Genomic DNA, 144,179 nt, shown 5'->3' with positions numbered 1-144,179 from the left:
ACTATAATACTGCCCCCATATGTACAGAAATATAACTACTATAATACTGCCCCCTATGTACAAGAATATAACTACTATAATACTGCCCCCTATGTACAAGAATATAACCACTATAATACTGCCCCCTATGTACAGGAATATAACTACTATAATACTGCCCCCTATGTACAAGAATATAACTACTATAATACTGCCCCTATGTACAGGGATATAACTACTATAATACTGCCCCTATGTACAAGAATATAACTACTATAATACTGCCCCCTATGTACAGGAATATAACTACTATAATACTGCCCCCTATGTACAGGAATATAACTACTATAATACTGCCCCCTATGTACAAGAATATAACTACTATAATACTGCCCCCTATGCACAGGAATATAACTACTCTAATACTGCCCCCTATGTACAGGGATATAACTACTATAATACTGCCCCCTATGTACAGGAATATAACTACTATAATACTGCCCCCTATGTACAAGAATATAACTACTATAATACTGCCCCCTATGTACAAGACTATAACTACTATAATACTGCCCCCTATGTACAAGAATATAACTACTATAATACTGCCCCCTATGTACAAGAATATAACTACTATAATACTGCCCCCTATGTACAAGAATATAACTACTATAATACTGCCCCCTATGTACAAGAATATAACTACCATAATACTGCCCCCTATGTACAGAAATATAACTACTATATTATACTATATACCGCTATACAGTACAGTTATATCTTCCCTTTCAGCAATGTTTGGGTTTAGATGTTCGTATTTCTGGAGTATTCGGTAATTTCCTCCATGTCAGTGTATTTTGCCTTGTGTCGCTGTGTACAGCCCGGGAGGATAATGAGGGGACGGCTATGTACCTCTTACTTATAAACAGCCGAAAATCTCTGTAATTTCCATTCTGGATCTGTGTATTTTACTCCGCACAGTCACAATGCACCGCGCTATAATGACAGGGAGCTGCCTGCGTTGCCATGGTGACGGGCCCGGCTTCTGATGAATGGGCTGTCAGGAACATGGCTCTCGGCAGGTTAGAAACAAGAATAAGACATTTCCCAGAATGTGTATCCCAAAGACGAGAAGTGGGGGGGCACCACTCACTATATGTGTGCCTGAGAAAGCTGGGTGGCCTACGCCCATCATTACAGGACGCACATTTATGGAAAGAAATGTGATAAAATGTATTTAAGGTCCGGGCCACACTCCCTCAATGAAGCCACTCCCATGTCTTATTTATAAAGTTGCTTGAGAAAATAAAGTTTGAGAAATGGACACATTTCTACTTCTCTTTTTACGTTTTTAATATTGTAGCTCCCACAGTTTATTACTATATTCTTTTTTACAGCTGGGAGTTTGTAGCATTTGTGTTCAATCTCTACAACCCTCTGGGATCCAAACAATCAGGATTAAAGGCTAATAACTGGTGCAAATGTGAGTATTGGGGATACAGAGAACTGTGCAGCTGTGACTATTGAGGATAGAGAGGACTGTGCAGCTGTGACTATTGGGGATAGAAAGAACTGTGGAGCTGTGACTATTGGGGATAGAGAGAACTGTGCAGCTGTGGCTATTGGGGATAGAGAGAACTGTGCAGCTGTGGCTATTGGGGATAGAGAGAACTGTGTGGCTCTGGCTATTGGGGACAGAGAGAACTGTGCGGCAGTGACTATTGGGGATAGAGAGGACTGTGCAGCTGTGAATATTGGGGATAGAGAGGACTGTGCAGCTGTGACTATTGGGGATAGAAAAAACTGTGCAGCTGTGGCTATTGGGGATAGAGAGAACTGTGCGGCTGTGGCTATTGGGGACAGTGAGAACTGTGCGGCAGTGACTATTGGGGATAGAGAAAACTGTGCAGCTGTGGCTATTGGGGATAAAGTGCAGCTGTGGCTATTGGGGATAGAGAGAACTGTGCAGCTGTGAATATTGGGGATAGAGAGAAATGTACAGCTGTGGCTATTGGGGATAGAGAGAAATGTATATCTGTGACTTTGGGGATAGAGAGAACTGTGCAGCTGTGACTGTATAGAGGGGAAAGAGAGAACTGTGCAGTTGCCACTGTGGAGAGGGGAATGAAAGAACTGCAGCCTTGACTGTAGGGGATAGAGAGAACTGTGCAGCTGTGATTCTAGGGGATTTTAGTAGATAAAGAGAATTGTATTACTATATTCTTTTTTACAACTGGGAGTTTGTAGCATTTGTGTTCAATCTCTACAACCCTCTGGGATCCAAACAATCAGGATTAAAGGCTAATAACTGGTGCTCAGTGGCAATGAAAAGGTTAATGCCAGTTTATCTGGTTCATTCCAACAGGGATGAGTACAGCAAGGGCAAAGAGAGAGGTGTGATACTAAATATTATATATAACTACAGCTGAACTGTGCAAATGTGAGTATTGGGGATACAGAGAACTGTGCAGCTGTGACTATTGAGGATAGAGAGGACTGTGCAGCTGTGACTATTGGGGATAGAAAGAACTGTGGAGCTGTGACTATTGGGGATAGAGAGAACTTTAGAAATGGGAGGGAGAGAATTATGCAGCTGTGACTGTAGTGAGAAGATAGGATTGTGAAGCTTTAAATTTAGTCAGGGCATAGTTGAGGCAGTGTGTAGTTGTGACTGTAATGAGCGGGTAGAGAGATCTGTGAAGCTGTGATTGTAAGGAGAGGATAGAGAGAACTGTGCAGCTGTGATTGTAAGGAGAAAATAGAGAGAACTGTGCAGCTGTGATTGTAGAAATGGGATGGAGAGAATTGTGCAACTGTCACATTTATTGAGGAGAAGGGAAAAATGGTGCAGCTGTGGCTTTAATGAGAGAGTAGAAAGGATTGTGCAACTTTGACTTTAGGTAGGGCATAGTGGGGGTAGTGTGCAGTTATGACTGTAATGAGAGGATAGAAAGAACTGTGCTGCTGTGACAGTAGGAAGAGGGTAGAGAGGACTGCATCTGTGACTGTAGGGAGCAGATCTGTCCAGGTGTGATTGTAAGGAGGGGATAGAGAGCACTCTGCGCTCAATGAGTAGGTAGTCAGAATTGTGCATCTGTGACTGTTGGGAAGTGATAGAGAGGACTGTGCTGCTTTGACTGCAGGGATGGGATGTAGAGAAAACTCTGCAGCTGTGACATGTGAAGAGGAGATGGGGAGTACTGTGCATCTGTGACACGTAGAGAGGGGATAGAGAGGACTGTGCAGCTGTGACACGTAGAGAGGGGATAGAGAGGACTGTGCGGCTGTGACACATAGGGGATAGAGAGGACTGTGCAGCTGTGACACGTAGAGAGGGGATAGAGAGGACTGTGCAGCTGTGACACATAGAGAGGGGATAGAGAGGACTGTGCAGCTGTGACACGTAGAGAGAGGGGATAGAGAGGACTGTGCAGCTGTGATACATAGAGAGGGGATAGAGAGGACTGTGCAGCTGTGATACATAGAGATGGGATAGAGAGGACTGTGCAGCTGTGACACGTAGAGAGGGGATAGAGAGGACTGTGCAGCTGTGACACGTAGAGAGGAGATAGAGAGGACTGTGCCGCTGTGACACGTAGAGAGGGATTAGAGAGGACTGTACAACTGTAACACGTAGAGAGGAGATAGAGAGGACTGTCCTGCTGTGACATGTAGAGAGGGGATAGAGAGGACTGTGCAGCTGTGACACGTAGAGAGGGGATAGAGAGGACTGTCCAGCTGTGACACGTAGAGAGGGGATAGAGAGGACTGTCCAGCTGTGACACATAAAGAGGGGATAGAGATGACTGTCCCGCTGTGACACATAGAGAGGGGATAAAGAGGACTGTCCAGCTGTGACACATAGAGAGGGGATAGAGAGGACTGTCCAGCTGTGACACATAGAGAGGGGATAGAGAGGACTGTCCAGCTGAGACACGTAGAGAGGAGATAGAGAGGACTGTCCAGCTGAGACACGTAGAGAGGGGATAGAGAGGACTGTGCAGCTGAGACACGTAGAGAGGGGATAGAGAGGACTGTGCAGCTGAGACACGTAGAGAGGAGATAGAGGGGACTGTGCAGCTGAGACACGTAGAGAGGGGATAGAGAGGACTGTGCAGCTGTGACACGTAGAGAGGAGAAAGAGAGGACTGTGCGGCTGTGACACGTAGAGAGGGATTAGAGAGGACTGTACAACTGTAACACGTAAAGAGGAGATAGAGAGGACTGTCCAGCTGTGACACGTAGAGAGGGGATAGAGAGGACTGTGCAGCTGTGACACGTAGAGAGGGGATAGAGAGGACTGTGCAGCTGTGACACGTAGAGAGGGGATAGAGAGGACTGTGCAGCTGTGACACATAGAGAGGGGATAGAGAGGACTGTCCAGCTGTGACACGTAGAGAGGGGATAGAGAGGACTGTGCAGCTGTGACACGTAGACTGTGGATAGAGAGGACTGTCCAGCTGTGACACATAGAGAGGGGATAGAGAGGACTGTGCGGCTATGACACATAGAGAGGGGATAGAGAGGACTGTGCAGCTGTGACACGTAGAGAGAGGGGATAGAGAGGACTGTGCAGCTGTGATACATAGAGAGGGGATAGAGAGGACTGTGCAGCTGTGATACATAGAGATGGGATAGAGAGGACTGTGCAGCTGTGACACGTAGAGAGGGGATAGAGAGGACTGTGCAGCTGTGACACGTAGAGAGGAGATAGAGAGGACTGTGCGGCTGTGACACGTAGAGAGGGATTAGAGAGGACTGTACAACTGTAACACGTAGAGAGGAGATAGAGAGGACTGTCCTGCTGTGACACGTAGAGAGGGGATAGAGTGGACTGTGAAGCTGTGACATGTAGAGAGGGGATAGAGAGGACTGTGCAGCTGTGACACGTAGAGAGGGGATAGAGAGGACTGTCCAGCTGTGACACGTAGAGAGGGGATAGAGAGGACTGTCCAGCTGTGACACATAGAGAGGGGATAGAGAGGACTGTCCAGCTGTGACACATAGAGAGGGGATAGAGAGGACTGTCCAGCTGTGACACATAGAGAGGGGATAGAGAGGACTGTCCAGCTGTGACACATAGAGAGGGGATAGAGAGGACTGTCCAGCTGTGACACATAGAGAGGGGATAGAGAGGACTGTCCAGCTGAGACACGTAGATTGGAGATAGAGAGGACTGTCCAGCTGAGACACGTAGAGAGGGGATAGAGAGGACTGTGCAGCTGAGACACGTAGAGAGGGGATAGAGAGGACTGTGCAGCTGAGACACGTAGAGAGGGGATAGAGAGGACTGTGCAGCTGAGACACGTAGAGAGGGGATAGAGAGGACTGTGCAGCTGAGACACGTAGAGAGGGGATAGAGAGGACTGTGCAGCTGTGACACGTAGAGTCGAGATAGAGAGGACTGTGCTGCTGTGACACGTAGAGAGGGATTAGAGAGGACTGTACAACTGTAACACGTAAAGAGGAGATAGAGAGGACTGTCCAGCTGTGACACGTAGAGAGGGGATAGAGAGGACTGTGCAGCTGTGACACGTAGAGAGGGGATAGAGAGGACTGTGCAGCTGTGACACGTAGAGAGGGGATAGAGAGGACTGTGCAGCTGTGACACATAGAGAGGGGATAGAGAGGACTGTCCAGCTGTGACACATAGAGAGGGGATAGAGAGGACTGTGCAGCTGTGACACGTAGACTGTGGATAGAGAGGACTGTCCAGCTGTGACACATAGAGAGGGGATAGAGAGGACTGTGCGGCTATGACACATAGAGAGGGGATAGAGAGGACTGTGCAGCTGTGACACGTAGAGAGAGGGGATAGAGAGGACTGTGCAGCTGTGATACATAGAGAGGGGATAGAGAGGACTGTGCAGCTGTGATACATAGAGATGGGATAGAGAGGACTGTGCAGCTGTGACACGTAGAGAGGGGATAGAGAGGACTGTGCTGCTGTGACACGTAGAGAGGAGATAGAGAGGACTGTGTGGCTGTGACACGTAGAGAAGGATTAGAGAGGACTGTAAAACTGTAACACGTAGAGAGGAGATAGAGAGGACTGTCCAGCTGAGACACGTAGAGAGGGGATAGAGAGGACTGTCCAGCTGAGACACGTAGAGAGGTGATAGAGAGGACTGTCCAGCTGAGACACGTAGAGAGGGGATAGAGAGGACTGTGCAGCTGTGACACGTAGAGAGGGGATAGAGAGGACTGTGTGGCTGTGACACGTAGAGAGGGATTAGAGAGGACTGTACAACTGTAACACGTAGAGAGGAGATAGAGAGGACTGTCCAGCTTTGACACGTAGAGAGGGGATAGAGAGGACTGTGCAGCTGTGACATGTAGAGAGGGGATAGAGAGGACTGTGCAGCTGTGACACGTAGAGATGAGATAGAGAGGACTGTCCAGCTGTGACACATAGAGAGGGGATAGAGATGACTGTCCAGCTGTGACACATAGAGAGGGGATATAGAGGACTGTCCAGCTGTGACACATAGAGAGGGGATAGAGAGGACTGTCCAGCTGTGACACATAGAGAGGGGATAGAGAGGACTGTCCAGCTGAGACACGTAGAGAGGAGATAGAGAGGACTGTCCAGCTGAGACACGTAGAGAGGGGATAGAGAGGACTGTCCAGCTGAGACACGTAGAGAGGGGATAGAGAGGACTGTCCAGCTGAGACACGTAGAGAGGTGATAGAGAGGACTGTCCAGCTGAGACACGTAGAGAGGGGATAGAGAGGACTGTCCAGCTGAGACACGTAGAGAGGTGATAGAGAGGACTGTCCAGCTGAGACACGTAGAGAGGGGATAGAGAGGACTGTGCAGCTGTGACACGTAGAGAGGGGATAGAGAGGACTGTGCAGCTGAGACATGTAGAGAGGGGATAGAGAGGACTGTGCAGCTGAGACACGTAGAGAGGGGATAGAGAGGACTGTGCAGCTGTGACACATAGAGAGGGGATAGAGAGGACTGTCCAGCTGTGACACGTAGAGGGGAGATAGAGAGGACTGTGCGGCTGTGACACGTAGAGAGGGATTAGAGAGGACTGTACAACTGTAACACGTAAAGAGGAGATAGAGAGGACTGTCCAGCTGTGACACGTAGAGAGGGGATAGAGAGGACTGTGCAGCTGTGACACGTAGAGAGGGGATAGAGAGGACTGTGCAGCTGTGACACGTAGAGAGGGGATAGAGAGGACTGTGCAGCTGTGACACATAGAGAGGGGATAGAGAGTACTGTGCAGCTGTGACACGTAGAGAGGGGATAGAGAGGACTGTGCAGCTGTGACACATAGAGAGGGGATAGAGAGGACTTTCCAGCTGTGACACGTAGAGAGGGGATAGAGAGGACTGTCCAGCTAAGACACATAGAGAGGGGATAGAGAGGACTGTGCAGCTGAGACACGTAGAGAGGGGATAGAGAGGACTGTGCAGCTGTGACATGTAGAGAGGGGATAGAGAGGACTGTGCAGCTGTGACACGTAGAGAGGAGATAGAGAGGACTGTGCGGCTGTGACACGTAGAGAGGGATTAGAGAGGACTGTGCGGCTGTGACACGTAGAGAGGGATTAGAGAGGACTGTACAACTGTAACACGTAGAGAGGGGATAGAGAGGACTGTCCAGCTGAGACACGTAGAGAGGGGATAGAGAGGACTGTCCAGCTGAGACACGTAGAGAGGGGATAGAGAGGACTGTCCAACTGAGACACGTAGAGAGGGGATAGAGAGGGCTGTCCAGCTGAGACACGTAGAGAGGGGATAGAGAGGACTGTCCAACTGAGACACGTAGAGAGGGGATAGAGAGGACTGTGCAGCTGAGACACGTAGTGAGGGGATAGAGAGGACTGTGCAGCTGAGACACGTAGTGAGGGGATAGAGAGGACTGTGCAGCTGTGACACAAAGAGAGGGGATACAGAGGACTGTGCAGCTGTGACACATAGAGAGGGGATAGAGAAGACTGTGCAGCTGTGACATGTAGAGAGGGGATAGAGAGGACTGTGCAGCTGTGACATGTAGAGAGGGGATAGAGAGGACTGTGCAGCTGTAACCTCTCTCTTTATTCTTCCTAGACAGTAAATTTTCATGTATATACAACCCCACCTTGGGGGCTCTCATATCCACAGCGTCTGCTTCAGCAACGATAAGTAAAGATAACTAAACACTGCAGTGGGTATGTACTGGAGATGTGGACCTCCCCTTTAAGTATAACTGTAGATGCCCTTTAGGTGCCTCTGTCCTTCTCGTTCACATAATCCTGATTTGCATTTCTGATTCCCGATCCCTATAACCGCGTGACCCGGCACTTCTGTCATTGCCGTTGGGGAGAGCGGCGCCTAATTGAATTCATGTTCATTATCCCGTTAATTTAATATGTTTATTTTTCACGTTTTTCTCCCAGGAGTAATAAGTGTAATTTCTGCTAAAGATTAAGAGGAATTAGCAGTAATTTATATGTTCTGCTCGTTCACATTATATATGCATCATTTATGGGCACCGGCTGCTGCACGGCCTCCGAGGACGGGGGACGGATAGGGGAGACCCAGATGAAATTTATGGGGCAAAAATATATAAATTCCACCCTATTTTACCCCTGATATTGTACTTACCAAGATGCTCCCTAATACTGCCCCCTAGGTGCCCCCTGTGGGGAACACAATGGACAGTGCCCCTTAGTGCTGCCTCCACAGGTGCCTCTGGGTATTGCATCAACTCTTCAGCTAGAGGCCCCGCCTATGCAGTGTCTATTCCATTGCCCACCCCCTGTATATAAGTTTGTTATGTAAAATTGAAAATTGTGTAGTGCTTAATTTTGCCTGTTGGGGGCGCTGTGTGAAAATTGCACAGTTACTGATATTGTTGACAATTCCTGGGGCCCAATGTTTGGTCCAGACCCTCTGCACTGCACCCCTTTCCTTGTGTTGTATCTGTTGCTCCCAGTTTAATACATTTTGAAATGTACACTCCTCCAGGAACTGTCCCCGCCCACGAGGAGCTGACACCACCTCCTCCTCTCTCCTGGCAGCAGGAAGCTACGATATCACCTTGTTTTCTGAGCTGTGTGTGATCGGCCTCTCTATGTCTATGTCTTCCTTGCGGTTTTATGGAGACAGAAGAAAATAATTCTAGTATTTGTGTACGCAGCACCAGCCCCCGAGGAATGGAAAGGTCACATAATCCTCCTTGTGTCCTGGACAGGCTTGAATTCTAGATAACGGGAGGAAAAGTTAAGCACTAGACGATTACCCAGAATGAACTGAGATTCCTGAGATTCCTCCAATGAGGAATGATCTAACAACAAGTAACAATGAGTAACACCGCCATCTATATGAGGAATAAGCCTAACCCTAACCTACACGCCTTATGATTGAATCCATGGGGGAGACATTGTCCTGGTGGCCTGGGGGCAGGACGAGCTGTGGTGGCAGAAGGAGATGACACGTCAGGATAAATAATTCACAAAACAATTTCACACACTAAAAATTTTTTTCCAGGAATCCCAGATACATCGAAGAAACTATGTAAGAGGTTGTCAGTAGTTACACAACAGGGAATCCTAGAAGATGCTGCATACAGGATGTTATTCTTAAATATTCCTGTACATAGGGGCAGTATTATAGTAGTTATATTCCTGTACATAGGGAGCAGTATTATAGTAGTTATATTCTTGTACATAGGGGGCAGTATTATAGTAGTTATATTCTTGTACATAGGGGGCAGTATTATAGGAGTTATATCCTTGTACATAGGGGGCAGTATTATAGTAGTTATATTCTGGTACATAGGGGGCAGTATTATAGTAGTTATATTCTTGTACATAGGGGGCAGTATTATAGTAGTTATATTCCTGTACATAGGGGGCAGTATTATAGTAGTTATATTCCTGTACATAGGGGGCAGTATTATAGTAGTTATATTCTTGTACATAGGGGGCAGTATTATAGTAGTTATATTCCTGTACATAGGGGGCAGTATTATAGTAGTTATATTCCTGTACATAGGGGGTAGTATTATAGTAGTTATATTCTGGTACATAGGGGGCAGTATTATAGTAGTTATATTCTTGTACATAGGGGGCAGTATTATAGTAGTTATATTCCTGTACATAGGGGGCAGTATTATAGTAGTTATATTCCTGTACATAGGGGGCAGTATTATAGTAGTTATATTCTTGTACATAGGGGGCAGTATTATAGTAGTTATATTCTTGTACATAGGGGGCAGTATTATAGTAGTTATATTCTTGTACATAGGGGGCAGTATTATAGTAGTTATATTCTTGTACATAGGGGCCAGTATTATAGTAGTTATATTCTTGTACATAGGGGGCAGTATTATAGTAGTTATATTCCTGTACATAGGGGGCAGTATTATAGTAGTTATATTCCTGTACATAGGGGGCAGTATTATAGTAGTTATATTCCTGTACATAGGGGGAGTATTATAGTAGTTATATTCCTGTACATAGGGGGCAGTATTATAGTAGTTATATTCTTGTACATAGGGGGCAGTATTATAGTAGTTATATTCTTGTACATAGGGGCAGTATTATAGTAGTTATATTCTTGTACATAGGGGGCAGTATTATAGTAGTTATATTCTTGTACATAGGAGGCAGTATTATAGTAGTTATATTCTTGTACATAGGGGGCAGTATTATAGTAGTTATATTCTTGTACATAGGGGCAGTATTATAGTAGTTATATTCTTGTACATAGGAGGCAGTATTATAGTAGTTATATTCTTGTACATAGGGGGCAGTATTATAGTAGTTATATTCTTGTACATAGGGGCAGTATTATAGTAGTTATATTCTTGTACATAGGGGGCAGTATTATAGTAGTTATATTCTTGTACATAGGAGGCAGTATTATAGTAGTTATATTCTTGTACATAGGGGGCAGTATTATAGTAGTTATATTCTTGTACATAGGGGGCAGTATTATAGTAGTTACATTCTTGTACATAGGGGGCAGTATTATAGTAGTTATATTCCTGTACATAGGGGGCAGTATTATAGTAGTTATATCCCTGTACATAGGGGGCAGTATTATAGTAGTTATATTCCTGTACATAGGGGGCAGTATTATAGTAGTTATATTCTTGTACATAGGGGGCAGTATTATAGTAGTTATAGTCTTGTACATAGAGGACAGTATTATAGTAGTTATATTCCTGTACATAGGGGGCAGTATTATAGTAGTTATATTCCTGTACATAGGGGGCAGTATTATAGTAGTTATATTCCTGTACATAGGGGCAGTATTATAGTAGTTATATTCCTGTACATAGGGGGCAGTATTATAGTAGTTATATTCCTGTACATAGGGGGCAGTATTATAGTAGTTATATTCCTGTACATAGGGGGCAGTATTATAGTAGTTATATTCCTGTACATAGGGGCACTATTATAGTAGTGATATTCCTGTACATAGGGGGCAGTATTATAGTAGTTATATTCCTGTACATAGGGGGCAGTATTATAGTAGTTATATTCTTGTACATAGGGGGCAGTATTATAGTAGTTATATTCCTGTACATAGGGGGCAGTATCATAGTAGTTATATTCCTGTACATAGGGAGCAGTATTATAGTAGTTATAGTCTTGTACATAGAGGACAGTATTATAGTAGTTATATTCCTGTACATAGGGGGCAGTATTATAGTAGTTATATTCCTGTACATAGGGGGCAGTATTATAGTAGTTATATTCCTGTACATAGGGGGCAGTATTATAGTAGTTATATTCCTGTACATAGGGGGCAGTATTATAGTAGTTATATTCCTGTACATAGGGAGCAGTATTATAGTAGTTATATTCCTGTATATAGGGGGCAGTATTATAGTAGTTATATTCTTGTACATAGGGGCAGTATTATAGTAGTTATATTCCTGTACATAGGGAGCAGTATTATAGTAGTTATATTCCTGTACATAGGGGCAGGATTATAGTAGTTATATTCATGTACATAGGGGGCAGTATTATAGTAGTTATATTCCTGTACATAGGGGACAGTATTATAGTAGTTATATTCCTGTACATAGGGGGCAGTATTATAGTAGTTATATTCTTGTACATAGGGGGCAGTATTATAGTAGTTATATTCCTGTACATAGGGGCAGTATTATAGTAGTTATATTTTTGTACATAGGGGGCAGTATTATAGTAGTTATATTCTTGTACATAGGGGGAAGTATTATAGTAGTTGTATTCTTGTACATAGGGGGCAGTATTATAGTAGTTATATTCCTGTACATAGGGGCAGTATTATAGTAGTTATATTCCTGTACATAGGGGGGAAGTATTATAGTAGTTATATTCTTGTACATAGGGGGAAGTATTATAGTAGTTATATTCTTGTACATAGGGGGCAGTATTATAGTAGTTATATTCTTGTACATAGGGGGAAGTATAATAGTAGTTATATTCTTGTACATAGGGGCAGTATTATAGTAGTTATATTCTTGTACATAGGGGGCAGTATTATAGTAGTTATATTCCTGTACATAGGGGCAGTATTATAGTAGTTATATTCCTGTACATAGGGGCAGTATTATAGTAGTTATATTCCTGTACATAGGGGCAGTATTATAGTAGTTATATTCTTGCACATAGGAGGCAGTATTATAGTAGTTATATTCTTGTACATAGGGGGCAGTATTATAGTAGTTATATTCCTGTACATAGGGGCAGTATTATAGTAGTTATATTCCTGTACATAGGGGCAGTATTATAGTAGTTATATCCCTGTACATAGGAGGCAGTATTATAGTAGTTATATTCCTGTACATAGGGGGCAGTATTATAGTAGCTATATTCTTGTACATAGGAGGCAGTATTATAGTAGTTATAATCTTGTACATAGGGGGAAGTATTATAGTAGTTATATTCTTGTACATAGGGGGCAGTATTATAGTAGTTATATTCCTGTACATAGGGGGCAGCATTATAGTAGTTATATTCTTGTACATAGGGGCAGTATTATAGTAGTTATATTCCTGTACATAAGGGGCAGTATTATAGTAGTTATATTCTTGTACATAGGGAGCAGTATTATAGTAGTTATATTCTTGTACATAGGGGGCACTATTATAGTAGTTATATTCTTGTACATAGGGGGCAGTATTATAGTAGTTATTTTCCTGTACATAGGGGCAGTATTATAGTAGTTATATTCCTGTACATAGGGGACAGTATTATAGTAGTTATATTCCTGTACATAGGGAGCAGTATTATAGTAGTTATATTCTTGTACATAGGGAGCAGTATTATAGTAGTTATATTCCTGTACATAGGGGGCAGTATTATAGTAGATATATTCCTGTACATAGGGGACAGTATTATAGTAGTTATATTCCTGTACATAGGGGGCAGTATTATAGTAGTTATATTCTTGTACATAGGGGGCAGTATTATAGTAGTTATATTCTTGTACATAGGGGGCAGTATTATAGTAGTTATATTCCTGTACATAGGGGCAGGATTATAGTAGTTATATTCATGTACATAGGGGGCAGTATTATAGTAGTTATATTCCTGTACATAGGGGACAGTATTATAGTAGTTATATTCCTGTACATAGGGGGCAGTATTATAGTAGATATATTCCTGTACATAGGGGACAGTATTATAGTAGTTATATTCCTGTACATAGGGGGCAGTATTATAGTAGTTATATTCTTGTACATAGGGGGCAGTATTATAGTAGTTATATTCTTGTACATAGGGGGCAGTATTATAGTAGTTATATTCCTGTACATAGGGGCAGGATTATAGTAGTTATATTCATGTACATAGGGGGCAGTATTATAGTAGTTATTTTCCTGTACATAGGGGCAGTATTATGGTAGTTATATTCCTGTACATAGGGGGCAGTATTATAGTAGTTATATTCCTGTACATAGGGGACAGTATTATAGTAGTTATATTCCTGTACATAGGGAGCAGTATTATAGTAGTTATATTCTTGTACATAGGGAGCAGTATTATAGTAGTTATATTCCTGTACATAGGGGGCAGTATTATAGTAGATATATTCCTGTACATAGGGGACAGTATTATAGTAGTTATATTCCTGTACATAGGGGGCAGTATTATAGTAGTTATATTCTTGTACATAGGGGGCAGTATTATAGTAGTTATATTCTTGTACATAGGGGGCAGTATTATAGTAGTTATATTCCTGTACATAGGGGCAGGATTATAGTAGTTATATTCATGTACATAGGGGGCAGTATTATAGTAGTTATATTCCTGTACATAGGGGACAGTATTATAGTAGTTATATTCCTGTACATAGGGGGCAGTATTATAGTAGTTATATTCTTGTACATAGGGGGCAGTATTATAGTAGTTATATTCTTGTACATAGGGGGAAGTATTATAGTAGTTGTATTCTTGTACATAGGGGGCAGTATTATAGTAGTTATATTCCTGTACATAGGGGCAGTATTATAGTAGTTATATTCCTGTACATAGGGGGGAAGTATTATAGTAGTTATATTCTTGTACATAGGGGGAAGTATTATAGTAGTTATATTCTTGTACATAGGGGGAAGTATTATAGTAGATATATTCCTGTACATAGGGAGCAGTATTATAGTAGTTATATTCTTGTACATAGGGGGCAGTATTATAGCAGTTATATTCTTGTACATAGGGGGAAGTATAATAGTAGTTATATTCTTGTACATAGGGGCAGTATTATAGTAGTTATATTCTTGTACATAGGGGGCAGTATTATAGTAGTTATATTCCTGTACATAGGGGCAGTATTATAGTAGTTATATTCCTGTACATAGGGGCAGTATTATAGTAGTTATATTCTTGTACATAGGAGGCAGTATTATAGTAGTTATATTCTTGTACATAGGGGGCAGTATTATAGTAGTTATATTCCTGTACATAGGGGCAGTATTATAGTAGTTATATTCTTGTACATAGGGGACAGTATTATAGTAGTTATATTCTTGTACATAGGGGGCAGCATTATAGTAGTTATATTCCTGTACATAGGGGGCAGTATTATAGTAGTTATATTCTTGTACATAGGGGCAGTATTATAGTAGTTATATTCTTGTACATAGGGGACAGTATTATAGTAGTTATATTCTTGTACATAGGGGGCAGTATTATAGTAGTTATATTCTTGTACATAGGGGGCAGTATTATAGTAGTTATATTCTTGTACATAGGGGGCAGTATTATAGTAGTTATATTCCTGTACATAGGGGGCAGTATTATAGTAGTTATATTCTTGTACATAGGAGGCAGTATTATAGTAGTTATATTCTTGTACATAGGGAGCAGTATTATAGTAGTTATATTCTTGTACATAGGGGGCAGTATTATAGTAGTTATATTCCTGTACATAGGGGCAGTATTATAGTAGTTATATTCTTGTACATAGGGGACAGTATTATAGTAGTTATATTCCTGTACATAGGGGCAGTATTATAGTAGTAATATTCCTGTACATAAGGGCAGTATTATAGTAGTTATATTCTTGTACATAGGAGGCAGTATTATAGTAGTTATATTCTTGTACATAGGGGGCAGTATTATAGTAGTTATATTCCTGTACATAGGGGCAGTATTATAGTAGTTATATTCTTGTACATAGGGGACAGTATTATAGTAGTTATATTCTTGTACATAGGGGGCAGCATTATAGTAGTTATATTCCTGTACATAGGGGGCAGTATTATAGTAGTTATATTCTTGTACATAGGGGCAGTATTATAGTAGTTATATTCTTGTACATAGGGGGCAGTATTATAGTAGTTATATTCCTGTACATAGGGGGCAGTATTATAGTAGTTATATTCCTGTACATAGGGGGCAGTATTATAGTAGTTATATTCCTGTACATAGGGGGCAGTATTATAGTAGTTATATTCTTGTACATAGGAGTAGTATTATAGTAGTTATATTCCTGTACATAGGGGGCTGTATTATAGTAGTTATATTCCTGTACATAGGGGGCAGTATTATAGTAGTTATATTCCTGTACATAGGGGGCAGTATTATAGTAGTTATATTCCTGTACATAGGGGGCAGTATTATAGTAGTTATATTCTTGTACATAGGGGGTAGTATTATAGTAGTTATATTCTTGTACATAGGGGGCAGTATTATAGTAGTTATATTCTTGTACATAGGGGGCAGTATTATAGTAGTTATATTCTTGTACATAGGGGGCAGTATTATAGTAGTTATATTCTTGTACATAGGGGGCAGTATTATAGTAGTTATATTCCTGTACATAGGGGGCAGTATTATAGTAGTTATATTCTTGTACATAGGAGGCAGTATTATAGTAGTTATATTCTTGTACATAGGGAGCAGTATTATAGTAGTTATATTCTTGTACATAGGGGGCAGTATTATAGTAGTTATATTCCTGTACATAGGGGCAGTATTATAGTAGTTATATTCTTGTACATAGGGGACAGTATTATAGTAGTTATATTCCTGTACATAGGGGCAGTATTATAGTAGTTATATTCCTGTACATAGGGGCAGTATTATAGTAGTTATATTCCTGTACATAGGGGCAATTTTTATTAGTAAAAACAAACAAAAATTTACAATACATTCTTGTCAGAATGAAAAATAAAACAATTATTTAACAGAGATTAAACACATCAGCAAAATAATGAATTTAGAGTAACTTCAAATTAAAAAGTCCATCACTGGTAATAAGGAAAAAAAATAAATAAACAGAATTCCATGACATATAATCCATCACTGTAGATTTATGTTCCTCCATAACTGAACATTCTGGCTCTTTTTCCTAAACTCTAATGATCGGATCCACCTCAGCTCTGATAGTATCTGTGTGACAGCGGTCATAGGCTGGAAGGACTCATTATGGACGGACACTCTGGTCCTGGTGTGCCAGTGGTAGTATTTAGTTACCGTGATGATCAGGTACATGGTCCCCCTGTCGATGCCGGCTACCTGTGGTGTCACCCCATAGATTATGTCCGGGTAGGTCAGAGACTGCAGTCTTGGTATCCTAAGCCTGCGGGACACCTCCTGCCATATCCGTCTCCCTCCCTGGCACTCGGTAATGAAGTGCTGCATCGTCTCCTCCTGCTGACATCCCAAGGGACACATACGGTCTGAGACACTTAAAAACTTTAAATTACCCCTAACAAAAAGCTTCCCGTGCAGTGATAGCCAAGCAATGTCGAATAGTTTTGCAGGGAGCCTAGGACTATTGAGGAGCTTCAGACTTTTCTGCAATGTGGCCATTGTGCAGTCCCTCAGAGCTGGCTGTAAAGTATAAAAGGTCCTACAGACACTCATATAAAGGTCCTTCCTGGTCTTACTCTCCAGATAGGTCTTATCTATTCTCCACTTTTTCACACACCTGAGACCATACTCCAGATACTGGGGGAGGAAGCCAGGAGTCCATCGGCCCCTCTTGAGACTGCCGCCTCGCACCCAAGATTCTGCAAAAGGCAATATCCAGTCCCTGACACTACTTACCCACAGGAGACCATTATTTGAGTCCAAGCTTCCAAAATTAACTTTCAGAAACATGGAGTCAAAAAATACCCTTGGATTTAACATATCCAGCCCACCCTCTCTCCTCTGCAGGTAGGTGATCCCTCTTTTTACTGGGTTCAACCTGTTCCCCCATAAAAGCTGGAAGAACAGGCTAAAGAGCCTAGCGGAGAAAGATTCTGGCAAAGGAAAGACGACAGAGACGTAGAGGAAGACAGGGACCAGGTAAGTCTTCATCAGAGTAACCCTTTCTCTATAGGTCAGCCTCCAGTTCTTCCATCGCTGAACCTTTGCATTTCCGGTATCCAACTTCTCTTCCCAATTTAGTTTGGCATTATCTTCCCTCCCAAATTTCACCCCAAGGATCTTAATATGGGTGGAGGCCTTGGCGAACTGTGGCAGATCAAAGCCAGGAGCAGTATCCAATGTCCAGAAAGCTTGACTCTTCTCAAGGTTGACCAGAGACCCGGAGGCCTCCGAGTAACTTCTGATGGCTGCAGACAACATCTCCACCTCACGAGGTTCAGATATCACCACAGTCACATCATCCGCGTAGGCGACTACCTTCAAAGGCAAGCAATGGGGGACCGGCACCCCCTGAAAATCTCACCGCTGCAGTGATCGCAGAAACAAGTCTATGGCAAACACATACAGCAGTGGACTCAGGGGGCAGCCCTGTCGCACCCCGGCCTCTACTTCAAAAGTGTCCCCCTGCCAACCATTGATCAGAGGAAAGCTCTTCGCCTCTCTATACAAAGTTCTCAGCCAATCTATAAATTGTCCCGGAATACCGTACTTTGACAAAGTTGCCCATAGATAATCGTGATCAACCCTGTCAAAGGCTTTAGCCTGGTCCAGACCTACAACATATCTCCCACACCTCAGAGCTTTACATCTCTCAAACATCTCCCTTATCGAGATGACTGCTCCAGAGATGTTCCGCCCTCTTACTGTGCCGTACTGAGAGCCTGCCAACAGTGCCGGGGACAAACAGACTAACCTAGAAAACAGAATTTTTGCCAAAATCTTCCGGTCAACATTCAAGAGGGCGATCGGCCTCCAGTTCTTGATGTCACTAGGCTCCTTACCTTTGGACAGCAGAATAAGGGAGGACACTCTCATGGATGGAGGCATCAGGTGATTTTCTAGACAATTTGTAAATACATCCACAAGGATCGGGGCTAATAGGTCTCTGAACTTCTTATAAAATTCTGCTGTAATACCATCAGGACCTGGTGCCTTCTTCAGATGTAACTTATCAATGGCCTCTTTAACCTCCTCCTCTGTTATTCCTGCTGTCAAAGGAGAAAAGTCCAAATCTCTAGTGTCAGGACCTGGAGTTGCCTCCAAGAATTGAGCCATTTTCTCTTTATCCAAAACCTTCTTCTGAACTCAGCATAGTAGGATCTCACCACCCCCAGGATACCCTCCCGAGATTCCTGTAAAACTCCCTGGGAGTCAGTGAGACCTGTGATCGATTTTTTTGCCACACGTTCCCCGCAATTTTCATATGGATCTGGAACCCCCAGAGTCCCGTAATCCCGTTCTACAACAAGAGACGTGTAGCGGCTGTACTGATACTGCTTTATTTCAGATTTCAGTCGGTCTATCTTTTGTTTGTCCCCCCCTCCCGCCGAATACAGTGACTCCAATTCTTTCCGCAGCTTGAGATACTGGCTGTACTTACTCTTACCCTTCTTCACTGACAGTCTCTTTAAGAGGGACCTGATCTCCTCCTTGACGTTCTCCCACCAGTCAGATATGTTATCATAGAAGTCCTGTCTCTGGAGCTGGTCCTGAAAAAGGGAGTGAACACAATTCTGGACACAGACATCATCCAGGATGCTAGAATTGAGCCTCCATAACCCCCGACCAATGTCCGAGCGGTTAGAGGCTCCCATGGAAAACAATAAGGCCAGATGGTCAGAATATGGGACAACTCTCTCGCTCATCCCACTAACAGTCTCTGAGGGACTCACAAACGCCATATCTATCCTACTGCTCCTGTCAGCACATGTGTAGGTGTACTTGGGTTTCCTGCCACCCAGGGTAAACACATCACATAGATGGGCCTGTGATATGATGTTCTGTAGGACTTTGGAGTCTCTGACCACTGCTCTGCCCGAGGACCTGTCACCTGATGTCATGGTAACATTGAAATCACCCGCCATTACTACAGGGATTGAGGTAAATAGATATTGTTTCACCTCATTGAACAGCTGGATTCTCTCTGTCACTGTCTGTGGGCCATAGATGTTGATCAGCCGGAGCCGCCTACCATGGATGGTCACCTCTAGCAGCAGGCACCTCCCCATAGCGACCTCCGTCAGCCTGTGCACCGTCACGTCTGTGGTGTTAAACAGTATGCCGACCCCGGCGTACGGCTCCACAGCCAGTGACCAGTAAGAAGGACCAGACCGCCACTCACGCTCAGCCTCACGGAGATGCCCTAAGGTGGTCAGACGCGTCTCCTGCAGGAAGATAACATCAGCGTCCAGATATCTCAGGTGGTCATATACAGCGTGTCTGGTCCTTCTTACTTTAATGCTGTTGACGTTGCTGGAAGCAACTCTTAGAGAGAATCCAGCCATCATAAGGAAAAAGAAAAACAGAGCAGCGACCCCCATCATCATGAGTCAGAGTCAGATTCCCTATGCCTACCACCAGTCTCCATGTCTGACAGGGGGTCTCCAGCTTCAGAAGAAGGGGGCTTCTTTTTTGTCGGAGGGTCTTCTGTATCCCCGTCACACTCATTATCGATGCGTTCTAACTCACGCTCAAAATCTCCATCTGACTCTGATAAGACATCATATCTATTGGAAAGGACCATGACCCCGGCATCACCACTGGATTTTTTCATGGTCTTAGACCCTGCACCATACTCTGTCTCAGGCTTACGGGTGGATTTGTCTTTTTTCTTTCTTTTGTTCTTTTTGGCCTCCTCATATTCGGTAGTAGATGTTATAGAGGCTGCTGCCTGAGGCTGGTCCTGAGTGACAACCTCCATATTCTGCTGAGTGCGGACTGCTCTCTGAGGTTCTGGCGCAGTATCACCTGACCCCTGCTGTACCTCCTGCCTAGTTAGTATTTGACCTGACATCAAGGCCTCCTCCTCTAAGGCGTCTGCCTCCTGTACTATGTCGTCATCAGAGAAATCCCTGGCGATGTTATGCCAGGCCTCCGGGCAATCCTTGTGTGGGTGGCCCATCTCACCGCACAGATTACACTTGACTGTCTCGCAGTTGGCGCTGAGATGGCCGACCTCCCCACACAGGTTGCACTTTACTACTGTGCATACTTTGGCCACATGACCGATCTTACCGCATCTAAAACACTTTCTCGGCTGCCCGGGATAGAAGCAGACGCCTTTCTCTCTCCCTATGAAGAAGCTGTTGGGGAGGTGCAGGGTGATGTTATTATACTGGCGTAACTTCACCAGCACCTTCCACCCTCCAGTCCAGATACCGTCGGCGTCTCTATTCTTGGTGAGGTCTGACACAAGATCACAATGGCGCCTGAGCCACACCAGAATATCCTGAGGGGGAACCGACTCGTTCCAGAAGATGACATTAACCACCACGGTACCTGGCCTGGATATGGGGACAAACGTGAACTTACACCAGCCATCCTTGTCCCTGAACCGGGGGAGTTTATCCCAGAACCTATCCAGACTAGACATGAGCTTAAAGCTGACATCATAGCCCTGTCTGTCTGGAAGGTTGATGACTGCCAGGATGTCATCAGGCGTGAACCCCATCTGGCGACACAGGAGATCCCGCACCACAAACCTCCTATCTGGGAGATCTTCCTTTGCGCCTCTGTTCTTAAAGCGCACCACGTTCCTCCTCTTAAACGCCTGCCCGGAGTATTGTGCACTGGAGGTAAAGGAGGGAGCGCCGCGGCTCCAGGCATTTCTGGGAGGTTCATGACGGGGTTCACTCTGGCTATTAGGGGGAGGGTCTGATCTAGGGGGATCTGACTTATTTGGGGGGCTTGATGTTAGAGGGGGGAAATCACATACATCATCCTGTACAACCCCCTGCGCCCCATCCACCTCTATGCTATTATTAGATGGTTGCATATCCCAGACAGACTGAGGGTCCCCTCCATCCCCCAACCCCTCAGGTTCATCAGAATGTCCCCCAGTCTCGGTCACAGCAGCACAGATCTCCTGGGACAGTGCATCAGTCTGACACACAGAGGAAAATGCTTTGTCTTGCTGCTGCGCAGTCACTGCTGGGACTTGTTGTACCACATCCTCGTGCTCCTTCTCAGTGACTGCTGCAGAGGTCTGCGGCTGATCCTGCGACTGTCCCTTTTGGAAGGAGAAACTAGCAGGTTTCAGTACAGGTGTTGTAACACGGGGCGCATCTGGGATCTTGGGTCTGGGGTCACAGCTCTGCCTCTGCTGTGAGAAGCGCTCCCTATTCCGATATGTCTCAGCCAGGGGTCCCATCTTCTCCAGAACACAGTCCATGTCCCTCACCACCTGTGCCAGCTCTATGCTCAGTGAGTGCAGCTTGGTATCATACAGTCTCTTACTCTCTGGATGTGCAGTTTTCAGGTTATACATACAGTCTATCTGCATCTGCAGCATTTCCTTATGGTGGCTAAGCTCCCCCATCCTCCTTACCAGTCCTGGGATCTCCTCTGCTAGCCTCAGCTCAGGCGCTCGCACGGTCTCCTTCCCCTGCTGTGCTGGTCGGGGTGCTGCTCCAGGTGGTCTAGGAGCACCCGTCTCCTTTGCTGCTCCAGTCTTTCTGCCTGCAGTGGCAGAGCTTGAGGCCTGTTCACACTGTGCAGGGACACTCAGCGGCTTAGCTGTAGATCTTGTGCAGCCTGTGCAGGCCATGCTGGACACCACATCCTTCTGCTGTAAGTTCTCTTGCAGAGTTTGCCTCTCCAGGGACGTTCTTCTCTGTCTGGGTGCAGGAGTGGGGGGCTGTGCACCTGCTGCTCGTCCTGCACTCACCACCTGTGCTGCTCCATGCTGGCCGGCCTGGGACTCACTTCCATCATTGCTTCACTCACTTTCTTTTCTTGTGTCTTCTTTACAACAACCATATTCTGTTGACTTTCTTCCTTACAAATGACTCTGGGATTTCCATCCCTTGTAGAAATTGTATGGGAGTTTTCTCCCGGTGTAGGCCTGGAAGCCTGGGCCTTGCTTAGGGAATCTCCCCACCCAGGGTGGCCCCGCCCTGGGCTCGCTCCAGACATCAGGAGACTCAGGAGCTCACACTGCACACAACCTCTCAGCAAGGGGGCAGTATTATAGTAGTTATATCCCTGTACATAGGAGGCGGTATTATAGTAGTTATATTCCTGTACATAGGGGGCAGTATTATAGTAGTTATATTCCTGTACATAGGGGGCGGTATTATAGTAGTTATAGTCCTGTACATAGGAGGCAGTATTATAGTAGTTATATTCTTGTACATAGGGTGCAGTATTATAGTAGTTATATTCCTGTACATAGGGGGCAGTATTATAGTAGTTATAGTCCTGTACATAGGAGGCAGTATTATAGTAGTTATAGTCCTGTACATAGGGGGCAGTATTATAGTAGTTATATTCCTGTACATAGGGGGCAGTATTATAGTAGTTATATTCCTGTACATAGGGGGCAGTATTATAGTAGTTATATTCCTGTACATAGGAGGCAGTATTATAGTAGTTATATTCTTGTACATAGGGGGCAGTATTATAGTAGTTATATTCCTGTACATAGGAGGCAGTATTATAGTAGTTATAATCTTGTACATAGGGGGCAGTATTATAGTAGTTATATTCCTGTACATAGGGGCAGTATTATAGTAGTTATATTCCTGTACATAGGGGGCAGTATTATAGTAGTTATATTCTTGTACATAGGGGGCAGTAATATAGTAGTTATATTCCTGTACATAGGGGGCAGTATTATAGTAGTTATATCCCTGTACATAGGGGGCAGTATTATAGTAGTTATATTCCTGTACATAGGGGGCAGTATTATAGTAGTTATATTCCTGTACATAGGGGGCAGTATTATAGTAGTTATATTCCTGTACATAGGGGGCAGTATTATAGTAGTTATATTCCTGTACATAGGGGACAGTATTATAGTAGTTATATTCTTGTACATAGGGGGCAGTATTATAGTAGTTATATTCTTGTACATAGGGGGCAGTATTATAGTAGTTATATTCTTGTACATAGGGGGCAGTATTATAGTAGTTATATCCCTGTACATAGGGGGCAGTATTATAGTAGTTATATCCCTGTACATAGGGGGCAGTATTATAGTAGTTATATTCCTGTACATAGGGGGCAGTATTATAGTAGTTATATTCCTGTACATAGGGGGGCAGTATTATAGTAGTTATATTCCTGTACATAGGGGGCAGTATTATAGTAGTTATATTCTTGTACATAGGGAGCAGTATTATAGTAGTTATATTCTTGTACATAGGGGGCAGTATTATAGTAGTTATATTCTTGTACATAGGGGGCAGTATTATAGTAGTTATATTCTTGTACATAGGGGGCAGTATTATAGTAGTTATATTCTTGTACATAGGGGGCAGTATTATAGTAGTTATATTCTTGTACATAGGGGGCAGTATTATAGTAGTTATATTCTTGTACATACAGTGAGTATATACTCTATGATGTACAGCAGAATTTTTTCCGCAGTGTTTCCGTCTTCTTGTATCTGGAATATTCCCTGTATTTCCTCTCCCTCTTCTCTTGGAGGAGACAGGCGACTTATTTGCGGCATTGATTTTCCGGCCTGTGCGATCAGCGATGACACGGTTGGGGGAGATAATCTATTTGTCTGGTGTCAGTGTCGGTGACTCGTGAAGATTGATGAGAAGCCGCTGCCGAGTTATTTCGGTGCCGTCAGATGTGGCAGCGCAGGAATCTGATCATCTTCCTGGAAGACGTCTGTGACTATTTAATTACCCTTCAGATCCCTGGAATTTGTTGATATTTCATTTTCTTAATGGTGAATTTTGCGTAACCTGAAATAATTACTTCTATGTAAATGTTTCTGCTTCTCCCTGGAGCCTGCGTCTAGGAGTTTGATACGATCAGGCTACAGCGGAACATTAAATTTGTCCATCAATGTGTTAGTTGTTAGTAGCAGCAGGACTGTGCGGTATGGACACATATTCCAGGATTGTCTCCGATAATGACAGGAATGTATACTTTTTATTAAGGCTGACAAAATAGAATGATATGAGATAGATAGATAGATAGATAGATAGATAGATAGATAGATAGATAGATAGATAGGAGATAGATAGATAGGAGATAGATAGATAGACATGAGATAGATAGATAAATAGATAGATAGGTAGGTAGGAGATAGATAGATATGAGATAGATAGATACTAGATGAATAAATATGAGATAGATATATAGATAGGGATCTCGCTGTTGATGATGACGGGACACATAATGTTAGTTTTCTGGTTGCTGTCAGGGTGTCAGGTATGTGATTAGGCTTCGCCTGCACAGAATGTAAAGTATCCGGAAGGTCGTTGTGTCCTCTCAGTATCCAGGACGTGTGGACTCACAGTCTACAGGGGAAGACTTCTAAAAAACTAATGATCGGGTTCTAATCCTAAATTGCACAGATGAAGGATTTATCTCTCGCCTCCCGCTGGTTAAAATGTTTCTCTACGTCGAGAATCTTGCACGTATTTTGGAAAACATCTGCACCGGTGACCATGAGGTTTCTCTACGTCCATATCCATGAGGTTTCTCTACGTCCATAACCACGAGGTTTCTCTACGTCCATAACCACGAGGTTTCTCTACGTCCATATCCATGAGGTTTCTCTACGTCCATATCCATGAGGTTTCTCTACGTCCATAACCACGAGGTTTCTCTACGTCCATAACCACGAGGTTTCTCTACGTCCATAACCACGAGGTTTCTCTACGTCCATAACCACGAGGTTTCTCTACGTCCATAACCACGAGGTTTCTCTACGTCCATAACCACGAGGTTTCTCTACGTCCATAACCACGAGGTTTCTCTACGTCCATAACCACGAGGTTTCTCTACGTCCATAACCACGAGGTTTCTCTACGTCCATATCCACGAGGTTTCTCTACGTCCATATCCACAAGGTTTCTCTACGTCCATATCCATGAGATTTCTTTACGTCCATAACATTGAGGTTTCTCTACGTCCATATCCATGAGATTTCTTTACGTCCATAACATTGAGGTTTCTCTACGTCCATATCCATGAGGTTTCTCTACGTCCATATCCATGAGGTTTCTCTACGTCCATAACCACGAGGTTTCTCTACGTCCATAACCACGAGGTTTCTCTACGTCCATAACCACGAGGTTTCTCTACGTCCATAACCACGAGGTTTCTCTACGTCCATAACCACGAGGTTTCTCTACGTCCATAACCACGAGGTTTCTCTACGTCCATAACCACGAGGTTTCTCTACGTCCATAACCACGAGGTTTCTCTACGTCCATATCCACGAGGTTTCTCTACGTCCATATCCACGAGGTTTCTCTACGTCCATAACATTGAGGTTTCTCTACGTCCATATCCATGAGGTTTCTCTACGTCCATAACCATGAGGTTTCTCTACGTCCATAACCATGAGGTTTCTCTACGTCCATAACCATGAGGTTTCTCTACGTCCATAACCATGAGGTTTCTCTACGTCCATAACCATGAGGTTTCTCTACGTCCATATCCATGAGGTTTCTTTTTTTAGGGAATGTAAAACCTAAAGTCCACATAAACCTAAAAAATGTCTTAATCCGAGAGATGAGTCCAAAGAGCTTCAGACAGTGGCCATATAGGGCAGATACTACACTCCTGATCCGAATGGGCTGGTGGGAGGTTTAGTGTCTAGAGATGAGCAGACTGGGGCAAATTCAGTTGCCTGACCCGGCGATCCGGCAAATTGATGCCCCTAGCACCTAACCATGGCTATGATTGGCCAGTGGGACACCCCCGGGAATCAGTGGCTAGTTCCAGGGACGTCAATTTGACAAATTGGCTGTTTAGCCACAATATTTCAGAGTCAGGCAACCAAACCCGACCATGGAGTCCCACTTAGTGTCCCTAATAGCCCTGACAGGTTCCCTTTAATTAACAACAAGTGATTCTGTGCATTACTGCTTGTTGACAGGCAGAATTGTGGGAAAAAAACACAAAAAGACCTACAGACAACTTAGATAAAGTCTCACCTCGTTATATTATATTGAATTTTGAGTATTTCTGGCCCAACATCTTTAGCAGTAGCCCAAAAAAGTCTTAGGAGGCCACACATCCAAAAAGTGGTACCAATATCTCCAACCTTCAGGGCCCAATTTTGATTGAATGATGTGGAGGCGTAAAGAGACCCAACATGATTCCAGACCAGGAGACAATCTTCATTGATAATCTTGACTCTTCATCATCTAACTATCTAAAGCCCAACATGTTTAGTCGTAGCCCAAAATTCTAGGTCTTAGATTGCCCCACATCCACAAAGTGGCACCAATACCTCCAACTTTTAGGGCCCTAGTTTGGTTGAATAATGTGGAGGCGTAAAGAGACCCAACATGATTCCAGACCAGGAGACAATCTTCATTGATCATCTTGACTCTTCAACATCTAGCTATCTAAAGCCCAACATGTTTAGTACTGGCCCAAAAGTCTAGGTCTTAGATTGCCCCACACCCATAAAGTGGCACCAATATCTCCAACCTTCAGGGCCCAAGTTTGGTTGAATGATGTTGAGGTGTAAAGAGACCCAACATGATTCCAGACCAGGAGACAATCTTCATTGATTATCTCGACTCTTCAACATCTATCTGGAACCCAACATGTTTAGTTATAGCCCAAAAATTCTAGGTCCTAGATTGCCCCTTATCCATTAGGTGGAACCAATATCTCCAATCTTCAGGACCCAATTTTGGTTATATGATGTTGAGGTGTAAAGAGACCCAACATGATTCCAGACCAGGAGACAATCTTCATTGATCATCTCAACTCTTCCTCATCCATCTGGAACCCAAAATTCTAGGTCATAGATTGCCTGTTATCCATTAGGTGGAACCAATATCTCCAACCTTCAGGGCCCAATTTTGGTTGAATGATGTTGAGGTGTACAGAGACATGATTCCAGAACAGGAGACAATACTCATCGATCATCTGGACTCTTCAACATAATTATCTGGGACATGAGCACAAAAAAAGTTCTTAGGTGGCCAATAATCCACAAAGTAGCACCAATATTTCCAACCTTCAGGGCCCAGTTTTGGTTAAATGATGTTGAGGTAGAAAGAGACGCAACATGATTCCAGATCAGGAGAAATTTTCATCGTCACCTCAAGTCTACAACATCTAATGGACATCCTTAACCTCGTCAAGGGTCGAAGCAATTTTGTAGTCATTATATTTGATGTTGGTTATTTTGAGAAGATTGTAGATGTGAGAGGGGGCTTCACCTATGGGGGGTGGGGGGGATATTGATTGAGGATATCCTCGGGGGAAACATAGTGATATGTTTTTGCCTTTCAGTATCTCAGCGCTGAAGTACAATGTTTACACGCCTGTTCTCTGCGGAAAAAAAATTTATTTCCTAAATTATAGGGTATTTCTATTGCTAGGCAGCGGGTAATGGAACGAGGAGCTGGGCGTTAAATAATGCAGGATATTTTATGGATAACGAATTGATTTCTCGTTTAATGGAAAGAAGCTGGGGAAGAAGCCATTTACAGTTTTTACATCCAAAAAATTTCATAAATAAGTGCAGTAAAAAAAAAAAAAAGTCAAGAAATGCTCAATGATAAGAGGTTTGGTGGAAACAGAGGTTCTGGACAGTCTCTTAAAGGGGTTGTCTGGACTGTGCTATCGATTCCCTCTCCTACTCTTTGAACATTTGATCCATGTTAGATGCTTCACTTCCATCGACTCTTCCATCAAGTCTGTATCCTTGTGTGTTGAGTAGCGCTCAACCTGATCACTGTCCACCTTCATAATACGAGTGACCACTACGTTCACAGTAGCTCGAGAGTCATCCCATATAACTCCGTACCCACTCGACTCCCTTCCCGAAGGGTCTCGTGGTCATGAACAGTAGGCCCAGAGGCATCCTGATCAACTGTTCTTGATACATGGTCGTGAAGATACTACAGAAGTGCCCGGAATCTATAAACGAAGCACGGCATTGGATGTTACCCAAAAAACGGGATCTACGGGATCTTGCCATCATTCCTGTTGGGAGGGTGGATCCTTAGTCATGTGTTCTTAGAGTGGCACATAACATGACATATACAAAAAATTGAGGGTTACCAAGTGTAGATACAAGGGGAGCGATGGTGTCACATGTTGGTGGTGTCCAAGAAAGGCTTAGAACAAACCTCAAGGAAGGGTTTGATTCAAAGGTCGATGAGGATAAAAAAAATGATATGAATAGTTAAACTTCTCAGTCTTTATAAGAACATAGAATTTTTGATTTAAAGGAAACCTACCACCAGGGATCTACCTATTGAGGTAGATCGGGTGGTAGGTGCCTCTATTGGACATGAGGATAGACCTTTTAAGGGCTAATCGTCACGTCCCCTGTATCTTTTTCTAACTTTTATTGCTCTAATATACTAATTTTCTGAAGAGGCTACTGAGGCGTGGAGTAGCCGGAGCTGAGGCTACACGGCGCGGCTACTCCACGCCCCAGTAGCTTCTTCGATCCTCCTACCTGCAGATCTTCACCCTTGTCGGCGAAGATGGCATCCTGCGCATCCGGTTTCGCGGATGAGGGCGCACAGCTCCTCCTACATGTGGGTAGGAGGATCAAAGAGGCTACTGGGACCTCCACTCCGGCTACTTCACGCCCCAGTAGCCTCTTTAGAAAATTAGCATATTAGAGCAATAAAAGTTAGAAAAAGATAGAAGGTTTATCCTCATGTCCAATAGAGGCACCTACCACCCGATCTACCTTAATAGGTAGATCCGTGGTGGTAGGTTTCCTTTAAAACACATAAAAGGGAATATATTATCATGTGTTTGGAGTAAAAGAGGGCAAAAAAAAAAGATTTTGCGCAAGGGCATGGCCATCGGCTTCCACTAGATGTAAAATATTTCACACCAGAAATCGGTTGTAAAATCAACTCTTGCCCCCCTGCTTGAGTATATTGGTGCGGGACCTGCCAAGGCCGTGACCCTGGTATATGACGAAGCCTGTACCTCAACATGAATAAAGCCCATGATGCTCTGGGGGAAGGGGCAATAAAGTTAAGGGTTAAAATGCTGGTCTCATGTGTGGTTGGTAACCCCCATTTAGTCAAAATCGGTCTTTTATTTAGGACATACAGATTTGGAACTGGAGAAATATTGTGTCGGGGAGGTGAGGCTGCGCCCATGGGTAGGACACATAGAAACAAAGGTATTTTACCTCCAGTGATCATTCTATGTTTTTTTATCCGGGGAAAATTTGACAGTTTAATCGAAGATTTAAAAAATAACTGCCAAGAAATTTCCACAAGAAAATTTCAAAAAATAAAACTGCCAAGAAATTTCCACGAGAAAATTTCAAAAAATAACTGCTAAGAAATCTCCAGGAGAAAATTTCAAAAAATAACTGCTAAGAAATCTCCAGGAGAAAATTTCAAAAAATAACTGCCAAGAAATTTCCACAAGAAAAGTTCAAAAAATAACTGCCAAGAAATCACTTACCACGATAAAATTTCAAAAAATAACTGCCAAGAAATTTCTAGGAGAAAACTTCAAAAAAAAAACTGCCAAGAAATCTCCACGAGAAAATTTCAAAAAATAACTGCCAAGAAATTTCCACAAGAAAATTTCAAAAAAATAACTGCCAAGAAATTTCCACAAGAAAATTTAAAAAAAATAAACTGCCAAGAAATTTCCATGAGAAAATTTCAAAATATAACTGCCAAACGATTTAAGAGGTAAAAAACCATAACAAACACGTGAAGTAGAATATCTTTAGACTTTATTTAAAATACATATGAAACAGATCAAAATTATATTGAAATTTTTTTTCTTTTCCATTTTTTTTTTTTAGAAAAATTATCACAAACTGTACACTCCATGACAAGTAATTTTGAGGTTTTTGCTGTTACAGTACTCATCAGTAATGACAAACATTTTGCACACTTTTTCCAGAGTCGACAATTTTTGAAAATTTACTCGAAAATGCAATACATCGTTTCCAGTGCAAAGAACCAAAAAAAATAAAAACATAGAGATAGTAGAATCATACAATAAATAGAATTTTTAATATATATATATTTGTATATACTTCTCTGTAGCTCAAATTTCACAAACATTAGTGTCAGCGCATACAAAAAGCCAGATACACAATTTTTCAAAAAGTTTTTTTTTTTTTTGTTTTGTTTTCCATCTTAAATAGTACAGAAGCTGGAGATATCGACTTCAACGATAGGCAAAGTATCAAATCACAAACCCCAAAAAATTCACATTATGCTGGACACGAGAAAAAGGATACAAAACGCTCAAGTATCGGAAGTCAGCCAACAACATTAAGCACAAATAATTGACATCCTGCGTGAGAATTTTTTATTTTTATTCTTTTACCTTTTCCACCTGTAAAGCCCATTTATTCATTATTTTTTGTTAAAATTTCATCAAATCTACTAAGGGGGGGGGGGGGGGAAATTCACCGTTTCCTAAAGTGCAGCAGTGTAACCTGTCAAATTCGGTGTATGGAATTTTTATTTTAGGGAAAAACTAAAAAAAAAATTGCAACTTTCTCGTTTGAGGCTTTTTTTGTGTGTGGAGGGGGGGGGAGGTGTTTAAAAATGAACAACATGAAAAGTTTTTCATTGCATAACTTCGACTAAAAACATTTTGCATAATTATTTTTGTCCGAAATCTCTCAGAATTGCATATATTTTTCATAAAATTCTGTAAAAAAAAAATTGTTAGGGAGCTGGTGAAAAATCTACATGATGAAAAACTTATTAGAGCATTTTTGTTTTATTATATCGTTCATATCAATTCAATCCTCCGCCCGACATTTACACCCAATTGTATTGTTCAAATTTTAAAGGAAATCGACCACCAGGATGAAGGATTGTACACCCAGCACACTGACATACAGGTGCGCGCCCCCTCTGGTAGAATCTGCTCTTCTTTAACCTTAGTATGCCTTTGTTTTTAAGAAAAAAGGCTTTAAAACATATGCAAATGAGCCCAAGAGGCTCCAAGCCCTGAGCCCCCGAGCTTATTTGCAGAATTTTAAAAGCCTTTTTTGTTAAAAAAAAAAAAGGGAATAAGAAGCTTAAAAAAGAGAAGATCCTGCCAGAGGGGGCGCACACCTGTATGTCAGTGTGCTGGGTGTACAATCCTTCATCCTGGTGGTAGATGTCCTTTAAACTTTTTTATACAACGTGTGCACCAATTTTTTTTTGTTCAAATTACTGTATACTAAATGGTGTTATTTACGTTATTTTATATATATATATATTTTTTTTAGTGCAACAATTGTGACGGTGAAGAAAAAAAAATGTGAAAGTTTTTAAAAAAAATAATACTTTGTCATCTTCCTTACTTTATATTTATTATATAATGGTGACCACGTATATAAAGTGAAACCTCTCCAGAAGACCACCCCTTTGAGAAGACTCTTCACTTACTCAACCCCCCCCCCCCATTATACCCTACTGAAGTTGCCCCTCAACAAACAGACCAATCCCCCCCATTATACTCTATAGAAGCTGCCCCCCCCCCCCCCCCGAGGAGAAGACCACCCCTTTAAAAAAAAAATTTCTGTGCAAAATTGGGTGGTCTACTCAAAGACCATAAACTATAGTATAGTAATAAAAAAAAAATAATAATAAATAATAGTAATATTAATATTTTTTGACAAATATTATCAGCTCAATATTTTTTTTCCATAGTTATGGGTCAGTAAAATGATCCATAGAAAATAAAATAATGACCAAATGTGAAAAATCATTTTCAACAAATAACCAAATTTTTGAAAAAAATTTTTTTGTGCATCCAGAGTGTAACTATCCAGATTACATGGCTGCATATTTTAATTTTTTTTTTTTTTTCTTGCCCTTGATCTTTGCACTTTCCCTTTATACATAAGACTTTTATGAAATCTCAAACTCGCCATAAATGTATCCGTAGAACCAGATATGTACAATTTCAACACAACAAAAACACAATAGGAAATAATAATAATAATAAAAAAATTGAATAAAAAAAATCCTCTATATACATAAATGCTACATTTCAAAGGAAAGCGTCATGTGACTAAATAACCGTTTCCCGAATTCGAAAAATAACGGAAATTCTACTCGTTGTTAAAGAAAAAAAATAAATTAATTAAAAAAAAAAAATACTGCTTATCCCCCTAAAAGGGAGACGGAGGCACAGGAAGGGGGAGCTTTTTTTAGCCGTTTCGGAAGTAATCACACAAAACTTTTGGGCCCTGATGCCAAATATATTACAGGGCCCCTCGAATTTCTAATACTGTTGAGTGGACGCCCCTTATGGTATTGCTCCGCCTTTAAAATCAACAATCAAACCGATTTTTTATTAATCAACATTTTTATTATTTTTTTAAATTTGTCTCGATATTCGCCCTCGAAATCCCAACTGTGCCAAAATCTGTGGAGTTTGAGTTGAGGAGAAAAGTCCTTAGAGACAACCAAAGGGATCGGTCATCGTTTTTCAATCAGTGGGGTCCTGGGCTGGAGTAGAGATCATGGCACCTCCCACTTGACGGTACAGAGTGTAGTGGGTGTCAAAGCTAATGAAAACAAGCGGTGGGGAGTGTTGGGGGCCAGAAAATAGATCCCAACTGTGCCAAAATCGGTGGAGATTGAGTTGAGGAGAAAAGTCCTCAGAGACAACCAAAGGGATTGGTTATCGGTTTTCAATCGGTGGGGTCCTGGGCTGGAGTAGAGATCATGGCACCTCCCACTTGACAGTACAGAGTCTAGTGGGTGTCAACGCTATTGAAAATGAGCGGTGGGGAGTGTTGGGGGCCGGAAAATAAATCTGCACTGTGCCAAAATCTGTGGAGTTTGAGTTGAGGAGAAAAGTCCTTGGAGACAACCAAAGGGATTGGTCATCGGTTTTCAATCGGTGGGGTCCCTGGCTGGGTGGTCCTGGGCTGGAGTAGAGATCATGGCACCTCCCACTTTGCGGTACAGAGTCTAGTGGGTGTCAAAGCTAATGAAAACGAGAGGTTGGGAGTGTTGGGGGCCAGAAAATAAATCCCAACTGCGCCAAAATCGGTGGAGTTTGAGTTGAGGAGAAAAGTCCTCAGACAACCAAAGGGATCGGTCATCGGTTTTCAATCGTTGGAGTCCTGGGCTGGAGTAGAGATCATGGCACCTCCCACTTGACGGTACAGAGTCTAGTGGGTGTCAAAGCTAATGAAAACGAGCGGTGGGGAGTGTTGGGGGCCTGAAAATTCTAGAAAATCCCAACTGTGCCAAAATCTGTGGAGTTTGAGTTGAGGAGAAAAGTCCTCAGAGACAACCAAAGGGATCGGTCTTCGTTTTTCAATCGGTGGGGTCCCCCACCAATCAGATGATCAAGGCTACCTCAGGTGCTGGAAGCAACCACATGAAAACCAAAAATCTTATCAAAGGGGGTTTACCCTAATTATTAAGTTAGGTCAGATCATCCGGGTCAGATCATCTACACCTTGTGTGGAGCATATCCCCTACCGATAGGACCAGACCGGCCATCCACACTCAAGCTTTTAACTGGCCTAGCGGGACCTTCAACATTAAACCACAAAATATAATTTTAAATAGCTAAAATCTTCCAAAAACTCATAGGAACGGTAACACAAAAATTAAAAAAAAAAAAAAATTTAATAAAACTTTATACAGTTAACAGAAAAATCGACATTTGAGAATTGAAATAGTAAAATCTACCGTAATACTGTCGATAAGCTAAATAAGGTTTTTAACGACCCATTAAATAAAAAAAAAAAATAAGAGCAAAAGTTGTGCTTTTTTTTTTTTTTTGTATAACCGAAAAAAAAATTAGCCAAAATGGCTGCTTCTAGGTGTAAATTTTTGATTTTTGTTTTTTTTTAAGTTAATACTTGTATTGGTAAAAGATCAAACCATTCGACCTGGAATTGATTAATAACAGTCTTGAGATATTGCTGCTACAGTGTTTTGTGACGTTCAAAAACACACAACTTTATACGAGCAACTGCATAAAAGTACATTCAAATAAAGTGTCACAGGCAGGAATCACACAAAAAATATTAGATATTTGTCGTTACGTCCTTTCGTTAATGACTTGTGGGTTCATAATTATAGAAAAACAAAAAAAAAAATTACAAGTGTTTTTTTTTTTTGCATTGCTGGATTTTGTATCTTAAATTCAATTTTTAAAAAAATTAAATTTGGGATAAATTGGTAAACAGTAGGGATTTCATTTACTATTTCTCGAGCTTTCTACCATATTGCCAGGATGATGCCACGACAGGAACTGTGCAAAAATTAAATGCTTAAAAAAAATTTAGAATCTCTTCTGTATGGGAATCACAAGGACACGGAATCTACAAAAATATTCTCGAAAAAAAAATTTCCCAAGATCTTAAGAAAAGTAAATAGCCCAAATTTTGAAATTTGTTTAAAATTTAGTTTGGTTTTGCAGAATTGGGTGGGGTGAAATTTTTAAGATTGAATTGGCCCAAGGCAAAGGAGTAGGTGCTGGGCCCCAATCTAAACCGGGTCCTTAACGTTACTGAATTTCTTATAGGACTAGTATCAAAGCTCTTCTGCAGCCCTGATATAGGGAAGAGACACCTTACTAACACCTAAAATCCAGGGTCAAGGTGCAACCGCATCATTCGACCCTCATCGGGTTATGCTACTGGAGGTCAATGAACCTAAGGGGTCCACAGTATAACTGCGCTGGGTTCAGACCAATAAATCCAGTCACTCAGGGAATAGTTGAGGAGCAGAACCATCTTAAAAAACAAGATATCAACATGTCCCCGAGATATCAACATGGCCCCGAGATATCAACATGGCCCCGAGATATCAACATGGCCCCGAGAGATCAACATGGCCCCGAGATATCAAAATGTCCCCAAGATATCAACATGCCCCCGAGATATCAAAATGTCCCCAAGATATCAACATGGGCCCCAAGATATCAACATGGGCCCCAAGATATCAACATGGTAACAAAATATCTAAATGGTCCCGAGATATCAACATGGGCCCCCGAGATATCAACATGGCCCCGAGATATCAACATGGTCCCGAGATATCAACATGGGCCCCCGAGATATCAACATGACCCCGAGATATCAACATGACCCCGAGATATCAACATGGCCCCGAGATATCAACATGACCCCGAGATATCAACATGGTCCCGAGATATCAACATGGTCACGAGATATCAACATGGGCCCCCGAGATATCAACATGGCCTCAAGATATCAACATGGGCCCCCAGATATCAACATGGCCCCGAGATATCAACATGGTCCTGAGATATCTAAATGGTCCTGAGATATCAACATGGCCCCGAGATATCAACATGGTCTCGAGATATCAACATGGTCCCAAGATATCAGCATGTCCCCCGAGATATCAACATGGTCTCGAGATATCATGGTCCCAAGATATCAACACGGTCCCGAGATATCAACACGGCCCGAGATATCAACATGGCCCCCAGATATCAACATGGCCCCCAGATATCAACATGGCCCCCAGATATCAACATGGCCCCCAGATATCAACATGGCCCCGAGATATCAACATGGCCCCGAGATATCAACATGGGCCCCGAGATATCAACATGGCCCCGAGATATCAACATGGCCCCGAGATATCAACATGGTCTCGAGATATCAACATGGTCCCAAGATATCAGCATGGCCCCAAGATATCAACACGGCCCCGAGATATCAACATGGCCCCGAGATATCAACATGGCCCCGAGATATCAACATGGCCCCGAGATATCAACATGGTCTCGAGATATCAACATGACCTTATGATATCAACACGGCCCCGAGATATCTAGATCATCCATCTCTTTCCAGATTTCTGTTATCCACCGACATGGATCACACAGAGATTTCTCCACATCTTGGCCAGTAATCTGCTCCTGCCAAAAACGTGTAAAGAAAAATAATCCGAGCGATGACCTACCCTACAGTTTTTGATATTTTTCTGCCTGTAAACATCTCTGGGCTCCTCTTTGTGTATTATTGGTGCGCAGACACGATCCTCTATGCGGGCACTGAATGGCTCGTGTCATAGCAACAGACGGCCCCCATGTTAATTGGCTTTTTCATACAGCACAATAATAGGCGATGGGTCTAATGTACTCTCTCGAAAGTGCCAGAAAATCATAAGGTCAGTGGTGAGGGCTAAAAATAGCACATCTATTCATTCACAGCCCCGATCCCTCGTCTGGCTCCAGAACAAGCATTTATTTCTGTAGATACGACTGTGAGATGTGTATAAAATGCCATCAAACCAAAAAATGTATAAAAACAAAAAGACATAAGGCACTGTGCATAAAAATATAAAAAAATTATTCAGATTTACTGGATGTCGCGTATGTGTCACATTTATGTAGCTGAACTGGTGGTAGATTCGTTGGCGATCTTTGCAGATTTTTAAAAATTCTTTTCTCGTAGCACCCCTGAGGCCAATGGATGATGTTGTCACATAACACACCCTTAATAAGGACACCGTCAGTGCAGATACTGGCAGAAAAAGGTCCTGTGCCGCAGTGAGCATTGGCATGGCCACACTGCTAATATGTCGGGAAGTGTTGGTGGTCATGGGACCTGCCGCAGCCATAGTAGGGCACAGTAGACCAGGCGACGTGAAATGTGTGCACTGAGAATCTCTGTAATGCTGGGACCATTGTACTAAAGAAGGGTAAGTTATTGTTATTTTAACCAAGCCAACGATCAAAGGTCAGATGCCAATGGATCCTCCTTCTCCAAAAAGCGGAGATGATTCCTTTGAGTGAATGCAGCCAATGTGCAGACAATTTGTTGTTATATCGGGGCATGTTGATATCTCGGGGGCCATGTTGATATCTCGGGACCATGTTGATATCTCGGGGGCCATGTTGATATCTCGGGACCATGTTGATATCTCGGGGCCATGTTGATATCTCGGGGACATGTTGATATCTCGGGGCCATGTTGATATCTCGGGGGCCATGTTGATATCTCGGGACCATGTTGATATCTCGGGGCCATGTTGATATCTCGGGGACATGTTGATATCTCGGGACCATGTTGATATCTCGGGGCCATGTTGATATCTCGGGGACATGTTGATATCTCGGGACCATGTTGATATCTCGGGGCCATGTTGATATCTCGGGGGCCATGTTGATATCTGGGGGCCATGTTGATATCTCGGGGGCAATGTTGATATCTCGGGGCCATGTTGATATCTCGGGGCCATGTTGATATCTCGGGGGCAATGTTGATATCTCGGGGCCATGTTGATATCTCTGGGCCATGTTGATATCTCGGGGCCATGTCGATATCTCGGGGCCATGTCGATATCTCAGGGGCCATGTTGATATCTTGGGACCATGTTGATATCTCGGGACCATGTTGATATCTCGGGGCCATGTTGATATCTCGGGGCCATGTTGATATCTCGGGGCCATGTTGATATCTCGGGGGCAATGTACATATCTGGGGGCCCTACATCATTCCCAATTAGTGTCAAGAGGCCCTAAATGGAGCCCCTCCAATAAGATCCAATAATTGGAGAAGCATTTAATGAATACACAGGAGATGTCCTGCCCAGAACCGCACCAACATGGCAGCATAAAAGGTAAAATACCAAAAAGAAAAGATTTTTGAATATTTTTGAAAAATACTTTGACTGTTCGGTCAATGACAACTCGGAAACATCCACTGTTCATGGTCTTTCTGCCAGAAACATAGCGGCCAATTGGCACACGAGGGCTAATGATGACGCAGCATTCTGATTGGCCGCTATGGACTGGAGAAAGACTTTAGGTTGGGGAATTAAAGAGTAACGACCCTTTAAAAGGAGGGGATCAGAATAATGATAAACGCTTATCGGGAACTAGTGAGTCAATATAGCACCAGAAATATCCCTCCAAATGGACCCCCAGATCCGGACCTTGTGATATTCCATAAACTTGTGCCAATTTTATTCTGCTTTATAGCACCTTAAATATCAGTTTCTCCGACTGGTGGGAGGGGCTTAAGGGTTGGTGTCACGTACCCCATATTTTTCCTTAAATTTGCACAAATCTCAACTGTGTACAGGGCACAGCTCAATATTCTGATACCAACTCCATGACCTTTAGACAGACATAGAAAGGGTCTTAGAGGGTCACCAGGTGTCCCATCACTGGGAGCCTGGTATTATAAGAATTGGGCCCCGATCACATATATTACAACATTAACAGAAATAAGGGGGTTAGTAGTGGACATCCCCTTTAAGTTGACGGTATTGATAATATATACCTCTTTAAATACAGACCCTATAACATCTTTTAACATATCTTCATGGCCACAGATAGAGGATAGGAGGAGTATTGTGGAAACAATAAAAACTTTTATACACGAGTGCCCTAAGGGAGGTCCCAAGTCTGTGAATAACAAAAAACACGGTTCAACAACGTCCCATGGTTGTGACTAACATCAATGCTAAGTCAATGTCCTTGACATTAAAAATTCATATGTGCTGCACTCTCCCTCTAGAAGGCATTGACCACATAACTCACTGCGCAAGCGCTGCACTCTCCCTCTCACATGCAATAGCCACATGACACACTGCGCATGCGCAGCACTCTCCCTCTCACATGCAATAGCCACATGACACACTGCGCATGCATAGCACTCTCCCTCTCACATGCAATAGCCACATGACACACTGCGCATGCGCAGCACTCTCCCTCTCACATGCAATAGCCACATGACACACTGCGCATGCGCTGCACTCTCCCTCTCACATGCAATAGCCACATGACTCACTGCGCATGCACAGCACTCTCCCTCTCACATGCAATAGCCACATGACACACTGTGCATGCGCTGCACTCTCCCTCTCACATGCAATAGCCACATGACTCACTGCGCATGCACAGCACTCTCCCTCTCACATGCAATAGCCACATGACACACTGTGCATGCGCTACACTCTCCCTCTCACATGCAATAGCCACATGACACACTGCGCATGCGCTGCACTCTCCCTCTCACATGCAATAGGCACATGACTCACTGCTAATGCGCAGCACTCTCCCTCTCACATGCAATAGCCACATGACACACTGCACATGCGCAGCACTCTCCCTCTCACATGCAATAGGCACATGACTCACTGCTAATGCGCAGCACTCTCCCTCTCACATGCAATAGCCACATGACACACTGCGCATGCGCAGCACTCTCCCTCTCACATGCAATAGCCACATGACACACTGTGCATGCGCTGCACTCTCCCTCTCACATGCAATAGCCACATGACACACTGTGCATGCGCTGCACTCTCCCTCTCACATGCAATAGCCACATGACACACTGCGCATGCGCTGCACTCTCCCTCTCACATGCAATAGGCACATGACTCACTGCTAATGCGCAGCACTCTCCCTCTCACATGCAATAGCCACATGACACACTGCGCATGCGCAGCACTCTCACTCTCACATGCAATACCCACATGACACACTGCACATGCACCGCACTCTCCCTCTCACATGCAAAAGCCACATGACTCACTGCTCATGCACAGCACTCTCTCTCTCACTTGCAATAGCCACATGACTCCCTGCGCATGCGCTGTACTCTCTCACTCTCACATGCAATTGCTACATGATTCACTGCGCATGCACTCTCTCTCTCATGTAATGGCCTCATTGCGCAAGCACTGCAGACCCGAATTTGTTAGGTTGCATCACCTACAGAACTGTCAAAAAGTAAGGTGATGGCAAGACTACCCAGCCTGCCCCTGTTAGGCAGGGTTAGCGAGACGAGGCGCGCTTGCACTTAGGACCCTCCTTGTGACACAATAGATCATCTATATGCGGCCACATTTTTTTTTTTAAATCCACCTCAAATTATATCATCTTAACCTCTAATACGACTCCAAAATATTTCAAGATATTTTTTGTTTTCTCTCTTTTTTTTCCCCAAATTATAATTCTAAGGAAACAAACCTAAAGTTTTATCCCCCTCTACAAAGTCAGTCTACAGGGACATATCAGCTACGAGCTCTCACTAAAGACTCCCCCCGAGCCCTTACAGTGATGGATGGAAATTTACAAAAACATGTAAATGACATTATAAATAATTTAGCGCTTTGTAGGCTGTTTTTGTTTTTTTTAAGTTTTAGGCATTTTTTAAGCTCTGCATAATATTTGTAGCGACTTTACTTAAAGGCCCAACGCTCATTCAATGTGGTCAAAGTTCTACTGCTGGTTTGATGTTAAGCCCGCCCCCCCCACTGGATCTGGGAGGAGCTGTATAAAAAGTGGGCGTGGCTTTACACCCACAATGCACTGCTACCTCTGCAGGCGTCGTTTTAGTCAGACGTATAGATAGAGAATATAGAAAAGGACATAGAAATATTACTCCTGAGTGCGTTAGCGTCAAGTACAACACATTTCAGGGAGGACCCACCAGAAAGGAATGACAAAAGTGCTCTCACAATTCTCGCCTCGGCATCCGATCTGGTTCACTGCTCCGTGTCGCTACTGGGACGGTGAGTGCCTCCTGCTGGAGACGGTAAGCGTTGTCACGTTGCGCGATATACTTGTTTTTGATTGGCTGCTGTACACCAAGTCCCTTGGCACGATCACTGATGTGTTAGGCAAGTGGTTGACGTGTAAGACCTCGTTACCGGCTCCATCTAAGGTGTCAGAGGAGGCTTCGGAGAAGAACAGGATCCTTGACTGTCAAAACTGGTGGCTCTACCTGGCATCTGGAAATAGAACATTCAGAATTTTTTTATTAATTTGTTTTTTAACTTAAAAATAAAAATTTTGGTAACGGAATCATTGGGGTAGCCATTGCGTAATGTCTACCGAGTCAAGATTTGGTCATAGAGTCACACAAGGGTTGTCCCAAGTTTGACCGACATCAACTAATCTATGGATAATCAGTGGGGGTCTGACAACCTGGATCCCCACGTATCACCAGAAAGGACCACTACCGATTACCAGATTGGACCCCCAACGATTACGAGACTTTGGGTCCCCTTCTCACTAATAAATGGAGTGGCAGGTCGAGGAGGCGTCTTTGAGCTCCATTGACTACTACGGGAGTGGTGGCAATTGCCGAGCCCAGAATTTCGCTACCTCAGCCACTAACGTAGACCGTGCTCGGAAATTTCCGGGGCTTCCATAGTAGTGAATGGAGTGTCAAGATCTTTTAGTGAGAAGGACACCCCCACTCTCGAGATCAGTAGGAAGGAGACCACAGCAGTTGGACCACCATCCATTAGACTCTTCTCCCCCATCCAATAAAAATCAACCCCTCTACTTAGAAAGCACCACCTCTGTTGTCCACTCCCATCTTTGTGGCCCCTCCTCCATCATTCTACAGGGAAGAAAATTCCTAAAAACACTTTGGAAAAAAAATCTGATGAAATGTAAACTTTATGGATCTCCATACACTAAAGGATTGGCATAAGTTCCTCCTAGCTTCCATGGCAACTAATCAGATTTCAGATCACGACTGGTTCCTTTCAAGAACCGGCAGATGTTCCTCCTAGTTCCCATGGTAACCAATCAAATTCCACCTCGGATTGGTAGCTTTGGGCATTATTGCTCAAAAACACTGCTAAAGAAAATGTAGGGAATATACATAAAACTATAAAACTTCATCCAAGATCTCAATGAATGAAATCTTCCAGTTGCAATTCTTAATTCATTACATAGTGGGAGGCGATAGGAACAATAAAACATGAAAATGATCAATCAAAATGAATATCCCATGGGATTTGGAATGATTCTCAAAATCAGGAAAATCAAATTTCATCACTTGTTCAATAGAACTTCAGTGGAAATGCCTCAAGTGTGGCCTCCATGTGCCTGTATGACCTCCGTAAAACACCTGGAAACATTCCTTATGAGGCTCAGTAGTGTGTGTGGCCTCCACGTGCCTTTATGACCTCCCTACAACACCTGCTCCCATGGCAACTCATCAGATTTCAGATCACGACTGGTTCCTTTTAAGGAATTCTCCTGATGATGATAGCTAGTGTGTGTGTGGCATCCATGTGCCTGTATGACCTCCCTACAATGCCTAGGAATGCTCCTGATGAGGTCACTAATGTATGGCCTCCAGGTGCCTGTTTGACCTCCATACAATGCTTGGGCATGCTCCTGGTGAGTCTCAGTAGTGTGTGTGGCCTCCATGTGCCTGTATGACCTCCCTACAACACCTCGGCATGCCCCTGATGAGGCTCAGTATTGTGTATGGCCTACACGTGCCTGTATGACCTCCCTACAATGCCTGGGCATGCCCCTGATGAGGCTCAGTATTGTGTATGGCCTACACGTGCCTGTATGACCTCCCTACAACACCTCGGCATGCTCCTGATGAGGCTCAGTATTGTGTATGGCCTCCACATGCCTGTATGACCTCCCTACAATGCCTGGGCATGCCCCTGATGAGGCTCAGTATTGTGTATGGCCTACACGTGCCTGTATGACCTCCCTACAACACCTCGGCATGCTCCTGATGAGGCTCAGTATTGTGTGTGGCCTCCACGTGCCTGTATGACCTCCCTACAACACCTCGGCATGCTCCTGATGAGGCTCAGTATTGTGTGTGGCCTCCACGTGCCTGTATGACCTCCCTACAACACCTCGGCATGCTCCTGATAAGGCTCAGTATTGTGTGTGGCCTCCACGTGCCTGTATGACCTCCCTACAACACCTCAGCATGCCCCTGATGAGGCTCAGTATTGTGTATGGCCTACACGTGCCTGTATGACCTCCCTACAATGCCTGGGCATGCTCCTGATGAGGCTCAGTATTGTGTATGGCCTACACGTGCCTGTATGACCTCCCTACAATGCCTGGGCATGCCCCTGATGAGGCTCAGTATTGTGTGTGACCTCTACATGCCTGTATGACCTCCCTACAACACCTCGGCATGCTCCTGATGAGGCTTAGTAGTGTGTGTGACCTCTACATGCCTGTATGACCTCCCTACAACACTCCCTACAAAACTTATCAGATTTCAGATCACTACTGGTTCCTTTTAGGCAAGCACCTGATGATGATCGGTAGTGTGTGTGGCCTCCTTGTGCATGTATGACCTTACTACAATGCCTCGGCATGCTCCTGATGAGGCTCAGTAGTGTGTGGCCTACCCGTGCCTGTATGACCTCGCTACAACACCTCGGCATGCTCCTGATGAGGCTCAGTATTGTGTGTGGCCACCACGTGCCTGTATGACCTCGCTACAACACCTGGGCATGCTCCTAATGAGGCTCAGTAGTGTTTGGCCTCCATGTGCCTGTATGACCTCGCTACAACACTTGCTTTCATGGAAACTTATCAGATTTCAGATCACCACTGGTTCCTTTTAGGCATGCACCTGATGACGATAGGTAGTGTGTGCTTCTAATGCGGCTATGCAGTGTGTGTACCCTCCACGTGCTTGTATGACCTCCCAACAATGCCTGGGCATGCTCCTGGTGAGGATCAGGAGTGCGTGTGGCCTCCATGTGCCTGTATGACCTCCCAACAATGCCTGGGCATGAGGCTCAGTAGTGTGAATCACCTTCACATGCCACAGTGGTGTTTATGGCCTTCAAGTGCTTGTATGACCTCCCTTCAATGCCTCGGCATGCTCCTGATGAAGTGGCAGACGTTCTTCTAACGCATCTCATCCCAAACCTGGATTAGAGCATCAGTCAACTAGTCTATAGTGTGCTATGGCGTTGGTGGATGGAATGAGACTACACGTCCCAGATGTGCTCAATTGAATTCAGGTCTGGGAAACGGGCAGGCCACTCCACAGCATCATAAGCCTACACCACGCAGGAACTGCTGACACAGTCCAGCCACATGGAAAAATAGTCAATTCACCACTACGTAAATACACCGCTGTCCTCTAAGGAGTGCAGGGATATGGTCTCACAACGGGTCTGAGGATCTCATCCAAGGGCCTAATGGCAAGGTCTATGAGGTCCTCCAAAGAAAGGTCTCCCCCAATCATAACTGGACGGGTGGAGGTCACAGAAGTGTCATTGACCTGGAGTTACAATGAGTTGTCTAAGTGTTCCCTTTAAGCTATGACATGAGCATCCCAAAAAGAACACAAAAATTATTGGAGCGAAGCAACGAGAGACGACTTTATGGCTCACAAGGGACGTAGTAACGATGAAGAGAGACAAGACTCGAAACGCGTTGCTTGTTACGGGGGGGGAATGTTGAACGTTTTGTACCTTATTTTATAGGAAGAAATACAATCTTGATTTTTACGATGTGTTTGGATTGTGGAAACTTTTATAATGGAGTAAATTTCCGGCTACCGGAAGGTGATCCCCTTCTATAAGCTACATACTAGATGCCTAGGGAGATGGTAACACTCATGGTGGCATTGGCTTCTATGGCGGTGACTTAAGGGTGCGCCATGTTGCCGGTGCCACGACCGGCGTGGTCTACACCATGTGCCTCATCAACATGGAGCAGGTGTATAAAGGCGACGCCTCGTTACCTCCACTAATGCGTGCCAGTGGGTAATGGGTTTCCTCGGATATGCCAACATCTCATTCCAGTGGTCTCTGCCAAGCCCCTCGGCATCCACTCCGGTCCTGCACACTCCGATGACCTCATTGTGTCCCACCCTGAGGAGGTAAAGAAATCATGAAAACCCACAATAAAGATTTATCCTCCTCGGACCGAGAGCGACACCACCAATAACAGAAGAGAGGAATCCATTACCGGTCATAGTCCATGACGGCGATGGAGAGGCTGACTTGGTCCATGTTCTCCGGAGGGATGTCGAATATGATGGCCTCGTTGTACACCGGGTTTAACGTGTTCTTTTTTGTTGTGGTTTTGCGCTTTTTCAATCTGCGGCCTTCACACATCAACGACACCTTCACATAAGGATCTAGAGAGAGAACAATAACCGGTTATATCAGGAGGGAAAGATCGTCTGTAGTAGTAATACACAAGTAATACACATCTCCATAGACCTGACATCACTGTGTGTATTATCCCTGTACTGTGACATCACTGTGTGTATTATCCCTGTACTGTGACATCACTGTGTGTATTATCCCTGTACTGTGACATCACTGTGTGTATTATCTCTGTACTGTGACATCACTGTGTGTATTATCCCTGTACTGTGACATCACTGTGTGTATTATCCCTGTACTGTGACATCACTGTGTGTATTATCTCTGTATTGTGACATCACTGTGTGTATTATCCCTGTACTGTGACATCACTGTGTGTATTATCCCTGTACTGTGACATCACTGTGTGTATTATCCCTGTACTGTGACATCACTGTGTGTATTATCCCTGTACTGTGACATCACTGTGTGTATTGTCCCTGTACTGTGACATCACTGTGTGTATTATCTCTGTACTGTGACATCACTGTGTGTATTATCCCTGTACTGTGACATCACTGTGTGTATTATCCCTGTACTGTGACATCACTGTGTGTATCATCCCTGTACTGTGACACCACTGTGTGTATTATCCCTGTACTGTGACATCGCTGTGTGTATTATCCCTGTACTGTGACACCACTGTGTGTATTATCCCTGTACTGTGACATCACTGTGTGTATTATCCCTGTACTGTGACATCACTGTGTGTATTATCCCTGTACTGTGACATCACTGTGTGTATTATCCCTGTACTGTGACATCACTGTGTGTATTGTCCCTGTACTGTGACATCACTGTGTGTATTATCCCTGTACTGTGACATCACTGTGTGTATTATCCCTGTACTGTGACATCACTGTGTGTATTATCCCTGTACTGTGACATCGCTGTGTGTATTATCCCTGTACTGTGACACCACTGTGTGTATTATCCCTGTACTGTGACATCACTGTGTGTATTGTCCCTGTACTGTGACATCACTGTGTGTATTATCTCTGTACTGTGACATCACTGTGTGTATTATCCCTGTACTGTGACATCACTGTGTGTATTATCCCTGTACTGTGACATCACTGTGTGTATCATCCCTGTACTGTGACACCACTGTGTGTATTATCCCTGTACTGTGACATCACACGACTTCTGCCCCCTGGAAACACCAACGTTGTTTCCTGCCAACTCTCCAACACGCCATAAAGTGACTCCCCCCAAGAGTCCTGCTGCAAAACTGAGGGCAGGTCACAACATCAGATCAGTCAGACGTCTTGTACCCCCAGCAACTACTCGAAGAGACGGGCCGAGGAGAGGAAAAGGAGACGGGCCGAGGAGAGGAAGAGGAGACGGGCCGAGGAGAGGAAGAGGAGACGGGCCGAGGAGAGGAAAAGGAGACGGGCCGAGGAGAGGAAGAGGAGACGGGCCGAGGAGAGGAAGAGGAGACGGGCCGAGGAGAGGAAGAGGAGACGGGCCGAGGAGAGGAAGAGGAGACGGGCCGAGGAGAGGAAGAGGAGACGGGCCGAGGAGAGGAAGAGGAGACGGGCCGAGGAGAGGAAGAGGAGACGGGCCGAGAAGAGGAAGAGGAGACGGGCCGAGAAGAGGAAGAGGAGACGGGCCGAGAAGAGGAAGAGGAGACGGGCCGAGAAGAGGAAGAGGAGACGGGCCGAGAAGAGGAAGAGGAGACGGGCCGAGAAGAGGGAAAGAAGAAGAGAATGGAGGAGAAGGGCAAGCTCGCTCGTTAGCCATCTGATTGGTCGAAGTTGCAACTATTTGATTGGATGGCTACTCAACAAGCACAATTCTAATTGGCCTTCTGTACCTGTGATGTCATCATATACCCTGAAGATGCCGATACCTCAGCAAAACATGTCGAGGCCAAACCCCCAAGATCGGTTGTTTGTAGGCACAGCACCTTAAAACTGTATAGTGGCTCTGTGTGGTACTGCACCTCATAGCCTTCTAAATAAGGGAAATCAAAATCCATCCTGATAAACCAGGGACATGACTCATAGATCTTCACAGGTTGTTACACTGTGCAGGAACGCTTCAACCTCCCACTGTGTGAGATTTCAAAAAGCAGATAGAGGGGGGGAAATGTTAAGGAGAACGGCGGAGAAGGGGGAAAGAGGAAGAGAACGGACGAGAAGGGGGAAAGAGGAAGAGAACGGACGAGAAGGGGGAAAGAGGAAGAGAACGGACGAGAAGGGGGAAAGAGGAAGAGAACGGACGAGAAGGGGGAAAGAGGAAGAGAACGGACGAGAAGGGGGAAAGAGGAAGAGAACGGACGAGAAGGGGGAAAGAGGAAGAGAACGGACGAGAAGGGGGAAAGAGGAAGAGAACGGACGAGAAGGGGGAAAGAGGAAGAGAACGGACGAGAAGGGGGAAAGAGGAAGAGAACGGAGGAGAAGGGGGAAAGAGGAAGAGAACGGACGAGAAGGGGGAAAGAGGAAGAGAACGGACGAGAAGGGGGAAAGAGGAAGAGAACGGAGGAGAAGGGGGAAAGAGGAAGAGAACGGACAAGAAGGGGGAAAGAGGAAGAGAACGGACGAGAAGGGGGAAAGAGGAAGAGAACGGAGGAGAAGGGGGAAAGAGGAAGAGAACGGACGAGAAGGGGGAAAGAGGAAGAGAACGGCGGAGAAGGGGGAAAGAGGAAGAGAACGGACGAGAAGGGGGAAAGAAGAAGAGAACGGACGAGAAGGGGGAAAGAGGATGAGAACGGAAGAGAAGGGGGAAAGAGGAAGAGAACGGCCGAGAAGGGGGAAAGAGGAAGAGAACGGCCGAGAAGGGGGAAAGAGGAAGAGAACGGCGGAGAAGGGCAAGCTCGCTCGTTAGCCATCTGATTGGTCGAAGTTGCAACTATTTGATTGGATGGCTACTCAACAAGCACAATTCTAATTGGCCTTCTGTACCTGTGATGTCATCATATACCCTGAAGATGCCGATACCTCAGCAAAACATGTCGAGGCCAAACCCCCAAGATCGGTTGTTTGTAGGCACAGCACCTTAAAACTGTATAGTGGCTCTGTGTGGTACTGCACCTCATAGCCTTCTAAATAAGGGAAATCAAAATCCATCCTGATAAACCAGGGACATGACTCATAGATCTTCACAGGTTGTTACACTGTGCAGGAACGCTTCAACCTCCCACTGTGTGAGATTTCAAAAAGCAGATAGAGGGGGGGAAATGTTAAGGAGAACGGCGGAGAAGGGGGAAAGAGGAAGAGAACGGAGGAGAAGGGGGAAAGAGGAAGAGAACGGAGGAGAAGGGGGAAAGAGGAAGAGAACGGAGGAGAAGGGGGAAAGAGGAAGAGAACGGCAGAGAAGGGGGAAAGAGGAAGAGAACGGACGAGAAGGGGGAAAGAGGAAGAGAACGGACGAGAAGGGGGAAAGAGGAAGAGAACGGACGAGAAGGGGGAAAGAGGAAGAGAACGGACGAGAAGGGGGAAAGAGGAAGAGAACGGAGGAGAAGGGGGAAAGAGGAAGAGAACGGACGAGAAGGGGGAAAGAGGAAGATAACGGAGGAGAAGGGGGAAAGAGGAAGATAACGGAGGAGAAGGGGGAAAGAGGAAGATAACGGAGGAGAAGGGGGAAAGAGGAAGATAACGGAGGAGAAGGGGGAAAGAGGAAGAGAACGGCGGAGAAGGGGGAAAGAGGAAGAGAACGGACGAGAAGGGGGAAAGAAGAAGAGAACGGACGAGAAGGGGGAAAGAGGATGAGAACGGAAGAGAAGGGGGAAAGAGGAAGAGAACGGCCGAGAAGGGGGAAAGAGGAAGAGAACGGCCGAGAAGGGGGAAAGAGGAAGAGAACGGCGGAGAAGGGGGAAAGAGGAAGAGAACGGACGAGAAGGGGGAAAGAGGAAGAGAACGGACGAGAAGGGGGAAAGAGGAAGAGAACGGACGAGAAGGGGGAAAGAGGAAGAGAACGGCCGAGAAGGGGGAAAGAGGAAGAGAACGGACGAGAAGGGGGAAAGAAGAAGAGAACGGACGAGAAGGGGGAAAGAGGATGAGAACGGAAGAGAAGGGGGAAAGAGGAAGAGAACGGCCGAGAAGGGGGAAAGAGGAAGAGAACGGCCGAGAAGGGGGAAAGAGGAAGAGAACGGCGGAGAAGGGGGAAAGAGGAAGAGAACGGCGGAGAAGGGGGAAAGAGGAAGAGAACGGACGAGAAGGGGGAAAGAGGAAGAGAACGGACGAGAAGGGGGAAAGAGGAAGAGAACGGACGAGAAGGGGGAAAGAGGAAGAGAACGGAGGAGAAGGGGGAAAGAGGAAGAGAACGGCGGAGAAGGGGGAAAGAGGAAGAGAACGGACGAGAAGGGGGAAAGAGGAAGAGAACGGACGAGAAGGGGGAAAGAGGAAGAGAAAGGAGGAGAAGGGGGAAAGAGGAAGAGAACGGAGGAGAAGGGGAAAGAGGAAGAGAACGGAGGAGAAGGGGGATAGAGGAAGAGAACGGAGGAGAAGGGGGATAGAGGAAGAGAACGGACGAGAAGGGGGAAAGAGGAAGAGAAAGGAGGAGAAGGGGGAAAGAGGAAGAGAACGGAGGAGAAGGGGGAAAGAGGAAATGGAAGAAGAAAAATTATTGAATAAAAAATGAGAATGAACGGATTAAATGAAAGAGAATAGAGAAAGAGAAAAGAAAAGAGAAAGAGTGAAATAGGAGAAACAGAAAAGGAAAATTGGAGCTGAAGAGTAGAGGAAAAGAGGGAAGAATGGAAGGAAAGTAACAAAAGGGAACAGGGACTCAGGAATAAGGGAATGTGGAAGGAGAAGAAAAAAAAGAAAACAATGAATTCATGCAAAGGAATTAATCATGAGAGGAAGAGAAAGATGGAAGGAGAGAAAAGAGCGAGGAAGGAAGAGGCTAAGAATGGAGAGAGAAGAGAAGTAGAAGAATAGTGAGTAGAGGATGAGTGGAGCAGAAGACTTGTTATCACGGTGTCAGAATAACAGACATTATCGGGACGACCTACCGGAGGATCCTGTGATGTCCATGGCCTTCAGGTTGCGACACTTGATGACGGTAAGAGTCATCCTACCGGCGGTGGGCAGGTAGCAGAGAGAATACATGATCTCCCCGAGGTCCACACTTTCCTGAGGAAACAAACAGTCCATGAGTCGGAGACCCTGAGGCTTCTTCATGGAAGATCCATCCCTAACGAGACAACCAGAAAAGGAGGACAGAGGCCTCTACGTCTCAGTCCTGTACTGGGTCACAAATTTAGGGTTTGGGCCTCCTACATTGGACAAGTCTTTTCTCGACCTTCATCATAAAGACTCATCATGGAGTCGGTACATTTTTTTATTAACCAAACAATCCGACAATTTGATGGAATTCCCACTGTTATGAGGGTAAAAATAAAAGCGGCTCCTTCACCCTCCAATCAGGTGACGGGAGCAATCAGCCGATCCACTAATCAGGGGAACGCCCGGCACAGCGCCCCCCGGGGGGGGAGGTGATTCTACTCTGATTAAATGGTGATTTCTGGTGGTCGAGGCCGAGACCCTGCAGATCTTAATCTAGAAGGGTACTGGACCTACCTGGGAATTATCTGGGTGTAATGCGTATACGTAAACATGTTATACAATAGAATAAACATTTTTTAAAAACTTTACGGCAGGAATAGACAGAGGTGTAGAACCTAACTGGTCGTTCCGGACAAACTCTTAAGTGACTTGGGTTCCACGAGTCTACGATACAAAAGGGCAAGCTCGCTCGTGAGCCATCTGATTGGCCAAAGTCGCAACAATTTGATTGGATGGCTTCTTAACAAGCACGATTCTAATTGGCCCCCTGTACCTGTGATGTCATCATATCCCCTGAGGATGCCGATACCTCAGCAAAACATGTCGAGGCCAAACCCCCAAGATCCGTTGTTTGTAGGCACAGCGCCATAGACTGTATAGTGGCTCTGTGTGGTACTGCACCTCATAGTCAAAATCCATCCTGATAAACCAGGGACATGACTCATAGATCCAGGCACCGGGACTGTGGTATCTTCTATTATCCGTGGTCTCCTTCCGTCTAAAATCAACTTAGAAGCTAGAAGGGCACTTCCCTTACCAGGGCATTACCGGAGACTTCCCGTGCTGTAGCTTCACAGGTTGTTACACTGCGCAGGAACACTTCCCCCTCCCACTGTGTGAGATTTCAGAGCAGATAGAAGGGGGGAAACATTGTAACAGCCTGTAACACTGCAGCACAGAGGGGCACAGAACAGCTCTGATAACACCCCCCGGAGCCCATCAGGCAAATTAGCATAATTTTAGAAGGAAATAGGCCAAGGAAAACAAATATAGGAAGGTTACGGTAGCCACAGAGCCTGGATTTATGAGTTTGGGTCTCCAGATTCCTCTCCAATGGTAGAAAGTCTGTAGAAAATTGGTCTCTGTATCACTATTGTCTGTAACGGTTTGTGATATTGAAGTATTAAAGTGAAACTGTAATACCAGAGACAGCCACACGGACAAGGGTGGAGCTGTTTAAAATCTTATCTTCATATAAGACGAGAGCCAATTCCTATAGAGGCCATGGCAGATGTTTTTAGGCTCGGGTCCTAGCGTCACTTGTGACATTAACTTCTCACAACCCCCAAGGGGAATAAAGGTAAATTTAAAATGATCTATTTGCACATCTCCCTTCATAGTTCTGCCTTCTGGCGGGATCATAAAGGAGTCTTTAGGGACGGCGGGATATTGCAGAGTAATCAGGAAGTCATTGTCTTCTGTCAGAGCCGTCATCCACCTCCAGCGACTAACACTAATTAATAACCCCGCAACATACAGCAACCGCGCTAAATAAGGAAACCGCAAGGACCGCGGGAGGCAAGAGAGACGTCTACTGTCACAGCGCAAGCACCAGAGCCATCAGTCACCTCCAGAGGTAATTACAGCCAATCCCCTGACAGCCCCCAGAATATACAGAACTCATCTATAATGTATCACAGGAAGAATCTAATATATAATACTGCCCCCTATGTACAGGAATATAACTACTATAATACTGCCCCCTATGTACAAGAATATAACTACTATAATACTGCCCCCTATGTACAGGAATATAACTACTATAATACTGCCCCCTATGTACAGAAATATAACTACTATAATACTGCCCCCTATGTACAAGAATATAACTACTATAATACTGCCCCCTATGTACAGGAATATAACTACTATAATACTGCCCCCTATGTACAGGAATATAACTACTATAATACTGCCCCCTATGTACAGGAATATAACTACTATAATACTGCCCCCTATGTACAAGAATATAACTACTATAATACTGCCCCCTATGTACAGGAATATAACTACTATAATACTGCCCCCTATGTACAGGAATATAACTACTATAATACTGCCCCCTATGTACAGGAATATAACTACTATAATACTGCCCCCTATGTACAAGGATATAACTACTATAATACTGCCGCCTATGTACAAGAATATAACTACTATAATACTGCCCCCTGTGTACAGGAATATAACTACTATAATACTGCCCCCTATGTACAAGAATATAACTACTATAATACTGCCCCCTATGTACAAGAATATAACTACTATAATACTGCCTCCTATGTACAAGAATATAACTACTATAATACTGCCCCTATGTACAAGAATATAACTACTATAATACTGCCCCCTATGTACAGGAATATAACTACTATAATACTGCCCCCTATGTACAAGAATATAACTACTATAATACTGCCCCATGTGTACAGGAATATAACTACTATAATACTGCCCCCTATGTACAGGAATATAACTACTATAATACTGCCCCCTATGTACAAGAATATAACTACTATAATACTGCCCCCTATATACAGGATATAACTACTATAATACTGCTCCCTATGTACAAGAATATAACTACTATAATACTGCCCTCTATGTACAGGAATATAACTACTATAATACTGCTCCCTATGTACAGGAATATAACTACTATAATACTGCCCCCTATGTACAGGAATATAACTACTATAATACTGCCCCCTATGTACAAGAATATAACTACTATAATACTGCCCCCTATATACAGGATATAACTACTATAATACTGCCCCCTATGTACAGGAATATAACTACTATAATACTGCCCCCTATGTACAGGAATATAACTACTATAATACTGCCCCCTATGTACTGGAATATAACTACTATAATACTGCCCCCTATGTACAGGAATATAACTACTATAATACTGCCCCCTATGTACAGGTATATAACTACTATAATACTGCCCCCTATGTACAGGAATATAACTACTATAATACTGCCCCCTATGTACAGGAATATAACTACTATAATACTGCCCCCTATGTACAGGAATATAACTACTATAATACTGCCCCCTATGTACAGGAATATAACTACTATAATACTGCCCCCTATGTACAAGAATATAACAACTATAATAATGCCCCCTATGTACAGGTATATAACTACTATAACACTGCCCCTATGTACAAGAATATAACTACTATAATACTGCCCCCCTATGTACAGGAATATAACTACTATAATAATGCCCCCTATGTACAGGTATATAACTACTAGAACACTGCCCCTATGTACAAGAATATAACTACTATAATACTGCCCCCTATGTACAGGAATATAACTACTATAATACTGCCCCCTATGTACAAGAATATAACTACTATAATACTGCCCCATGTGTACAGGAATATAACTACTATAATACTGCCCCCTATGTACAGGAATATAACTGCTATAATACTGCCCCCTATGTACAGGAATATAACTACTATAATACTGCCCCCTATGTACAGGAATATAACTACTATAATACTGCCCCCTATGTATAGGAATATAACTACTATAATACTGCCCCCTATGTACAGGAATATAACTACTATAATACTGCCCCCTATGTACAGGAATATAACTACTATAATACTGCCCCCTATGTATAGGAATATAACTACTATAATACTGCCCCCTATGTACAGGAATATAACTACTATAATACTGCCCCCTATGTACAAGAATATAACTACTATAATACTGCCCCCTATGTACAAGAATATAACTACTATAATACTGCCCCCTATGTACAAGAATATAACTACTATAATACTGCCCCCTATGTACAAGAATATAACTACTATAATACTGCCCCCTATGTACAGGATATAACTACTATAATACTGCCTCCTATGTACAGGAATATAACTACTATAATACTGCCCCCTATGTACAAGAATATAACTACTATAATACTGCCCCCTATGTACAAGAATATAACTACTATAATACTGCCCCCTATGTACAAGAATATAACTACTATAATACTGCCCCCTATGTACAAGAATATAACTACTATAATACTGCCCCCTATGTACAAGTATATAACTACTATAATACTGCCCCCTATGTACAAGAATATAACTACTATAATACTGCCCCATATGTACAAGAATATAACTACTATAATACTGTAATATAGTAGGTAGCTCTCATTTGTAGATTGCCCCTTATGTTCAGGCTGTAGATTATAGATTGTATATTTTCACTTTGAGTATTTATGGGGGAGGTGGTTACCAACTTTATAATTTAATTTCTATGGCTGAACAAAAAAGTCAGATGACCTATTACGCTTTTCTCTTGTATCTTTGGCGATCACAATGTTGCATTTCCTGAAGATGAACTTTCCGAGAAGAAATCAAACAATCCTGACATTCTCTGAACGCTCCCCCCTGGGACCGTGGCGCTTGGCACGGTCCATATTTGCACCTGTTACTTTGTTGCTTCTACTGTGAATGAGGGGATAATTACTTCCGCCATAATGACTGATGGTTAATGGGTTCTGCTTACTCTGCTTTATGTACCTCATAGTGGCGGTATTATAGTGCAGCCAATAACACCTGCACCAGACAGATGGAGGAGATCATTAGGATTGGGGGGAGATTCAGAACAATGGAGAACAATACACTCCGCCTCTGTCCAGCCTGAAACGGCTGATAACAGGGAGCACAATCTGTATTCACCTATCCTGCAGGCAGACTCTCCCTATCTCATACATGTCTACTCCTCAGGGGCGGGGCCAATGCTTTCATCTCCCGCCTAAGAGGAGCACATTAGTGCCAGAAAGTCCAAAAAACTGCATTATTATCGTTCTGAAAATTGAAAAACTGAAAATGTAGGTTTAGCATGAGTGAAACAAAGCTTTATTTAGATGAAACATCATAGTGGTAATGCCACCCCCCGGGCAGATGGAGATGGAAGACGCCGGCTGGTCCACGGAGGGCGGCACGTGTGTTTTGGTCGAGTTGATGGATGACTAGAGGTTTTAGATGTCTCCAGGCTGTGCGCTGTAATATTTACTCATCGCTCTCTTGATGCCTCATATAGTCGATAGTCTGCTGGATACACTGTAACGGTAATTGTCCTGAGCGTCCCCCCGGAAGCAAACCAGGCGCTCAGCCGAAATCAAAGCCGGTTCCCAAAGAGTCATCCATGAGAAAGGGGGGAGGGAAGGAGATGAGAGTCCTGACTACAGATCTGCTTGTCATCTCCTCCATCCCCTAGAACCGAGCACTTGGCTGCGAATCGGCTTCAAAGAGAAGAGATAAGTTGTGTCCTCTAATGGCCCTCGAAGAGAAGGGCGGCCAGAAGAAGCCAGGCCGGACTACAGATCGGTTTGTTGTAGTTGCATCGCACTCCTCTACCGAGATCTTGGCTTGGATTTGCTTGTTTCAAAGGTGACTTTAAAAAAGTTGGACCCTATGAGGTGTCCCTCGAAGAAGCACCAGTAAGGAGAAGGGTGGGCAGAAGTGTCCTCACCAATATAGAGTCATGTCTGGAATGGTGGTCTAAGAAACATCACTGGCGGAACCAACTTATTCTGGTCTCCCCTGTCCGGCACTTTGAGGGGTGATCTATGTTCCTGTATAGGTTTTATAGGTTACCTACAGAAGAAGAGATGGACTCTATCAATCATCATCCAAGGCCAGTTTGAAAAACATCACTTGTACGGCGTGAACCGGCAGAAGTCACTTATTCTGGGGTCCCCTGACCGGAACTTTGTGGGGTGTTCTGTTTCTGTGTAACTTTAATAGGTGACCTACAGATCTAAATTAAACACTTCTATTTGTCTTGTTCCATCTCACTTGAAGGATTAAAAATCGGTTTTAGAGCTTTTTTTCTCCATGGTAACAGACTACAAAGCATCCGTAGTCAGATCATCCAGACACAATCGCTGTCCTCAGCTTCTTCCTGATAAACATGCCGTGGTCAGATGGAAATGAGTGCGACTATAGGAATAGACGGTACACAGCTTGTAGTCTGCCATGGAGACATAGGACGTTAGGAGCTGTATACACAAAACGGAAGGTGATTTTTCACTGAAACTATTTATGAACCTGCCTTATTTTCCATTTCTGATACATATTAGTAACAAGAAAAACCCATTTTTTTAAGATGGAATTGCCCCTTTAATTCGATCCACTGGGGTTCCATTCATACGTATATCTAATGTGAACGTAGAATAGGTCCCAAGGGGGACCCTAGGGTAGAAAGGCCCCTAGGGGTCCTTCTTAAGAGGTATAAGAGGGAAGGGATGCTTATGGTTGAAAGGTGGGTTCCGTTGTTAGGGTTATAACCTCTAGGGTTCCTTTCCGATTCCAAAATCTAGGGGATTACCGATTTTAGTGAATGAGATTTTGGACTTTGAGAAATGGCAGAGGTCCAAAAGCTCAAGATATTTCTCATAACATTTACCGATCACGTAAAAAACAGCAAAGCACACAAGATTGGGTGACAGCTGCCGACTCCACACCTGCTGGAACATTCATAATTTCCTAATCAGCTCAGAAATAGAGAAGTCTGGGCAAACTTTATCAGCAAACATTGAGGGAAAGCGGCTCCGCGGAAACATATGGTCTCGTTCTGATTCAATCATCGCACATTTGTATGGAAATCACAGGATTCCCTCACGGAATTTCTCCCTCCCTGCGGTGGACCGAATCTGAACTACGCATATAGCCAAAATCTATCAAAAATTTCAGCCTTAAATTATGCTAATTCCCTCATCCAGCCACGCCTATCATTCATGAGAAGATGAGTGTCACGGTTCGTGAGGGGCGTACCGTCTGAGAGTCTCTTTGGGAAGAGTCAGTGGACCCTCTGGACCACCGCGGGTCCCAAACCATCCCCCGCGGTGGTCCAGAGGGTCCACTGACTCTTCCCAAAGAGACTCTCTGACGGCAGCCAAGGTAATAAATGCAGGAAACAGCCTGAGATCACAACCTGAGATGACAGCAGGAACGCAGAGGAGCACTGGTAACGCTGGTACGGAGTGAAGACACCGCTGGGCTGGGACCTTGGAAGGCACGGCAGAAGCACAGGATGGCAGGAGGTCACCTCTGGGCTGGAACCCTGGACGGCACAGAAGGAGCACAGTCCTACGGGAACGGGCAACAGGACATGGACCACAGCATACGGACCACCGGACACGGACCACAGGAACGGGACCTCGGGATACACACAGGAGGCTTTCACTTCAGTTGGGAAGACTTGAAGATCCGGCAGGGGGTGAAGGAGACTACCGGGTTATATAGGAAACCCAGAAGTGACCAGCGCCAATGGAGAGGACGCTGGCCTTTTAAGTTCTGAGGAGTCAGTGCGCGCGCGCCCTAGGAGCGGGAGCGCGAGGCCTGGAAGGCAGGAGACTGCAGCCGGCACGTCGGAGACTAGGGGCCAGGATAGGCAAGTCCGGGGATGGGGGCAGAGTCGCCACCACAGAGAGGAACGCAGGTGTGCCCGAGATCCGTGACAGGGATTGCGGGGACACCTGTGACAATGAGTAGCCAGAAGACACAAGAACTTATGCTTCCTCGCCTTCCTCAGCTCTTAAATCCGCTCTACCAACAAGAGTGTCTCAATCAGGTGGATTTCTTCGAAGCTCCAACCAAACTTCTAATTCATGTCAAAGTCATGGATGAGGCTCGTAAAATATTGACCTAAGCCTCATCTCCTCATGGTGTTGTCCCTGTGGATCCAGCAAAAACCTTCTTCAGGAGAAAAGTGTCATAGAGGTGGTGGACAACTGTAGGCTTCGAGGCTCCTAAGTCTACAAATGGTGATATCTAATCTCATGAACTCTTGGGTTCCACATGAACCGATACCGGAGACATCTTTTGTGTCCAGGCTTTCAATGATACTATAAGTTATGAAATGGAGGAGGGCAGGAGAAGTTTTTGAATACTGAAGTTCACCAAACTCAGCACTACCTCGTCAGATAGACTAATGGAAACTGAGCACTGACCTACAGTGCCTGGTTGGACATATTTTACCAGGAAGGTGGCCTCAAAAGCCAGAATGGAGTTCTACATCTGGTTCAGAACTTCTACTTTGGTACTTAGGACTGTTTTTTGATTATCATAGTGTCATTTGTTGACGTTTGTCTCCACGATTAATCAGATTTCCCACCCTGCTATTAATCAGATTTTCCATAACTATTAATCAGATTTTCCATAACTATTAATCAGATTTCCCTCTGCTATTAATCAGATTTTCCATAACTATTAATCAGATTTTGCCATTATTATTCAGATTTGCCACCACTGTTATTCAATCTGGCGCCTTCTATTAATATTGAGCTTCTTGATGGAGTAAGACATTACAATGTGGGAAACCCCTTCCCCCATCAGGCCATTATAGACCAATTGTGTGTTTAAAGAGGTAATATATCAGACAACCCCTTTAATTAGCTTTCATAGCATACATATCTGAGGCCTCTGAGGAGCAGTGTAATGATGTAGGGGGAGGGCACAGACATTGTCCACATGCCATGGAGCACGTATAACTTCACCACTGTGGTTATGAAGGTGTCATGGAGCCGCAGGCTACGTCAGGCATTATATATTTCCCTTTGTGTTGTCTATAAGCGGTGGTCTTATTACGGGACCCCGGTGACAGCCCGCACCTGTCTACTGGGATTATTACAGTAATTAATAATTTATCAGCTAAGAATTGCCGCTCATTGTCTCCAGTTGTCAGCGACTCGTGTTGTGATGTGCAATTAGAAAGGTGTCAGTGACGGGTCGTTATATCTCCAGGGGGGGGGGGGGCAAAAAAAAAACGAGTCCTATCCATCTCCACTAATGAGTAGAAGTCACACAACGCAGATAGAGACGTCATATTAAAGGGCCAGAGCCACTGATATTCTTCACAGAGTCCAGGGCAGGAGACTTTACTCATATCCTTCTAGAAGATGACCGAAACTCCCACCTTCGATTAGATAAGCCACACCCATTGATAATTTAGCCCCACCCCAAAGGATATTAGTCATATTTCTCACCTACAATATAGAGACGCTGCCCAAATCGTAAGAAACGAGCACCCTGATCGAAACTGAATCAAGAGGTCCGCAGCTATGACATCTCATCTGCTGGAAGCCATAAGTCTACCTTTTGGCCCAAATTTTTCTCTGACGATAAGATTGAATATTCAGAAATGAAGGCGACCAACCTCGTAGAAGTTCTATCTATGGTCCTGCTATGGCCACCTAGATTTACGAGATGCAGATATAGCTCAACGCAGTGAAAATTTGGCACGAAGAAGTTGACTCAAGCAGTTGGGTTTGGCCACTTTGGCCAAGAAAGGTCCTATATTCTGACGTAGAACTTGGGTCATCCATGGGGCTTCTAGAAGGTCCTTCCCAACAGATATCCATAGAAACAATGACCACACATAACCTCTCTTTACAGGTTCTAAGGCAAGTCATGGTAACCACCCCCGGACTTGTGCCGTCAGCTCGTTCCTATAAAGTCCAGGAAATATAGAAGACAAATCTCCGACCACCGCAGTTCTTTTAAGCCGATTTAATGCAATATTGTATTTCCACGATCCACAGGGGAGCGAGAAACATAAAACACAAATAATCTGTAGAACGCTGGGAGGAATTACATGTCATCTCCAGGAACGAGGAGAAATCTTACAGGAGGTCAGGGAGTAGTCGGAATAAGAGGAGGCAATGAAACATGAACACAACAGACGTGAGGTGGGGGGGCAAACTACTAGATGTTAGAGATTGATTTCATCCAGCGAGCTTGTGGAGAGAGCTCCTAGTGAGAGGAGGAGGAAGCTATGCTAGTTGGACATGGTCCCATCTCCAATACTTACCATGCTCTGGGTCTTTAGGACCTCCAGCCTGGATGGGGGGGATCAAGGTACCTGCTTTAGCCAATCAGTGGCCTTGTTGGAGAATGCAAAATCACATCTTCTTATGACTCAAGTGATTTCCCAAGGTACGAGAAGACCATCGATTGACCAAAGTGGGTCCTTCACCCCTAAGTCGAGCTGTAATGCCCCAAAAAACGGACCTGGAGTAGGGCAAGTACACTTATTTTTTGCCACCCCAGACTCCAGCAGGTTAGGAATTCCTGGTAAACCCCTTTTTTATTATTTAAGATTTGATTGGTTTGAGGTGTTTAAACCCTTCATGATGACCAAAACAAGGTGGCGGAGGCGGGCAGACAAGTTCCTCGCACCCCATTACCTTAAAATTATCTTCTGCTCTGGGCACCCCGCACTTGGCTGATCAGATCTGGCACTAATGTTTGGTTCTAAAACTTCTGGGTAACCTTCAACGATCTTCATCTTGAAGAACATCTAAGATTACCACAAACATGGAGTCACATGTGAGTATACCGGCACTTACCGTTGTGGCGCAGTAGATGTCCTTCCACACCGTGGCCTCTCTGGACAGATCCGATACCTCAAACAAGTTATCCAGGATGACCTCTCCGATCATGTCATGTCTGGAGAAGCGGTCAAAGTCGTAGACACTAAAATGTAGTTTCCTATTGCTGAGCTGGTCGTAAGCCACCGGGAACTGGAAGGCCTCATCAAAGACCGGGTTAAGAGTCTTCCTGTGAACCCTCGTCTGGAACTTCTTCTTCCTGTCTGGGAGGAGATAGATCTTGACGTAGGGATCGGAGGTACCACACAAGTCCTTAGCCGGCAGCTCCAGGGCCTTCAAGATCTTGACGACGAGCAGCTCGTTCTCGTAGTCGTACAGAAGGCCGAAGTGGAGCTTCCCGCACGTCTTGACGTCTTCCTTCTTGTTGTCTTCCGAGTCCACGGATTTCTGTTTGTACAACTCGGGTTTGATCCTGCCAATGCTGGTGGTGGTCTCGCCCCTCTGTAGAGGCTCTATGCCCATGCTGAAGTCTACGCTGGACACTTGCATCTGTCTTGGTAGATGCCTCCTGAAGGAATTGTGCCTGCAATCAAAATGCCAAAAAATTCAAATAATTTATAAGAAAAATTCGAAAAAAAATCAAAAATCAAAGTCAAAGCTACTTTTCTCCATCGGGGTCCTTGTTCTTCGACACGTCATCTGCAAGTGGTCTCCCTCTTGGCTGGGTACAGTCCTTTCCTAAAAATAATCTTGAGAACCTTGATCCTCCTATGTAACTTTGAAGATCACAATTCTCCGTTCCTCCAGAGACATAATTCTGCCTGCCAGGGGCTACCACTAGGGGGAGCTAACTGTATACCATGTTAGTCCAAGCATTAAAGGGGTTTTCCTGGCATGGTTCTTGATAAAAGCGTTGCGTTGGTGAGGCTGGGACCTCCGGGAACCCTTAGATTGTTTCAAATGGCAATCGTGGTCTCGATTTTCGGGATAGTAGAAGGGACCTGCTAACTTACCCGTGTACACCCCTGCCTACCTATCCCAGTTACCTCCACTGAACCCAGAGCTCAGAGCCTCACTGAATAACCCATCTGTTATACCTGCAGGAACCGAACATAGGAGCCGATCCTCCTCTCCGCGCCCCCACTTACCCCCTAATTTACATCAGTAGATCCTTCCACGTTCAATTCATCTTGTTCTATTGTCTGACAAATTAGCATAAAGAGATTGCTGGCACAGACGGTAAATCACCTCCCGCCATTGTGCTCAGGTTGTCTGAACCTTCCGCGTTCCGTGTAATTAGTTTTCATAAACATTTCATGTCTGTCAGCCGTCTCCCGTTACCCCGTGTGATCGCAACCGTGTACTGCCCCTCCCCCCACAGATCAACGAGAATATTATGACTATTATTTTTTTCCCTACCCCCCCATAGCTCCCGCCTCTCACTTTTGCTGTTTTGCTGCTCGTTTTATGATCTAACTGTCCCTGGAGAGATGTGTAATCAGACCTCACACTGCTGTGCTCTGTGCTCTCTGCAGCCTGTGCAATGTATATTGTCCCTGGAGAGATGTGTAATCAGACCTCACACTGCTGTGCTCTGTGCTCTCTGCAGCCAGTGTTATGTATTGTCCCTGGAGAGATGTGTAATCAGACCTCACACTGCTGTGCTCTGTGCTCTCTGCAGCCAGTGTTATGTACTGTCCCTGGAGAGATGTGTAATCAGACCTCACACTGCTGTGCTCTGTGCTCCCTGCAGCCAGTGTTATGGATTGTCCCTGGAGAGATGTGTAATCAGACCTCACACTGCTGCGCTCTGTGCTCTGTGTAGCCAGTGTTATGTATTGTCCCTGGAGAGATGTGTAATCAGACCTCACACTGCTTTGCTCTGTGCTCCCTGTAGCCAGTGTTATCCATTGTCCATGGAGAGATGTGTAATAATACCTCACACTGCTGTGCTCTGTGCTCTCTGCAGCCAGTGTTGTGTATTGTCCCTGGAGAGATGTGTAATCAGACCTCACACTGCTGTGCTCTGTGCTCTCTGCAGCCAGTGTTATGTAATGTCCCTGGAGAGATGTGTAATCAGACCTCACACTGCTGTGCTCTGTGCTCTCTGCAGCCAGTGTTATGTATTGTCCCTGGAGAGATGTGTAATCAGACCTCACACTGCTGTGCTCTGTGCTCTCTGCAGCCAGTGTTATGTATTGTCCCTGGAGAGATGTGTAATCACACCTCACACTGCTGTGCTCTGTGCTCTCTGCAGCCAGTGTTATGTATTGTCCCTGGAGAGATGTGTAATCAGACCTCACACTGCTGTGCTCTGTGCTCTCTGCAGCCAGTGTTATGTATTGTCCCTGGAGAGATGTGTAATCACACCTCACACTGCTGTGCTCTGTGCTCTCTGCAGCCAGTGTTATGTATTGTCCCTGGAGAGATGTGTAATCAGACCTCACACTGCTGTGCTCTGTGCTCTCTGCTGCAGCTAGTGTCAGGTATTGTCCCTGGAGAGATCTGTAATCATACCTGTGTTTGCTGTTAGTAGCAGCAGGACTGTGATATATGTATTTCTATTCCAGGATTGTAGTATTGGGGACCTGTCTTCACACTGCTGTGCTATAATCTCTCTGCAGACTTGGATATTGTCCCTGTAAAGGTGTGTAATCATACATTTCACTATGTTGTTAGTAGCAGCAGGACTGTGAAATATTGATTTATATTTCAGGACAGCAAGGGGAACATGTCCTCACACTGCTGTGCTCTGTGGTCTCTGCAGACAATTTTAGTTATTGTACCTGGAGAGATGTGTAATCAGACTTTTGTGTATGCTGTTAGCAGCGACAGAACTGTGAAATATGGTTTTATATTCCAAGATTGTAGCATTGGGGATTTATCCTCACACTGCTGTGCGCTTTTCTCTCTGTATTAAACTGCTCCACAGCCCTCCCCCTTTCCTCTTGGTGAATGCAATAGTATTCAACCCCCAAGCATTTCAAAGCTTTAATTCAAAGTAAAGGGGAGAAGCTGTGGATGTGCATTTTGGAAAACACAGAGCTGAGTGAACAGCAGTGTGAGGACATGACCCCAGAGCACTTGTAAACACGATCCAACCAATCCAAGGCTATTACATAACACAGTCCGCAGTCTACACGCTCAAACCTTCTGACTGTTTCCATCTAACAATCCCCAGACCCCCGATAGCGGCATATGACCTCTCGAGTTGGGTCAATTAATTGATTACCTCCCAGAATCCCCTGCTGTATGGACATAACAGTCGCGGGAAGCCGCCGCCCATCTATCGAGTTGCGGAAATCACAGACACTTAAAAATGACTAATACGGCAGAAAATTATATGTTTTCATTGTTCCGAAAAAATTAATTATACAAAGCAACAAATACATAGACGGCGCTCTCTGAACCCAGCACCATGGTGTAAGAGGCCGGCTCTCGGAGCTTAAAGGGGAACTCCATTAACATGCACTTTCAACAACCAGTCAGAAAAGGGGACGGCCTGTGACAACACTGTTTAGGCCTATGGCTTCTTTTAGCTATTTGTCATATGTTTGAAAGAGACACCAGGCCTCAAACTGGGAAGTCCGAGAGGCGGGACTTAAAAATTTGACAAAATCTGCCTTTTCAGGAAAAAACAAAATGGATGCCTCAGCTTCATGGGACGAGGCGGACTCATTGTCAATACGAACCAATCATATTACAGCTCTCAGTGGTCAAAAGCACTATAAGAAATGAAAGCAGAGCTGTGATTGGTTGCTACAGTAACTTTTTCAGAAATTAGTATATTAGTTAGAAAAGCTGTAGTTTAGGGAGGATAATAATATAATATTAGCTAAAGGTAGATTAGGGTTTAGAATGTAGGTGGCAACCTACCATCCGATCTACTTTAACTTGTAAATATGGGATGGTAGGTTTCCTATAAAACAACCATTTCCGGCTGGAGTTTATACACATCCCACCCTTTAGAGGAGAAGAACACAGGATCGGGACTGTCCGCTATAGCGCTGGTGTCACATGACCAGTCCACAGTCACATGATCACCACAATATGACACGGGCAGAAGTTAAGGAAATACCGTATGGCCAATCCCCCGCTTCCGAACGCGTAGACTATAAATATCCAGACACGGTGTACACCCGGTGAGTCATCAGTGGCTACCCTTGTGGGAAATTTCCCTGTTTCTGTGCCGACAACAACGGGGGTATTGCGCTTGGCGTGCGATTCTGCGCCTTTCCTGACCCGTTCTTCCCAATTAGAAGATGTGGAAGGACAGATACATGATGTCCTAATTATAGAGAGCAGCTGCCGCGGCACGTCTGCGGCTCCACGCGGTAACTCTGAGGTAAATATCAAGAAGGAGGGCGACGAGGAGACTCAAAACGGGGGAAGAGAAGAGGAGGAGATACCCCACGTGGTAACTTTGAAGTAAATATTGAAAAGGAAAGGGACTACGAGACTCAAGACGGGGAAAAGATTAGCAGGAGATAGCCCAGGTGGACATTCTGAGGTAAATATCAGGAAGGAGGGCGACTACGAGACTCAAAAACGGGGAAGAGACGAGAAGGAGATACCCCACGTGGTAACTTTGAAGTAAATATTGAAAAGGAAAGGGACTACGAGACTCAAAACGCGGAAAAGATGAGCAGGAGATAGCCAGGCGGACATTCTGAGGTAAATATCAGGAAGGAGGGGGGGCTACTCGACTCAAAATGGGGAATGGATTAGATTAAGAAGGAGAAGTCCCCACGGGGTTCCCTCTTCAGTATAGAAGACTTCCAATATGGCTGCCATGTTTCCTGGACTAATGACTGACTAATGTGCCTGACAGGAAAAGTTGCCATGAGGACAACGTGGGCAAAACTTACCGTGAGGATGAGGTGGGCTCGGTGATCTGGCGCTGCATCCGTGCGTGCTTCATCAGATGCTCCTTCAGGGCGTTCTGCACCTCGGCCGGGATGTCCGGGGACGTGTGGCTGATCTTCATGGCGGCCTCCTGCATCCTCACCGACTGTTTCCCGTTCTGCTTGATTTCCTTCTTCTCCTCAGTCTCCGTCACTTCAGGAGGGGCGCTGGGAATGCACGGGGGGACGCCATTGGTGGCAGAAGTGACGGGTTTACTCCTCCAACATGGCCAGCAAAGTTTCCAGAAGACAAAGAGTGAGACCACCAGCAGCGCCAATCCGCAGAAGCTGACCACCACCGCGAGGAGACTGACCGATATGTCTGTGTAGGAGGTGGGAGAGATAAGAGATTGGATTAGAAAAATATCCTGCATTACCATCCGAATACATAAGTTGTGTCTGGTCCTGTATAGTACAGCTCCACTTACTCTAATGACATGCAATACCAGGTACAACCCAAGCACAGGAGAGGCGCTGTTATGGTAATAAAAGCAGCCATGCTTTTCCAATTCACAACAACCTCTACAAGGGTTAATAAAAGAAGCGAGTAATGACCTCAACCAAAAACACTGAGATAGGAGAATGTAAAATATGACATTTTATAATCCATCACGTCCAAAACTAATTATCTGTAGAAGTAAAAGAGCAGCACAGGATACTAAACTATAAAAAGATGGAAAGATCAAAACACTGGGAATGTCAGAATACCGGGAATACAAAACACCACAGCAAGAGGGAGCAAATACTACATACTAAAATACTGTCCCCTATGTACAAGAATATAACTACTATAATACTGCCCCCTATGTACAAGAATATAACTACTATAATACTGCCCCTATGTACAAGAATATAACTACTATAATACTGCCCCCTATGTACAGGAATATAACTACTATAATACTGCCTCCTATGTACAGGAATATAACTACTATAATACTGCCCCCTATGTACAGGAATATAACTACTATAATACTGCCCCCTATGTACAGGAATATAACTACTAAAATACTGTCCCCTATGTACAAGAATATAACTACTATAATACTGCCCCCTATGTACAAGAATATAACTACTATAATACTGCCTCCTATGTACAGGAATATAACTACTATAATACTGCCCCCTATGTACAGGAATATAACTACTATAATACTGCCCCTATGTACAAGAATATGCAACACCCTCGCCGATGCAATGGCGAGGTAGTGCTTGCGAATACGTCCCACCTGTAGGTAACACCACATTGCACTACATGGTCCTTATAGGATCAAAGGGGAAATTGCAGTGGTTAATCCTGCCTGGCAAGGCAGATGTTAATATGTGATGTAATTTCTATTATCCAATGATATGTGTTGCATCCTGTCTCTGTGCACTGAGAGGTAATTGGAGGAGCAGCCACCACCTGACCAAAGGGAGGTAATAAAACCCCCTAGCCTGGAATGTTCTAGAGAAGTCTCTCCCAAGAGAGAGAAGAGAGCAGTCTCTCCCAGAAGGGAGAATAGACCGGTCCTAGTCAGGCCCTCTGGGTCTGCAGGACGTAAGCAGAGAGTAGTTAGCTGAGCAGCAGCTCAGAGACTCTAGCACACCAGACCAGTGCAGGAAGAGCCTAGCCCCTGCCTGAAGTGGAAGATTAGACTAGAGCTAGTGTAGTGAGGAAAAGGGGTATCATCCTACCTTCAAGGGTGATACCTGAAGAGATCCAGGACCGAGCTGAAGCCTCCTCTAAGGACACAGCTGTCTCCCAGCCTGCTCTTACATCCAGGCTGGTGAAATACATCCTGTGGCTCCCTCCAAATACCTCTCCAGTACTCCACCTGTTAAAGACACGTTTTCTGCAGTTCCTGCCGGTTGCAATAAACGAACTGTAAGTTGTTTTCTTCAACCTCTGTCTCCGTCTGGTCCCTGCTACTACAACTACCCTCATCACCGGCACCCTGTCCATCACCCAGAGACTCACACTCGGGACATTAAGGGGTTGCCCCAGGGAGATCCGCTATAGCAGCCGCTCCCTCATCATTTCTTGCCAACACCACCCTGCTGGAGACCTGCCAGGCTGTAGGACAGCCCTCCGGTTCCCCCGTACCAAGCACCGTGACAATAGCGTGCTTAGGCCGCAACCGCCAGCCACTCCGGTACCGCGGGCCCCGGCTGTCTCCAGGCCCCACCTCAAGGGCTAGGCCCCGGTGGGGGATGTTGCAAGTGGCGTCACGAACAGGATTCAGACTTCTGTGCCTTATTACGGCATTAAAGACTTTCCTTTATTAAAAAGACTGTGCTGCCTAACCCTGCTGACATCCGGGTTTAGGCCCAAGGACTGGTGTGTTTCTGGAATGAACTGTGTTATACTGCTGCCACGTGCTGTCGAGCGCCGCTCCCGCACTCCGGAGGTTAATCCTGGCAAGAACTGTACCAGCTCTGCTACATCCGGCGCTGCCGCGCCTGAAGATTTTTACCTCAGAAACTGTGGCGCAGCAAATAATTCAAGCCCGCCAAAACCCTCACTGGCGGGAAACCCAGATGACGCATCAAGCTCCACCCACGCGCGAAGGGCGCGAACCCCGCCTCCTGTGGCGCAGGAAAAATTAGAGCCCGCCACAGCTCTTGGCGGGAAGGACTTGGACTCCTCCCACTGGCTCGAGGCGGACTTCCTGCCCTGCCTCAGAGAAGCGCCAGAACTGGAGTGGACTTTGGACAGCGAGGACAACGCCATGTGGGGTCCTCCGCCTTTCCCTCCTGTGGAGCGTCCGGAGTTTTATGAGGTCTTAGAGACTATGGTGGTGGTCTCTGCGCAGCCTGTCCGAAGACCCTCCGCTGGACATCGGCTGCACCGAGGATTGACTCGGGCCTTCGTCACCAGGACATGCTACCAAACGGTGACGCAGTACCAAATCCCACCCGGGCGGTTCCTCGTCCCTATCCCGGCTACCATCCCGGTACCGCGGGTCCACGTGGAGGCGCCACGTGGGGAGGCCCCGACTCCTGCTGAGCCAACGCCTGGGCCTAGTGTGGCCGCTCCACCTGCTCCGAGGCCTACTACTCCTGCTGCGCGGCCTGCTAGCCCCGCTGTAGTGGTTCCTGACCCTCCGGTGGTTCCTGCTCCTGTTCCGGCACCGACCTGTCGTCCAAGGAGATCCGAGCCTGAACCGGAGCCACGAGCCCCAGCACCGAAACCTACGCAGCCTCAAGGCCGAGGTGAGGCCGCCCGCCGGCGACTCCGAGACGCTGTCTCGGACCAGCGACGCCGAGAGAAGGAGGCCCAGCGGTATATGGCCGGCCGATCTACAGCTGGAGCGTGGGTCGAGAAGAATCGCACCACCGGCATGGTCCGGTTCTTCGACAAGCGGAAGGGCTATGGCTTCGCCACCCAGGACTACACCGGACGGGAAGTATTTATACCCCGCCGGTCCGTCAAGAGACCTGATCTGCCGGAGAGCCTGCACAACCTGAAGCCGGGAGAGTGCATCGAGTTCTCCCTGCAGGAAGGACCTCGAGGACCCTGGGCGGCTGGCGTGATCCGGATCCCCGATTCCGACGAGGAACGCTACTTCCCGCAGGACGACTGGTATGAGGACGACGAGTGGCCGGAGTCTCCGAACACCTCTTCCTCCTCGGCTGCAAGTCCCCGGGCGGTGACCCACGTGAATGCCCCATCCACAGTAATTGTGAGTACGGGTCCCATTGCCATCCATGGGCCGGGCATGATACAGGGCGCCACCCCCACCGGTTCCCCTGCCGGGAGTATTGCCAGGTCCCGCGGCTCTTCTGTGGAAGAAGACATCCCGGCTAGCGAACCTTGTCCGGAGGTTCCGTCTAGGCCCACATCTCCCCTTGCCGGTTTCCAATGGGGTGATGACCCGGCCCCGGAAGAACCGGAGCTGGAGGGAGCTGCGGCGCTGCCGCAGGTCCCAGTTTATCTCTTTCTGGACCCCTCCGTGGTCCCTGGCTCAGTTGAGCCCCCGGCTGGAACAGCCGACACCCCGGGCGACAGCGCTCCTCCCCCTGAAGGTGCGGAGGATGTTGCTGCACCTGCAGTACCCACTGCTGCCACCGGGTGTCCCCAGCCGGCACCTATTCCCGCTGAGGATGCACAGGATTCCCTGCAGGAGCTGGATCCTGTCTTTGCTGAACCCAGCGATACTGACTAATCCCTGAAGGGCTGTAGCCCTCTCCAGGTACTATGTCCTTTGTACATATTGTGTATATTTTTCCACTTTCCCCAAAGAGCCAGAGACTTTCCTGAGACTCTTACCCTTATTTATCTCAGTCAAGAGACATACCTTGAACTGATTACTGGCATGTGCTATGATAGCACCCTTCCTCTGCCACAGCAGAGATTTCTTCAAAGGACTCTGTCCCTCTCCAAATAGAGGAGACCCTTTGCTTCTTCATTGCACTTTTCCCCCACATCAAGGGCTGTACCCAGAAGATGGACTTTGTCAGTAGAGACCTTCTGAGAGACTTTCGCCAGATACTCCAGGGAAAAGTTGCTATTGCTAATTGACTATTATTTTGCACTTAATGCCTTCCTTTTTAGGTATGGACATTCTGCATGCACTTTTTATGCCTTTCCTTTGCAGGAAAAGAGACATTTGCTACCATGCTACTCTGAGTAGCCTATCTATCTGTAACGTTACGTTATAAGATGTGTACCCATTGGGCTCCTAAGCCAATGTGAATTAACCTGTTTGCACACTGTCATATATGCCAGTAGTCTGCATTAACCCTTTCATAGGCTTTTCAGGTTGTAGTGTGGCTGTGTCGGACCGTCTTTTTGTGTAAAACACTGACCGCTACCTGATCCCTCAAACTGAGGTTTGCACATGGGGGTAGTCCGTAAACTGCGGGTCTTTAGGGGACCGGGGGTGTTACACAGATAGCACCTGGATGCCACTCATACATGGGTAAGGTTGTCAGTCAGGAGGTACTCGTGTCGCATATGCTCATGCAATGCAGATAGACACCATATAATTGCCGCCAGGGAAGAAGCGTTGATCAAACAAATATACAGGCCTTGGTGCAAGGAGTGGATTACAGGACATGACACCACACCTTTCCTACTGTACAGTTCGGTTTAATGGCGTCAGCGACCAACTGTCATACAGCTATATGTTTGTCTTAGTCCGACACCAACCCAGGTGCCTGTCTCCAGGACCATGGGCGGTTTGTCCCTACACCTCACATAGCCTGCACTTCCTAGAAGTGCCCTTAGCCCCCTCTGTGCCCCAAAACATCTGTAGTCGAGCCGAGGGCGGCTCTTTCAATTGCCCCCGGGGTATGCAACACCCTCGCCGATGCAATGGCGAGGTAGTGCTTGCGAATACGTCCCACCTGTAGGTAACACCACATTGCACTACATGGTCCTTATAGGATCAAAGGGGAAATTGCAGTGGTTAATCCTGCCTGGCAAGGCAGATGTTAATATGTGATGTAATTTCTATTATCCAATGATATGTGTTGCATCCTGTCTCTGTGCACTGAGAGGTAATTGGAGGAGCAGCCACCACCTGACCAAAGGGAGGTAATAAAACCCCCTAGCCTGGAATGTTCTAGAGAAGTCTCTCCCAAGAGAGAGAAGAGAGCAGTCTCTCCCAGAAGGGAGAATAGACCGGTCCTAGTCAGGCCCTCTGGGTCTGCAGGACGTAAGCAGAGAGTAGTTAGCTGAGCAGTAGCTCAGAGACTCTAGCACACCAGACCAGTGCAGGAAGAGCCTAGCCCCTGCCTGAAGTGGAAGATTAGACTAGAGCTAGTGTAGTGAGGAAAAGGGGTATCATCCTACCTTCAAGGGTGATACCTGAAGAGATCCAGGACCGAGCTGAAGCCTCCTCTAAGGACACAGCTGTCTCCCAGCCTGCTCTTACATCCAGGCTGGTGAAATACATCCTGTGGCTCCCTCCAAATACCTCTCCAGTACTCCACCTGTTAAAGACACGTTTTCTGCAGTTCCTGCCGGTTGCAATAAACGAACTGTAAGTTGTTTCCTTCAACCTCTGTCTCCGTCTGGTCCCTGCTACTACAACTACCATCATCACCGGCACCCTGTCCATCACCCAGAGACTCACACTCGGGACATTAAGGGGTTGCCCCAGGGAGATCCGCTATAGCAGCCGCTCCCTCATCATTTCTTGCCAACACCACCCTGCTGGAGACCTGCCAGGCTGTAGGACAGCCCTCCGGTTCCCCCGTACCAAGCACCGTGACAATAGCGTGCTTAGGCCGCAACCGCCAGCCACTCCGGTACCGCGGGCCCCGGCTGTCTCCAGGCCTCACCTCAAGGGCTAGGCCCCGGTGGGGGATGTTGCAAATATAACTACTATAATACTGCCCCCTATGTACAAGAATATAACTACTATAATACTGCCCCCTATGTACAGGAATATAACTACTATAATACTGCCCCCTATGTACAGGAATATAACTACTATAATACTGCCCCCTATGTACAGGAATATAACTACTATAATACTGCCCCCTATGTACAGGAATATAACTACTATAATACTGCCCCCTATGTACAGGAATATAACTACTATAATACTGCCCCCTATGTACAGGAATATAACTACTATAATACTGCCCCCTATGTACAGGAATATAACTACTATAATACTGCCCCCTATGTACAAGAATATAACTACTATAATACTGCCCCCTATGTACAAGAATATATCTACTATAATACTGCCCCCTATGTACAAGAATATAACTACTATAATACTGCCCCTATGTACAGGGATATAACCACTATAATACTGCCCCCTATGTACAAGAATATAACTACTATAATACTGCCCCCTATGTACAGGAATATAACTACTATAATACTGCCCCCTATGTACAAGAATATAACTACTATAATACTGCCCCCTATGTACAAGAATATAACTACTATAATACTGGCCCCTATGTACAGGGATATAACCACTATAATACTGTCCCCTATGTACAAGAATATAACTACTATAATACTGCCCCCTATGTACAAGAATATAACTACTATAATACTGCCTCTATGTACAAGAATATAACTACTATAATACTGGCCCCTATGTACAGGGATATAACCACTATAATACTACCCCCTATGTACAGGAATATAACTACTATAATACTGCCCCCCTATGTACAAGAATATAACTACTATAATACTGCCCCCTATGTACAAGAATATAACTACTATAATACTGCCCCCTATGTACAAGAATATAACTACTATAATACTGCCTCTATGTACAAGAATATAACTACTATAATACTGCCCCCTATGTACAAGAATATAACTACTATAATACTGCCCCCTATGTACAAGAATATAACTACTATAATACTGCCTCCTATGTACAGGAATATAACTACTATAATACTGCCCCCTATGTACAGGAATATAACTACTATAATACTGCCCCCTATGTACAGGAATATAACTACTATAATACTGCCCCCTATGTACAGGGATATAACTACTATAATACTGCCCCCTATGTACAGGAATATAACTACTATAATACTGCCCCCTATGTACAAGAATATAACTACTATAACACTGCCCCCTATGTACAAGAATATAACTACTATAATACTGCCCCCTATGTACAAGAATATAACTACTATAATACTGTCCCCTATGTACAAGAATAAAACTACTATAATACTGTCCCCTATGTACAGGAATATAACCACTATAACACTGCCCCCTATGTACAAGAATATAACTACTATAATACTGCCTCCTATGTACAGGAATATAACTACTATAATACTGCCCCCTATGTACAAGAATATATCTACTATAATACTGCCCCCTATGTACAGGAATATAACTACTATAATACTGCCCCCTATGTACAGGAATATAACTACTATAATACTGCCCCCTATGTACAGGAATATAACTACTATAATACTGCCCCCTATGTACAGGAATATAACTACTATAATACTGCCCTCTATGTACAGGAATATAACTACTATAATACTGCCCCCTATGTACAGGAATATAACTACTATAATGCTGCCTCCTATGTACAGGAATATAACTACTATAATACTGCCCCCTATGTACAGGGATATAACTACTATAATACTGCCCCCTATGTACAGGAATATAACTACTATAATACTGCCCCCTATGTACAAGAATATAACTACTATAACACTGCCCCCTATGTACAAGAATATAACTACTATAATACTGCCCCCTATGTACAAGAATATAACTACTATAATACTGTCCCCTATGTACAAGAATAAAACTACTATAATACTGTCCCCTATGTACAGGAATATAACCACTATAACACTGCCCCCTATGTACAAGAATATAACTACTATAATACTGCCTCCTATGTACAGGAATATAACTACTATAATACTGCCCCCTATGTACAAGAATATATCTACTATAATACTGCCCCCTATGTACAGGAATATAACTACTATAATACTGCCCCCTATGTACAAGAATATAACTACTATAATACTGCCCCCTATGTACAGGAATATAACTACTATAATACTGCCCCCTATGTACAGGAATATAACTACTATAATACTGCCCCCTATGTACAAGAATATATCTACTATAATACTGCCTCCTATGTACAGGAATATAACTACTATAATACTGCCCCCTATGTACAAGAATATAACTACTATAATACTGCCCCCTATGTACAAGAATATAACTACTATAATACTGCCCCCTATGTACAATAATATAACTACTATAATACTGCCCCCTATGTATAAGAATATAACTACTATAATACTGTCCCCTATGTACAAGAATATAACTACTATAATACTGCCCCCTATGTACAGGAATATAACTACTATAATACTGCCCCCTATGTACAAGAATATAACTACTATAATACTACCCCCTATGTACAGGAATATAACTACTATAATACTGCCCCCTATGTACAGGAATATAACTACTATAATACTGCCCCCTATGTACAGGAATATAACTACTATAATACTGCCCCCTATGTACAATAATATAACTACTATAATACTGCCCCCTATGTACAAGAATATAACTACTATAATACTGCCCCCTATGTACAGGAATATAACTACTATAATACTGCCCCCTATGTACAGGAATATAACTACTATAATACTGCCCCCTATGTACAGGAATATAACTACTATAATACTGCCCCCTATGTACAGGAATATAACTACTATAATACTGCCCCCTATGTACAAGAATATATCTACTGTAATACTGCCTCCTATGTACAGGAATATAACTACTATAATACTGCCCCCTATGTACAAGAATATAACTACTATAATACTGCCCCCTATGTACAAGAATATAACTACTATAATACTGCCCCCTATGTACAATAATATAACTACTATAATACTGCCCCCTATGTACAAGAATATAACTACTATAATACTGCCCCCTATGTACAAGAATATAACTACTATAATACTGCCCCCTATGTACAGGAATATAACTACTATAATACTGCCCCCTATGTACAGGAATATAACTACTATAATACTGCCCCCTATGTACAAGAATATATCTACTATAATACTGCCCCTATGTACAGGAATATAACTACTATAATACTGCCCCCTATGTACAGGAATATAACTACTATAATACTGCCCCCTATGTACAAGAATATAACTACTATAATACTGCCCCCAATGTACAGGAATATAACTACTATAATACTGCCCCCTATGTACAAGAATATAACTACTATAATACTGCCTCCTATGTACAGGAATATAACTACTATAATACTGCCCCCTATGTACAAGAATATAACTACTATAATACTGCCCCTATGTACAGGAATATAACTACTATAATACTGCCCCCTATGTACAGGAATATAACTACTATAATACTGCCCCCTATGTACAGGAATATAACTACTATAATACTGCCTCCTATGTACAGGAATATAACTACTATAATACTGCCCCCTATGTACAAGAATATAACTACTATAATACTGCCCCCAATGTACAGGAATATAACTACTATAATACTGCCCCCTATGTACAAGAATATAACTACTATAATACTGCCCCCTATGTACAGGAATATAACTACTATAATACTGCCCCCTATGTACAGGAATATAACTACTATAATACTGCCCTCTATGTACAGGGATATAACTACTATAATACTGCCCTCTATGTACAGGGATATAACTACTATAATACTGCCCCCTATGTACAGGAATATAACCACTATAATACTGCCCCCTATGTACAGGAATATAACTACTATAATACTGCCCCCTATGTACAGGAATATAACTACTATAATACTGCCCCCTATGTACAGGAATATAACTACTATAATACTGCCCCCTATGTACAGGAATATAACTACTATAATACTGCCCCCTATGTACAAGAATATAACTACTATAATACTGCCCCCTATGTACAGGAATATAACTACTATAATACTGCCCCCTATGTACAAGAATATAACTACTATAATACTGCCCCCTATGTACAAGAATATAACTACTATAATACTGCCCCTATGTACAGGAATATAACTACTATAATACTGCCCCCTATGTACAAGAATATAACTACTATAATACTGCCCCCTATGTACAAGAATATAACTACTATAATACTACCCCTATGTACAGGAATATAACTACTATAATACTGCCCCCTATGTACAAGAATATAACTACTATAATACTGCCCCCTATGTACAGGAATATAACTACTATAATACTGCCCCCTATGTACAGGAATATAACTACTATAATACTGCCCCCTATGTACAGGAATATAACTACTATAATACTGCCCCCTATGTACAGGAATATAACTACTATAATACTGCCCCCCTATGTACAGGAATATAACTACTATAATACTGCCCCCTATGTACAGGAATATAACTACTATAATACTGCCCCCTATGTACAAGAATATAACTACTATAATACTGCCCCCTATGTACAGGAATATAACTACTATAAAACTGCCCCCAATGTACAGGAATATAACTACTATAATACTGTCCCCTATGTACAAGAATATAACTACTATAATACTGCCCCCTATGTACAGGAATATAACTACTATAATACTGCCCCCTATGTACAGGAATATAACTACTATAATACTGCCCCCTATGTACAGGAATATAACTACTATAGTACTGCCCCCTATGTACAGGAATATAACTACTATAAAACTGCCCCCAATGTACAGGAATATAACTACTATAATACTGTCCCCTATGTACAAGAATATAACTACTATAATACTGCCCCCTATGTACAGGAATATAACTACTATAATACTGCCCCCTATGTACAGGAATATAACTACTATAATACTGCCCCCTATGTACAGGAATATAACTACTATAATACTACCCCCTATGTACAGGGATATAACTACTATAATACTGCCCCTATGTACAGGGATATAACTACTATAATACTGCCCCCTATGTACAAGAATATAACTACTATAATACTGCCCCCTATGTACAGGGATATAACTACTATAATACTGCCCCCTATGTACAGGGATATAACTACTATAATACTGCCCCTATGTACAGGGATATAACTACTATAATACTGCCCCCTATGTACAAGAATATAACTACTATAATACTGCCCCCTATATACAGGAATATAACTACTATAATACTGCCCCCTATGTACAAGAATATAACTACTATAATACTGCCCCCTATGTACAGGAATATAACTACTATAATACTGCCCCATATGTACAGGAATATAACTACTATAATACTGCCCCCTATGTACAGGAATATAACTACTATAATACTGCCCCCTATGTACAGATTTGTATATCACTCTATGGTAATGTATTCCCTGACTTGATGTCTCTCCTCCTCCTCCTCCCAATTATTTGCCGTCTTCTCTCTGTTTTATTCCTCTGACCTTTTCCCGCTGTCATCAGAAGATGTAATTAGACATTTCTATAACGTTTTCAGAACGTAATAAATGTCTCAGTATTACAGATCTGCAGCCGCCGAAAAAAAAACAAAAACTGAATGGAACTGTATAAAATATGTGAAGTGCAGAGAATCAAAAAATCCAAATCCACAAAATGTCATTTTCGGGGAAGTTAAATAAAGCTTTGTCTAAGCGGGGGTTGGGAAGCCCCGCCCATGATTAGATAAGTGAATAATAGTGAGAGCCTATTAGAGAACAGCAATCATCTCCAGTTATGCCATCTAATGTTTTATAAGAATTTTTGACGGACACAGCTGGGGGTTTGTTACAATTGCATCCAAAATAGACAATTCCATCTCAGTAAAGCACTTTAGCAGCACGTATCTCTGTTTGCTGTCATGTAATGAGCACATTCTTGATTACAACCAGAGGCCCAGGACTGACCCTGACCTAATCTAGCTGAGGGTCTGGTACAATTGGATTACTTGCAAACAATTCTCTGTTTGCCAAGCATTGCATCAGCACACACCTCTGCTTGCTGTCAGTAACTCGTACACTCGTGAATACATGCACAGCTCCCCTTTAAGAGGACCCATCCATGCAGAGAGATTGAGCGGCTGCACATCACACGTCTCGTTTCTATGGCAGCAGGGAGCACGCGCCGCACATAAATCATGTATGTTGTGTCCTGATAACAGTCAGCAGCCGCCCAATATATCAAGCAGCCATCGATCCGGGGGCGAGAGCGCCATCACCCATACAAAGCCTCACCTCACCCCGAAAACATCACTGCAGAGAGAACAGCTGGGTTACTGAGCAGAGGGAAACCATCAGCAGGTGTGACCAGACAATTGTTATATATTCTCCCTGGATAGATGTGTAATCAGACCTCACACTGCTGTGCCTGTGCTCTCTGCAGCCAGTGTTATGTATTGTCCCTGGAGAGATGTGTAATCAGACCTCACACTGCTGTGCTCTGTACTCTCTGCAGCCAGTGTTATGTACTGTCACTGGAGGGATGTGTAATCAGACCTCACACTGCTGTGCTCTGTGCTCTCTGCAGCCAGTGTAATGTACTGTCCCTGGAGAGATGGGGGTGTGGAGCTGATGGTACAGGGGGCACACATGCTCTGGAGCTGATGGTACAGGGGGCACACATGCTCTGGAGCTGATGGTACAGGGGGCACACATGCTCTGGAGCTGATGGTACAGGGGGCACACATGCTCTGGAGCTGATGGTACAGGGGGCACACATGCTCTGGTGTCTGGAGCTGATGGTATAGGGGGCACACATGCTCTGGTGTCTGGAGCTGATGGTATAGGGGGCACACATGCTCTGGTGTCTGGAGCTGATGGTACAGGGGGCACACATGCTCTGGAGCTGATGGTACAGGGGGCACACATGCTCTGGGGTCTGGAGCTGATGGTACAGGGGGCACACATGCTCTGGGGTCTGGAGCTGATGGTACAGGGGGCACACATGCTCTGGGGTCTGGAGCTGATGGTACAGGGGGCACACATGCTCTGGGGTCTGGAGCTGATGGTACAGGGGGCACACATGCTCTGGGGTCTGGAGCTGATGGTACAGGGGGCACACATGCTCTGGGGTCCGATCCTGATGGTACAGGGGGCACACATGCTCTGGGGTCCGATCCTGATGGTACAGGGAGCACACATGCTCTGGGGTCCGATGCTGATGGTACAGGGGACACACATGCTCTGGGGTCCGATGCTGATGGTACAGGGGACACACATGCTCTGGGGTCTGGAGCTGATGGTACAGGGGACACACATGCTCTGGGGTCTGGAGCTGATGGAACAGGGGGCACACATGCTCTGGAGCTGATGGTACAGGGGACACACATGCTCTGGTGTCTGGAGCTGATGGTACAGGGGGCACACATGCTCGGGGGTCTGGAGCTGATGGTACAGGGGGCACACATGCTCTGGTGTCTGGAGCTGATGGTACAGGGGGTACACATGCTCTGGTGTCTGGAGCTGATGGTACAGGGGGCACACATGCTCTGGGGTCTGGAGCTGATGGTACAGGGGGCACACATGCTCTGGGGTGTGGAGCTGATGGTACAGGGGGCACACATGCTCTGGGGTGTGGAGCTGATGGTACAGGGGGCACACATGCTCTGGGGTGTGGAGCTGATGGTACAGGGGGCACACATGCTCTGGGGTGTGGAGCTGATGGTATAGGGGGCACACATGCTCTGGGGTCTGGAGCTGATGGCACAGGGGGCACACATGCTCTGGGGTCTGGAGCTGATGGCACAGGGGGCACACATGCTCGGGGGTGTGGAGCTGATGGCACAGGGGGCACACATGCTCTGGTGTCTGGAGCTGATGGTACAGGGGGCACACATGCTCTGGGGTGTGGAGCTGATGGTACAGGGGGCACACATGCTCTGGGATGTGGAGCTGATGCTACAGGGGGCACACATGCTCTGGGGTCCGATGCTGATGGTACAGGGGGCACACATGCTCTGGTGTCTGGAGCTGATGGTACAGGGGGCACACATGCTCTGGTGTCTGGAGCTGATGGTACAGGGGGCACACATGCTCTGGTGTCTGGAGCTGATGGTACAGGGGGCACACATGCTCTGGGGTGTGGAGCTGATGGTACAGGGGGCACACATGCTCTGGGGTGTGGAGCTGATGGTACAGGGGGCACACATGCTCTGGGGTGTGGAGCTGATGGTACAGGGGGCACACATGCTCTGGGGTGTGGAGCTGATGGTACAGGGGGCACACATGCTCTGGGGTGTGGAGCTGATGGTACAGGGGGCACACATGCTCTGGGGTGTGGAGCTGATGGTACAGGGGGCACACATGCTCTGGGGTGTGGAGCTGATGGTACAGGGGGCACACATGCTCTGGGGTGTGGAGCTGATGGTACAGGGGGCACACATGCTCTGGTGTCTGGAGCTGATGGTACAGGGGGCACACATGCTCTGGAGCTGATGGTACAGGGGGCACACATGCTCCGGTGTCTGGAGCTGATCGTATAGGGGGCACACATGCTCTGGGGTGTGGAGCTGATGGTACAGGGGGCACACATGCTCTGGGATGTGGAGCTGATGGTACAGGGGGCACACATGCCCTGGGGTCTGGAGCTGATGGTACAGGGGGCACACATGCCCTGGGGTGTGTAGCTGATGGTACAGGGGGCACACATGCTCTGGGGTGTGGAGCTGATGGTACAGTGGGCACACATGCTCTGGGGTGTGGAGCTGATGGTACAGGGGGCACACATGCTCTGGAGCTGATGCTACAGGGGGCACACATGCTCTGGAGCTGATGGTACAGGGGGCACACATGCTCTGGAGCTGATGGTACAGGGGGCACACATGCTCTGGAGCTGATGGTACAGGGGGCACACATGCTCTGGAGCTGATGGTACAGGGGGCACACATGCTCTGGAGCTGATGGTACAGGGGGCACACATGCTCTGGAGCTGATGGTACAGGGGGCACACATGCTCTGGAGCTGATGGTACAGGGGGCACACATGCTCTGGAGCTGATGGTACAGGGGGCACACATGCTCTGGAGCTGATGGTACAGGGGGCACACATGCTCTGGAGCTGATGGTACAGGGGGCACACATGCTCTGGAGCTGATGGTACAGGGGGCACACATGCTCTGGGGTGTGGAGCTGATGGTACAGTGGGCACACATGCTCTGGGGTGTGGAGCTGATGGTACAGGGGGCACACATGCTCTGGAGCTGATGGTACAGGGGGCACACATGCTCTGGAGCTGATGGTACAGGGGGCACACATGCTCTGGAGCTGATGGTACAGGGGGCACACATGCTCTGGAGCTGATGGTACAGGGGGCACACATGCTCTGGAGCTGATGGTACAGGGGGCACACATGCTCTGGAGCTGATGGTACAGGGGGCACACATGCTCTGGAGCTGATGGTACAGGGGGCACACATGCTCTGGAGCTGATGGTACAGGGGGCACACATGCTCTGGAGCTGATGGTACAGGGGGCACACATGCTCTGGAGCTGATGGTACAGGGGGCACACATGCTCTGGAGCTGATGGTACAGGGGGCACACATGCTCTGGAGCTGATGGTACAGGGGGCACACATGCTCTGGAGCTGATGGTACAGGGGGCACACATGCTCTGGTGTCTGGAGCTGATGGTACAGGGGGCACACATGCTCTGGGGTCTGGAGCTGATGGTACAGGGGGCACACATGCTCTGGTGTCTGGAGCTGATGGTACAGGGGGCACACATGCTCTGGGGTCTGGAGCTGATGGTACAGGGGGCACACATGCTCTGGGGTCTGGAGCTGATGGTACAGGGGGCACACATGCTCTGGGGTCTGGAGCTGATGGTACAGGGGGCACACATGCTCTGGAGCTGATGGTACAGGGGGCACACATGCTCTGGTGTCTGGAGCTGATGGTATAGGGGGCACACATGCTCTGGTGTCTGGAGCTGATGGTATAGGGGGCACACATGCTCTGGTGTCTGGAGCTGATGGTACAGGGGGCACACATGCTCTGGAGCTGATGGTATAGGGGGCACACATGCTCTGGTGTCTGGAGCTGATGGTACAGGGGGCACACATGCTCTGGGGTGTGGAGCTGATGGTACAGGGGGCACACATGCTCTGGAGCTGATGGTATAGGGGGCACACATGCTCTGGGGTCTGGAGCTGATGGTACAGGGGGCACACATGCTCTGGGGTGTGGAGCTGATGGTACAGGGGGCACACATGCTCTGGAGCTGATGGTACAGGGGGCACACATGCTCTGGAGCTGATGGTACAGGGGGCACACATGCTCTGGGGTCTGGAGCTCATGGTACAGGGGGCACACATGCTCTGGGGTCTGGAGCTGATGGTACAGGGGGCACACATGCTCTGGAGCTGATGGTACAGGGGGCACACATGCTCTGGAGCTGATGGTACAGGGGGCACACATGCTCTGGAGCTGATGGTACAGGGGGCACACATGCTCTGGAGCTGATGGTACAGGGGGCACACATGCTCTGGAGCTGATGGTACAGGGGGCACACATGCTCTGGGGTCTGGAGCTGATGGTACGGGGGCACACATGCTCTGGGGTCTGGAGCTGATGGTATAGGGAGCACACATGCTCTGGGGTCTGGTGCTGATGGTACAGGGGGCACACATGCTCTGGGTCTGGAGCTGATGGTACAGGGGGCACACATGCTCTGGGTCTGGAGCTGATGGTACAGGGGGCACACATGCTCTGGGGTCTGGAGCTGATGGTACAGGGGGCACACATGCTCTGGGGTCTGGAGCTGATGGTATAGGGAGCACATGTACTTGGGGCATCCGCTCTGCTGATCCGCACTCCTGGGAGACCCTGGGCTCGGGCTTTTGTAGCGGTCGGGTCGGAAACACTTAAGTGATGCCGGTTCGGCACCTGTTGCGGTCATTTCGGCCACACACAGTGAAATCGGCTGTTGCAGCTTTTGCGCTAGGTTCGGACGCACAGAGTGTTGTCGGCTCGGCACCAGTTAGGGTCGGGTCGGGCACATATAGTGATGTTGGCTCGGCACCTGTTGCGGTCGGGTCGGGCACACAGAGTACTGTCGGCTCGGCACCTGTTGTGGTCCGGTCGGGCACACAGAGTGTTGTCGGCTCGGCACCAGTTAGGGTCGGGTCGGGCACACAGAGTACTGTCGGCTCGGCACCTGTTGCTGTCGGATCGGGCACACACAGTGATATCCGCTAGGCACCTGTTGCGGTCGGGCACACACAGTGATGTCGGGTCGGAACTAACCTGTACTGCCGGCTCGGCACCTGTTGTGGTCCGATCGGCCACACACAGTGATTTCCGCTAGGTATCAGTTGCGGTCGGGTCGGCACCTGTTGCGGTCATGTCGGGCACACAGAGTGATGTCGGGTCGGGCACACACAGTGCTGTGGGGGTCGGCACTGACCTGTACTGCCGGCTCCCTGGTTGCTCCGGGGGAAGATGCCGGCGGCACCTGTTGCGGTCATGTCGGGCACACAGAGTGATGTCGGGTCGGGCACACACAGTGCTGTGGGGGTCGGCACTGACCTGTACTGCCGGCTCCCTGGTTGCTCCGGGGGAAGATGCCGGTGCACTTGTCCCACTCCACCTGCCCCCCCAGGCAGAGCTCGGACACGATCTGCAGCGCCTTCTGGCACAGGCCCACACCGTCCTCCTTGTGGAAACTCATCCCGGACTCGTCCTCTATGTCATGGCCGCGGCGGGGAGAGGCTCCGGCGGCGGCAGCAGCGACAACCATGCGCCGGGCAGAGACTGGAGCCGGCAGCGAGCGCCGCCTTATAATGAGGAGAGAACGGCCGCCAGGGGGCAGCACCGGCACCGCACACCTGAGAGGGGGACCCGAGGGGGGAGACAGGAGAGACCGGGGGGCTACAGGGGGCAGCAGCGGCAGCGCACACCTGAGAGGGGGACCCGAGGGGGGAGATAGGAGAGACCGGGGGGTCTACAGGGGGGGGGGGGAGGAGAGACAGGGGGCAGCAGCGGCAGCGCACACCTGAGAGGGGGACCCGAGGGGGGAGACAGGGGGTCTACAGAGGAGAGAGAGAGGAGAGACAGGGGGTCTACAGGGGAGAGAGGAGAGACAGGGGGTCTACAGAGGAGAGAGAGGAGAGACAGGGGGTCTACAGGGTAGAGAGAGGAGAGACAGGGGGTCTACAGAGGAGAGACAGGGGGTCTACAGAGGAGAGAGAGGAGAGACAGGGGGTCTACAGGGGAGAGAGAGGAGAGACAGGGGGTCTACAGAGGAGAGAGAGGAGAGACAGGGGGTCTACAGGGGAGAGAGAGGAGAGACAGGGGGTCTACAGGGGAGAGAGGAGAGACAGGGGGTCTACAGGGGAGAGAGGAGAGACAGGGGGTCTACAGGGGAGAGAGAGGAGAGACAGGGGGTCTACAGAGGGGAGAGAGGAGAGACAGGGGGTCTACAGGGGAGAGACAGGGGGTCTACAGAGGAGAGAGAGGAGAGACAGGGGGTCTACAGAGGAGAGAGAGGAGAGACAGGGGGTCTACAGAGGAGAGAGAGGAGAGACAGGGGGTCTACAGAGGAGAGACAGGGGGTCTACAGGGGAGAGAGAGGAGAGACAGGGGGTCTACAGGGGAGAGAGAGGAGAGACAGGGGGTCTACAGGGGAGAGAGAGGAGAGACGGGGTCTACAGAGGAGAGAGAGGAGAGACAGGGGGTCTACAGAGGAAAGAGAGGAGAGACAGGGGGTCTACAGGAGAGAGAGAGGAGAGACAGGGGGTCTACAGGAGAGAGAGAGGAGAGACAGGGGGTCTACAGGGGAGAGAGGAGAGACAGGGGGTCTACAGGGGAGAGACAGGGGGGAGAGGAGAGACAGGGGGTCTACAGGAGAGAGAGAGGTGAGACAGGGGGTCTACAGAGGAAAGAGAGGAGAGACAGGGGGTCTACAGAGGAAAGAGAGGAGAGACAGGGGGTCTACAGGGGAGAGACAGGGGGTCTACAGAGGAGAGAGAGGAGAGACAGGGGGTCTACAGAGGAGAGAGAGGAGAGACAGGGGGTCTACAGAGGAGAGACAGGGGGTCTACAGGGGAGAGAGGAGAGACAGGGGGTCTACAGGGGAGAGAGAGGATAGACAGGGGGTCTACAGAGGAAAGAGAGGAGAGACAGGGGGTCTACAGAGGAAAGAGAGGAGAGACAGGGGGTCTACAGGGGAGAGAGAGGAGAGACAGGGGGTCTACAGAGGAGAGACAGGGGGTCTACAGGGGAGAGAGATGAGAGACAGGGGGTCTACAGGAGAGAGAGAGGAGAGACAGGGGGTCTACAGGGGAGAGAGGAGAGACAGGGGGTCTACAGGGGAGAGAGAGGAGAGACAGGGGGTCTACAGGGGAGAGAGAGGATAGACAGGGGGTCTACAGAGGAGAGAGAGGAGAGACAGGTGGTCTACAGGAGAGAGAGGAGAGACAGGGGGTCTACAGAGGAGAGAGAGGAGAGACAGGGGGTCTACAGGGGAGAGAGAGGATAGACAGGGGGTCTACAGAGGAGAGAGAGGAGAGACAGGTGGTCTACAGGAGAGAGAGGAGAGACAGGGGGTCTACAGAGGAGAGAGAGGAGAGACAGGGGGTCTACAGGGGAGAGAGAGGATAGACAGGGGGTCTACAGAGGAGAGAGAGGAGAGACAGGTGGTCTACAGGAGAGAGAGGAGAGACAGGGGGTCTACAGGGGAGAGAGAGGAGAGACAGGGGGTCTACAGAGGAGAGAGAGGAGAGACAGGGGGTCTACAGGGGAGAGAGGAGAGACAGGGGGTCTACAGAGGAGAGAGAGGATAGACAGGGGGTCTACAGGGGGTCTACAGGGGAGAGAGAGGAGAGACAGGGGGTCTACAGGGGAGAGAGGAGAGACAGGGGGTCTACAGGGGAGAGAGGAGAGACAGGGGGTCTACAGGGGAGAGAGGAGAGACAGGGGGTCTACAGGGGAGAGAGGAGAGACAGGGGGTCTACAGGGGAGAGAGAGGAGAGACAGGGGGTCTACAGAGGAGAGAGAGGAGAGACAGGGGGTCTACAGGAGAGAGAGGAGAGACAGGGGGTCTACAGGGGAGAGAGAGGAGAGTCAGGGGGTCTACAGGGGAGAGAGAGGAGAGACAGGGGGTCTACAGGGGAGAGAGAGGAGAGACAGGGGGTCTACAGGGGAGAGAGGAGAGACAGGGGGTCTACAGAGGAGAGAGAGGAGAGACAGGGGGTCTACAGAGGAGAGAGAGGAGAGACAGGGGGTCTACAGGGGAGAGAGGAGAGACAGGGGGTCTACAGGGGAGAGAGAGGAGAGACAGGGGGTCTACAGGGGAGAGAGGAGAGACAGGGGGTCTACAGGGGAGAGAGAGGAGAGACAGGGGGTCTACAGAGGAGAGAGAGGAGAGACAGGGGGTCTACAGGGGAGAGAGGAGAGACAGGGGGTCTACAGGGGAGAGAGAGGAGAGACAGGGGGTCTACAGGGGAGAGAGAGGAGAGACAGGGGGTCTACAGGGGAGAGAGAGGAGAGACAGGGGGTCTACAGGGGAGAGAGAGGAGAGACAGGGGGTCTACAGGGGAGAGAGGAGAGACAGGGGGTCTACAGGGGAGAGAGAGGAGAGACAGGGGGTCTACAGGGGAGAGAGAGGAGAGACAGGGGGTCTACAGGGGAGAGAGGAGAGACAGGGGGTCTACAGGGGAGAGAGAGGAGAGACAGGGGGTCTACAGGGGAGAGAGAGGAGAGACAGGGGGTCTACAGAGGAGAGAGAGGAGAGACAGGGGGTCTACAGAGGAGAGAGAGGAGAGACAGGGGGTCTACAGGGGAGAGAGGAGAGACAGGGGGTCTACAGGGGAGAGAGAGGAGAGACAGGGGGTCTACAGGGGAGAGAGAGGAGAGACAGGGGGTCTACAGGGGAGAGAGAGGAGAGACAGGGGGTCTACAGAGGAGAGAGAGGAGAGACAGGGGGTCTACAGAGGAGAGACAGGGGGTCTACAGGGGAGAGAGGAGAGACAGGGGGTCTACAGGGGAGAGAGAGGAGAGACAGGGGGTCTACAGGGGAGAGAGAGGAGAGACAGGGGGTCTACAGGGGAGAGAGAGGAGAGACAGGGGGTCTACAGGGGAGAGAGAGGAGAGACAGGGGGTCTACAGGGGAGAGAGGAGAGACAGGGGGTCTACAGGGGAGAGAGAGGAGAGACAGGGGGTCTACAGGGGAGAGAGAGGAGAGACAGGGGGTCTACAGGGGAGAGAGAGGAGAGACAGGGGGTCTACAGGGGAGAGAGAGGAGAGACAGGGGGTCTACAGGGGAGAGAGGAGAGACAGGGGGTCTACAGGGGAGAGAGAGGAGAGACAGGGGGTCTACAGGGGAGAGAGGAGAGACAGGGGGTCTACAGGGGAGAGAGAGGAGAGACAGGGGGTCTACAGGAGAGAGAGGAGAGATAGGGGGTCTACAGGGGAGAGAGACAGGGGGTCTACAGGGGAGAGAGGAGAGACAGGGGGTCTACAGGAGAGAGAGGAGAGACAGGGGGTCTACAGGGGAGAGACAGGGGGTCTGCAAGGGAGAGAGAGGAGAGACCGGGGGACTACAGGAGAGAGAGATGAGAGACAGGGGGTCTACAGAGGAGAGTGGGGGTCTACAGGAAACAATCCCTATGTAATGTGAGCCTATAGCTCTGTAGCACTCCTTGTATAGCTTAGATACAGTTTAATTACCCAGAGTAGGGATCGATAGTGATGTCTTCCTGGTGGTCCTGCTGGAGTGGACAACGTAGGTCTGATCAACTTGCTGCTGTCTGTAACTATATAAACTCCTGTCTGATCTCTGACACCTACTTGCCCAGTCTCTGTTAGGCTTTGGTGGGCAGAAGTGGAGGCAGAGATATGACAGTAAGATCAGGATCTGACTACACAGAGTGTGTTTGTAGTCTGTAACCATGGAGACACATAGACATGCATTCAGAACAGCAGTGGTCGTTTAATGAAGCATCTGCCCTGTGGAAATGATTCTTAATATTTTGTAAATGATGGGTGTGATTGTACGGTGTTGCAGTTATTATTATATTATTATACACCCACAGTGGTATAGGCCGCACTATGACCGGTGCAGTGGTATGGCGGTGTAGGGTGCACTATGATCGGTGCAGTGGTATGGCGGTGTAGGGTGCACTATGACCGGTGCAGTGGTATGGAGGTGTAGGGTGCACTATGATCGGTGCAGTGGTATGGCGGTGTAGGGTGCACTATGATCGGTGCAGTGGTATGGCAGTGTAGGGTGCACTATGATCGGTGCAGTGGTATGGCGGTGTAGGGTGCACTATGACCGGTGCAGTGGTATGGCGGTGTAGGGTGCACTATGATGGGTGCAGTGGTATGGCGGTGTAGGGTGCACTATGATCGGTGCAGTGGTATGGCGGTGTAGGGTGCACTATGATCGGTGCAGTGGTATGGCGGTGTAGGGTGCACTATGATCGGTGCAGTGGTATGGCGGTGTAGGGTGCACTATGATCGGTGCAGTGGTATGGCGGTGTAGGGTGCACTATGATCGGTGCAGTGGTATGGTGGTGTAGGGTGCACTATGATCGGTGCAGTGGTATGGCGGTGTAGGGTGCACTATGATCGGTGCAGTGGTATGGCGGTGTAGGGTGCACTATGATCGGTGCAGTGGTATGGCGGTGTAGGGTGCACTATGATCGGTGCAGTGGTATGGCGGTGTAGGGTGCACTATGATCGGTGCAGTGATATGGAGGTGTAGGGTGCACTATGATCGGTGCAGTGGTATGGCGGTGTAGGGTGCACTATGATGGGTGCAGTGGTATGGCGGTGTAGGGTGCACTATGATGGGTGCAGTGGTATGGTGGTGTAGGGTGCACTATGATGGGTGCAGTGGTATGGCGGTGTAGGGTGCACTATGATCGGTGCAGTGGTATGGTGGTGAAGGGTGCACTATTATCGGTGCAGTGGTATGGCGGTGTAGGGTGCACTATGATCGGTGCAGTGGTATGGCGGTGTAGGGTGCACTATGATCGGTGCAGTGGTATGGCGGTGTAGGGTGCACTATGATCGGTGCAGTGGTATGGCGGTGTAGGGTGCACTATGATTGGTGCAGTGGTATGGCGGTGTAGGGTGCACTATGATTGGTGCAGTGGTATGGTGGTGTAGGGTGCACTGTGATCGGTGCAGTGGTATGGCGGTGTAGGGTGCACTATGATCGGTGCAGTGGTATGGCGGTGTAGGGTGCACTATGATCGGTGCAGTGGTATGGCGGTGTAGGGTGCACTATGATCGGTGCAGTGGTATGGCGGTGTAGGGTGCACTATGATCGGTGCAGTGGTATGGCGGTGTAGGGTGCACTATGATCGGTGCAGTGGTATGGCGGTGTAGGGTGCACTATGATTGGTGCAGTGGTATGGCGGTGTAGGGTGCACTATGATCGGTGCAGTGGTATGGCAGTGTAGGGTGCACTATGATCGGTGCAGTGGTATGGCGGTGTAGGGTGCACTATGATCGGTGCAGTGGTATGGCGGTGTAGGGTGCACTATGATCGGTGCAGTGGTATGGCGGTGTAGGGTGCACTATGACCGGTGCCGTGGTATGGCGGTGTAGGGTGCACTATGATGGGTGCATTGGTATGGTGGTGTAGGGTGCACTATGATGGGTGCAGTGGTATGGCGGTGTAGGGTGCACTATGATCGGTGCAGTGGTATGGCGGTGTAGGGTGCACTATGATCGGTGCAGTGGTATGGCGGTGTAGGGTGCACTATGATCGGTGCAGAGGTATGGCAGTGTAGGGTGCACTATGATCGGTGCAGTGGTATGGCGGTGTAGGGTGCACTATGATCGGTGCAGTGGTATGGCGGTGTAGGGTGCACTATGATCGGTGCAGTGGTATGGCGGTGTAGGGTGCACTATGATCGGTGCAGTGGTATGGCGGTGTAGGGTGCACTATGATCGGTGCAGTGGTATGGCGGTGTAGGGTGCACTATGATTGGTGCAGTGGTATGGCGGTGTAGGGTGCACTATGATCGGTGCAGTGGTATGGCAGTGTAGGGTGCACTATGATCGGTGCAGTGGTATGGCGGTGTAGGGTGCACTATGATGGGTGCAGTGGTATGGTGGTGTAGGGTGCACTATGATGGGTGCAGTGGTATGGCGGTATTATTGTATTATTGTGCACTATATGGCCCCTTCTCCCCCCTCAGTGATTATAACATAACAGTCCCGGAGGCCATTTTTCACTATTACGCGGCCGTCACCTTAATAAACTGCGGCGCTGCCTCCCAGATGTTTATAATAAATGATTCATCGGCCCGCGGGCGCGCTGCGTACTCCATCCATGTAAGTGTTTATTACAGATACCTTCCCGTGTCGCCGCCATCCATCACACGGTATAACATGAGCGCCGGCCGGGCCTATTACGTCTATTACTCTTCATTTAGCGCCTTCCACCTCCCGTGATTTAATGAAAATTTCCGCTGTTTCCTGAATATTTTATAAATCCTCCGAATTCCACACAAAACACATCCATGTTACATGTAGGACGACAATATCCGGAAGGATTCAGCACTCAGGAGCCCAGGAAAGCTGGGTGCGGGGGCTGGGACAGCCATATTGGATAAGGGTTGTTAGGGAGGTGTCACTGCCTGTGTCAGTCTTCACTGCCATGCAGGAGTTCTGTTCATGAACCAGGAGGCTTAGGATGAGCAGCGCTACATTGGGCCTTTGAGGCGATGTCTGTGTTTTCGTTGTGTTGTTGCTGCTCTTTCAGTAAGAGATCAGGTTATTAACCTCATATCTTTCCGCTCTCCTCAGAAGTGTCGCAGTCCTTCCGTACCTTGTATCTCGCATATTTGTCTAGTGAACCGCGGTCTCCGCACAAGAAGAAAAAAAAGAAAATTCTGTATAGAGTGAAAAAAGTGCCTGGATATCATCACGGTATAACACGGGTATCATCACGGTATAACACGGGTATCATCACTGTATAACACGAGTATCATCACGGTATAACACGGGTATCATCACTGTATAACACTGGTATCATCACTGTATAACACGAGTATCATCACGGTATAACACGGGTATCATCACGGTATAACACGGGTATCATCACTGTATAACACGAGTATCATCACTGTATAACACGGGTATCATCACGGTATAACACGGGTATCATCACTGTATAACACTGGTATCATCACTGTATAACACGAGTATCATCACGGTATAACACGGGTATCATCACTGTATAACACGGGTATCATCACTGTATAACACGGGTATCATCACTGTATAACACGGGTATCATCACTGTATAACACGAGTATCATCACGGTATAACACGGGTATCATCACTGTATAACACTGGTATCATCACTGTATAACACTGGTATCATCACTGCATAACACGGGTATCATCACTGCATAACACGGGTATCATCACTGTATAACACGGGTATCATCACTGTATAACACGGGTATCATCTCTGTATAACACGGTATCATCACTGTATAACACGGGTATCATCACTGTATAACACTGGTATCATCACTGTATAACACGGGTATCATCACTGCATAACACGGGTATCATCACTGTATAACACGGGTATCATCACTGTATAACACGGGAATCATCACTGTATAACACTGGTATCATCACTGTATAACACGGGTATCATCACTGTATAACACGGGTATCATCACTGTATAACACGGGTATCATCACTGTATAACACGGGTATCATCACGGTATAACACGGGTATCATCACTGTATAACACTGGTATCATCACTGTATAACACGAGTATCATCACTGTATAACACGGGTATCATCACTGTATAACACGGGTATCATCACTGTATAACACGGGTATCATCTCTGTATAACACGGTATCATCACTGTATAACACTGGTATCATCACTGTATAACACGGGTATCATCACTGTATAACACGGGTATCATCACGGTATAACACGGGAATCATCACTGTATAACACGGGTATCATCACTGAATAACACTGGTATCATCACTGTATAACACGGGTATCATCACTGTATAACACGGGTATCATCACTGTATAACACTGGTATCATCACTGTATAACACGGGTATCATCACTGTATAACACTGGTATCATCACTGTATAACACGGGTATCATCTCTGTATAACACGGGTATCATCACTGTATAACACGAGTATCATCACTGTATAACACGGGTATCATCACTGTATAACACGGGTATCATCACTGTATAACACGGGTATCATTACGGTATAACACGGGTATCATCACTGTATAACACGGGTATCATCACTGTATAACACTGGTATCATCACTGTATAACACTGGTATCATCACTGTATAACACGGGAATCATCACTGTATAACACGGGTATCATCACTGTATAACACGGGTATCATCACTGTATAACACGGGTATCATCACTGTATAACACGGGTATCATCACTGTATAACACGGGTATCATCACTGTATAACACGGGAATCATCACTGTATAACACGGGTATCATCACTGTATAACACGGGAATCATCACTGTATAACACGGGTATCATCACTGTATAACACGGGTATCATCACTGTATAACACGGGTATCATCACTGTATAACACGGGTATCATCACTGTATAACACGGGTATCATCTCTGTATAACACGGTATCATCACTGTATAACACGGGTATCATCACTGTATAACACTGGTATCATCACTGTATAACACGGGTATCATCACGGTATAACACGGGTATCATCACTGTATAACACTGGTATCATCACTGTATAACACGAGTATCATCACTGTATAACACGGGTATCATCACTGTATAACACGGGTATCATCACTGTATAACACGGGTATCATCTCTGTATAACACGGTATCATCACTGTATAACACTGGTATCATCACTGTATAACACGGGTATCATCACTGTATAACACGGGTATCATCACGGTATAACACGGGTATCATCACTGTATAACACGGGAATCATCACTGTATAACACGGGTATCATCACTGAATAACACTGGTATCATCACGGTATAACACGGGTATCATCACTGTATAACACGGGTATCATCACTGTATAACACGGGTATCATCACTGTATAACACTGGTATCATCACTGTATAACACGGGTATCATCACGGTATAACACGGGTATCATCACTGTATAACACGGGAATCATCACTGTATAACACGGGTATCATCACTGAATAACACTGGTATCATCACGGTATAACACGGGTATCATCACTGTATAACACGGGTATCATCACTGTATAACACGGGTATCATCACTGTATAACACTGGTATCATCACTGTATAACACGGGTATCATCACTGTATAACACGGGTATCATCACTGTATAACACGGGTATCATCACTGTATAACACGAGTATCATCACTGTATAACACTGGTATCATCACTGTATAACACTGGTATCATCACTGTATAACACGGGTATCATCACTGTATAACACTGGTATCATCACTGTATAACACTGGTATCATCACTGTATAACACTGGTATCATCACTGTATAACACTGGTATCATCACTGTATAACACGGGTATCATCACTGTATAACACGGGTATCATCACTGTATAACACGGGTATCATCACTGTATAACACGGGAATCATCACTGTATAACACGGGTATCATCACTGTATAACACGGGTATCATCACTGTATAACACGGGTATCATCTCTGTATAACACGGGTATCATCACTGTATAACACGGGTATCATCTCTGTATAACACGGGTATCATCACTGTATAACACGGGTATCATCACTGTATAACACGAGTATCATCACTGTATAACACGGGTATCATCACTGTATAACACGGGAATCATCACTGTATAACACGGGTATCATCACTGTATAACACGGGTATCATCACTGTATAACACGGGTATCATCACTGTATAACACGAGTATCATCACGGTATAACACGGGTATCATCACTGTATAACACTGGTATCATCACTGTATAACACGGGTATCATCACTGTATAACACGGGTATCATCACTGTATAACACGGGTATCATCACTGTATAACACGGGTATCATCACTGTATAACACGAGTATCATCACTGTATAACACGGGTATCATCACTGTATAACACGGGAATCATCACTGTATAACACGGGTATCATCACTGTATAACACGGGTATCATCACTGTATAACACGGGTATCATCACTGTATAACACGAGTATCATCACTGTATAACACGGGTATCATCACTGTATAACACTGGTATCATCACTGTATAACACGAGTATCATCACTGTATAACACGAGTATCATCACTGTATAACACGGGTATCATCACTGTATAACACGGGTATCATCACTGTATAACACGGGTATCATCACTGTATAACACGGGAATCATCACTGTATAACACGGGTATCATCACTGTATAACACGGGTATCATCACTGTATAACAAGGGTATCATCACTGTATAACACGGGTATCATCACTGTATAACACGGGTATCATCACTGTATAACACGGGTATCATCACTGTATAACACTGGTATCATCACTGTATAACACGAGTATCATCACTGTATAACACGGGTATCATCACTGTATAACACGGGAATCATCACTGTATAACACGGGTATCATCACTGTATAACACGGGTATCATCACTGTATAACACGGGTATCATCACTGTATAACACGGGTATCATCACTGTATAACACGGGTATCATCACTGTATAACACTGGTATCATCACTGTATAACACGGGTATCATCACTGTATAACACGGGTATCATCACTGTATAACACGGGTATCATCACTGTATAACACTGGTATCATCACTGTATAACACGGGTATCATCACTGTATAACACGGGTATCATCACTGTATAACACTGGTATCATCACTGTATAACACGGGTATCATCACTGTATAACACGGGTATCATCACTGTATAACACTGGTATCATCACTGTATAACACGGGTATCATCTCTGTATAACACGGGTATCATCACGGTATAACACGGGTATCATCACTGTATAACACGGGTATCATCACGGTATAACACGAGTATCATCACTGTATAACACGGGTATCATCACTGTATAACACGGGTATCATCACTGTATAACACGGGAATCATCACTGTATAACACGGGTATCATCACGGTATAACACGAGTATCATCACTGTATAACACGGGTATCATCACTGTATAACACGGGTATCATCACTGTATAACACGGGTATCATCACTGCATAACACGGGTATCATCTCTGTATAACACGGGTATCATCACTGTATAACACTGGTATCATCACTGTATAACACGGGTATCATCTCTGTATAACACGGGTATCATCACTGTATAACACGGGTATCATCTCTGTATAACACTGGTATCATCACTGTATAACACTGGTATCATCACTGTATAACACGAGTATCATCACTGTATAACACGGATATCATCACTGTATAACACGGGTATCATCACGGTATAACACGGGTATCATCACTGTATAACACGGGTATCATCACTGTATAACACGGGTATCATCACTGTATAACACGAGTATCATCACTGTATAACACGGGAATCATCACTGTATAACACGGGTATCATCACTGTATAACACGGGAATCATCACTGTATAACACGGGTATCATCACTGTATAACACGGGTATCATCACTGTATAACACGGGTATCATCACTGTATAACACGGGTATCATCACTGTATAACACTGGTATCATCACTGTATAACACGGGTATCATCACTGTATAACACGGGTATCATCACTGTATAACACTGGTATCATCACTGTATAACACGGGTATCATCACTGTATAACACGGGAATCATCACGGTATAACACGGGTATCATCACTGTATAACACGGGTATCATCACTGTATAACACGGGAATCATCACTGTATAACACGGGTATCATCACTGTATAACACTGGTATCATCACTGTATAACACGGGTATCATCACTGTATAACACTGGTATCATCACTGTATAACACGGGTATCATCACGGTATAACACGGGTATCATCTCTATATAACACTGGTATCATCACTGTATAACACTGGTATCATCACTGTATAACACGGGTATCATCACTGTATAACACGGGTATCATCACTGTATAACACGGGTATCATCACTGTATAACACGGGTATCATCACTGTATAACAAGGGTATCATCACTGTATAACACGGGTATCATCACTGTATAACACGGGTATCATCACTGTATAACACGGGTATCATCACGGTATAACACGGGTATCATCTCTATATAACACTGGTATCATCACTGTATAACACTGGTATCATCACTGTATAACACGGGTATCATCACTGTATAACACGGGTATCATCACTGTATAACACGGGTATCATCACTGTATAACACGGGTATCATCACTGTATAACACGGGTATCATCACGGTATAACACTGGTATCATCACTGTATAACACGGGTATCATCACGGTATAACACGGGTATCATCACTGTATAACACGGGTATCATCACTGTATAACACGGGTATCATCACTGTATAACACTGGTATCATCACTGTATAACACGGGTATCATCACGGTATAACACGGGTATCATCACTGTATAACACGGGTATCATCTCTGTATAACACGGGTATCATCACTGTATAACACGGGTATCATCACTGTATAACACTGGTATCATCACGGTATAACACGGGTATCATCACTGTATAACACGGGTATCATCACTGTATAACACGGATATCATCACTGTATAACACGGATATCATCACTGTATAACACTGGTATCATCACTGTATAACACGGGTATCATCACTGTATAACACTGGTATCATCACTGTATAACACGGGTATCATCACGGTATAACACGGGTATCATCACTGTATAACACGGGTATCATCTCTGTATAACACGGGTATCATCTCTGTATAACACGGGTATCATCACTTCTGCTCTGCTCTCTGCCTCTGTATCTCTTGCATTACGCCTTTTAGGAAATCTCCGTTACTACATAAGGTGACACCTGTGGGGTCATTTACTTACCCGGTCCTGTCGTTATCCCGCGGCGCGTTCTCTGACGTGGATTCGTGTCCTGCCGGGATTCACTAAGGTCGTGCGCCTGATGTCCACCAGGTGTCGCTGCTGCGCCGAGGTCGGCCGGGTGCATGTAAGTGCTGATCTTGCAACACAATTTTTTTTTAAATACTGCGGTTTTTCCGAATCCAACGGCCACTCCCCCCAATTTCCGTCGCATACAAGCCGGCGCCGATGCGCCAAAATCCAATCGCCTGCGCCAAAATCCCGGGGCAATTCGCCGCTAATCGGAAATCGTAGGGAAACCCGATGAAAGTGCGCAATACGGACCCTTAGTAGATGAGCCCCTGTGTGTCAGTCTTTACTGTGGTCCTTGCATTATATTCATCAAACAGGAAGCTGCAAACAAGCTCCACCCACAAAGAGGAGGAGACTTCTGGGAAGAGGAAATGTAACAAGTATCTGAGGCTTTTCCGATGTTTTGACCCTTTTTTTGATGATTTGTGATATTTTCCTCCTTTTCTTGCAGCTTCGGCTGTGAATCAGCCTGAGCCTCATTGTGCGGAGTCTTATTTTAGAATCTGGACAAGAATCTAATGAAATTCTTGTGTTTTCCATCACTCTGGGTCCTGGCGGTGCCCCCCGCCCCCCGCGCTGCCCGGACGCCGCTCCACTCGTTTGTTGAAGCTTCTTCCTCCTGACAGAAAATCTATAGGTTAATAACAAGTGATGTGCGGCCGGATTATCTATAGAGTCATCAGGGCGGCCATTGTTACTGAGGGTTCGTTACAATGGGTCAGTTATGTGTGTTACTGCATCGCAATCAGCGAAGTATAGAATATCACATGTCCTCTACTCCAGTCACATCCAGAGCTGCTCAGTGTCCTGTCCCCCCAAATGTCAGCGTGTCCCTGTCCTGTCCCCCCAAATGTCAGCGTGTCCCTGTCCTGTCCCCCCAAATGTCAGCGTGTCCCTGTCCTGTCCCCCAAGTGTCAGCGTGTCCCTGTCCTGTCCCCCCAGGTGTCAGCGTGTCCCTGTCCTGTCCCCCCAAGTGTCAGCGTGTCCCTGTCCTGTACCCCAAGTGTCAGCGTGTCCCTGTCCTGTACCCCAAGTGTCAGCGTGTCCCCGTCCTGTCCCCCAAGTGTCAGCGTGTCCCTGTCCTGTCCCCCCAAGTGTCAGCGTGTCCCTGTCCTGTCCCCCAAGTGTCAGCATGTCCCTGTCCTGTCCCCCAAGTGTCAGCGTGTCCCTGCCCTGTCCCCCCAGGTGTCGGCGTGTCCCCGTCCTGTCCCCCCAAGTGTCAGCGTGTCCCTGTCCTGTCCCCCCAAGTGTCAGCGTGTCCCTGTCCTGTCCCCTAAGTGTCAGCGTGTCCCTGTCCTGTCCCCCCAAGTGTCAGCGTGTCCCTGTCCTGTCCCCCCAAGTGTCAGCGTGTCCCTGTCCTGTCCCCACAAGTGTCAGCGTGTCCCTGTCCTGTCCCCCCAAGTGTCAGCCTGTCCCCGTCCTGTCCCCCAAGTGTCAGCGTGTCCCTGCCCTGTCCCCCCAGGTGTCGGCGTGTCCCTGTCCTGTCCCCCAAGTGTCAGCGTGTCCCTGTCCTGTCCCCCCAAGTGTCAGCGTGTCCCTGCCCTGTCCCCCCAGGTGTCGGCGTGTCCCTGTCCTGTCCCCCAAGTGTCAGCGTGTCCCTGTCCTGTCCCCCAAGTGTCAGCGTGTCCCTGTCCTGTCCCCCAAGTGTCAGCGTGTCCCTGCCCTGTCCCCCCAGGTGTCGGCGTGTCCCTGTCCTGTCCCCCAAGTGTCAGCGTGTCCCTGCCCTGTCCCCCCAGGTGTCGGCGTGTCCCTGTCCTGTCCCCCAAGTGTCAGCATGTCCCTGTCCTGTCCCCCCAAGTGTCAGCGTGTCTCTGTCCTGTCCCCCCAAGTGTCAGCGTGTCCCTGTCCTGTCCCCCCAAGTGTCAGCGTGTCCCTGTCCTGTCCCCCCAAGTGTCAGCGTGTCCCCGTCCTGTCCCCCAAGTGTCAGCGTGTCCTTGTCCTGTCCCCCAAGTGTCAGCGTGTCCCTGTCCTGTCCCCCCAAGTGTCAGCGTGTCCCTGTCCTGTCCCCCCAAGTGTCAGCGTGTCCCTGTCCTGTCCCCCCAAGTGTCAGCGTGTCCCCGTCCTGTCCCCTAAGTGTCAGCATGTCCCTGTTCTGTCCCCCCAAGTGTCAGCGTGTCCCTGTCCTGTCCCCCAAGTGTCAGCGTGTCCCCGTCCTGTCCCCCCAAGTGTCAGCGTGTCCCTGTCCTGTCCCCCAAGTGTCAGCGTGTCCCTGTCCTGTCCCCCCAAATGTCAGCATGTCCCTGTCCTGTCCCCCAAGTGTCAGCGTGTCCCCGTCCTGTCCCCCCAAGTGTCAGCGTGTCCCTGTCCTGTCCCTTCAAGTGTCAGCGTGTCCCTGTCCTGTCCCCCAAGTGTCAGCGTGTCCCCGTCCTGTCCCCCCAAGTGTCAGCGTGTCCCTGTCCTGTCCCCCCAAGTGTCAGCGTGTCCCTGTCCTGTCCCCCCAAGTGTCAGCGTGTCCCTGTCCTGTCCTCCAAGTGTCAGCGTGTCCCTGTCCTGTCCCCCAAGTGTCAGCGTGTCCCTGTCCTGTCCCCCCAAGTGTCAGCGTGTCCCTGTCCTGTCCCCCCAAGTGTAAGCGTGTCCCTGTCCTGTCCCCCAAGTGTCAGCGTGTCCCTGTCCTGTCCCCCAAGTGTCACCGTGTCCCTGTCCTGTCCCCCAAGTGTCAGCGTGTCCCTGTCCTGTCCCCCAAGTGTCAGCGTGTCCCTGTCCTGCCCCCCCAAGTGTCAGTGTGTCCCTGTCCTGTCCCCCAAGTGTCAGCGTGTCCCTGTTCTGTCCCCCCCAAGTGTCAGCGTGTCCCTGTCTTGTCCCCCAAGTGTCAGCATGTCCCTGTCCTGTCCCCCCAAGTGTCAGCGTGTCCCTGTCCTGTCCCCCCAAGTGTCAGCGTGTCCCCGTCCTGTCCCCTAAGTGTCAGCGTGTCCCTGTCCTGTCCCCCAAGTGTCAGCGTGTCCCTGTCCTGTCCCCCCAAGTGTCAGCGTGTCCCTGTCCTGTCCCCCAAGTGTCAGCGTGTCCCTGTCCTGTTCTCCCCAAGTGTCAGCGTGTCCCTGTCCTGTTCTCCCCAAGTGTCAGCGTGTCCCTGTCCACCCTCCCCCCCCCAAGTGTCAGCGTTTCCCTGTCCTGTCCCCCCAAGTGTCAGCGTGTCCCTGTCCTGTCCCCCCAAGTGTCAGCGTGTCCCTGTCCTGTCCCCCCAAGTGTCAGCGTGTCCCTGTCCTGTCCCCCAAGTGTCAGCGTGTCCCTGTCCTGTCCCCCAAGTGTCAGCGTGTCCCTGTCCTGTCCCCCCAAGTGTCAGCGTGTCCCTGTCCTGTCCCCCCAAGTGTCAGCGTGTCCCTGTCCTGTCCCCCCCAAGTGTCAGCGTGTCCCTGTCCTGTCCCCCAAGTGTCAGCGTGTCCCTGTCCTGTCCCCCAAGTGTCAGCGTGTCCCTGTCCTGTCCCCCCAAGTGTCAGCGTGTCCCTGTCCTGTCCCCCCAAGTGTCAGCGTGTCCCTGTCCTGTCCCCCAAGTGTCAGCGTGTCCCTGTCCTGTCCCCCCAAGTGTCAGCGTGTCCCCGTCCTGTCCCCCCAAGTGTCAGCGTGTCCCTGTCCTGTCCCCCCAAGTGTCAGCGTGTCCCTGTCCTGTCCCCCCAAGTATCAGCGTGTCCCTGTCCTGTCCCCCCAAGTGTCAGCGTGTCCCTGTCCTGTCCCCCCAAGTGTCAGCGTGTCCCTGTCCTGTCCCCCAAGTGTCAGCGTGTCCCTGTCCTGTTCTCCCCAAGTGTCAGCGTGTCCCTGTCCTGTCCCCCCAAGTGTCAGCGTGTCCCTGTCCTGTCCCCCCAAGTGTCAGCGTGTCCCTGTCCTGTCCCCCAAGTGTCAACGTGTCCCTGTCCTGTCCCCCCCCCCCCAAGTGTCAGCCTGTCCCTGTCCTGTCCCCCAAGTGTCAGCGTGTCCCTGTCCTGTCCCCCAAGTGTCACCGTGTCCCTGTCCTGTCCCCCAAGTGTCACCGTGTCCCTGTTCTGTCCCCCCCAAGTGTCAGCGTGTCCCTGTCCTGTCCCCCAAGTGTCAGCCTGTCCCTGTCCTGTCCCCCAAGTGTCAGCGTGTCCCTGTCCTGTCCCCCAAGTGTCACCGTGTCCCTGTCCTGTCCCCCCAAGTGTCAGCGTGTCCCTGTCCTGTCCTCCAAGTGTCAGCGTGTCCCTGTCCTGTCCCCCAAGTGTCAGCCTGTCCCTGTCCTGTCCCCCAAGTGTCACCGTGTCCCTGTCCTGTCCCCCAAGTGTCAGCCTGTCCCTGTCCTGTCCCCCAAGTGTCACCGTGTCCCTGTTCTGTCCCCCCCAAGTGTGAGCGTGTCCCTGTCCTGTCCCCCAAGTGTCAGCGTTTCCCTGTCCTGTCCCCCAAGTGTCAGCGTGTCCCTGTCCTGTCCCCCCAAGTGTCAACGTGTCCCTGTCCTGTCCCCCCCCCCAAGTGTCAGCCTGTCCCTGTCCCCCCCCCCAAGTGTCAGCGTGTCCCTGTCCTGTCCCCCAAGTGTCACCGTGTCCCTGTTCTGTCCCCCCCAAGTGTCAGCGTGTCCCTATCCTGTCCCCCCAAGTGTCAGCGTGTCCCTGTCCTGTCCCCCAAGTGTCAGCGTGTCCCTGTCCTGTCCCCCAAGTGTCACCGTGTCCCTGTTCTGTCCCCCCCAAGTGTCAGCGTGTCCCTGTCCTTTCCCCCAAGTGTCAGCGTGTCCCTGTCCTGTCCCCCAAGTGTCAGCGTGTCCCTGTCCTGTCCTCCAAGTGTCAGCGTGTCCCTGTCCTGTCCCCCAAGTGTCAGCCTGTCCCTGTCCTGTCCCCCAAGTGTCACCGTGTCCCTGTCCTGTCCCCCCAAGTGTGAGCGTGTCCCTGTCCTGTCCCCCCAAGTGTCAGCGTGTCCCTGTCCTGTCCCCCCAAGTGTCAGCGTGTCCCTGTCCTGTCCCCCCAAGTGTCAGCGTGTCCCCGTCCTGTCCCCCCAAGTGTCAGCGTGTCCCTGTCCTGTCCCTCCAAGTGTCAGCGAGTCCATGTCCCCCCAAGTGTCAGTGTGTCCCTGTCCTGTCCCCCCAAGTGTCAGCGTGTCCCTGTCCTGTCCCCCCAATTGTCAGCGTGTCCCTGTCCTGTCCCCCCAAGTGTCAGCGTGTCCCTGTCCTGTCCCCCCAAGTGTCAGCGTGTCCCTGTCCTGTCCCCCCAAGTGTCAGCGTGTCCCTGTCCTGTCCCCCCAAGTGTCAGCGTGTCCCTGTCCTGTCCCCCCAAGTGTCAGCGTGTCCCTGTCCTGTCCCCCCAAGTGTCAGCGTGTCCCTGTCCTGTCCCCCCAAGTGTCAGCGTGTCCCTGTCCTGTCCCCCAAGTGTCAGCGTGTCCCTGTCCTGTCCCCCAAGTGTCAGCGTGTCCCTGTCCTGTCCCCCCAAGTGTCAGCCTGTCCCCGTCCTGTCCCCCAAGTGTCAGCGTGTCCCCGTCCTGTCCCCCCAAGTGTCAGCGTGTCCCTGTTCTGTCCCCCAAGTGTCACCGTGTCCCTGTTCTGTCCCCCCCAAGTGTCATCGTGTCCCTGTCCTGTCCCCCCAAGTGTCAGCGTGTCCCTGTCCTGTCCCCCCCAAGTGTCAGCGTGTCCCTGTCCTGTCCCCCCAAGTGTCAGCGTGTCCCTGTCCTGTCCCCCCAAGTGTCAGCGTGTCCCTGTCCTGTCCCCCCAAGTGTCAGCGTGTCCCTGTCCTGTCCCCCCAAGTGTCAGCGTGTCCCTGTCCTGTCCCCCAAGTGTCAGCGTGTCCCTGTCCTGTCCCCCAAGTGTCAGCGTGTCCCTGTCCTGTCCCCCCAAGTGTCAGTATGTCCCTGTCCTGTCCCCCCAAGTGTCAGCGTGTCCCTGTCCTGTCCCCCCAAGTGTCAGCGTGTCCCTGTCCTGTTCTCCCCAAGTGTCAGCGTGTCCCTGTCCTGTCCCCCCAAGTGTCAGCGTGTCCCTGTCCTGTCCCCCCAAGTGTCAGCGTGTCCCTGTCCTGTCCCCCCAAGTGTCAGCGTGTCCCTGTCCTGTTCTCCCCAAGTGTCAGCGTGTCCCTGTCCTGTCCCCCCAAGTGTCAGCGTGTCCCTGTCCTGTCCCCCCAAGTGTCAGCGTGTCCCTGTCCTGTCCCCCCAAGTGTCAGCGTGTCCCTGTCCACCCTCCCCCCCCAAGTGTCAGCGTGTCCCTGTCCTGTCCCCCCAGTGTCAGCGTGTCCCTGTCCTGTCCCCCCAGTGTCAGCGTGTCCCTGCCCTGTTCTCCCCAAGTGTCAGCGTGTCCCTGTCCTGTCCCCCCAAGTGTCAGCGTGTCCCTGTCCTGTCCCCCCAAGTGTCAGCGTGTCCCTGTCCACCCTCCCCCCCCAAGTGTCAGCGTGTCCCCGTCCTGTCCCCCCAAGTGTCAGCGTGTCCCTGTCCTGTCCCCCCAAGTGTCAGCGTGTCCCTGTCCACCCTCCCCCCCCAAGTGTCAGCGTGTCCCTGTCCTGTCCCCCAAGTGTCAGCGTGTCCCTGTCCTGTCCCCCTAAGTGTCAGCCTGTCCCTGTCCTGTCCCCCAAGTGTCAGCGTGTCCCCGTCCTGTCCCCCCAAGTGTCAACGTGTCCCTGTCCTGTCCCCCCCCCCCAAGTGTCAGCCTGTCCCTGTCCTGTCCCCCAAGTGTCACCGTGTCCCTGTCCTGTCCCCCCCAAGTGTCAGTCTGTCCCTGTCCTGTCCCCCAAGTGTCAGCCTGTCCCTGTCCTGTCCCCCAAGTGTCAGCGTGTCCCTCTCCTGTACCCCCAAGTGTCAGCGTGTCCCTGTCCTGTCCCCCAAGTGTCAGCGTGTCCCCGTCCTGTCCCCCCAAGTGTCAGCGTGTCCCTGTCCTGTCCCCCCAAGTGTCAGCATGTCCCTGTTCTGTCCCCCAAGTGTCAGCGTGTCCCTGTCCTGTCCCCCCCAAGTGTCAGCGTGTCCCTGTCCTGTCCCCCCAAGTGTCAGCGTGTCCCTGTCCTATCCCCCAAGTGTCAGTATGTCCCTGTCCTGTCCCCCAAGTGTCAGCGTGTCCCTGTCCTATCCCCCAAGTGTCAGCGTGTCCCTGTCCTGTCCCCCCAAGTGTCAGCATGTCCCTGTCCTGTCCCCCCAAGTGTCAGCGTGTCCCTGTCCTGTCCCCCAAGTGTCAGCGTGTCCCTGTCCTGTCCCCCAAGTGTCAGCGTGTCCCTGTCCTGTCCCCCCAAGTGTCAGCATGTCCCTGTTCTGTCCCCCAAGTGTCAGCGTGTCCCTGTCCTGTCCCCCCCAAGTGTCAGCGTGTCCCTGTCCTGTCCCCCCAAGTGTCAGCGTGTCCCTGTCCTATCCCCCAAGTGTCAGCGTGTCCCTGTCCTGTCCCCCAAGTGTCAGCGTGTCCCCGTCCTGTCCCCCCAAGTGTCAACGTGTCCCTGTCCTGTCCCCCCCCCCCAAGTGTCAGCCTGTCCCTGTCCTGTCCCCCAAGTGTCACCGTGTCCCTGTCCTGTCCCCCCCAAGTGTCAGTCTGTCCCTGTCCTGTCCCCCAAGTGTCAGCCTGTCCCTGTCCTGTCCCCCAAGTGTCAGCGTGTCCCTCTCCTGTACCCCCAAGTGTCAGCGTGTCCCTGTCCTGTCCCCCCAAGTGTCAGCGTGTCCCTGTCCTGTTCTCCCCAAGTGTCAGCGTGTCCATGTCCTGTCCCCCAAGTGTCAGCGTGTCCCTGTCCTGTCCCCCCAAGTGTCAGCGTGTCCCTGTCCTGTTCTCCCCAAGTGTCAGCGTGTCCCTGTCCTGTCCCCCCAAGTGTCAGCGTGTCCCTGTCCTGTCCCCCCAAGTGTCAGTATGTCCCTATCCTGTCCCCCAAGTGTCAGCGTGTCCCTGTCCTGTCCCCCAAGTGTCAGCGTGTCCCTGTCCTGTCCCCCCAAGTGTCAGTATGTCCCTGTCCTGTCCCCCCAAGTGTCAGCGTGTCCCTGTCCTGTCCCCCAAGTGTCAGCGTGTCCCTGTCCTGTCCCCCCAAGTGTCAGCATGACCCTGTCCTGTCCCCCCAAGTGTCAGCGTGTCCCTGTCCTGTCCCCCCAAGTGTCAGCGTGTCCCTGTCCTGTTCTCCCCAAGTGTCAGCGTGTCCCTGTCCTGTCCCCCAAGTGTCAGCGTGTCCATGTCCTGTCCCCCCAAGTGTCAGCGTGTCCCTGTCCTGTTCTCCCCAAGTGTCAGCGTGTCCCTGTCCTGTCCCCCCAAGTGTCAGCGTGTCCCTGTCCTGTCCCCCCAAGTGTCAGCGTGTCCCTGTCCTGTCCCCCAAGTGTCAGCGTGTCCCTGTCCTGTCCCCCCAAGTGTCAGCGTGTCCCTGTCCTGTCCCCCCAAGTGTCAGCGTGTCCCTGTCCTGTTCTCCCCAAGTGTCAGCGTGTCCCTGTCCTGTTCTCCCCAAGTGTCAGCGTGTCCATGTCCTGTCCCCCAAGTGTCAGCGTGTCCCTGTCCTGTCCCCCCAAGTGTCAGCGTGTCCCTGTCCTGTTCTCCCCAAGTGTCAGCGTGTCCCTGTCCTGTCCCCCCAAGTGTCAGCGTGTCCCTGTCCTGTCCCCCCAAGTGTCAGCGTGTCCCTGTCCTGTCCCCCAAGTGTCAGCGTGTCCATGCCCTGTCCCCCAAGTGTCAGCGTGTCCCTGTCCTGTCCCCCAAGTGTCAGCGTGTCCCTGTCCTGTTCTCCCCAAGTGTCAGCGTGTCCCTGTCCTGTCCCCCCAAGTGTCAGCGTGTCCCTGTCCTGTCCCCCCAAGTGTCAACGTGTCCCTGTCCTGTCCCCCCAAGTGTCAGCGTGTCCCTGTCCTGTCCCCCCAAGTGTCACCGTGTCCCTGTCCTGTCCCCCAAGTGTCAGCGTGCCCCTGTCCTGTGCCCCCAAGTGTCAGCGTGTCCCTGTCCTGTCCCCCCAAGTGTCAGCCTGTCCCTGTCCTGTCCCCCAAGTGTCAGCGTGTCCCCGTCCTGTCCCCCAAGTGTCACCGTGTCCCTGTTCTGTCCCCCCCAAGTGTCAGCGTGTCCCTGTCCTGTCCCCCAAGTGTCAGCCTGTCCCTGTCCTGTCCCCCAAGTGTCAGCGTGTCCCCGTCCTGTCCCCCAAGTGTCAGTGTGTCCCTCTCCTGTACCCCCAAGTGTCAGCGTGTCCCTGTCCTGTCCCCCAAGTGTCAGCGTGTCCCCGTCCTGTCCCCCAAGTGTCAGCGTGTCCCTGTCCTGTCCCCCAAGTGTCAGTATGTCCCTGTCCTGTCCCCCCAAGTGTCACCGTGTCCCTGTCCTGTCCCCCCAAGTGTCAGCATGTCCCTGTCCTGTCCCCCCAAGTGTCAGCGTGTCCCTGTCCTGTCCCCCAAGTGTCAGCGTGTCCCTGTCCTGTCCCCCCAAGTGTCAGCGTGTCCCTGTCCTATCCCCCAAGTGTCAGTATGTCCCTGTTCTGTCCCCCCAAGTGTCAGCGTGTCCCTGTCCTATCCCCCAAGTGTCAGCGTGTCCCTGTCCTGTCCCCCCAAGTGTCAGCGTGTCCCTGTCCTGTCCCCCAAGTGTCAGCGTGTCCCTGTCCTGTCCCCCAAGTGTCAGCGTGTCCCTGTCCTGTCCCCCCAAGTGTCAGCGTGTCCCTGTCCTGTCCCCCCAAGTGTCAGCGTGTCCCTGTCCCCCCAAGTGTCAGCGTGTCCCCGTCCTGTCCCCTTAAGTGTCAGCGTGTCCCTGTCCTGTCCCCCCAAGTGTCAGCGTGTCCCTGTCCTGTCCCCCAAGTGGCAGCGTGTCCCTGTCCTGTCCCCCAAGTGTCAGCGTGTCCCTGTCCTGTCCCCCCAAGTGTCAGCGTGTCCCTGTCCTGTCCCCCAAGTGTCAGCGTGTCCCTGTCCTGTCCCCCAAGTGTCAGCGTGTCCCTGTCCTGTCCCCCAAGTGTCAGCGTGTCCCTGTCCTGTCCCCCAAGTGTCAGCGTGTCCCTGTCCTGTCCCCCCAAGTGTCAGCGTGTCCCTGCCCTGTCCCACCAAGTGTCAGCGTGTCCCTGCCCTGTCCCCCCAGGTGTCGGCGTGTCCCTGTCCTGTCCCCCCAAGTGTCAGCGTGTCCCCGTCCTGTCCCTCCAAGTGTCAGCGTGTCCCTGTCCTGTCCCCCAAGTGTCAGCGTGTCCCTGTCCTGTCCCCCCAAGTGTCAGCGTGTCCCCGTCCTGTCCCTCCAAGTGTAAGCGTGTCCCTGTCCTGTCCCCCAAGTGTCAGCGTGTCCCTGTCCTGTCCCCCAAGTGTCAGCGTGTCCCTGTCCTGTCCCCCAAGTGTCAGCGTGCCCCTGTCCTGTCCCCCAAGTGTCAGCGTGTCCCTGTCCTGTCCCCCCAAGTGTCAGCGTGTCCCTGTCCTGTTCCCCAAGTGTCAGCGTGTCCCTGTCCTGTCCCCCAAGTGTCAGCGTGTCCCTGCCCTGTCCCTCCAAGTGTCAGAGTGTCCCTGTCCTTTCCTGTCCCCCCAAGTGTCAGCGTGTCCCTGTCCTGTCCCCCAAGTGTCAGCGTGTCCCTGTCCTGTCTCCCAAGTGTCAGCGTGTCCCTGTCCTGTCCTCCAAGTGTCAGCGTGTCCCTGTCCTGTCCCCCCAAGTGTCAGCGTGTCCCTGTCCTGTCCCCCCAAGTGTCAGCGTGTCCCTGTCCTGTCCCCCCAAGTGTCAGCATGTCCCTGTCCCTGTCCCCCAACTGTCAGCGTGTCCCTGTCCCCCCAAGTGTCAGCGTGTCCCTGTCCTGTCCCCCAAGTGTCAGCGTGTCCCTGTCCCCCCAAGTGTCAGCGTGTCCCTGTCCTGTCCCCCAAGTGTCAGCGTGTCCCTGTCCTGTCCCCCAAGTGTCACCGTGTCCCTGTTCTGTCCCCCCCAAGTATCATCGTGTCCCTGTCCTGTCCCCCCAAGTGTCAGCGTGTCCCTGTCCCCCCAAGTGTCAGCGTGTCCCTGTCCTGTCCCCCCAAGTGTCAGCGTGTCCCCGTCCTGTCCCTCCAAGTGTCAGCGTGTCCCTGTCCTGTCCCCCCCAAGTGTCAGCGTGTCCCTGTCCTGTCCCCCCAAGTGTCAGCGTGTCCCTGTCCTGTCCCCCCAAGTGTCAGCGTGTCCCTGTCCTGTCCCCCCAAGTGTCAGCGTGTCCCTGTCCTGTCCCCCCCAAGTGTCAGCGTGTCCCTGTCCTGTCCCCCCAAGTGTCAGCGTGTCCCTGTCCTGTCCCCCCAAGTGTCAGCGTGTCCCTGTCCTGTCCCCCCAAGTGTCAGCGTGTCCCTGTCCTGTCCCCCCAAGTGTCAGCGTGTCCCTGTCCTGTCCCCCCAAGTGTCAGCGTGTCCCTGTCCTGTCCCCCAAGTGTCAGCGTGTCCCTGTCCTGTCCCCCAAGTGTCAGCGTGTCCCTGTCCTGTCCCCCCAAGTGTCAGTATGTCCCTGTCCTGTCCCCCCAAGTGTCAGCGTGTCCCTGTCCTGTCCCCCCAAGTGTCAGCGTGTCCCTGCCCTGTTCTCCCCAAGTGTCAGCGTGTCCCTGTCCTGTCCCCCCAAGTGTCAGCGTGTCCCTGTCCTGTCCCCCCAAGTGTCAGCGTGTCCCTGTCCACCCTCCCCCCCCAAGTGTCAGCGTGTCCCCGTCCTGTCCCCCCAAGTGTCAGCGTGTCCCTGTCCTGTCCCCCCAAGTGTCAGCGTGTCCCTGTCCACCCTCCCCCCCCAAGTGTCAGCGTGTCCCTGTCCTGTCCCCCAAGTGTCAGCGTGTCCCTGTCCTGTCCCCCCAAGTGTCAGCCTGTCCCTGTCCTGTCCCCCAAGTGTCAGCGTGTCCCCGTCCTGTCCCCCCAAGTGTCAACGTGTCCCTGTCCTGTCCCCCCCCCCCAAGTGTCAGCCTGTCCCTGTCCTGTCCCCCAAGTGTCACCGTGTCCCTGTCCTGTCCCCCCCAAGTGTCAGTGTGTCCCTGTCCTGTCCCCCAAGTGTCAGCCTGTCCCTGTCCTGTCCCCCAAGTGTCAGCGTGTCCCTCTCCTGTACCCCCAAGTGTCAGCGTGTCCCTGTCCTGTCCCCCAAGTGTCAGCGTGTCCCCGTCCTGTCCCCCCAAGTGTCAGCGTGTCCCTGTCCTGTCCCCCCCAAGTGTCAGCGTGTCCCTGTCCTGTCCCCCCAAGTGTCAGCGTGTCCCTGTCCTATCCCCCAAGTGTCAGTATGTCCCTGTCCTGTCCCCCAAGTGTCAGCGTGTCCCTGTCCTATCCCCCAAGTGTCAGCGTGTCCCTGTCCTGTCCCCCCAAGTGTCAGCATGTCCCTGTCCTGTCCCCCCAAGTGTCAGCGTGTCCCTGTCCTGTCCCCCAAGTGTCAGCGTGTCCCTGTCCTGTCCCCCAAGTGTCAGCGTGTCCCTGTCCTGTCCCCCCAAGTGTCAGCATGTCCCTGTTCTGTCCCCCAAGTGTCAGCGTGTCCCTGTCCTGTCCCCCCCAAGTGTCAGCGTGTCCCTGTCCTGTCCCCCCAAGTGTCAGCGTGTCCCTGTCCTATCCCCCAAGTGTCAGCGTGTCCCTGTCCTATCCCCCAAGTGTCAGCGTGTCCCTGTCCTGTCCCCCAAGTGTCAGCGTGTCCCTGTCCTGTCCTCCAAGTGTCAGCGTGTCCCTGTCCTGTCCTCCAAGTGTCAGCGTGTCCCTGTCCTGTCCTCCAAGTGTCAGCGTGTCCCTGTCCTGTACCCCCAAGTGTCAGCGTGTCCCTGTCCTGTCCTCCAAGTGTCAGCGTGTTCCCGTCCTGTCCCCCCAAGTGTCAGCGTGTCCCTGTCCTGTCCCTCCAAGTGTCAGCGTGTCCCTGTCCTGTCCCCCCAATTGTCAGCGTGTCCCCGTCCTGTCCCCCCAAGTGTCAGCGTGTCCCTGTCCTGTCCCCCCAAGTGTCAGCGTGTCCCTGTCCTGTCCCCCAAGTGTCAGCGTGTCCCTGTCCTGTCCCCCAAGTGTCAGCGTGTCCCTGTCCTGTCCCCCAAGTGTCAGCGTGTCCCCGTCCTGTCCCCCCAAGTGTCAGCGTGTCCCTGTCCTGTCCCCCCAAGTGTCAGCGTGTCCCTGTCCTGTCCCCCAAGTGTCAGCGTGTCCCTGTCCTGTCCCCCAAGTGTCACCGTGTCCCTGTTCTGTCCCCCAAGTGTCACCGTGTCCCTGTCCTGTCCCCCCAAGTGTCAGCGTGTCCCTGTCCTGTCCCCCCAAGTGTCAGCGTGTCCCTCTTCTGTCCCCCCCAAGTGTCAGTGTGTCCCTGTTCTGTCCCCCCCAAGTGTCAGCGTGTCTCTGTCCTGTCCCCCCAAGTGTCAGCGTGTCCCTGTCCTGTCCCCCAGGTGTCAGCGTGTCCCTGTCCTGTCCCCCCAAGTGTCAGCGTGTCCCTGTCCTGTCCCCCCCAAGTGTCAGCGTGTCCCTGTCCTGTCCCCCCAAGTGTAAGCGTGTCCCTGTCCTGTCCCCCCAAGTGTCAGCGTGTCCCTGTCCTGTCCCCCCAAGTGTCAGTATGTCCCTATCCTGTCCCCCAAGTGTCAGCGTGTCCCTGTCCTGTCCCCCAAGTGTCAGCGTGTCCCTATCCTGTCCCCCCAAGTGTCAGTATGTCCCTGTCCTGTCCCCCCAAGTGTCAGCGTGTCCCTGTCCTGTCCCCCCAAGTGTCAGCATGACCCTGTCCTGTCCCCCAAGTGCCAGCATGTCCCTGTCCTGTCCCCCAAGTGTCAGCGTGTCCCTGTCCTATCCCCCAAGTGTCAGCGTGTCCCTGTCCTGTCCCCCAAGTGTCAGCGTGCCCCTGTCCTGTCCCCCAAGTGTCAGCGTGTCCCTGTCCTGTCCCCCCAAGTGTCAGCGTGTCCCTGTCCTGTCCCCCCAAGTGTCAGCGTGTCCCTGTCCTGTTCCCCAAGTGTCAGCGTGTCCCTGTCCTGTCCCCCAAGTGTCAGCGTGTCCCTGTCCTGTCCCCCAAGTGTCAGAGTGTCCCTGTCCTTTCCTGTCCCCCCAAGTGTCAGCGTGTCCCTGCCCTGTCCCTCCAAGTGTCAGAGTGTCCCTGTCCTTTCCTGTCCCCCCAAGTGTCAGCGTGTCCCTGTCCTGTCCCCCAAGTGTCAGCGTGTCCCTGTCCTGTCCCCCAAGTGTCAGCGTGTCCCTGTCCTGTCCTCCAAGTGTCAGCGTGTCCCTGTCCTGTCCCCCCAAGTGTCAGCGTGTCCCTGTCCTGTCCCCCCAAGTGTCAGCGTGTCCCTGTCCTGTCCCCCCAAGTGTCAGCATGTCCCTGTCCCTGTCCCCCAACTGTCAGCGTGTCCCTGTCCCCCCAAGTGTCAGCGTGTCCCTGTCCTGTCCCCCAAGTGTCAGCGTGTCCCTGTCCTGTCCCCCCAAGTGTCAGCGTGTCCCTGTCCTGTCCCCCCAAGTGTCAGCGTGTCCCTGTCCCCCCAAGTGTCAGCGTGTCCCTGTCCTGTCCCCCAAGTGTCAGCGTGTCCCTGTCCTGTCCCCCAAGTGTCAGCGTGTCCCTGTCCTGTCCCCCCAAGTGTCAGTGTGTCCCTGTCCTGTCCCCAAGTGTCAGTGTGTCCCTGTCCTGTCCCCCCAAGTGTCAGCGTGTCCCTGTCCTGTCCCCCAAGTGTCAGCGTGTTCCTGTCCTGTCCCCCAAGTGTCAGCGTGTCCCTGTCCCCCCAAGTGTCAGCGTGTCCCCGTCCTGTCCCCCCAAGTGTCAGCATGTCCCTGTCCCTGTCCCCCCAAGTGTCAGCATGTCCCTGTCCCTGTCCCCCCAAGTGTCAGCGTGTCCCCGTCCTGTCCCCCCAAGTGTCAGCGTGTCCCTGTCCTGTCCCCCAAGTGTCAGCGTGTCCCTGTCCTGTCCCCCAAGTGTCAGCGTGTCCCTGTCCCCCCAAGTGTCAGCGTGTCCCTGTCCCTGTCCCCCCAAGTGTCAGCGTGTCCCCGTCCTGTCCCCCCAAGTGTCAGCGTGTCCCTGTCCTGTCCCCCAAGTGTCAGCGTGTCCCTGTCCTGTCCCCCAAGTGTCAGCGTGTCCCTGTCCCCCCAAGTGTCAGCGTGTCCCTGTCCTGTCCCCCCAAGTGTCAGCGTGTCCCTGTCCCCCCCAGTGTCAGCGTGTCCCTGTCCTGTCCCCCAAGTGTCAGCGTGTCCCTGTCCTGTCCCCCAAGTGTCAGCGTGTCCCTGTCCTGTCCCCCCAAGTGTCAGCGTGTCCCTGTCCTGTTCCCCAAGTGTCAGCCTGTCCCTGTCCTGTCCCCCAAGTGTCAGCGTGTCCCTGTCCTTTCCCCCAAGTGTCAGCATGTCCCTGTCCTGTCCTCCCAAGTGTCAGCGTGTCCCTGTCCTGTCCCTCCAAGTGTCAGAGTGTCCCTGTCCTGTCCCCCCAAGTGTCAGCGTGTCCCCGTCCTGTCCCTCCAAGTGTAAGCGTGTCCCTGTCCTGTCCCCCAAGTGTCAGCGTGTCCCTGTCCTGTCCCCCAAGTGTCAGCGTGTCCCTGTCCTGTCCCCCAAGTGTCAGCCTGTCCCTGTCCTGTCCCCCAAGTGTCAGCGTGTCCCTGTCCTGTCCCCCCAAGTGTCAGCGTGTCCCTGTCCTGTTCCCCAAGTGTCAGCGTGTCCCTGTCCTGTCCCCCAAGTGTCAGCGTGTCCCTGTCCTGTCCCCCAAGTGTCAGCGTGTCCCTGTCCTGTCCCCCCAAGTGTCAGCGTGTCCCTGTCCTGTCCCCCAAGTGTCAGCGTGTCCCTGTCCTGTCCCCCAAGTGTCAGCGTGTCCCTGTCCTTTCCTGTCCCCCCAAGTGTCAGCGTGTCCCTGTCCTGTCCCCCAAGTGTCAGTGTGTCCCTCTCCTGTACCCCCAAGTGTCAGCGTGTCCCTGTCCTGTCCCCCAAGTGTCAGCGTGTCCCCGTCCTGTCCCCCAAGTGTCAGCGTGTCCCTGTCCTGTCCCCCCAAGTGTCACCGTGTCCCTGTCCTGTCCCCCCAAGTGTCAGCATGTCCCTGTCCTGTCCCCCAAGTGTCAGTGTGTCCCTCTCCTGTACCCCCAAGTGTCAGCGTGTCCCTGTCCTGTCCCCCAAGTGTCAGCGTGTCCCCGTCCTGTCCCCCAAGTGTCAGCGTGTCCCTGTCCTGTCCCCCCAAGTGTCACCGTGTCCCTGTCCTGTCCCCCCAAGTGTCAGCATGTCCCTGTCCTGTCCCCCAAGTGTCAGCGTGTCCCTGTCCTGTCCCCCCAAGTGTCAGCGTGTCCCTGTCCTATCCCCCAAGTGTCAGTATGTCCCTGTTCTGTCCCCCCAAGTGTCAGCGTGTCCCTGTCCTATCCCCCAAGTGTCAGCGTGTCCCTGTCCTGTCCCCCCAAGTGTCAGCGTGTCCCTGTCCTGTCCCCCAAGTGTCAGCGTGTCCCTGTCCTGTCCCCCAAGTGTCAGCGTGTCCCTGTCCTGTCCCCCCAAGTGTCAGCGTGTCCCTGTCCTGTCCCCCCAAGTGTCAGCGTGTCCCTGCCCTGTCCCCCCAGGTGTCGGCGTGTCCCTGTCCTGTCCCCCCAAGTGTCAGCGTGTCCCTGTCCTGTCCCCCCAAGTGTCAGCGTGTCCCCGTCCTGTCCCTCCAAGTGTAAGCGTGTCCCTGTCCTGTCCCCCAAGTGTCAGCGTGTCCCTGTCCTGTCCCCCAAGTGTCAGCGTGTCCCTGTCCTGTCCCCCAAGTGTCAGCGTGTCCCTGTCCTGTCCCCAAGTGTCAGCGTGTCCCTGTCCTGTCCCCCCAAGTGTCAGCGTGTCCCTGTCCTGTTCCCCAAGTGTCAGCGTGTCCCCGTCCCCCCAAGTGTAAGCGTGTCCCTGTCCTGTCCTCCAAGTGTCAGCGTGTCCCTGTCCTGTCCCCCAAGTGTCAGCGTGTCCCTGTCCTTTCCTGTCCCCCCAAGTGTCAGCGTGTCCCTGTCCTGTCCCCCAAGTGTCAGCGTGTCCCTGTCCTGTCCCCCCAAGTGTCAGCGTGTCCCTGTCCTGTCCCCCAAGTGTCAGCGTGTCCCTGTCCTGTCCTCCAAGTGTCGGCGTGTCCCTGTCCTGTCCCCCCAAGTGTCAGCGTGTCCCTGTCCTGTCCCCCCAAGTGTCAGCGTGTCCCCGTCCTGTCCCTCCAAGTGTAAGCGTGTCCCTGTCCTGTCCCCCAAGTGTCAGCGTGTCCCTGTCCTGTCCCCCAAGTGTCAGCGTGTCCCTGTCCTGTCCCCAAGTGTCAGCGTGTCCCTGTCCTGTCCCCCCAAGTGTCAGCGTGTCCCTGTCCTGTTCCCCAAGTGTCAGCGTGCCCCGTCCCCCCAAGTGTAAGCGTGTCCCTGTCCTGTCCTCCAAGTGTCAGCGTGTCCCTGTCCTGTCCCCCAAGTGTCAGCGTGTCCCTGTCCTTTCCTGTCCCCCCAAGTGTCAGCGTGTCCCTGTCCTGTCCCCCAAGTGTCAGCGTGTCCCTGTCCTGTCCCCCCAAGTGTCAGCGTGTCCCTGTCCTGTCCCCCAAGTGTCAGCGTGTCCCTGTCCTGTCCTCCAAGTGTCAGCGTGTCCCTGTCCTGTCCCCCCAAGTGTCAGCGTGTCCCTGTCCTGTCCCCCAAGTGTCAGCGTGTCCCTGTCCCCCCAAGTGTCAGCGTGTCCCCGTCCTGTCCCCCCAAGTGTCAGCATGTCCCTGTCCCCCCAAGTGTCAGCATGTCCCTGTCCCTTTCCCCCCAAGTGTCAGCGTGTCCCCGTCCTGTCCCCCCAAGTGTCAGCGTGTCCCTGTCCTGTCCCCCAAGTGTCAGCGTGTCCCTGTCCTGTCCCCCAAGTGTCAGCGTGTCCCTGTCCCCCCAAGTGTCAGCGTGTCCCTGTCCCTGTCCCCCCAAGTGTCAGCGTGTCCCCGTCCTGTCCCCCCAAGTGTCAGCGTGTCCCTGTCCTGTCCCCCAAGTGTCAGCGTGTCCCTGTCCTGTCCCCCAAGTGTCAGCGTGTCCCTGTCCCCCCAAGTGTCAGCGTGTCCCTGTCCTGTCCCCCCAAGTGTCAGCGTGTCCCTGTCCCCCCCAGTGTCAGCGTGTCCCTGTCCTGTCCCCCAAGTGTCAGCGTGTCCCTGTCCTGTCCCCCAAGTGTCAGCGTGTCCCTGTCCTGTCCCCCCAAGTGTCAGCGTGTCCCTGTCCTGTTCCCCAAGTGTCAGCCTGTCCCTGTCCTGTCCCCCAAGTGTCAGCGTGTCCCTGTCCTGTCCCTCCAAGTGTCAGAGTGTCCCTGTCCTGTCCCCCCAAGTGTCAGCGTGTCCCCGTCCTGTCCCTCCAAGTGTAAGCGTGTCCCTGTCCTGTCCCCCAAGTGTCAGCGTGTCCCTGTCCTGTCCCCCAAGTGTCAGCGTGTCCCTGTCCTGTCCCCCAAGTGTCAGCCTGTCCCTGTCCTGTCCCCCAAGTGTCAGCCTGTCCCTGTCCTGTCCCCCCAAGTGTCAGCGTGTCCCTGTCCTGTTCCCCAAGTGTCAGCGTGTCCCTGTCCTGTCCCCCAAGTGTCAGCGTGTCCCTGTCCTGTCCCCCAAGTGTCAGCGTGTCCCTGTCCTGTCCCCCAAGTGTCAGCGTGTCCCTGTCCTTTCCTGTCCCCCCAAGTGTCAGCGTGTCCCTGTCCTGTCCCCCAAGTGTCAGCGTGTCCCTGTCCTGTCCCCCAAGTGTCAGCGTGTCCCTGTCCTGTCCTCCAAGTGTCAGCGTGTCCCTGTCCTGTCCCCCCAAGTGTCAGCGTGTCCCTGTCCTGTCCCCCAAGTGTCAGCGTGTCCCTGTCCTGTCCCCCAAGTGTCAGCGTGTCCCTGTCCCCCCAAGTGTCAGCGTGTCCCCGTCCTGTCCCCCCAAGTGTCAGCATGTCCCTGTCCCTGTCCCCCCAAGTGTCAGCATGTCCCTGTCCCTGTCCCCCCAAGTGTCAGCATGTCCCCGTCCTGTCCCCCCAAGTGTCAGCCTGTCCCTGTCCTGTCCCCCAAGTGTCAGCGTGTCCCTGTCCTGTCCCCCCAAGTGTCAGCGTGTCCCTGTCCTGTTCCCCAAGTGTCAGCGTGTCCCTGTCCTGTCCCCCAAGTGTCAGCGTGTCCCTGTCCTGTCCCCCAAGTGTCAGCGTGTCCCTGTCCTGTCCCCCCAAGTGTCAGCGTGTCCCTGTCCTGTCCCCCAAGTGTCAGCGTGTCCCTGTCCTGTCCCCCAAGTGTCAGCGTGTCCCTGTCCTTTCCTGTCCCCCCAAGTGTCAGCGTGTCCCTGTCCTGTCCCCCAAGTGTCAGTGTGTCCCTCTCCTGTACCCCCAAGTGTCAGCGTGTCCCTGTCCTGTCCCCCAAGTGTCAGCGTGTCCCCGTCCTGTCCCCCAAGTGTCAGCGTGTCCCTGTCCTGTCCCCCCAAGTGTCACCGTGTCCCTGTCCTGTCCCCCCAAGTGTCAGCATGTCCCTGTCCTGTCCCCCAAGTGTCAGTGTGTCCCTCTCCTGTACCCCCAAGTGTCAGCGTGTCCCTGTCCTGTCCCCCAAGTGTCAGCGTGTCCCCGTCCTGTCCCCCAAGTGTCAGCGTGTCCCTGTCCTGTCCCCCCAAGTGTCACCGTGTCCCTGTCCTGTCCCCCCAAGTGTCAGCATGTCCCTGTCCTGTCCCCCAAGTGTCAGCGTGTCCCTGTCCTGTCCCCCCAAGTGTCAGCGTGTCCCTGTCCTATCCCCCAAGTGTCAGTATGTCCCTGTTCTGTCCCCCCAAGTGTCAGCGTGTCCCTGTCCTATCCCCCAAGTGTCAGCGTGTCCCTGTCCTGTCCCCCCAAGTGTCAGCGTGTCCCTGTCCTGTCCCCCAAGTGTCAGCGTGTCCCTGTCCTGTCCCCCAAGTGTCAGCGTGTCCCTGTCCTGTCCCCCCAAGTGTCAGCGTGTCCCTGTCCTGTCCCCCCAAGTGTCAGCGTGTCCCTGCCCTGTCCCCCCAGGTGTCGGCGTGTCCCTGTCCTGTCCCCCCAAGTGTCAGCGTGTCCCTGTCCTGTCCCCCCAAGTGTCAGCGTGTCCCCGTCCTGTCCCTCCAAGTGTAAGCGTGTCCCTGTCCTGTCCCCCAAGTGTCAGCGTGTCCCTGTCCTGTCCCCCAAGTGTCAGCGTGTCCCTGTCCTGTCCCCCAAGTGTCAGCGTGTCCCTGTCCTGTCCCCAAGTGTCAGCGTGTCCCTGTCCTGTCCCCCCAAGTGTCAGCGTGTCCCTGTCCTGTTCCCCAAGTGTCAGCGTGTCCCCGTCCCCCCAAGTGTAAGCGTGTCCCTGTCCTGTCCTCCAAGTGTCAGCGTGTCCCTGTCCTGTCCCCCAAGTGTCAGCGTGTCCCTGTCCTTTCCTGTCCCCCCAAGTGTCAGCGTGTCCCTGTCCTGTCCCCCAAGTGTCAGCGTGTCCCTGTCCTGTCCCCCCAAGTGTCAGCGTGTCCCTGTCCTGTCCCCCAAGTGTCAGCGTGTCCCTGTCCTGTCCTCCAAGTGTCGGCGTGTCCCTGTCCTGTCCCCCCAAGTGTCAGCGTGTCCCTGTCCTGTCCCCCCAAGTGTCAGCGTGTCCCCGTCCTGTCCCTCCAAGTGTAAGCGTGTCCCTGTCCTGTCCCCCAAGTGTCAGCGTGTCCCTGTCCTGTCCCCCAAGTGTCAGCGTGTCCCTGTCCTGTCCCCAAGTGTCAGCGTGTCCCTGTCCTGTCCCCCCAAGTGTCAGCGTGTCCCTGTCCTGTTCCCCAAGTGTCAGCGTGCCCCGTCCCCCCAAGTGTAAGCGTGTCCCTGTCCTGTCCTCCAAGTGTCAGCGTGTCCCTGTCCTGTCCCCCAAGTGTCAGCGTGTCCCTGTCCTTTCCTGTCCCCCCAAGTGTCAGCGTGTCCCTGTCCTGTCCCCCAAGTGTCAGCGTGTCCCTGTCCTGTCCCCCCAAGTGTCAGCGTGTCCCTGTCCTGTCCCCCAAGTGTCAGCGTGTCCCTGTCCTGTCCTCCAAGTGTCAGCGTGTCCCTGTCCTGTCCCCCCAAGTGTCAGCGTGTCCCTGTCCTGTCCCCCAAGTGTCAGCGTGTCCCTGTCCCCCCAAGTGTCAGCGTGTCCCCGTCCTGTCCCCCCAAGTGTCAGCATGTCCCTGTCCCCCCAAGTGTCAGCATGTCCCTGTCCCTTTCCCCCCAAGTGTCAGCGTGTCCCCGTCCTGTCCCCCCAAGTGTCAGCGTGTCCCTGTCCTGTCCCCCAAGTGTCAGCGTGTCCCTGTCCTGTCCCCCAAGTGTCAGCGTGTCCCTGTCCCCCCAAGTGTCAGCGTGTCCCTGTCCCTGTCCCCCCAAGTGTCAGCGTGTCCCCGTCCTGTCCCCCCAAGTGTCAGCGTGTCCCTGTCCTGTCCCCCAAGTGTCAGCGTGTCCCTGTCCTGTCCCCCAAGTGTCAGCGTGTCCCTGTCCCCCCAAGTGTCAGCGTGTCCCTGTCCTGTCCCCCCAAGTGTCAGCGTGTCCCTGTCCCCCCCAGTGTCAGCGTGTCCCTGTCCTGTCCCCCAAGTGTCAGCGTGTCCCTGTCCTGTCCCCCAAGTGTCAGCGTGTCCCTGTCCTGTCCCCCCAAGTGTCAGCGTGTCCCTGTCCTGTTCCCCAAGTGTCAGCCTGTCCCTGTCCTGTCCCCCAAGTGTCAGCGTGTCCCTGTCCTGTCCCTCCAAGTGTCAGAGTGTCCCTGTCCTGTCCCCCCAAGTGTCAGCGTGTCCCCGTCCTGTCCCTCCAAGTGTAAGCGTGTCCCTGTCCTGTCCCCCAAGTGTCAGCGTGTCCCTGTCCTGTCCCCCAAGTGTCAGCGTGTCCCTGTCCTGTCCCCCAAGTGTCAGCCTGTCCCTGTCCTGTCCCCCAAGTGTCAGCGTGTCCCTGTCCTGTCCTCCAAGTGTCAGCGTGTCCCTGTCCTGTTCCCCAAGTGTCAGCGTGTCCCTGTCCTGTCCCCCAAGTGTCAGCGTGTCCCTGTCCTGTCCCCCAAGTGTCAGCGTGTCCCTGTCCTGTCCCCCAAGTGTCAGCGTGTCCCTGTCCTTTCCTGTCCCCCCAAGTGTCAGCGTGTCCCTGTCCTGTCCCCCAAGTGTCAGCGTGTCCCTGTCCTGTCCCCCAAGTGTCAGCGTGTCCCTGTCCTGTCCTCCAAGTGTCAGCGTGTCCCTGTCCTGTCCCCCCAAGTGTCAGCGTGTCCCTGTCCTGTCCCCCAAGTGTCAGCGTGTCCCTGTCCTGTCCCCCAAGTGTCAGCGTGTCCCTGTCCCCCCAAGTGTCAGCGTGTCCCCGTCCTGTCCCCCCAAGTGTCAGCATGTCCCTGTCCCTGTCCCCCCAAGTGTCAGCATGTCCCTGTCCCTGTCCCCCCAAGTGTCAGCATGTCCCCGTCCTGTCCCCCCAAGTGTCAGCGTGTCCCTGTCCTGTCCCCCAAGTGTCAGCGTGTCCCTGTCCTGTCCCCCCAAGTGTCAGCGTGTCCCTGTCCTGTGCCCCCAAGTGTCAGCGTGTCCCTGTCCTGTCCCCCAAGTGTCAGCGTGTCCCTGTCCCCCCAAGTGTCAGCGTGTCCCTGCCCCCCCCAGTGTCAGCGTGTCCCTGTCCTGTCCCCCAAGTGTCAGCGTGTCACTGTCCTGTCCCCCAAGTGTCAGCGTGTCCCTGTCCTGTCCCCCAAGTGTCAGCGTGTCCCTGTCCTGTCCCCCCAAGTGTCAGCGTGTCCCTGTCCTGTCCCCCCAAGTGTCAGCGTGTCCCTGTCCTGTCCCCCCAAGTGTCAGCGTGTCCCTGTCCTGTTCCCCAAGTGTCAGCCTGTCCCTGTCCTGTCCCCCAAGTGTCAGCGTGTCCCTGTCCTGTCCCCCAAGTGTCAGCGTGTCCCTGTCCTGTCCCCCCAAGTGTCAGCGTGTCCCTGTCCTGTCCCCCAAGTGTCAGCGTGTCCCTGTCCTGTCCCCCCCAAGTGTCAGCGTGTCCCTGTCCTGTCCCTCCAAGTGTCAGCGTGTCCCTGTCCTGTCCCCCAAGTGTCAGCGTGTCCCTGTCCTGTCCCTCCAAGTGTCAGCGTGTCCCTGTCCTGTTCCCCCAAGTGTCAGAGTGTCCCTGTCCTGTTCTCCAAGTGTCAGCGTGTCCCTGCCCTGTCCCCCCAGGTGTCGGCGTGTCCCTTTCTCGGGGGCACAGTAAGGTTTCTCTGTAGCTTCATCGAGTTTTTTCCGACTTCCTTTCTGTTTGTTGACTCTTGGTTGTGGATGTGAGACCATCGTGATGACAGTCACTTTGTCGTCTTAAAAGCTCAATCACCTTAAAGGGGCAATTTTCCGGTATAAACACGATCGCATGCAGCTGCCACGGACATTACGGTGTAATTTAAGGGAACGGGACAAATTTCCTAAGTGCATCCCGCACTCTGTTGTTCCGGCAATAGACGAGCTGCGGGGTTCCCCTTTAACTCGGGCGCATTACCTGTCATTATGGCGCCATTGTACGCCATGTCCTCCTCTCCCCTGCCAGGTGTCTGTATAATAATTACAAGATTACCCGCACCACCTCCCACAGACGCAGAATTATTCCCCTTTTAGGGACAATTTTTGCAACAAATTGGAAAATATTCTCAAAAATTGATAAAATAATAAAAAAATCTGAAACCCAGAAAATGTAACAAACAAAGAGACAGTCTCTGCTGTGCATCACTATCCATACCGCTCCACTATAATACCGCCATACACATAACCCACATAAACCAACATACTGGGGGTCATTTACTAAGGGCCCGATTCGCGTTTTCCCGACATTTTACCCGAATATTTCCGATTGAGCTCTTTAAAATTTTTCCTCTTTGTTTCATTGCAGCCAATTGATAAGATCAAAAAATAAGATCATCTTGACAGAAGAAAAACCCAGAAATGTAGACATTTTTGCTTATTTATTATAATTTATTTATTTATACAGAAAAACCCTGAAATATCACATGGGGATAAGTATTCAGCCTCTTTGCTGTGACTCTCACATGTAACTCACATGCCGTCCATTTCCTTCTGATCCTCCTTGAGATGGTTCTTTTATTGGAGTCCGGCTGTGTTTTATTAAACTGCTTGAAAATTGATTGGGAAGCACCACACCTGTCTATATAAGACCTCACAGTGAGTGTCACAGCACATGAGAATCATGAGGTCTAAGGAACTGCCCAAGGAGCTCAGAGATAGAATTGTGGCAAGGCACAGATCTGGCCAAGGTTACAAAAGAATTTCTTCAGCACTCAAGGTTCCTAAAAGAACAGTGACCTCCACAGTGGCCTCCATAATCCTTACATGGAAGAAGATTGGAACGACCACAACTCTTCCTGGACCCGTCTGTCCAGCCAAACCAAGCAATTGTGGCAAAAGAGCCTTGGTGAGAGAGGTAAAGAAGAACCCCGGGATCAGTGTGGCTGAGCCTCAGAGATGCAGGAGGGAGATGGGAGTCACCTATCACTGCAGCCTCCAGCAGTCGGGGCTTTATGGCAGAGTCTGGAAGCTTCTCCTCAGTACAAGACACATGAAAGCCGCATGCAGGGTGTAAAACACATGAAGGATCCGGACTATGAGGAATAAGATTCTCTGCTCTGATGAGATGAAGATTGAACTTTTTGGTGTTAATTCTAAGTGGTGGAGAAAACCCGGCGCCGCTCATCACCTGCCAAATACCATCCCAACAGTGACACATGGGGGATGGGGGGTAGCATCATGCTATGGGGGCAGGGACAGGACCACTGGGGGTAATGGAAGGAAAGATGAATGCGGCCAACTGCAGAGATATCCCGGATGAGAATCATTGAGCAAAGGGGCCAAATACTTATCACCGGAGGCTGAATACTTATCACTTGGAGCTGAATACTCATCATCATGGGCTGAAAACGTATCACCGGGGGATGAACACTCAACACCAGTGCCGAATACTCAACACCGGGGACCAAATACTCAACACTGGGAGCCAAATACTCAACACCGGGGGCCGAATAATCAACACCGGGGGCCGAATAATCAACACCGAGGGCCGAATACTCAACACCGAGGGCCGAATACTCAACATCAGTGGCCGAATACTCAACACTGGGAGCCAAATACTCAACACTGGGAGCCAAATACTCAACATCGGGGGCCAAATACTCAACACTGAGGGCCGAATGCTCAACATCGGTGGCCGAATAATAAACACCGAGGGCCGAATACTCAACATCAGTGGCCGAATACTCAACACTGTGAGCCAAATACTCAACACCGGGGGCCAAATACTCAACACCGGGGGCCAAAAACACTGAGGGCCGAATACTCAACATCGGTGGCCGAATACTCAACACTGGGAGCCGAATACTCAACACCGGGGGCTGAATACTCAACACCGGGGGCTGAATACTCAACACTGGGGGCCGAATACTCAACACTGGGGGCCGAATACTCAACACCGGGGCCAAATACTCAACACTGGGGGCCGATTATCTACATTTCTGTTTTTTTCTGTTAAGAAGGGGGCAAAGAGGACATTTAAGAGCACAAAAAATAACCTTTTTTTTATCTTATCAATTGTCTGCAATGTAACAAAGAGTGAGAAATTAGAAAAGTTTAGAGATGAGCGAGCACTAAAATGCTCGGGTGCTCGTTATTCGAGACGAACTTTTCCAGATGCTCGAGTGCTCATCTCGAGCCCCATTGAAGTCAATGGGAGACCCGAGCATTTTTCAAAGGGACCATGGTTCGGGAATAAAATGTGTTATTTAATTGAAAAAGAATGTCTTCTGATAAGTGATCAGATGTATACAAACATCTGCAATCTATTCTTCACTGTTCCGCGCGTATATTATCTCCCGACAAGTTATCAGATGTGAAGAACAGTGAAGAATAGAATAAAAACAGTGAACACAGTGACCACAGGATCATTTAAGTGAAAAACACAGTGAAAAACACAGTGAAGAATAGATTACAGATGTTCGGCACATCTGCTTACTTGTCGGGATGATACGCTGTCCCGGGATCCGCTCCTCTTCTTCCACTGAAGTCTCCCCGTGCTGCCCGATGTCTCCCCCGTGCTGCCCGATGTCTCCTCGTGTTGCCCGATGTCTCCCCGTGCTGCCCGATGTCTCCCCGTGCTGCCCGATGTCTCCCCCGTGCTGCCCGATGTCTCCCCGTGCTGCCCGATGTCTCCCCGTGCTGCCCGATGTCTCCCCGTGCTGCCCGATGTCTCCCCCGAGCTGCCCGATGTCTCCCCGTGCTGCCCGATGTCTCCCCGTGCTGCCCGATGTCTCCCCCGCGCTGCCCGATGTCTCCCCCGCGCTGCCCGATGTCTCCCCGTGCTGCCCGATGTCTCCCCGTGCTGCCCGATGTCTCCCTGTGCTGCCCGATGTCTCCCCGTGCTGCCCGATGTCTCCCCCGTGCTGCCCGATGTCTCCCCCGTGCTGCCCGATGTCTTCCCCGTGCTGCCCGATGTCTCCCCCGTGCTGCCCGATGTCTGTCTCCCCCGTGCTGCCCGATGTCTCCCCGTGCTGCCCGATGTCTCCCCCGCGCTGCCCGATGTCTCCCCCGCGCTGCCCGATGTCTCTCCCGCGCTGCCCGATGTCTCCCCCGTGCTGCCCGATGTCTCCCCCGTGCTGCCCGATGTCTCCCCCAAGCTGCCTGATGTCTCCCTGCTGCTTGACGTGCTGCCCGATGTCTCCCCCGTGCTGCCCGATGTCTCCCCCGTGCTGCCCGATGTCTCCCCCGTGCTGCCCGATGTCTCCCCCGTGCTGCCCGATGTCTCCCCCGTGCTGCCCGATGTCTCCCCCGTGCTGCCCGATGTCTCCCCGTGCTGCCCGATGTCTCCCCGTGCTGCCCGATGTCTCCCCCGCGCTGCCCGATGTCTCCCCCGTGCTGCCCGATGTCTCCCCGTGCTGCCCGATGTCTCCCCGCGCTGCCCGATGTCTCCCCCGCGCTGCCCGATGTCTCCCCCGTGCTGCCCGATGTCTCCCCGTGCTGCCCGATGTCTCCCCGTGCTGCCCGATGTCTCCCCGTGCTGCCCGATGTCTCCCCCGTGCTGCCCGATGTCTCCCCGTGCTGCCCGATGTCTCCCCCGTGCTGCCCGATGTCTGTCTCCCCCGTGCTGCCCGATGTCTCCCCGCGCTGCCCGATGTCTCCCCCGCGCTGCCCGATGTCTCCCCCGCGCTGCCCGATGTCTCCCCCGTGCTGCCCGATGTCTCCCCGTGCTGCCCGATGTCTCCCCCGTGCTGCCCGATGTCTCCCCCGTGCTGCCCGATGTCTCCCCGTGCTGCCCGATGTCTCCCCCGTGCTGCCCGATGTCTGTCTCCCCCGTGCTGCCCGATGTCTCCCCGTGCTGCCCGATGTCTCCCCCGCGCTGCCCGATGTCTCCCCCGCGCTGCCCGATGTCTACCCCGCGCTGCCCGATGTCTCCCCCGCGCTGCCCGATGTCTCCCCCGCGCTGCCCGATGTCTCCCCCGCGCTGCCCGATGTCTCCCCCGCGCTGCCCGATGTCTCCCCCGCGCTGCCCGATGTCTCCCCCGCGCTGCCCGATGTCTCCCCCGTGCTGCCTGATGTCTCCCTGCTGCCCGATGTCTCCCCGTGCTGCCGTTCCGCGCGTATCTTCCGACAAGTAAGCAGATGTGCCGAACATCTGTAATCTATTCTTCACTGTGTTCTTCACTTAAATGATCCTGTGATCACTGTGTTCACTGTTTTTATTCTATTCTTCATTGTTCTTCACTGTGTTTTTTTAATTAAATGCTCGATCTCGAGCAGGGGAAATACTCGTCCGAGCAACGAGCCGTTTCGAGTACCTTAATACTCGAACGAGCATCAAGCTCGGACAAGTATACTCGCTCATCTCTAGAAAAGTTCTTTACCCTCCGTATAATATCACAATATATATTGTATATGCAAACTGCTCTCCGGGCAAAGTTACATTATCAGACTATCGCGTCTCTCCCTGTTTCCATCAGACAAGAAGGACGACAATTATGTGACTGCGCTGTGGATAAAACAATTTACACTGTTTAATATCAAGAAGATTCAATGTTTTCTTCTTCCCGAGGCTTTTGTGTTACTTGTTTTAGTTTCAAAAGGAAAAAGCCTTCAGCATCAGAGTAATGTGATCAGAGGCTTCCAGCGCACAACAACAATGGCTGCCCGGAGCACAGGAGCCTGTACAGACATCACAGGTTATCATAGTACACATAATACTCCCCTACTCACTGTCTGCCTGATCTACTATAATACTGCCCCCTATGTACAGGAATATAACTACTATAATACTGCCCCTATGTACAAGAATATAACTACTATAATACTGCCCCTATGTACAGGAATATAACTACTATAATACTGCCCCCTATGTACAGGAATATAACTACTATAATACTGCCCCCTATGTACAGGGATATAACTACTATAATACTGCCCCCTATGTACAAGAATATAACTACTATAATACTGCCTCCTATGTACAGGAATATATCTACTATAATACTGCCCCCTATGTACAAGAATATAACTGCTATAATACTGCCCCCTATGTACAGGGATATAACTACTATAATACTGCCCCCTATGTACAAGAATATAACTACTATAATACTGCCCCCTATGTACAAGAATATAACTACTATAATACTGCCCCCTATGTACAGGAATATAACTACTATAATACTGCCCCCTATGTACAGGAATATAACTACTATAATACTGCCCCCTATGTACAGGGATATAACTACTATAATACTGCCCCCTATGTACAAGAATATAACTACTATAATACTGCCCCCTATGTACAAGAATATAACTACTATAATACTGCCCCCTATGTACAGGAATATAACTACTATAATACTGCCCCCTATGTACAGGAATATAACTACTATAATACTGCCCCCTATGTACAAGAATATACCTACTATAATACTGCCCCCTATGTACAGGAATATAACTACTATAATACTGCCCCCTATGTACAGGAATATAACTACTATAATACTGCCCCCTATGTACAAGAATATAACTACTATAATACTGCCCCCTATGTACAGGAATATAACTACTATAATACTGCCCCCTATGTACAGGAATATCACTACTATAATAGTGCCCCTATGTACAGGAATATAACTACTATAATACTGCCCCCTATGTACAGGAATATAACTACTATAATACTGCCCCCTATGTACAGGAATATAACTACTATAATACTGCCCCCTATGTACAAGAATATACCTACTATAATACTGCCCCCTATGTACAGGAATATAACTACTATAATACTGCCCCCTATGTACAGGAATATAACTACTATAATACTGCCCCCTATGTACAAGAATATAACTACTATAATACTGCCCCCTATGTACAGGAATATAACTACTATAATACTGCCCCCTATGTACAGGAATATCACTACTATAATAGTGCCCCTATGTACAGGAATATAACTACTATAATACTGCCCCCTATGTACAAGAATATAACTACTATAATACTGCCCCCTATGTACAAGAATATAACTACTATAATACTGCCCCCTATGTACAGGAATATAACTACTATAATACTGCCCCCTATGTACAAGAATATAACTACTATAATACTGCTCCCTATGTACAAGAATATAACTACTATAATACTGCCCCCTATGTACAGGAATATAACTACTATAATACTGCCCCCTATGTACAGGAATATAACTACTATAATACTGCCCCCTATGTACAAGAATATAACTACTATAATACTGCTCCCTATGTACAGGAATATAACTACTATAATACTGCCCCCTATGTACAGGAATATAACTACTATAATACTGCCCCCTATGTACAGGAATATAACTACTATAATACTGCCCCCTATGTACAAGAATATAACTACTATAATACTGCCCCCTATGTACAGGAATATAACTACTATAATACTGCCCCCTATGTACAGGAATATAACTACTATAATACTGCCCCCTATGTACAAGAATATAACTACTATAATACTGCCCCCTATGTACAAGAATATAACTACTATAATACTGCCCCCTATGTACAGGAATATAACTACTATAATACTGCCCCCTATGTACAGGAATATAACTACTATAATACTGCACCCTATGTACAAGAATATAACTACTATAATACTGCCCCCTATGTACAAGAATATAACTACTATAATACTGCTCCTATGTACAGGAATATAACTACTATAATACTGCCCTCTATGTACAAGAATATAACTACTATAATACTGCCCCCTATGTACAGGAATATAACTACTATAATACTGCCCCCTATGTACAGGAATATAACTACTATAATACTGCCCCCTACGTACAGGAATATAACTACTATAATACTGCCCCCTATGTACAGGAATATAACTACTATAATACTGCCCCCTATGTACAGGAATATAACTACTATAATACTGCTCCCTATGTACAGGAATATAACTACTATAATACTGCCCCCTATGTACAAGAATATAACTACTATAATACTGCCCCCTATGTACAGGAATATAACTACTATAATACTGTCCCTATGTACAAGAATATAACTACTATAATACTGCCCCTATGTACAAGAATATAACTACTATAATACTGCCTCCTATGTACAAGAATATAACTACTATAATACTGCCCCCTATGTACAGGAATATAACTACTATAATACTGCCCCCTATGTACAGGAATATAACTACTATAATACTGCCCCCTATGTACAGGAATATAACTACTATAATACTGCCCCCTATGTACAGGAATATAACTACTATAATACTGCTCCCTATGTACAGGAATATAACTACTATAATACTGCCCCCTATGTACAGGAATATAACTACTATAATACTGCCCCCTATGTACAGGAATATAACTACTATAATACTGCTCCCTATGTACAGGAATATAACTACTATAATACTGCCCCCTATGTACAGGAATATAACTACTATAATACTGCCCCCTATGTACAGGAATATAACTACTATAATACTGCTCCCTATGTACAGGAATATAACTACTATAATACTGCCCCCTATGTACAAGAATATAACTACTATAATACTGCCCCCTATGTACAAGAATATAACTACTATAATACTGCCCCCTATGTACAGGAATATAACTACTATAATACTGCTCCCTATGTACAGGAATATAACTACTATAATACTGCCCCCTATGTACAAGAATATAACTACTATAATACTGCCCCCTATGTACAAGAATATAACTACTATAATACTGCCCGCTATGTACAGGAATATAACTACTATAATACTGCTCCCTATGTACAGGAATATAACTACTATAATACTGCCCCCTATGTACAGGAATATAACTACTATAATACTGCCCCTATGTACAGGAATATAACTACTATAATACTGCTCCCTATGTACAAGAATATAACTACTATAATACTGCCCCCTATGTACAGGAATATAACTACTATAATACTGCCCCCTATGTACAAGAATATAACTACTATAATACTGTCCCCTATGTACAGGAATATAACTACTATAATACTGCCCCCTATGTACAAGAATATAACTACTATAATACTGCCCCCTATGTACAGGAATATAACTACTATAATACTGCCCCCTATGTACAGGGATATAACTACTATAATACTGCCCCCTATGTACAGGAATATAACTACTATAATACTGCCCCCTATGTACAGGAATATAACTACTATAATACTGCCCCCTATGTACAGGAATATAACTACTATAATACTGCCCCCTATGTACAGGATTATAACTACTATAATACTGCTCCCTATGTATAAGAATATAACTACTATAATACTGCCCCCTATGTACAAGAATATAACTACTATAATACTGCCCCCTATGTACAAGAATATAACTACTATAATACTGCCCCCTATGTACAAGAAAATAACTACTATAATACTGCCCCCTATGTACAAGAATATACCTACTATAATACTGCCCCCTATGTACAAGAATATAACTACTATAATACTGCCCCCTATGTAGAGGAATTTAACTACTATAATACTGTCCCCTATGTACAAGAATATAACTACTATAATACTGACCCCCTATGTACAAGAATATAACTACTATAATACTGCCCCCTATGTACAGGAATATAACTACTATAATAATGCCCCCTATGTACAGGAATATAACTACTATAATACTGCCCCCTATGTACAGGAATATAACTACTATAATACTGCCCCCTATGTACAGGAATATAACTACTATAATACTGCCCCCTATGTACAGGAATATAACTACTATAATACTGCCCCCTATGTACAGGAATATAACTACTATAATACTGCCCCCTATGTACAGGAATATAACTACTATAATACTGCCCTCTATGTACAGGAATATAACTACTATAATACTGCCCCCTATGTACAGGAATATAACTACTATAATACTGCCCCCTATGTACAAGAATATAACTACTATAATACTGACCCCTATGTACAGGAATATAACTACTATAATACTGCCCCCTATGTACAAGAATATAACTACTATAATACTGCCCCTATGTACAGGAATATAACTACTATAATACTGCCCCCTATGTACAGGAATATAACTACTATAATACCGCCCCCTATGTACAAGAATATAACTACTATAATACCGCCCCCTATGTACAGGAATATAACTACTATAATACCGCCCCCTATGTACAAGAATATAACTACTATAATACTGCCCCCTATGTACAGGAATATAACTACTATAATACTGCCCCCTATGTACAAGAATATAACTACTATAATACTGCCCCCTATGTACAAGAATATAACTACTATAATACTGCCCCCTATGTACAAGAATATAACTACTATAATACTGCCTCCTATGTACAGGAATATAACTACTATAATACTGCCCCCTATGTACAAGAATATAACTGCTATAATACTGCCCCCTGTGTACAGGAATATAACTACTATAATACTGCCCCTATGTACAGGAATATAACTACTATAATACTGCCCCCTATGTACAGGAATATAACTACTATAATACTGCCCCCTATGTACAAGAATATAACTACTATAATACTGCCCCCTATGTACAAGAATATAACTACTATAATACTGCCCCCTATGTACAGGAATATTACTACTATAATACTGCCCCCTATGTACAAGAATATTACTACTATAATACTGCCCCCTATGTACAGGAATATAACTACTATAATACTGCCCCCTATGTACAAGAATATGACTGCTATAATACTGCCCCCTATGTACAGGAATATAACTACTATAATACTGCCCCCTATGTACAAGAATATAACTACTATAATACTGCCCCCTATGTACAGGAATATAACTACTATAATACTGCCCCTATGTACAGGAATATAACTACTATAATACTGCCCCCTATGTACAAGAATATAACTACTATAATACTGCCCCCTATGTACAAGAATATAACTACTATAATACTGCCCCTATGTACAGGAATATAACTACTATAATACTGCCCCCTATGTACAGGAATATAACTACTATAATACTGCCCCCTATGTACAAGAATATAACTACTATAATACTGCCCCCTATGTACAAGAATATAACTACTATAATACTGCCCCCTATGTACAGGAATATAACTACTATAATACTGCCCCTATGTACAGGAATATAACTACTATAATACTGCCCCTATGTACAGGAATATAACTACTATAATACTGCCCCCTATATACAGGAATATAACTACTATAATACTGCCCCCTATGTACAAGAATATAACTACTATAATACTGCCCCTATGTACAAGAATATAACTACTATAATACTGCCCCCTATGTACAGGAATATAACTACTATAATACTGCCCCCTATGTGAAATTACTCCGGGTAGTCTCTGTGGTCTTGCAGGCTTCCTGCTTTCCTATGGAAAACCATTGTCAGATCTGAGCTTGTATATTACATCAGGACCATCTACTTTTCAGCAATTTTTGTTTATTTAAATATTTTAACATTCATTTTCTATATTTAACATCCACATCTCCTGGTGGTAAGCAGGCTTTTCCATTGAATGTGAGTCACTACCTCTCACACATCGGGGGCTGGTGTAATGTAAGTCCCCGCCTCTCACACATCGGGGGCAGGTGTAATGTGAGTCCCCACCTCTCACACATCGGGGGCTGGTGTAATGTGAGTCTCCGCCTCTCACACATCGGGGGCTGGTGTAATGTAAGTCCCCGCCTCTCACACATCGGGGGCAGGTGTAATGTGAGTCACTACCTCTCACTCATCGGGGGCTGGTGTAATGTGAGTCTCCGCCTCTCACACATCGGGGGCTGGTGTAATGTGAGTCTCCACCTCTCACACATCGGGGGCTGGTGTAATGTGAGTCCCCGCCGCTCACACATCGGGGGCTGGTGTAATGTGAGTCCCCGCCTCTCACACATCGGGGGCTGGTGTAATGTGAGTCCCCGCCTCTCACACATCAGGGGCTGGTGTAATGTGAGTCCCCGCCTCTCACACATCGGGGGGCTGGTGTAATGTAAGTCCCCTCCTCTCACACATCGGGGGCTGGTGTAATGTGAGTCCCCGCCTCTCACACATCTGGGGCTGGTGTAGTGTGAGTCACTACCTCTCACACATCGGGGGCTGGTGTAATGTGAGTTCCCGCCTCTCACACATCGGGGGCTTGTGTAATGTGAGTCCCCGCCTCTCACATATCGGGGGCTGGTGTAATGCGAGTCCCCGCCTCTCACACATCAGGGGCTGGTGTAATGTGAGTCCCCGCCTCTCACACATCAGGGGCTGGTGTAATGTGAGTCCCCACCTCTCACACATCAGGGGCTGGTGTAATGTGAGTCCCCTCCTATCACACATGGGGGGCTGGTGTAATGTCAGTCTCCGCCTCTCACTCATTGGGGGCTGGTGTAATGTGAGTCCCCGCCTCTCACACATCAGGGGCTGGTGTAATGTGAGTCCCCACCTCTCACACATCGGGGGCTGGTGTAATGTGAGTCCCCGCCTCTCACACATCGGGGCTGGTGTAATGTGAGTCCCCGCCTCCCACACATCGGGGGCTGGTGTAATATGAGTCCCCGCCTCCCACATATCGGGGGCTGGTGTAATGTAATTTCCCCGCCTCTCACACATCGGGGGCTGGTGTAATGTGAGTCACTACCTCTCACACATCAGGGGCAGGTGTAATTTGAGTCCCCGCTTCTCACACATCGGGGGCTGGTGTAATGTGAGTCCCCGCCTCTCACACATCGGGGGCAGGTGTAATGTGAGTCCCTTCCTCTCACACATCGGGGGCAGGTGTAATGTGATTCCCCACCTCTCACACATCGGGGCTGATGTAGTGTGAGTCCCCGCCTCTCACACATCGGGGGCAGGCGTAATGTGAGTCCCCTCCTCTCACACATCAGGGGCAGGTGTAATGTGAGTCCCCACCTCTCACACATCAGGGGCAGGTGTAATGTGAGTCCCCGCTTCTCACACATCTGGGGCTGGTGTAATGTGAGTCCCCGCCTCTCACACATCGGGGGCAGGTGTAATGTGAGTCCCCTCCTCTCACACATCGGGGGCAGGCGTAATGTGAGTCCCCTCCTCTCACACATCAGGGGCAGGTGTAATGTGAGTCCCCACCTCTCACACATCAGGGGCAGGTGTAATGTGAGTCCCCTCCTCTCACACATCGGGGGCTGATGTAATGTGAGTCCCCGCCTCTCACACATAGGGGGCAGGCGTAATGTGAGTCCCCTCCTTTCACACATCGGGGGCAGGTGTAATGTGAGTCCCCTCCTCTCACACATCGGGGGCAGGTGTAATGTGAGTCCCCGCCTCTCACACATCAGGGGCTGGTGTAATGTGAGTCCCCGCCTCTCACATATCGGTGGCTGGTGTAAGGTGAGTCACTACCTCTCACACATCGGGGGCTGGTGTAATGTGAGTCCCCACCTCTCACACATCGGGTGCTGGTGTAATGTGAGTCCCCGCCTCTCATACATCAGGGGCTGGTGTAATGTGAGTCCCCGCCTCTCACATATCGGTGGCTGGTGTAAGGTGAGTCACTACCTCTCACACATCGGGGGCTGGTGTAATGTGAGTCCCCACCTCTCACACATCGGGTGCTGGTGTAATGTGAGTCCCTGCTTCTCACACATCGGGGGCTGGTGTAATGTGAGTCCCCACCTCTCACACATCTGGGGCTGGTGTAATGTGAGTCCCCGCCTCTCACACATCGGGGATGGTGTAATGTGAGTCCCCGCCTCTCACACATTGGGGGCTGGTGTAATGTGAGTCCCTGCCTCTCATACATCAGGGGCTGATGTAATGTGAGTCCCTGACTCTCACACATCGGGGGCTGGGGTAATGAGAGTCCCCGCCTCTCAAACATCTGGGGGCTGGTGTAATGTGAGTCCCTACCTCTCACACATCAGGGGCTGGTGTAATGTGAGTCCTTGTCTCTCACACATCGGGGGCTGGTGTAATGTGAGTCCCCGCCTCTCACACATCGGGGGCGGGTGTAATGTGAGTCCCCGCCTCTCACACATCGGGGGCTGGTGTAATGTGAGTCCCCGCCTCTCACACATCGGGGGCTGGTGTAATGTGAGTCCCCGCCTCTCACACATCGGGGACTGGTGTAATGTGAATCCCCTCCTCTCACACATCGGGGGCAGGTGTAATGTGAGTCCCCGCCTCTCACACATCGGGGGCTGGTGTAATGTGAGTCCCCGCCTCTTACACATCGGGGGCTGGAGTAATGTGAATACCCGCCTCTCACACATCGGGGGCTGGTGTAATGTGAATCCCCGCCTCTCACACATCAGGGGCTGGTGTAATGTGAGTCCCTGCCTCTCACACATCAGGGGCTGGTGTAATGTGAGTCCCTGCCTCTCACACAACGGGGTGCTGGTGTAATGTGAGTCCCCGCCTCTCACACATCAGCCGCTGGTGTAATGTGAGTCCCTGCTTCTCACACATCAGGGGCTGGTGTAATGTGAGTCCCCGCCTCTCACACATCAGGGGCTGGTGTAATGTGAGTCCCCGCCTCTCACATATCGGGGGCTGTGTAATGTAAGTCCCCTCCTTTCACACATCGGGGGCTGGTGTAATGTGAGTCCCCGCCTCTCACACATCGGGGGCTGGTGTAATGTGAGTCTCCGCCTCTCACACATCGGGGACTGGTGTAATGTGAATCCCCTCCTCTCACACATCGGGGGCAGGTGTAATGTGAGTCCCCGCCTCTCACACATCGGGGGCTGGTGTAATGTGAGTCCCCGCCTCTCACACATCAGGGGCTCGTGTAATGTGAGTCCCTGCCTCTCACACATCGGGGGCTGGTGTAATGTGAGTCCCCGCCTCTCACACATCAGGCGCTGGTGTAATGTGAGTCTCCACCTCTCACACATCAGAGGCTGGTGTAATGTGAGTCCCCGCCTCTCACACATCAGGCGCTGGTGTAATGTGAGTCCCCGCCTCTCACACATTAGAGGCTGGTGTAATGTGAGTCCCCGCCTCTCACACATCAGGGGCTGGTGTAATGTGAGTCCCCGCTTCTCACACATCAGGGGCTGGTGTAATGTGAGTCCCCGCCTCTCACACATTGGGGGCAGGCGTAATGTGAGTCCCCTCCTCTCACACATCGGGGGCAGGTGTAATGTGAGTCCCCTCCTCTCACACATCGGGGGCAGGTGTAATGTGAGTCCCCGCCTCTCACACATCAGGGGCTGGTGTAATGTGAGTCCCCGCCTCTCACATATCGGTGGCTGGTGTAAGGTGAGTCACTACCTCTCACACATCGGGGGCTGGTATAATGTGAGTCCCACCTCTCACACATCGGGTGCTGGTGTAATGTGAGTCCCCGCCTCTCATACATCAGTGGCTGGTGTAATGTGAGTCCCCGCCTCTCACATATCGGTGGCTGGTGTAAGGTGAGTCACTACCTCTCACACATCGGGGGCTGGTGTAATGTGAGTCCCCACCTCTCACACATTGGGTGCTGGTGTAATGTGAGTCCCCGCTTCTCACACATCAGGGGCTGGTGTAATGTGAGTCCCCGCCTCTCACACATTGGGGGCAGGCGTAATGTGAGTCCCCTCCTCTCACACATTGGGGGCAGGTGTAATGTGAGTCCCCTCCTCTCACACATCGGGGGCAGGTGTAATGTGAGTCCCCGCCTCTCACACATCGGGGGCTGGTGTAATGTGAGTCCCCGCCTCTCACACATCGGGGGCTGGAGTAATGTGAATACCCGCCTCTCACACATCGGGGGCTGGTGTAATGTGAGTCCCCGCCTCTCACACATCGGGGGCTGGTGTAATGTGAGTCCCTACCTCTCACACATCGGGGGCGGGTGTAATGTGAGTCCCCGCCTCTCACATATCGGTGGCTGGTGTAAGGTGAGTCACTACCTCTCACACATCGGGGGCTGGTGTAATGTGAGTCCCCGCCTCTCACACATCAGCCGCTGGTGTAATGTGAGTCCCTGCTTCTCACACATCAGGGGCTGGTGTAATGTGAGTCCCCGCCTCTCACACATCAGGCGCTGGTGTAATGTGAGTCCCCGCCTCTCACACATCGGGGGCTGTGTAATGTAAGTCCCCTCCTCTCACACATCGGGGGCTGGTGTAATGTGAGTCCCCGCCTCTCACACATCGGGGGCTGGTGTAATGTGAGTCTCCGCCTCTCACACATCGGGGACTGGTGTAATGTGAATCCCCTCCTCTCACACATCGGGGGCAGGTGTAATGTGAGTCCCCGCCTCTCACACATCGGGGGCTGGTGTAATGTGAGTCCCCGCCTCTCACACATCAGGCGCTGGTGTAATGTGAGTCCCCGCCTCTCACACATCAGGGGCTGGTGTAATGTGAGTCCCCGCTTCTCACACATCAGGGGCTGGTGTAATGTGAGTCCCCGCCTCTCACACATTGGGGGCAGGCGTAATGTGAGTCCCCTCCTCTCACACATCGGGGGCAGGTGTAATGTGAGTCCCCGCTTCTCACACATCGGGGGCAGGTGTAATGTGAGTCCCCGCCTCTCACACATCAGGGGCTGGTGTAATGTGAGTCCCCGCCTCTCACATATCGGTGGCTGGTGTAAGGTGAGTCACTACCTCTCACACATCGGAGGCTGGTGTAATGTGAGTCCCCGCCTCTCACACATCAGTCGCTGGTGTAATGTGAGTCTCCACCTCTCACATATCAGAGGCTGGTGTAATGGGAGTCCCCGCCTCTCACACATCAGGCGCTGGTGTAATGTGAGTCCACGCCTCTCACACATCAGGGGCTGGTGTAATGTGAGTCCCCGCTTCTCACACATCGGGGGCTGGTGTAATGTGAGTCCCCGCCTCTCACACATTGGGGGCAGGCGTAATGTGAGTCCCCTCCTCTCACACATCGGGGGCAGGTGTAATGTGAGTCCCCTCCTCTCACACATCGGGGGCAGGTGTAATGTGAGTCCCCGCCTCTCACACATCAGGGGCTGGTGTAATGTGAGTCCCCGCCTCTCACATATCGGTGGCTGGTGTAAGGTGAGTCACTACCTCTCACACATCGGGGGCTGGTGTAATGTGAGTCCCACCTCTCACACATCGGGTGCTGGTGTAATGTGAGTCCCCGCCTCTCATACATCAGGGGCTGGTGTAATGTGAGTCCCCGCCTCTCACATATCGGTGGCTGGTGTAAGGTGAGTCACTACCTCTCACACATCGGGGGCTGGTGTAATGTGAGTCCCCACCTCTCACACATCGGGTGCTGGTGTAATGTGAGTCCCTGCTTCTCACACATCGGGGGCTGGTGTAATGTGAGTCCCCACCTCTCACACATCTGGGGCTGGTGTAATGTGAGTCCCCGCCTCTCACACATCGGGGATGGTGTAATGTGAGTCCCCGCCTCTCACACATTGGGGGCTGGTGTAATGTGAGTCCCTGCCTCTCATACATCAGGGGCTGATGTAATGTGAGTCCCTGACTCTCACACATCGGGGGCTGGGGTAATGAGAGTCCCCGCCTCTCAAACATCTGGGGGCTGGTGTAATGTGAGTCCCTACCTCTCACACATCAGGGGCTGGTGTAATGTGAGTCCTTGTCTCTCACACATCGGGGGCTGGTGTAATGTGAGTCCCCGCCTCTCACACATCGGGGGCGGGTGTAATGTGAGTCCCCGCCTCTCACACATCGGGGGCTGGTGTAATGTGAGTCCCCGCCTCTCACACATCGGGGGCTGGTGTAATGTGAGTCCCCGCCTCTCACACATCGGGGACTGGTGTAATGTGAATCCCCTCCTCTCACACATCGGGGGCAGGTGTAATGTGAGTCCCCGCCTCTCACACATCGGGGGCTGGTGTAATGTGAGTCCCCGCCTCTTACACATCGGGGGCTGGAGTAATGTGAATACCCGCCTCTCACACATCGGGGGCTGGTGTAATGTGAATCCCCGCCTCTCACACATCAGGGGCTGGTGTAATGTGAGTCCCTGCCTCTCACACATCAGGGGCTGGTGTAATGTGAGTCCCTGCCTCTCACACAACGGGGTGCTGGTGTAATGTGAGTCCCCGCCTCTCACACATCAGCCGCTGGTGTAATGTGAGTCCCTGCTTCTCACACATCAGGGGCTGGTGTAATGTGAGTCCCCGCCTCTCACACATCAGGGGCTGGTGTAATGTGAGTCCCCGCCTCTCACATATCGGGGGCTGTGTAATGTAAGTCCCCTCCTTTCACACATCGGGGGCTGGTGTAATGTGAGTCCCCGCCTCTCACACATCGGGGGCTGGTGTAATGTGAGTCTCCGCCTCTCACACATCGGGGACTGGTGTAATGTGAATCCCCTCCTCTCACACATCGGGGGCAGGTGTAATGTGAGTCCCCGCCTCTCACACATCGGGGGCTGGTGTAATGTGAGTCCCCGCCTCTCACACATCAGGGGCTCGTGTAATGTGAGTCCCTGCCTCTCACACATCGGGGGCTGGTGTAATGTGAGTCCCCGCCTCTCACACATCAGGCGCTGGTGTAATGTGAGTCTCCACCTCTCACACATCAGAGGCTGGTGTAATGTGAGTCCCCGCCTCTCACACATCAGGCGCTGGTGTAATGTGAGTCCCCGCCTCTCACACATTAGAGGCTGGTGTAATGTGAGTCCCCGCCTCTCACACATCAGGGGCTGGTGTAATGTGAGTCCCCGCTTCTCACACATCAGGGGCTGGTGTAATGTGAGTCCCCGCCTCTCACACATTGGGGGCAGGCGTAATGTGAGTCCCCTCCTCTCACACATCGGGGGCAGGTGTAATGTGAGTCCCCTCCTCTCACACATCGGGGGCAGGTGTAATGTGAGTCCCCGCCTCTCACACATCAGGGGCTGGTGTAATGTGAGTCCCCGCCTCTCACATATCGGTGGCTGGTGTAAGGTGAGTCACTACCTCTCACACATCGGGGGCTGGTATAATGTGAGTCCCACCTCTCACACATCGGGTGCTGGTGTAATGTGAGTCCCCGCCTCTCATACATCAGTGGCTGGTGTAATGTGAGTCCCCGCCTCTCACATATCGGTGGCTGGTGTAAGGTGAGTCACTACCTCTCACACATCGGGGGCTGGTGTAATGTGAGTCCCCACCTCTCACACATTGGGTGCTGGTGTAATGTGAGTCCCCGCTTCTCACACATCAGGGGCTGGTGTAATGTGAGTCCCCGCCTCTCACACATTGGGGGCAGGCGTAATGTGAGTCCCCTCCTCTCACACATTGGGGGCAGGTGTAATGTGAGTCCCCTCCTCTCACACATCGGGGGCAGGTGTAATGTGAGTCCCCGCCTCTCACACATCGGGGGCTGGTGTAATGTGAGTCCCCGCCTCTCACACATCGGGGGCTGGAGTAATGTGAATACCCGCCTCTCACACATCGGGGGCTGGTGTAATGTGAGTCCCCGCCTCTCACACATCGGGGGCTGGTGTAATGTGAGTCCCTACCTCTCACACATCGGGGGCGGGTGTAATGTGAGTCCCCGCCTCTCACATATCGGTGGCTGGTGTAAGGTGAGTCACTACCTCTCACACATCGGGGGCTGGTGTAATGTGAGTCCCCGCCTCTCACACATCAGCCGCTGGTGTAATGTGAGTCCCTGCTTCTCACACATCAGGGGCTGGTGTAATGTGAGTCCCCGCCTCTCACACATCAGGCGCTGGTGTAATGTGAGTCCCCGCCTCTCACACATCGGGGGCTGTGTAATGTAAGTCCCCTCCTCTCACACATCGGGGGCTGGTGTAATGTGAGTCCCCGCCTCTCACACATCGGGGGCTGGTGTAATGTGAGTCTCCGCCTCTCACACATCGGGGACTGGTGTAATGTGAATCCCCTCCTCTCACACATCGGGGGCAGGTGTAATGTGAGTCCCCGCCTCTCACACATCGGGGGCTGGTGTAATGTGAGTCCCCGCCTCTCACACATCAGGCGCTGGTGTAATGTGAGTCCCCGCCTCTCACACATCAGGGGCTGGTGTAATGTGAGTCCCCGCTTCTCACACATCAGGGGCTGGTGTAATGTGAGTCCCCGCCTCTCACACATTGGGGGCAGGCGTAATGTGAGTCCCCTCCTCTCACACATCGGGGGCAGGTGTAATGTGAGTCCCCGCTTCTCACACATCGGGGGCAGGTGTAATGTGAGTCCCCGCCTCTCACACATCAGGGGCTGGTGTAATGTGAGTCCCCGCCTCTCACATATCGGTGGCTGGTGTAAGGTGAGTCACTACCTCTCACACATCGGAGGCTGGTGTAATGTGAGTCCCCGCCTCTCACACATCAGTCGCTGGTGTAATGTGAGTCTCCACCTCTCACATATCAGAGGCTGGTGTAATGGGAGTCCCCGCCTCTCACACATCAGGCGCTGGTGTAATGTGAGTCCACGCCTCTCACACATCAGGGGCTGGTGTAATGTGAGTCCCCGCTTCTCACACATCGGGGGCTGGTGTAATGTGAGTCCCCGCCTCTCACACATTGGGGGCAGGCGTAATGTGAGTCCCCTCCTCTCACACATCGGGGGCAGGTGTAATGTGAGTCCCCTCCTCTCACACATCGGGGGCAGGTGTAATGTGAGTCCCCGCCTCTCACACATCAGGGGCTGGTGTAATGTGAGTCCCCGCCTCTCACATATCGGTGGCTGGTGTAAGGTGAGTCACTACCTCTCACACATCGGGGGCTGGTGTAATGTGAGTCCCACCTCTCACACATCGGGTGCTGGTGTAATGTGAGTCCCCGCCTCTCATACATCAGGGGCTGGTGTAATGTGAGTCCCCGCCTCTCACATATCGGTGGCTGGTGTAAGGTGAGTCACTACCTCTCACACATCGGGGGCTGGTGTAATGTGAGTCCCCACCTCTCACACATCGGGTGCTGTCGTAATGTGAGTCCCCGCTTCTCACACATCAGGGGCTGGTGTAATGTGAGTCCCCGCCTCTCACACATTGGGGGCAGGCGTAATGTGAGTCCCCTCCTCTCACACATCGGGGGCAGGTGTAATGTGAGTCCCCTCCTCTCACACATCGGGGGCAGGTGTAATGTGAGTCCCCGCCTCTCACACATCGGGGGCTGGTGTAATGTGAGTCCCCGCCTCTCACACATCAGCCGCTGGTGTAATGTGAGTCCCTGCTTCTCACACATCAGGGGCTGGTGTAATGTGAGTCCCCGCCTCTCACACATCAGGGGCTGGTGTAATGTGAGTCCCCGCCTCTCACACATCAGGGGCTGTGTAATGTAAGTCCCCTCCTCTCACACATCGGGGGCTGGTGTAATGTGAGTCCCCGCCTCTCACACATCGGGGGCTGGTGTAATGTGAGTCTCCGCCTCTCACACATCGGGGACTGGTGTAATGTGAATCCCCTCCTCTCACACATCGGGGGCTGGTGTAATGTGAGTCCCCGCCTCTCACACATCGGGGCCTGGAGTAATGTGAATACCCGCCTTTCACACATCGGGGGCTGGTGTAATGTGAGTCCCCGCCTCTCACACATCAGGGGCTCGTGTAATGTGAGTCCCTGCCTCTCACACATCGGGGGCTGGTGTAATGTGAGTCCCCGCCTCTCACACATCAGGCGCTGGTGTAATGTGAGTCTCCACCTCTCACACATCAGGGGCTGGTGTAATGTGAGTCCTTGTCTCTCACACATCGGGGGCTGGTGTAATGTGAGTCCCCGCCTCTCACACATCGGGGGCGGGTGTAATGTGAGTCCCCACCTCTCACACATCGGGGGCTGGTGTAATGTGAGTCTCCGCCTCTCACACATCGGGGACTGATGTAATGTGAATCCCCTCCTCTCACACATCGGGGGCAGGTGTAATGTGAGTCCCCGCCTCTCACACATCAGGCGCTGGTGTAATGTGAGTCCCCGCCTCTCACACATCGGGGGCAGGTGTAATGTGAGTCCCCACCTCTCACACATCGGGGGCTGGTGTAATGTGAGTCCCCGCCTCTCACACATCGGGGGCAGGTGTAATGTGAGTCCCCGCCTCTCACACATCGGGCGCTGGTGTAATGTGAGTCCCCGCCTCTCACACATCAGGGGCTGGTGTAATGTGAGTCCCCGCTTCTCACACATCAGGGGCTGGTGTAATGTGAGTCCCCGCCTCTCACACATCAGGGGCTCGTGTAATGTGAGTCCCTGCCTCTCACACATCGGGGGCTGGTGTAATGTGAGTCCCCGCCTCTCACACATCAGGCGCTGGTGTAATGTGAGTCTCCACCTCTCACACATCAGAGGCTGGTGTAATGTGAGTCCCCGCCTCTCACACATCAGGCGCTGGTGTAATGTGAGTCCCCGCCTCTCACACATCAGGGGCTGGTGTAATGTGAGTCCCCGCTTCTCACACATCAGGGGCTGGTGTAATGTGAGTCCCCGCCTCTCACACATTGGGGGCAGGCGTAATGTGAGTCCCCTCCTCTCACACATCGGGGGCAGGTGTAATGTGAGTCCCCTCCTCTCACACATCGGGGGCAGGTGTAATGTGAGTCCCCGCCTCTCACACATTAGGGGCTGGTGTAATGTGAGTCCCCGCCTCTCACATATCGGTGGCTGGTGTAAGGTGAGTCACTACCTCTCACACATCGGGGGCTGGTGTAATGTGAGTCCCACCTCTCACACATCGGGTGCTGGTGTAATGTGAGTCCCCGCCTCTCATACATCAGGGGCTGGTGTAATGTGAGTCCCCGCCTCTCACATATCGGTGGCTGGTGTAAGGTGAATCACTACCTCTCACACATCGGGGGCTGGTGTAATGTGAGTCCCCACCTCTCACACATCGGGTGCTGGTGTAATGTGAGTCCCTGCTTCTCACACATCGGGGGCTGGTGTAATGTGAGTCCCCACCTCTCACACATCGGGGGCTGGTGTAATGTGAGTCCCCGCCTCTCACACATCGGGGATGGTGTAATGTGAGTCTCCACCTCTCACACTTTGGGGGTAGGTGTAATGTGAGTCCCCGCCTCTCACACATTGGGGGCTGGTGTAATCTGAGTCCCTGCCTCTCATACATCAGGGGCTGATGTAATGTGAGTCCCTGACTCTCACACATCGGGGGCTGGGGTAATGAGAGTCCCTGCCTCTCAAACATCGGGGGGCTGGTGTAATGTGAGTCCCTACCTCTCACACATCAGGGGCTGGTGTAATGTGAGTCCTTGTCTCTCACACATCGGGGGCTGGTGTAATGTGAGTCCCCGCCTCTCACACATCGGGGGCGGGTGTAATGTGAGTCCCCGCCTCTCACACATCGGGGGCTGGTGTAATGTGAGTCTCCGCCTCTCACACATCGGGGACTGATGTAATGTGAATCCCCTCCTCTCACACATCGGGGGCAGGTGTAATGTGAGTCCCCGCCTCTCACACATCAGGCGCTGGTGTAATGTGAGTCCCCGCCTCTCACACATCGGGGGCAGGTGTAATGTGAGTCCCCACCTCTCACACATCGGGGGCTGGTGTAATGTGAGTCCCCGCCTCTCACACATCGGGGGCTGGTGTAATGTGAGTCCCCGCCTCTCACACATCAGGCGCTGGTGTAATGTGAGTCCCTGCCTCTCACACATCGGGCGCTGGTGTAATGTGAGTCCCTGCCTCTCACACATCAGGGACTGGTGTAATGTGAGTCCCCGCTTCTCACACATCAGGGGCTGGTGTAATGTGAGTCCCCGCCTCTCACACATCAGGGGCTGGTGTAATGTGAGTCCCCGCCTCTTACACATCAGGGGCTGGTGGTGTAATGTGAGTCCCCGCCTCTCACACATCAGGCGCTGGTGTAATGTGAGTCCCCGCCTCTCACACATCAGGCGCTGGTGTAATGTGAGTCCCCGCCTCTCACAGGGTATCACAGCTGCGGTGCAGGGTATCACGGCTGAGGTGCGGGGTATCACGGGTGCGGCACAGGGTATAACGGGTGCGGTGCGTGGTGTCTCAGCTGCGGTGCGGGGTATCACGGCTGCAGTGCGGGGTATCACAGCTAGGGTGCGGGGTATCACGGCTGCGGTGCGGGGCATCACGGCTTCGGTGCGGGGTATCACGGCTGCGGTGCGGGGTATCACGGCTGCGGTGCGGGGCATCACAGCTGCGGTGCGGGGCATCACGGCTGCGGTGCGGGGTATCACGGCTGCGGTGCTGGGTATCACAGCTGCGGTGCGGGGTATCACAGCGGCGGTGCGGGGTATCAGGGCTGTGGCGCGAGGTATTACAGCTGCGGTGCAGGGTATCACAGCTGCAGGGTATCATGGCTACGGCACAGGGTATAACGGGTGCGGTGCCGGGTGTGGCGCAGGGTATCACAGCTGCGGTGC

General features: G+C 49.4%; 1 protein-coding gene across 1 annotated transcript; it reads right to left on the bottom strand.

The window, feature by feature from the left end:
- Window positions 1–38,092: 38,092 nt before the first annotated feature.
- SYT10 (synaptotagmin 10) lies at window positions 38,093–84,404 on the bottom strand. The gene is made up of 7 exons (XM_072145035.1): window positions 84,182–84,404; window positions 66,133–66,490; window positions 61,283–61,847; window positions 50,547–50,667; window positions 45,405–45,576; window positions 45,178–45,307; window positions 38,093–41,425 (listed from the first exon to the last, which is right to left on the bottom strand). Exons 1-7 carry the CDS (start codon window positions 84,390–84,392, stop codon window positions 41,354–41,356), a joined length of 1,629 nt encoding a protein of 542 aa, XP_072001136.1. The 5' UTR covers window positions 84,393–84,404; the 3' UTR covers window positions 38,093–41,353.
- Window positions 84,405–144,179: the final 59,775 nt, after the last annotated feature.

The sequence above is a fragment of the Engystomops pustulosus genome, chromosome 4, assembly GCF_040894005.1.
Source record: "Engystomops pustulosus chromosome 4, aEngPut4.maternal, whole genome shotgun sequence".
In the NCBI taxonomy this organism is placed as follows: domain Eukaryota; kingdom Metazoa; phylum Chordata; class Amphibia; order Anura; family Leptodactylidae; genus Engystomops; species Engystomops pustulosus.
This window is presented reverse-complemented; position numbering and strand designations above follow the sequence as displayed.

What these genes read in the sequence shown, in the direction of transcription:
- SYT10 (XM_072145035.1), bottom strand. Translation starts at nt 84,392, where the DNA reads ATGGTTGTCGCTGCTGCCGCCGCCGGAGCCTCTCCCCGCCGCGGCCAT. An exon ending in GAGCCCACCTCATCCTCACG is followed by an intron (nt 61,848 to 66,132) that starts GTAAGTTTTGCC and finishes TTTTGATTGCAG; the next exon opens with GCACAATTCCTTCAGGAGGC. An exon ending in GCCGTCATGGACTATGACCG is followed by an intron (nt 45,308 to 45,404) that starts GTAATGGATTCC and finishes TTACCTCCTCAG; the next exon opens with GGTGGGACACAATGAGGTCA.